General features: G+C 35.9%; 1 long non-coding RNA gene and 1 pseudogene across 2 annotated transcripts; both read left to right on the forward strand.

Annotated features, from left to right (window-relative positions):
• The first annotated feature begins 22434 nt into the window (after nt 1-22434).
• LOC143225033 (uncharacterized) lies at nt 22435-23254 on the forward strand. The gene is made up of 2 exons (XR_013013576.1): nt 22435-22588; nt 23043-23254. It is a non-coding gene; the product is annotated as an uncharacterized LOC143225033 (long non-coding RNA).
• A 43145-nt stretch (nt 23255-66399) lies between these two features.
• Nucleotides 66400-110844, forward strand: LOC143225032 (homeobox protein engrailed-like; annotated as a pseudogene). Its single transcript, XR_013013575.1, has 2 exons — nt 66400-67213; nt 110429-110844. The product of XR_013013575.1 is annotated as a homeobox protein engrailed-like (transcript).
• The last annotated feature ends 33335 nt before the right edge of the window (nt 110845-144179 follow it).

The raw sequence follows: 144179 nt of genomic DNA on the forward strand, positions 1-144179 counted from the left end.
CGTCAAGAATTTATAAATTACGTGGTATTTAATTATGTTATATACCGTATTTGCACAAATTGATGATTTGGATAAAATTTGTAAGTTGTTAGATTAGTTATTTCAGAAAGGTGTTTAAATTAAGAGTATAGTTTTGTTTGTTTTGAATTTCACGCAAAGCTACACGACGGCTATCTGCTCTAGCCGACCCTAATTTATCGCCCCCCTCCACCGCTAGTACAGCGGTATGTCTCCGGATTTACAACGCTAAAATCAGGGGTTCGATTCCCCTCGGTGGGCTGAGCAGATAGCCCTTTGTGGCTTTGCTATACGAAAAACACACACACACACACCCCTAATTTATCAGTGTAAGATTAGAGAAAAGGCAGCTAGTCATCACCAGCCACCGTCAACTCTTCAGACACTCTTTTACCAACGAACAATGGGACTGACCGTTACATAATAACGCCCACACGGCTGAAAGGGCCAACATATTTTGGTGCGACGGGGATTCGAACCCGTGACCCTCAGATTACGAGTCGAACTCCTTAACCTACCTGGCCATACCGGGCCAAATTAAGAGAAACAACTGCCAAAAACGACATTGTTTATCACAATAATAACTATAATTATTTAATATAATTTACAGACAACTAATTTTGATAAACCTTTTATCATCATTAGATAATTTTGGTGTGACATTGGTAACACGTTTACTCTTAATATGTCAGCACAATGCTCCTTATAAAGAATTATAAAGATATTTAAAACTATCAACTTGGAATTATCGGTTTGAAGTTGCTGATTGTGTATAAAATAAAATGTGACTTCATTTCTAAAACATCTAAAAACCAAACACAACATCCGTCGTCCATTTAAAATATCTGTTAGTGAGTTATATTTACTTATGTACGTAACGTATGTGTGTGTATAATGGTATCCATACTAGTTTAATGTGGAATATATGTTTTCTCTCGTTATAATAAATGTTTGTTTTTTTTGTATGTCATAGTTGTAAAAACTGATTTGGTTGTTTTTAGTAAAAACGATCTATATATTTGTTTACACGTAAAGCAGGGTTTTCCATTATTGAAACTGAATAAAACATTTGGTAATTTTTGTAAATTAAAGTATAGCACAAGTGATATTCAAATGCGATACCCATAACAGCCAGGTTGTTTAATGGATAATATGCCCTTTGTTTGTTCTTTAATCTATTTTATAAGTAAATATATTTGAAAAGTAGTGTACTGAATAATTTCCTAAATAATATTTATGCATTTAGCATTAATTAAAATCAGTTTTGGAAAAATATAAGGGGGGGAAAAAAAAAAAACATACATGGGGAAGCAGAGATCCGGGAATTAGAACCTGAGAACATTCGTATTTCAACGATGCTGAGAACATGGACTTTCACCGGATTAACCGTATTGTTCCCCGCTGGGACAATTGTAAGTCCACTCATTTACAGAGCTGAAATTAGGATGGTTCGATTTTCCTCGAAAGACAGAGCAGTTAGCCCGATGTGGTTCGTTAAAAGAAAAACACACACGTACCTGCACCTCGTTCGGTAACAACAATTCATGTTTTTGTAGCTTTCTAAACGGAGTTATTGTTAAGAAACAGTAAATAAATGCATTAAACAGGTGGGGAACTCGTGGAATTTCACTGATGTTTGTTTTGGTTCACACCTTTGAAGAAAAAATACTATTATTTTTCATTTCGATAAAATGTGAAAAGGGTTAATGTTTATCGCCCCCTAGTGGCTCAGCAGTGAGTCTAAAGATTTGTAACACTCAATAGGTTTCGAATTAAAGTTTAACTAGTGATGATTTACTGTTTTGGTGTTTTCATAAACACGCGTGAGTTAACACGTGTGTTATTTTAATTGAATACTCAACTCTTTCCCACTCTCACTGTAATATAATAACGACATAACAAACAAACAAACAAACCAAAAAAACAGCCCAAACAATCTATTCATTACCCACCGTAAGTTTGTATTTTCTCTGTCAGTTAATTTTTACGTTGGAAAATGTCTTATGAATGTTTATTCGCGTATACCAACATATCTTTTACCGTAACAAATATGTTTTAAATATAGTAATAACGTATGTCCACTAATGTCTAAAACGTTTCTTTTAAACTGTAAAATTTCCGTTAAAATCTTTGCTTAAACATGTGGTAAGAATGTACGTTTATTGATGTTAGGAACGTTTGTTTTACACCATAAAATGTCTTATATATTTATTTCAATGTGGTAAGAGTTTAGAATCATGTCTAAAATATGGTTTATGCTGTAAAAATATATGTTTAAACCTGGTAAGAATATAGCTACAATAAGAACAAATAAATACCCTGAGCAAAATGATAATCACAATGTACTAAAGAGAGAATTGTATGTATATATATATGTATATGGTGAAATGGAATCGATTTAACAAGGGTGAATGTATGAAGCGTGATGGAAAGAGAGGATCGAATATAAAACTTATTCTTCGAACATCTGTAATATTTAAGCACGTTTTCTGAATTTTTTTATTGGGTGATTTGTGAACGATACAATGAGATGCCATAAACAGATGTTTAAAACTAGCCATGCTCTTGTTGTTGTATTTTGGCCTCCAGTAACTCAGCGGTAAGTCTACAATCTTATAACTCTAAAATTCGAGTTTCTGATAACCGTAATGTAACAACTACCAAGCTATCCTTTTTATTAATGTTCTGCTATGAAAAGGACATTTTTTTAAGAGATGTGATGCAGTTGCTGAAATGTTAACATACTTATAGTATACAGTTTACCCAGTGATCGTCTATGTACACCTTTTAAAACTACATCAGACGATGACAAGTTACTGGTTTGTGATGTAATAAGCAACAAGCGATTGTCTGTGTTCTTACTGGTGTTTAAATAAGTAAAATGTTTATTAAACTAACGAACACTAAGTAAACGCTATGCGTAACGTTTATAAGATACCAAGAAACACCAAGATGATTGTTACATAATAACTTAGTATTTCACTTTGTAACTGTGATATTCGTTTTGAGCCATAAGAATAAATAAATTAATAGATTTAGAAAATAAATAATTTACGTCAAATATTAATGTTTGGTGCTAGCCAAAGCAATAAGAGCGATGATGAATAAGGAAGAAACCTTTATGATATACAGTAAAACCGTTTATAATTCTAAGCTACGATAAACGGGGAAGAAGCCCTTAATATTCAAGTAAAACCATCTTAATTCTGAAGTACAAACCAGACTGAAGACAACCAGCCAGCAACGTTCTCTGCCACAACGGCTTTGTTCGCCTATTTGATCCTAATAATGGGATTGACTGTCATTTTTATAACACTTTTACGACTGAAAGTGCAGAGCGCGTTCAGTGGCATCACGTTACGAAGCCCGAATCCTTCAGTCTGGAGTCCGGTATGTTGACCACTCGGCCAAGCCAGGGCTTTTATTTACATAATGGAAAAATACAAAAAGTACTGTGATTGTCGCATGTTTCTCGCTGATATTTTTTATCAATTTCACCTCTCTATATATATATTTCTGTTTCTACTACAGACATGCAGGTTTACAATGGAAATTTTCAACTACTGTAATATAGTGTAACTTATTTTCTTTGTAGTTCTATTAATAATGCTTCTAAGATATATAACAATTCATTGACTTATTTTCTAACACCAGATCATAAAATTTTGAACTTTGCCTTGCGTTTTTACTGCTAAAAGCAAAAGGTTGTGGAATGTTCCCACGTTATTCTTGTTGTCCGAGGCCGGTCGTGTTAGCCCTTGCCACCCACGTGCTCTGCTATAATCAGGGAGTCGTATCTTTCTTATCGACTCTATCGCCATCTGTAACTGACAGGACATTTTTTAGCGTATAACTACCACGACAAAGAAACCACACTCGCTTTTGCCACTTATCTACCTGATAACAAAATGACTTCGGTGTGGTCTTTAGGCCACACAACAGGTGGGACCGCGTACTCGTTTTCATCGGTGAATCCTTCCTTCTTGCCGTCAACACGAGGATACCCAGTGGACCGTACGTATTATGGCAAATACATGGCGCGAAAGTAGCATTTCACGAAGAGCTCTCGAGAAATATCAACTGATGTTAAAACGTGTGTGTGTCACCCCTCTACCAAATTGCATGTTTGTCATTAGTTTATACGATGTTAGATAAAAAGAAAAAAATATGACAAATAACAGTTTGCTACATTAATATATCTAACAAACAAATAATGTACACGTCAAAAATTATTTGTAAAAAATAAAATCTAAAATTTATTGGTATACCAAAAATATTTTCAATTCCAAACAAAACTCACTTTTGAACCTAATTATAGTTAATTAAAAAAAAGGTTTTAATCTAAGAAAGGTAAATCGAAACTACGTGTGTTAAGTTACTAAAGTGCTTCTTAGGTACGTGTGAGCGTGATGTCGAAACATTGGCAGCATATAATCCAACGCATGCGCATGGTAGCATTCGGTTGCAAAACTCCGTAAAACGTATGACTATTAAACAAATATATTGGCAAAACTTTTTTTTTAAGTACACTTCAATTCAACCATCAATAATTTGTGCACATTGTTAGAATCAGAACGCAATGAAGTTTAGTTAAAAACGAGGAAGAAGGAAGGTTAACAACCAGCGATAATCCTCAGTGAGGCAGAGTTTATCACTCAGTGTCTATTCCATACCGTTAACTCAATAGAGCAAAACAAGCTGGAATCAATAACGTAATTAACATACACATGTATATTGAACAAAAACATCATTACTTGTTATCGTTGTTTCTGTGGTATGTTTACATGAAACCTGTTGTTCGTAGTTTTGTTCTCATAAAACAAAATTTACAAACGAACAGGTTAAAATGAATTAACATAAAATGTTCTCAAACTGTTAACTTAGAAAACTCCAGCGTTCTCTCCTGGGTAATATTGAGCTATTAGCTTACAAACATCCTATCCTGAATAATTTTATCTTTAGCAGCCCCACTGTTAGCGTTGTAGCCAATGGATCTGGGGATTCGTGGTTCGCGCCTCATTACAGCAAAAAATAAACAAGACAAACCAAAATCGCGCTCCGCAGTTTAGAGCCGTGGTTGCGTTATAAGAGTAACAGTAAAACCTTACTATTAGATCAGTAGCTTTGCACGAAATTCAACAACTTAAATCGTGTGTAAATGCGTTGAACAAGTGGGCAACATAACATACAGCTGGACACGTTGACTAATACACAAAGCAAGAGAAAACAGTAAATACCACACACGTGGTAGTAATTATTTGTTAATCTAAGTCTAAGATATATCTCTGTGTTTTCAAAACACTTAAAAATAACGCCTGTGGAAGGACTACATTGGAAAACAAACACACATATAAATATATTATTGGAAAATGCAAGTAAAGTTAGATTGTAATATTCTTTTAATTTCAAGTCTTCTGTAGTTTTAACTTTACAATATTCAATATATGTTTTCACATTTCATTTTTGGACGCTCTAAACCACCACCTTCAGATTGGTAAGTTTTCCTGGTAACTGCCAGCTTTGTCTGTCCGTGTTTTCTCATTGGATCGTTGGGATACATTTCTACATGATAACAAAGGGTTATTGTTATGTAACTGGCTGAAACTCAGAAGGCAGTCTTTTCCTCGTATCTGTGTTAATTGAATGTCTTGGCTCTTACATCATCTCCAGTTTTGATGCACTTCAGTCTATGAGGACTTCGTCCAACCAAGTGACAAGCATAGACCTGGTAACGCATGGAATTTATTGCTTTGTAGTCTTATCGAGTGCACTGTGGATCGTTCCGACTTTGAGCCAGGCCAAACTTCTCCACAGCATTGAGGACATGCTGAGTGACTGGGATGTGATGGCTAAGGAACTGCAGTGCGCTCTTGAGCTGGTAGAGGACAAGACCCTCTACTCGGTCACATTTAAGCCCATCATAGAAAGTTAAGAAAACAAACAAACATGGCCGCCTATCTTCCTATCCAGGCAGTACTATTGGAGACTAACTGATATGTGTGCGTCATTGCATGGTCGTTAAAGATTTGACATTTCCAACAGAGACAGAATTTCAATTAAGAAATGTGACAATGAAAAATAAATCAAAACATAAGAGTACAGATGTAGACTTTACCGAAATGTATTACAACAACGACCCCCTAACTGAGCATGAGTCTGAGACTCCGGCTACTCAGGTGAATTCTGAATTGGAAAAGTCTGGGAACCCATGGACTAGCGACCCAAGGGGTAGCCGGAGATGAGACCACTACACTGACTATACCAGTTCTACTCACTTTGACTAGTGACGGGAGTGTTTTAATTGGGGTAAGTTAGGCAGGCCACAGTACATAGTGACCAGTCAATGTATACTGTTGGTGATAACGTAAGATTACTAAACTCAGGTACAAATAAGCATCGTGGTATGAAACCAAATAAAAATAACTTTTCCCGACAGAGAAGTGCGGTTATCACCGCTGACAACAACAAATATTATATTTTCTCAAACAAAAGCGTTGATTTACTAATACTGACAACAAACACGAGTTACTTTCTCCGAAACAAAAGCGTTGATTTACTAATACTGACAACAAACACGAGTTACTTTCTCCGAAACAAAAGCGTTGATTTACTAATACTGACAACAAACACGAGTTACTTTCTCCGAAACAAAAGCGTTGATTTACTAATACTGACAACAAACACGAGTTACTTTCTCCGAAACAAAAGCGTTGATTTACTAATACTGACAACAAACACGAGTTACTTTCTCCGAAACAAAAGCGTTGATTTACTAATACTGACAACAAACACGAGTTACTTTCTCCGAAACAAAAGCGTTGATTTACTAATACTGACAACAAACACGAGTTACTTTCTCCGAAACAAAAGCGTTGATTTACTAATACTGACAACAAACACGAGTTACTTTCTCCGAAACAAAAGCGTTGATTTACTAATACTGACAACAAACACGAGTTACTTTCTCCGAAACAAAAGCGTTGATTTACTAATACTGACAACAAACACGGGTTACTTTCTCCGAAACAAAAGCGTTGATTTACTAATACTGACAACAAACACGAGTTACTTTCTCCGAAACAAAAGCGTTGATTTACTAATACTGACAACAAACACGAGTTACTTTCTCCGAAACAAAAGCGTTGATTTACTAATACTGACAACAAACACGAGTTACTTTCTCCGAAACAAAAGCGTTGATTTACTAATACTGACAACAAACACGAGTTACTTTCTCCGAAACAAAAGCGTTGATTTACTAATACTGACAACAAACACGAGTTACTTTCTCCGAAACAAAAGCGTTGATTTACTAATACTGACAACAAACACGAGTTACTTTCTCCGAAACAAAAGCGTTGATTTACTAATACTGACAACAAACACGAGTTACTTTCTCCGAAACAAAAGCGTTGATTTACTAATACTGACAACAAACACGAGTTACTTTCTCCGAAACAAAAGCGTTGATTTACTAATACTGACAACAAACACGAGTTACTTTCTCCGAAACAAAAGCGTTGATTTACTAATACTGACAACAAACACGAGTTACTTTCTCCGAAACAAAAGCGTTGATTTACTAATACTGACAACAAACACGAGTTACTTTCTCCGAAACAAAAGCGTTGATTTACTAATACTGACAACAAACACGAGTTACTTTCTCCGAAATAAAAGTATTGATTTACTAATACTGACAATAAACATAAACCACTTTCTATGAAACAAAAGTGTGGATTTGACGGTAGTAAGCACCACATATCTACAGTATCCAATACTGACGAGGCCTTTCGCCGAATATCAGGGCTCATCAGGTCAGCTGTTTGTTTTTTATTTTGCGCAAAGCGAAACGAGGGTTATCTGCCAATTTAGTAGTGTAGGACTAGAGAGAAATCGGCTAGTCATCACCACCCACCGCCAACTCTTGGGCCACTCTTTTACCAACGAATAGTAGGACTGACCGTCGCATTATAACGCCCCCACGGCTGAAAGGACGAGCATGTTTGGTGTTACGGAGATTCAAACCCGCGACCCTCGGATTACGAGTCGGACGTCTTAACACCCTGGCCATGCCGGGCCTCCAGGCCAGCTCAAATAGAATAGACATAATGTTGTTCTGAGCATATGTATATAATTAGTTTCGTGGACAACAACTGTTATGGTATGAACTAGATTAAGTAAGATAATTGTAACTGTTACCAATGTTATTTTAACGTACTGAGTTCATAGAGTTAATTGTATCAAAACAAGGGATTTATCACGGTTAGCTTAAAACAAACAAAAATCATCTTAGCTCTGGAGTCTTACAGAATACCTCGGGCTGTTATAATTGTTGCATGTGCTTTGATACTGTGGTATTTCTACAAGTAGTAATAGTATCTCTTTTCATAGAGGCCTGTTAATGTTTCACGTAGTTTCCTACGCAATAACTGAAATCCGTGTCATGTGATAAAGCAAAGTTGAGAGTGTGGGTGGGTTTTCTTATACAAAAGTCACATGAGGCTATTTGCTGAGTCCATCGAGGGGAATTGAACCCCTAATTTTAGCGTTATAATTCCGTGTACTTCACCGCTGTACCAGCGGGGGGCAAGCAAAGTTGAAACTTTCACACTGGCAGCTAGGAAATCTAAATCACTTCCAAAGTTTTATTATGCAATAGAAAATCCAAAAATAAATATAAATCTCAAAGTTAACCGTCAATACTTGGACATTTATACCCAAGAAAGAAATTAACTTTTATATCGTTCATTCAGTAACACAAAAAAGCAGTTAAGTTCTGTTGTGGGTGGACTGAAAGATACGTAAAACAAACATGGAACAATATTGATTTCTTCATCCACAGTTGAACAATACGAATAAATATTTTTAACTAAATGATTGATTAATATCATTGATGGTACATTGAAAAACCTGACATCTTATTGTACTGTTATGCAAGATTTGGTATAATGCGGCATTGCCATGCAATGTCTGGCATCATGTGGCATTGTCGTACACCCTTCACACCAAACATGCTCACCTTTTGGGCTGTGGGGGTGTTACAATGTTACGACCAATTCCATATTCCTTGGTAAAAGAGTAGCCGAAGAGTTGACGGTGGGTGGTGATGATTAGATGCCTTTCCTCTGATCTTACACTTCTAACTTAGAGATGGCGCAGATAGCGCATGTAGCTTTGTGCGAAATTAAAAAACAAACAAACAAACATTATCATACAAGATATAGCATCATGCGGCATTGTCATGCAAGATCTAACATTATATGGTGCCATGATGCAGGAACCAGTTAAACCCAAACCTGTAAAAACAATCGAAGGTATTTGAAAAAAACCAAAATGAAATACATATCTATTTGTAATGTAACTTTAAAAAAGCAAGCGAACACACTAAAAGAAACCGGTTTGTTTTAACGATGTTTGAAACAACTACGTTTCACAGGCTTGTTCTCCCAAATTCCATAGGTAAGTTCAAAATGTTTGTTTTGTTTGTTTGCTTGTTTTTGAATTTTGCACAAAGCTACACGAAGGCTATCTGCGCTAGCCGACCCTAATTTAGCAAAATAAGACCAGAGGAAAAGCAACTAGTCATCACCCACCCCCAACTCTTGGGCTACTCTTTTACCAACGAAAACTGGGATAGACCGTCACGTTTTAACACACCCACGGCTGAAATGGCGAGCATGTTTGGTGGGACGGTGATTCGAACCCTGTACTCTCGGATTTCGAGTCGAGCGCCTTAACCACCTGGTTATGCCGGGGCTAATACATTTAGGAAATAGTATTAAACGCAACTTTAAGTACATTAACACTTATTAGGAAACTTATTAGAGGTAAAATATGGATGAATCATGAGGTTATATTTACCTACTGAATACAACAGTAGAAGTCTTTAAGTCGTATTATTTTAAGGATGACAATAAATGTTTTACATTTCTTTGAATTATGTTAATCCACACTATATTTTAATACATAAACTATCGTATTACAATTGAGTTTTTTCTTCTAGAACCACTCGTGTTATATTTTTACTCGTTTTTTTTAATTCCATAAAACTGTTTCTTATTATTTGTTTCAATTAAGAACGATACAGTGACGTCTCATTTCTAATCCATATTGTTATATTTATCTAAAGTTTTCTATAACTCTTGTCATATTCTTCATCTTAGTAGTTTGAATTTTCTATATGTATTGCTTTTTTTCTATTGATTCTTTATTAGGTGGTGCAGAGATAAGCTTATCCAAACCTTACTGACATATGACAAGTCGATTATTATACACTCATAACCTGGATTAGTTATTCTGTTATTAATGCATATGTGAGAACATGAATAAAACGAGATAATTCTCTTACTAGTGTGTACATGAGGACATGAATAAAACGAGATAACTCTGTTACTAGTGTGTATATGAAGACATGAATAAAACGAGATAACCCTGTTACTAGTGTGTATATGAAGACATGAATAAAACGAGATAACTCTGTTACTAGTGTGTATATGAAGACATGAATAAAACGAGATAACTCTGTTACTAGTGTGTATATGAAGACATGAATAAAACGAGATAACCCTGTTACTAGTGTGTATATGAGGACATGAATAAAACGAGATAACTCTGTTACTAGTGTGTATATGAAGACATGAATAAAACGGGATAACCCTGTTACTAGTGTGTATATGAAGACATGAATAAAACGAGACAATTCTGTTACTAGTGTGTATATGAAGACATGAATAAAACGAGATAACCCTGTTACTAGTGTGTATATGAAGACATGAATAAAACGAGATAACCCTGTTACTAGTGTGTATATGAAGACATGAATAAAACGAGATAACCCTGTTATTAGTGTGTATATGAAGACATGAATAAAACGAGATAACCCTGTTACTAGTGTGTATATGAAGACATTAATAAAACGAGATAACCCTGTTACTAGTGTGTATATGAAGACATGAATAAAACGAGATAATCATGTTACTAGTGCGCTAGAGTTTAAGTCTAGGATAATTATAGCGTATTATGTTGCAGGCTAGGTTTAAGTGTACACATATAAAGATTAACTGCAAACAAACAATCCATTTTTGCAATGTTTTACAAAACGTTTGACAAGGGAATCCTGTTGTCAATTGTCGCATGCTCACAATTTGGCAGCAATGTTTGCTTATGAAAATGACAAATTAATTCAATCTTTAAATTCAATTGCTTGAGATTGTTACTATACATTTAATTTTCGTGGGTTGCAAAACCCTAATCCCTTTCGGCCACTTTTTGTTTTATTTGTTTCGAAGATAATCCAAAGTTTGCGTTCAACTATGCAGCAAGATAACGCAACGTAAATCACAGCTTTAGAACATTTAAAGGTTTGTGTAGTGGAAAGGCGCTCTTAGATAGGAAGGCACTTACCGAGGTCGTATACCGCGAAAGAACGTCATTATAAAATACGCGAAACTACAGGGAAATCCACCCATCTCTCTGTTCAGCGATAGAAACATAATTATGATGAACTGAGTGATGAAGTTTTACGAGGTTCTGATTATTCCAAACAATTTGGTTTAAGATATTTTGTGACAAAACGGTCATTCCAGGCAATTTGACACAGGAGGTCTCATTCAATATATACGCATTCTCACTAGTCAGCGAGCAGAAACTTGATGGGTTAAAGCGAACGAAGCACGAAAAACAGATCGATCAAGACCGTTCTGTTCCGTCCCAGCTCCACACTGAGCTATACGGAAGACTTGTTATCAGGCATGAAACATTCAGTGAGGAATATTCTAGAATCACGTTACTGAAGTAACACTGAAATTGAAGAAGTGCACGATGTGATACACAAACGGTAAAACATGACAACCGACGAAGTTTTTAACTGAATATGTTATTCTGGAACCCAGTCTCTGCATACGAGTAAAACACTATAAGTTTTAAGGAAGGAACAATAATTATATCACTTCCTTTCTCCTGTGAACATAATTTATTATGTGAATTGTGTTACGGACTCAGGATCTTCGTGTGAGTTTTGTATATCCATCTACTGAACTTATGAATAAATGTACTGGATAAGAAACTCTCTTGATGAAACTTTCGGTTATCTTTGATATCTGGTATTATCTTAATTGTATTATCATAATTCTTGGTATTTTCAGTCGAAGTAAAAGTCATATAATTATATTACTGGATAACTTCATATGCAGTTTTGAATAATTGAATAAGAACTTGTATGATAAACCTTTCTGTGTCGTATTATGTGGTTTATCGAAATATTTATGTCAACGTCTTGTATGAGTAGGTAGATGAATAGGTAGGTTCTTTCCGAAAGCTATCATATATCGTCTCGAATTTCACCGTAAATGAAAATGAAACTACTTTCTCGTGACTGAACCGAATCGGACAACATTCGTCATCATCACCAGTGGACATACAACAAAATTAAGATCCATTCGAACACACATTTTATTCGTTGTATTGTAAAAATAAACCATAATTACAGATACATAAGTTCTGTCCCCCGCTGTTACAGTGGTACGTTTTCGGACTTACAACGCTAAAATCAGAGGTTTGATTCCCCTCGGTGGACCCAGCAGATAGCCTGATGTGGCTTTGCTATGAAGAACACAAACAAACAAACAATACATAAGTTCTGAACGATAAATCAGTTTCTTCAACAAAGACGTTAAACATAACATTTTCATAACAGTTTTATGACAAATGATTTAAGGGATTACGCTATCACATAAATCCCTAACCAACTATATGCCACAAAATTAAAACATCCATAAATCGCGTCTCATTATTCGTTCCAGTGAAACCTGAGAGAACAGCATCTCCGCTGTTAAACATTGTTTGTGCACATCGACTAAGAACTCACATTAATTAGCGTGAACTTGTTTCTTCTTGGTTAGCCCCCCCCCCCTCAGGTGTGACAGCGGACTTAAAACGATAAAATCCGGGGTTCAATTCATTTGAAGATATTTGCATCATCTTAAAAAAAATGTGGGATTATCTCGAACACTGTGGAAAGCTTTCGTTATCCTCATAAACCCTGATAGTTTTGAAGTTAATTATACAAAATAATATGTGGTTCTGTACGAAACACGAGAAGTTTTTACTTAGTTTGACAAATACAACAGATCACGTACTGGGTTGTGTTTAAGTATATGCTTTTGGCTGGAGTTTTTACTTCTATACCTAATACGGTCTGTTTGTCTTTTAGTATTTTCAGTTTATCAGGAATTGAAAAAAAAAAAATCGAACACCGAGATTAAGTTCGTAAAATAATAGGCCCAGCATGGCCAGGTGGGTTAAGGCATCCAACTCGTAATCTGAGGGTCGCGGGTTCGAATCTCCGTCACACCAGACATGCTTGCCCTTTCAGCTGTGGGGGCATTATAATGTTACGATTAATCCTACTATTCGTTGGTAAAAGAGTAGCCCAAGAGTTGGCGGTGGGTGGTGATGACTAGCTGCCTTTCCTCTAGTCTTACGCTGCTAAATTAGGGACGGCTAGCGCAGATAGCCCTTGAGTAGCTATGCGCGAAATTAAAAAAAAATCGTAAAATATAGGTACCAGCCAGTATAAAATTTCATCCAGTCACTGTTGTGTCTTTTTTTTTATTATCTTTAATGATATATTTACTTACACTAATTAGCTAAGCAGGTTATATAATTTTAATTCTTCTCTGGCATCCTAACTTATGTTTACGTCGACCTACGGCGGCCATGATGTTTGGGAAAGTCACACGCGAGCACCGAGGCGGAGCTTGCGCACACTCTGGTATTCCCGCCTCTTCGCCCTTCGCGCCTCGGGCTAGACCCGTGCCATTTGTCAGTGCTCAATTGCTCCAGAATACGAGCGAGCAATTCATTCGCAGCGCCTTGTTACGAGTGGCGGCAGAGCTCTCTGTGGGGCCGCCCTTCAACGTGGTGGTCCGAGTGGCAAAGTGCGAGGAGAGATCACTTAGCTGTCATGATTGTTCATAATTATAGTCATAAACCCGTTTTGGAGAAAACGCTCTATGGCATAGCCCTTAACAAGGAATGCTACTAACGACAAGTGACACTATTAATAATTATGTATGGTCGCCATGTGGAATGACTAGTGCTTGTGTGGTCTTTGTTTGCGGCTGTCTATCTCTCCGCCTCCCCCGGGTCTTTTCTTGCATGGCTGATGGAAGACTCTTTGAGCAAACGACCCGAGGGTTCGCGGGTTGATCGCTCTTTAACAGAGCAAGAAGTTCTATTTCGGCGTCCCAGTAGACAAAAATATTTTCAGAAATACATTTTTATGTAAAGTATTAAAAACAACCGTTTTTCTTTACCGTTTCTTGAAAACACAGGAACAGTAACCCTAAATATACCGAACGATAAAAGTAATATACGAAGTAATAACGTTCCAAAACAATATGCTAGGAATATCACAAAAACACTAACTAACAAACTGTAAATGTGATTATAATGAAACTTTAGAAAAAATATGATCGTGTTCACAACAATGAAACGTGACAAGAATAGTATCCCACAACGATATATTGACTATGATAAATACACAACCAACTGTTCACTGTAACTTAGCCCTGCATGGCCAGGTGGTTAAGGCACTCGACTCGTAATACGAGGGTCTTCAGACTGATTATTGATACATTGGGGGGAAAACGTTAGTCTTAACAATCATGAAGGAAGAAAGTAGTACTTTATTCTTAACAGAAAATATTTAGGAAAATTCCGAGGGTCGCGGGTTCGAATTCCTGTCACACCAAACATACTCGCCCTGTCAGCCATGGGTGTGCTATAATGTGACGGTCTATCCAACTATTCGTTGGTAAAAGAGGTAGCTTAAGAGTTAGCGGTGGGTGGTGATGACTAGATGTCTTCCCTCTAGTCTTACGCTGCTAAATTAGGGACGGCTAACGCAGATAGCCCTCGTGTAGCTTTGCGCGATATTAAAACCAGTGGAACTTTTTTTACTGAGGAGATATTTGTTATATAATCCATTCAACCGTCTCTGGCTAAACAAACAACAAACACGACACCATAAGTTTTGTTGAACCACATACCTCAGATGCCAATGAAATTATACAACTGTCTTGACAACGATTTGAACTAACGAGACACTTGTAATCAGTCTGAATACTTACAGCCAATCAGTGTGAACGCAAACTAAATTCAAAGTAAACACTCATATCTATTTAGTGTAAACGTTGATATTATTGTTTGTTTGTTTTTGAATTTTGCGCAAAGCTACATGATGGTTATCTGCGCTGGCCGTCCCTAATTTAGCAGTGTAAAAAGAGACTAGCTGCCTTCCTTCACCAACGGATAGTAGGATTGAACGTCATATTACAACGCCCCCACGGCTGAAAGGGCGAGCATGTTTGGTGTGACGGTGATTCGAACTTGCGACCCTCAGATTACGAGTTGAATGTCCCAACCACCTGGCCGTGTCGGATCTTTGATATTATTAAGTGTGAACGCTCATATCTATAAAGGTTACATTGATCCAGCGTGAACACGTATTATTTCAGTGTAAAGTTTTTAAGCATAACTTCTAACTTGATTATTTCATTATTAGCTTTTTAAAAGTGTTTAATAACATCGAACCTATATGAATGTTCTGACATTAAGACCAGAAGAAACCTACAACGATGTATCTATTTTCAGTCTCTTGCTCTGATCAACCCCTGTAAATATAAGTTAATGGAAAATAAACTGCTTCCAGCTGTACATATGTAAATACATTGTGACACATACCGACATGTAAGATTGTATTTACGTATATCTACGAATAATAAGAATCGTAACACTTTTAAATATGCCACAATTATGTCATTATCAATGTTTAGTTTTAAATGTTAAAACACAAATGGGATAACGGCTAGGGAGTTAGTATTAGCTGATAATGACGACCATGAACTTGGAGCCGACAAGTATTTCAACGTGACTGTCGAAAAAATAATTCAGTTCATTTGAAGTTCGAGTTGCATTTCGTTCGTGCATCACATGTATGTGTCACGATAATTTGTTTGGTAGTTTGTTTTGAGTTTCGCTCAAAGCTACTAGAGGGCAATATGCGATAGCCATCCCCAAGTTAGCAGTAAAAGAAGAGAAGGAAGGCAGCTAGTCACCAACACCTGCCGCCAAGTTTTGTGCTATTCCTTTACCAATCAGTAGTGGTATTGACTGTTGCATTATAACGCCTCAACGGTTGAAAGGGCGATCATTTTTTATCACGAGTCAAGCGCCCTATTCACCTGCCCACGCCAGTGAGTCGTGACAAAGTGGGAAATGATACAACCAGCTCCGAGACTCGTAGGATTCAGTGAATTTTTCCTATAGCACCCATCGCCACAAGGAACTTGTCCGTCGGGACTGGCAGTTACTCATATTACACTTCCACAGCTAAACTCGCGTTCAGCGGAATAACATCTCGAACCTCCGGCCATTCACAGTTTGACGCGCCAACTACTGAGTCGATTCCAGCGTTGCACACTTGGATAGCATATTTTAAGCACGTGTTTGTACGATTATGTACTTGCTGGAGCTAAAATACCATGTGATAGATACAGCACCTTTACGTACCTGTAGTGTCAGTTCTTCACAAGCAAGTGCATTTGCGTTTTAATCAGTGCAATGCATTAGTTATAAACATTTATATATTACAGATATTGGCTGCTATTGAAACGATTATATTTTTATGCTTCCTTTCTAGACAATGTCATAAGTGACGTGGTGGTTACACACACCTTGTCCACTGTTATTGTGGTTCTAGAGCTGTTCACAGAATCAACATATAAGTCCCTTGATAATAAATTTCCTTTTAATGATGACAAATACGAAAAACTACAAGAAATGTTTCTTTTTTTCTTTGTGCTGAAGAAATAGGAGAGACTGGCTTATAAAAATTATTTTAAAGCTCCCATAAATGGAATGGAATCTACTTATTTGAATAATAGATGGCGTTTCAGAATTTTCACAAAAAAATTGAAAAACTACTATCCAAATGAACCTAGTTGTACCTAATTTTAAACTGATTAGTTAGAGAGAAAGCAGATTGTCGTCAGCCCTCACCGCCAACTTCTGAACTATATTTGTCTGACCTAACGATGAGATTTACAGTTGTTCTTATAACTCACACACTAACTCAAAACTTTGAAGCACATTTTTCAAGGAAAGTGTGGTTAAATTAAAAACTGGCCCATGCCTTGACCTTCTTTTTAGTGTTTTACATATTATGTGGTTGGTTGTTTTAAAATTATTGAGTAATGTTTTAATAAAAAGTTTATATAGAAGTGTGTTATCGTACTAGCGCATAAAAGCAACAAATAAAAATCTATCACTATATTTTCTGCGAATATCTAACTAACATCACAGGGGATATATCGGTAGTTTTGGTATTAAGAACAGGAACACAATATTATAACGAAAAACAGAAGGAACTGTTGCGATAGAAGGTATACAAAGGTTTATTTAAGGATAGCCATTTTTAGTTTTGAAGTGATAAACTAAATGGAAGGCAGTTAACTAACACCACCCAATGACTTCTCTTATACCACAACCGTGGCGTGTATGTTTGTGTGTTTCGTTATAGCAAAGCCACATCAGGCTATCTGCTGAGCCCATCGAGGGGAATTGAACCCCTGATTTTAGCGTTGTAACTCCGTAGACTTACCGCTGTACCAGCGGGGGCGCATCCATGGCATGGGTTGGTGGTTAAGGCACTCGACTCGTTATCCGATGGTCGCGGGCTCGAATCCCCGTCACACCAAACATGCTCGCCCTTTCAGCGACGGTCAATCCATTTATTCGTTCGCAAAAAAGTAGTCCAAGAGTTGGCGGTGGGTGGTGATGACTAGCTGCCTTCCCTTTAGTCTTACACTACTAAATTAGGGACGGCTAGCACAAATAGCCCTCGAGCAATTTTTCGCGAAATTCAAAACAAAACAAACCCGAGTGAAGACGAGCCTTTTTCTGTTTTTGTTTGCTCGTTGTTAAGCGCATAGCCAGCTATACAAGGGAATATTCGTGTCTTCGTGTTGTGTCGAAATTCTGTTTTAGCGTTATAAGCCTTCACACTTACTGTTGAATCACTTGGGAGGGCGATGTAAACCTTGATTCTTCGGATTCACAATCTGAGCACGCTAAGCACTAGTCTACGCCTGGACCCATGTTAGAAATATTATCAGTTAGATGTATGTAATTCCCCCACCCACCTCCTGCATCTGTGAATTACTGTGCTGTTTACTAGTTGCAACTAACTTAGGTTAAAACACGTGCTTAAAACTTAGTTTTTGTTGTTCAGAGCTGCCTATTTCAAATTAATAAATACACCCACGTGTAAGTATTTAACCTGTGCGTTCAAGGGTGAACAGAGGTATAGTGGATTACGAAGCTTTTTGATTTTTAGTTTGTCTTCTTGTAGTTAAATAAACATTTAAATTAAATCTATTTTAATGTATCTCGATCTCCTAACTGTGAAATTAACCTATTTGAAGCGCGTTAAATGTAATTATCGGACATTATTTGGACCAAGTCATGTATCAAAATACAGGGATGAATCAAGTCATGTTGAAAAAAGTCATAGAAAACTATATACGATACCAGGTAATTAGGGTAATGGTAAGTGTATACATCTTTGCATATGTAGTATATCTGATTTTTACTTTTACACAGGCAAACAAGTGTCTTTCATTTGCTAATGTCACTCTAATCGCTCTGTAGCTACACTTTAAGCTCCGTTTATTTAATTGATATGTTTTTTTTGGTTTTTTTTTTCCAATCAGCAAGCTACATCTGTTTCTGTTTTAATTAAGTACGATTAACTTTTACTTTCACGTGTTTCACCACATTTAATAAACAAGAGACGTTCATTACTGGAGACTCGCTGGAGCGAAACGAGGCTTTGAGATTTTCTTCTATTTCCACAAATTACTTTACCCTACAGACCGTAAAGAATAACAGTGATAACGCACGTGGCTTTCCTTACATTGTTACATCTAGAATATACATAGGCCTAACAAAAACTGTTCGATATAATCGTCTGCATGCGTGATCGTAATGTAGGGTAAAGAAATGAGCTCGCTGAGGAAGAAGTAATATGAATTCTATTACGTTAAAGCAACAGAAAGGAAAATTGTGCTGTTACATGATACGTCTTTCTTTTGTGAATCAACGGTATTTTAATTAGCGAGTTTTAAAAGTATGTATTCAAACAACTATATGTATTTTCATTTCATGCAGAATAGGTTTCCTTAGTTGATTTGTTATTTCTGATATCTTGGGGTTTCACCGAAGAAGAAAACACGATAGGGTCACAATGAAATTTTTTTTTTTTTCTTTTTGTTTACTTGCGTTAGGCCTACGATGCTTTACGCTTCCGTGCCTGTTTTTACCATTACGAACCGTGAATCACGCCGACCGAGAAAGCTGGGCCGGGAAATCGGCGCAGTCGTCCGCGTGCATTCACGTTAGTCATTCAGAAAATATCTGAATATTATTCCACGCAACGAAAGTGTTGCACGCGGTACCTCGTGCCTTCTCTCTCTCACTGTCTGTTCTTCACCACGAGGAGAACTTAAAAATGGAATTTTTCTGCAACACTGAATGTTCGCCATCCGTTATCATTCAGTTGTCCTAACTCCTAAAGCATTAAAGATAAAACAACTAGTATTTTAGCTCTGGGGTGTTTCGTATACATGTTCCACTTTAAGAAACAGACATCATATAGCGACTGTCACTAGGTGCCTGTGTTGTTGCGTCTTACATGCTAATCCATTTTTAGTATTACCGATTCTAAACAAACACATTAAAACATCTCATTGCATTAATCATAATAAAAAAGTTCTAAGTATTAGTGGTGCTACCTAAGTTCGACATTCCTTTGTTTCATGTCATTTATTTCCAGAACAATATATATATATGATTTGATATGATATGATATGTAGTTAGCGCTATCTTATTGGTTAATAAATAATTGGAAAAAATTAGCTAGAGCTGATTCGTCTAAATTTTAACTTTTAAAAACCTACGACTTTTTAAGAGCCCAACTCTCCCTGCTTTTCGATAAAAAAACACACCCCACTTCCAAAATGATACTCCCGTTATGTAACTAAGAGATTCTTAGTGATTCAGGTTAATCTTGATTTCATGATAAATATATTTATTTGTACATTAGTATGCCAGCAAAAGCACACGTGGTTTCAACAACTACATCACTTAGTAACTGAAATGTATATTATACCAAACTCTTTGAGAATGCCAATATTATAGGAGTTAAGATACACAGGTTTTTAATAAACATTAGAGCCATCAACTATTTCCAGAGCAACTAATAGTTTGTTCCAAAGTAGAGCCCGCCAACATGCCTTATGACGTCACATACAGTATTTCTGTGGAGGAACACCAAAGAAAATAAAACGTTTTTCTGTTACAGTGGGAATTACTCATTTTAGAGGAAGTAATAAAAATGTAATACGCGCTTCAGTGATGTGTAAAAAAGTAAAGTTCTGATTCGAAGAACTGGGAACGAGTTTTTAAATAGAATTGCTTTAAATTTACCGTTTTTTTAGTAGTGGCTGGCCCGTCCATGATAGTACGTTCATCTTAATCACAGGCTTCATTACATAAACCCAACAAACAAGAAAAACATTTTCAACAGTCTATATCGACTAAAGCATTAAGTTTAACGTTAAGTGTGTGTTTTCTTACAGCAAAGCTACATCGGGCTATCTGATGAGTCCATTGAGAGGAATCGAACCCCCTGATTTTAGCGTTGTAAATTCGTAGATTTACCGCTGTACCAGCGAGGGACTATTACATACGCTTTTGTTTTGTAATTTTGATGTAAATTTAACTATATCAATTAAACGTTGATTCTAAAATATTCGGACCTGACATTGCTAATTTATCAGTGCAAGACAAGAGGAAAGGCAGCTACTCATCACCACCCACCGCTAACTTTTGGGCTACTCTTTCACCAACGAAGAGTGGGATTGACCGTAACATTATAACGCCCCCCACGGCTGAAAGAGCGAGCATGTTTGGTGCAACGGGGATTCGAACTCGCGACCCTCAGATTACGAGTCGAGCGCCCTAACTACCTGGCCATGCTGAGCAGAAGCTATCAGTTGGGTTTGACTTTGTTCAGTTTTGTGTTTATGTTGTGTTCCAGATTGATGTTATCAGTGTCAACTTTACGGCAAAACTGGTCACTTTATTCTGCTATGGCACCACACATCTTTAGGTAAAAACCTATGATGTAAAATTTAAACACAAAGGTTATCGCTTATATTATCTTTTCGCGTTTTGTGTCGCCACCAAGTGAACATTTTTCTTTTTCTACAACGCAAAGTTCGTTTCATTAAACACTTGATATCGAAACTCGATTACGAAGTGAAAGCCTACTTTAAATAAACAAATGAATGTAATATACAATATTATCACACAATAGTATATACCTCCGCCACGCAGCCTTGATCGTATTCGGCTATTAAAAATAAGGAAATGTGTGCGTACGTCCGTCGTTACCAAAAGACCATTTATGGCAGGACAATGAAAAAAAAATATTCTACAGATTTCCACAAACTTTCATTAAACTTAAATAATTTTTGATTTAGTTATAGAACGAAATATTGTAAAAAATCGGTTCCATGTTAACAGATATTTTTGTGACCTTACTGTGACATAGACCCTCCAAAAACTAAACTTTTAAGTTGGGTCGTATTTCAAATATATACCAACTTTCATTCAAATCCATTCAGCTGTGTTCGAGAAATCTTGCTGAAAAACAAACACAAACACAGGGGTGAGAACAACTTCCGTCCATCTTCGATGGGTATAGTAGTTTCCGAAAACAAATGCCGTAGCAATATGTATTTGAAACGGTTTACACAAATGTTGTTTTAATATGTATCTAAATATCTGGATGTGAAAGAAACGGGGATCACTTTAACACGGCGTGTGTCTCCTTTCATTTAAAGAGAACTGTATTCATTCTTTTTGTTTACACTCGTAGTCTCTTTTCGATCGAACATAAGTTGAGCTCCCAAGTTTTTGCTTTTGTTTTAAGTAGAAACCCATACAATTCGCTATACCCACCGCGGGTATCGAAAACCGATTGTTAGCATTATTAAGCCACTAGGTGGCTAGTTCCAAGCCAGGCAATATATTATTTGGATAAAAGTAATTAAATGGTAGTTTTAGTAAAACACGACACCGACAAAAATTCGGAAGATAACGAATATAGTAGAAATTGAACATTTTGTTTTGTTCATAATTTCAATGTGTTTTAGACACATACACACTCACATATACATATTATCTCAATTACATCTTTCTCGTGGCGCCATCTGTTACTAAAAGATCAAAACACGTTTAATATAATCGCTACTAAAATTATTTGTTAACCATTTGTCCACACAATACATGCTTCACGTGATGTAATTTCACTTCATCTTGTCTTAATACAAACTGTTTGATCAGTTTGGATCTGATAGTTTCGAAACAAGAGGTTTTCGATGGATGTGGGACGACCAAGTTCTTTTCACCACAGATTTGAACTCTTCACCCAGTATTTAAGGTGACTTTTATGCCGAAATACCTATTATATTGGTAATATAATTGTATATATATTGTAGCTCCTTATGCGTTTTCCAAAACATGTTACCGTGAAAACAGTGCAAAGTGTGATCACGGTAACATGTTTTGGAAAACGCATTAGGAGCTACAATATAATACCTAGAGTTTATGTAACATTAGTGTATGATATTTACAATGTTTTCATGGTTGGCTGTTTACACGTATTATGTTTTAAAATTAAATGAAATTAATAGGCTAGACTGGCGATCCGAAGACTATTTTATTTACAGAAAACGCAATAACACCAGGAACAGAAGACGCGTTTTATGGATATTCAACCGAAAATAAACAGAAAACTCAATTACACTATGGACAGTGTAACAATTTCGGTTATAAACGTAATTAAATGGACTGAAACATAGCGAGCCTCCAGTAAAAGTACTAATTTTATTTAGGTGTTTTCGAAGGACCGTCCACCCCTATATTCGAGAATGTCGAGCGAAGATGACAGAAATCCTTATTTACGTGAGGCTGTTTTATGGAGAAACAAGGGTATCACCGTAGTAGCAGGCTAACTTACTAAAAACCAAGGTTTGAAAAGAAGGCGTGAGTGTAATAAATAAATATGCACGATTCACCCATGTTGTTGAATCTTTAATATTCTAGATATATGCCTTATTTTTATATCATTAGCAACGTAATTTTTATCCCAGTGGCCATATTCCACATACTTTGCTTGGTTTACAATTTCACGCAAAACTAAAGAAGAGCTATCCACGCATACCCTTACCCTAATTCTGAACTGATATGCTGGGGGGGGGGACACAGTTAATCAATACCACCTATCGTCAACTCTTGGATTACTCGAATGAAATAGTGCACGAATTTTTGATTGTATATAAAACATTTATGTAGCAGAAGATTGCAAACCCTAACTTATCAATTTAACTTCTAGGCCACGTCAGGTTATATTTGATATATAGTAGTTTAGATATAATAATAATGAAACTAGCTTCAAAAGTGTTTAATTAAACCTAAACCAAATTCTTAGTCTTACGATGAATATTCGACATAAATAAACCGGCACATTACGTTTGTCTGTTGTCTTTTGTTTCTGTGTACCGGTATATTAAGGTACTGTGTTTTGTTTCGTTTCTTTGTACCGGCACATTACGTTTGTCTGTTGTCTTTTGTTTCTGTGTACCGGTATATTAAGCTACTGTGTTTTGTTTCGTTTCTTTGTACCGTTCATTTATGTTACTTTGTTCTGTTTGTTTCCGTGTATGGGGAGATTACGTTCTTTTGTTCTGTTTTGTGTGTATCGTACTGGCAAAGCTAAGTTACCATATCTTGTTTCGTTTCTTTGTACCATCAGATAACGTTCTTTTGTGATGTTTTGTTTCTGTGCACTGGAAGGTTAAGCTACTGTGTTCTGTTTTACTTCTTTGTACCGTTCAGTTAAGTTACTTAGCTCAGTTTGGTTTCTTTGTATTGCTAAGTTATTTTGTTCCATTTTGTACCGGCAGGTTTAAGTTACTTTATCCTTTTCTACATGTTATATGAGTGTAATTATTTCATTTTTACATACTATTTTTGAAACTCCACATTACTGTTTTTTCCTTCTGAACTAATTTTCACATAGGTAACGAAACCAAAGCGTGAATCCTTTAACCGATATAAATTAATAAATATTCTAGCAAAACAAATTAAAAACCTGGAATTAAGAAACGGTAATATAGTAACCCTAAAACTCAGTTTTCAACTGAACACTGAAAGTAATTAATTTCAGAGGTTCAACCGAATGCCTCGTTACCTCTATAATATATATTAACCAATTAGTTAGTGTCTTACTTTACAATTTGCATATTGTTCTTAAAGGTTAGATGCTTTGGATCTAATAAAAAAAAATCTGTAAGTACAAACAGTTGCTCGTGACACACAAAAATGGTCACTAACAATTTATTCTGTTTGTGACAATTGAACTTTCCTGTTTGTAATATAAATTTATATTTACAAAGACATACTCAGAGATGGGCTTCAAGACATGTATGGCTCATCTGCCTAAGTTTATAGAATTGAATATCTGTTGAATGTTCTACAAAATCTCTGTCTTGTACTACTAACCCAAGGTCTTCACTGGTTCCAAGTGAGGGGTTCCGTGAGAGGAGGAGTCAAGGTCCTTGTCCGTTTCCAGGACTAATCCTATTATTTGCTGGAGGAGCGGATAAGGAGAGACCGAGTCGTAAGTGACAGCCGTCTTTACAACTATATAAAATATAAAGATATAGTTTCCTCCTCAATGTGTGTTGTTTATTTCTGTGTATGTATTTATAGCTGCAATACTTAAAAATAAGATATGTGCTGTTTTTTTTCATTATCCTTACACCTTCTTTCACTCCAAGAGTGGGGGAACAGACCCGTATGTCTTGGTTTCTATACGCATTCTCCACCCAACCGGTGTGGTCCCTGATTTCACAATAGAGCTCGGGTGACCGTTTACTCCGTCACTAGTAAGCCCGGACACAAACGGATGGCTTTTGACTCTCTGAGAGATCGACAAAAGGAATAGCCTCTATTAGACAACTGAGCCTTAGCTATTGAAGGCCATGATAAAGACCGCACAGGAACATCTGCCTATTGAAGAACGCCATAGAAAAGGCCCCAGCACCTAGGAGGCGTCAACCCCGCGTGCTAACTGACAATAACCCATCTCGCTGGAGCTATAATGCTGTTTGTTAAGCGTCTGTCAGGGTGAAGCTTTTTCCTCGTGTTGTGTGTCCATCAGCATCGCATTCAAAGACGAAGTGTCTTTCTAAATGGTTCTATAAAGAACATCTGCGTTCAGGGCGCCTAATGAGACATAGTTTATGTACAGATTCATCCTTCTCCTGTCACCCATCAGGGGATATATGTACTCCTCTCTATACGTGAAGGGAGGGGGTTCCATACCAGCCCTGAGAATGTAGACCTTTCTAAACACAAAGTTATTTAGGGTTTATTTCTACATCTTTGTTGACGCTGTGTAGTTAAATCAATGTAAAAATGCCTTTAGATGATGTTGACGTATATCAGAATGAAACGTATTTAGATAACACATTTAACAGGTTTTTACGACCTATATGTATTAAGACTTGACTGTATGTGATAATACATTTCCCCTCAACAGCAAGAAAACCAGTGCATATATACAATTCTGTTTAAACATATATATATATGTTTATATATATATATAACAAATTAAAACCTGGCATTAAGAAGCATATAAGTTTATATGTATATCTTGACAAACAGCAACTTATTCAATCAGGCACTGACGTTCTCTAAGTCAATGTAGCAGCGCATGGAGCTCACACCATACGTAGTGCGTTTAAACAGGAATATCTCTGTCTTAACAAAAGCAACTTACTCAATCGTGCATTTAAGTTCAGCAAGTCAGTGCAGTAGTTGTATCGATCTAATACCATAAGCAGTGTCTGGACAAAATGTTACTAGAGCACATGTTCTAAGTGGCATCGTTTCTATTTCAGGTAGTGTGTAACAAATGGATGATAAATATATACTTAAACAGCATGGGAAGATTCTACGAGTGGATTATTAACATTAGGACACGTGGATTGTGTTTGATTTTGAATTTCGCGCAAAGCCACCCGAGCGCTATCAGTGCACAATTTAGCAGTGTAAGATTAGAGGGTAGACACCTAGTCATCACTACCTACCATCATCTCTTAGGCTACTCTTTTACCAACGCAGAGTGAAAGGCTGAGCATGTTTAGTTTGAGAGCGATTCGAACCCGCGACCCTCAGATTACGAGTCGAGCGCCTTAACCTATACGGATCGTGTGATAAACTTTAGAGTCATTCTGGCTACACACTGGTAATGTTATGAAGAGAAACTGTATAGGATAAAATGTAGCATAACTTACGTACATTGTGCAATCTGTTAAGGTAAACGAGTTTGATTCTTATCATGTTTCAACAATGTTTATTTTCTGTTGTAATACCTGTGAGCACCAACCACTCTATTCACTATATAGTTAAATGGTTAGGCCTAAAATTTAAGCACAGTCACACCTAAATTAAAACCGTTCTTCTATTGTAGAACAACCAATCAGTAGGAGCTGAATTAGTGAGAACGATTCTCTTCTTCATAAAGTGTAGACTCGAATCTCAGACCTTGTAATTCATGACCAAACATGCCATATCAGGTACATTGGCTACATAATAGTAATAATGTGAAATGGTTGTTCAGAAATAGAGTTGTAATTTTCTGTAGGCTGATTATATCAGGTTACAAACAATAAATCATGTTGAAGACATTGGCAAAACTTCATACCATAGTCTCCGCGAAGCTATGTAATATTTGTTTCACCGTTTCGTGGGCTTCGTCACACCATTTCGGTGAAATGGTGGCGTGACGTTTTAAATTCAACTGCGTACAGAAACAAGTACAAAAATTACACCTGAAATTTTAAATTAGAAATTAAGGTAGAAATCGTACTGATGTGGCAGAATATAAAAGGCAGACAATGAAACTATAGCACATATTATAGTATATGCCCTAACAGTATTCGATATTCTATCACATACCAAGCCCTAAGAAGTTTTATTCGTATTGTAAGGTGTAAAACCCTTGTTCCAATAATTATATACCCGCAGATCGAAAAAAAGTTCTTAAGCACGTTTTCTTTTTTGCAAAGGAAAATCTGAACGCCTGGTATGATGTTTGTTTTGAGTTATGCCTAATTATACGATATTTGTAAACATTATTCCGAGGCCTGAGGTAGACTATGATTTGCACATATATCGTTATTGTTTTCACATCCTGGCCTTCCTGCTAAAGTGTGTATATGTACGAACCCTGAAGACGTGGTAAGAACAACCTTGTTTAAAACTGATGATAATTTCTGAAGATGCAATATTAAACTATTGGTAGTGCTGCAACAGTAACATTAACAACAATTAAGTTGACAGTCAACAATTTATAAACACAATATCCCAGTCACACCATACATGATCGCCATTTCAACCCTGGAGGCGTTATAATGTGACGATCAATCCAACTATTCGTTGGTAAAAGAGTAGCCCAAGAGTTGGCGGTGGAATGTGATGACTAGCTGCCTTCTCTCTAGTCTTACTCTGCTAAATTAGGGACTGCTAGCGCAGATAGCCCTCGAGTAGCTTTGCGCGAAATTCAAAACCAAAATTATGCTCTTCAAAAATAAATCACCTTAGTATGCTTATAAATCGTTGTTTGCCAGCTTATTATTGTATTAGCATAATGTGCTTTCTTGCTCAAACATCCCAACACTTAAGCAGACAAATGGTTCATGTAATCTGAACATAACGACCGGAATACCGTAGTAATAATATATAATCCACGAGTACTGCTACCCACTACTACGTTTCCCACTATACTTCGAACCACGTAAACATTATTTCATGCTCATAGATTAAATTCGAGAAGCTAAATAATCGTATGAAACTGACGCCATCGGTGGTTTGGCAGTAAACTTGAGGACTTGACAACGAACACATTCATAATTTAATCCATGTGATGGGCACAGCCCATTGGGAAGCTTTGCGCTTAAACTAAATTCAAGATACAAAACTGAAACACCTGGTGGTAAAACCTCTAAGTTAATGATAATCTTGAATCCAAATAAGAAACAAACACATTTTTCGAGTCATGTCTAAAAATAAAAGTAAGTTTGTTTCGAATTTCGCGCAAAGCTACTCGAGGGCTATCTGCGTTAGCCGTCCCTCATTTAGCAGTGCAAGACTAAAGGGAAGGCAGCTAGTCATCACCACCCACCGCCAACTCTTGGGCTACTCTTTTACCAACGAATAGTGGGATTGATCGTCACATTATAACGCCCCAACGGCTGAAAGGGTGAGCATGTTTAGTGCGACCGGGATTCGAACCCGCAACCCTCGGATTACGAGTCGAACGCCTTAACACACTTGGCCATACCGGGTCCATAAAAGTGAGACCTCGAAAAGTTAAATAAGATTTATACATGAGAAGCTATCCGAATTTCGTGTGTAAAGTAAGTTAAACTTGAACTGGTAAGACGATGCTTTAACAATTAACAAGCACGCATGTGCACCTGAGCTCGAGTGATGTAAAGAAATTATGCTTATACAGTTATAGAGCAGCTGCTTATAGTATTCTATGTTTTTACATACTCTACATTCTTCTGATGAAGTCACATGCAATGATTTCTGTTGACACCCTTTAAATGGAAGCTCTAATTCGTATTGTTACTGTCAGATTATGTGGGCCGAATTCTTTACAGTAGGTGCCTGTGACTTGTTGGCGATAAATTTCAACGAAAAACAAGCAGCAACACAGTCTACTTGTTTTAAAATAATATATCTAAACAAGGCAAACGTAGATACAGATGCTCGTTATATTGTTCGTTATTACAGTTCTATCTAGAGCTTTAAATAACTGTTTATTTTTCAACAAAGCATTCTTCAGTGTACCACATATTCTTATGTTACTGAAACACTTTGCCTTACTTCTCTAAGTTAATGCTTATTACGATTGGATTATTACTTCTTATAACGTACAATTGAAAAATCACGTCTTATAATATATCATCGGAAAATTACTTCTTATAATATACCACCTAAAAATCACATCTTATAATACATCATCGGAAAATTACTTCTTATAACGTACAATTGAAAAATCACGTCTTATAATATATCATCGAAAAATCACGTCTTATAATATACCATTGAAAAATCACGTCTTATAATGTATCATCGGAAAGATGCTTCTTATAACATACTATCGGAAAATACACTTTATACCGTGCCTTTGGAAAAGTACTTCTTATAATGCACCTTCGGAAGGTAAATTCCTTATGTTAGATGTCCATTACCCATTTCTTTTACATATAAACAAACATGCACTAAGAAAAATAAAAAAATGTCATGAAATTTAACATCTGAAGATGTCCTGCCAATCATTACTTGTAAATATTTAGTACGTGATTTCTCTTTCTTTCCCACATACATAACGATAATTATAGGGTCTGTGTCCAAGATTATACGAATTTTCTGTTTTTCGGGAAGTTTTGAGAATGAGATGTGGTCAGTTGATAAAGGCTGAAAATGCGACGGGTTTTGTAGTAACAGTGGCTGAGGGCATTAGACCAGTTTATTTTCCCACCGAGGTGATGTGCAAATGAGCGCTAAACCTGTGATAATCCTTCCGATAAATGGGCCGCAACAACAAGGGTCTCATCCTTTTTAGGAAAGCCGGCCGGTTCACGGCTATCATTACCAGACCTTTATTAGTGCCTGGCCGTCTATGAAAACGATCCGTGGGGAAGTCATCGGATTGTTTGAACCGTAACGACAGCTTTCGACTATCTCGTGCTTGTCTCTCCAGACTGACAGTAATGCGACATTTATGATCAACAATTGAAAGTCACCAAGTCGAGACAACTCTAGTCCCATGGGCTCAAAGCTACAAACTATTCGATTATTGGACTCTGGGGGTTTCTATTGTCAGAGGTGACTTCTCCTCGGGCGTACATAAACGGAACTCTCAAAACCTACTCGCTATCTCAGGCTTCACCTTGGAGGAACGAATCAACTTTCTCGGTTGACAACACCTCTCTCTCTCTAGTCGGACCGTGGGAACGCGGTCACTGTCACCAAGACTGTCTAACTAGGTTGTTCTGATTTCAATAAAGTTTTTCTACGAAATGTGGAAAATAAGCGAAACTTTAACATGGAAAATTAAACTGGAATCTCAGCAATCCCAAACGTAAATAGCTGACTGTGTGAAACATTTTCCTGAATACTTCTATAAGTATTAACTTCTGATATGAGAGATTTACTAAGAAATTCATAATGACAAGAATTAATGTATTCTCAAGACGGCTGGTATGAGTCTTAAAACCTAAAGTGGAGAACAGGTTAACAAAGAGTTTTCAGTTAACCTGAAAATGACTCAAGAAGGTCGAAACGTTGTTCTCAACTTTATTTAAATTAAAGTTTTAATACCCATACTACCTGTCTTGAGAATACATTAATAAGAAATACTTTTCACACGTAAGTTATTCACACATTCACATAAAATACAGCATTGACGAACTAAAATTGCCACAAATTTTTCCGTACGTATCCACACCCAAACAACTGTTTATATACAAAACAGCGAAACTTATGGTAAACCTACCCCAAAGGAAACTTGGAACAATGAAGCGTTTTTACATTTATTTACAATTCATTTTTCTAATACTGATTCCTGTTCCTCAAAAAAGATGAATTTTATTGATAGCTCACAGAAAATCACGTGATGATCTAGTCCGAGTAATAATCATGACAAATTGTCTGTTTTAACACAAGGCTACACAGTGGCCTATTTGTGCTTTGGCCAACCTGGAAAGTCGAACACTGGATTTTAGCGTTGTATATCCGTAAACATACCGCTGACTGGGGGATTGGATAGTAAAAATATGAGGTCACATTTTTGGTTTTACACCAACTTATAAAGTAAGTAATAAATACAAAATTATCTTTCGAAGCTATTGGTAATTAATGAAACTTCACAATTATGGAATATTTATATGTTTGTTTTAGTTTCGCACAAAGTTACACGAGGACTATCTACGCTAGCCGACCATAATTTAGCAAAATTAAACTAAAAAAGGAAAGGCAGCTAGTAATGACCACCCACCGCCAACTCTTGGGCTTTTCTTTTATCAACGAATAGTGGGATTGAACGTCACATCATAACGCCCCAACGGCTTAAAAAGCAAGCACGTTTAGTGTGACGGGAATTCGAACTCGCGACTCTCAGATTACAAGTCAAGCGCCCTTTTTGTTTGTTTCTGAATTTCGCGCAAAGCTACACGAGGGCTATCTGCGCTATTTGTCCCTAATTTAGTAGTGTAAGACTAGAAGGAAGGCAGCTAGTCACCACCACCCACCGCCAGAACTTGGGCTACTCTGTTACCAACGGATAGTGGGATTAACCCTCACATTATAACGCCCCCACGGCTGAAAGGGCGATCATGTTTGGTGCGAGCGTCCTGGCTATGGAATAAAGAAAACCCAGACCTATTCCAGGTTTCACAAAATTTTCTTTTATTACTTATCTATTATAAATGAAATCTTTGTGAAACATAAATCTGTTAGATTGTATTGTGGTGTAATGTTCCCAAAGGTTCCTTAATAATATAACAATATTAAACTTAATAATGTAATATTAATATTAAAATGTAATGATATTTATATTTTATTGTGCTTTATGTTGTACAACGTTTAATATTTAATAGAAAAAAATCTCAATAAAATTGGGGGGCGTTATAATGTGATGGTCAATCCCACTATTCGTTGTCAAAAGAGTAGCCCAAAAATTGGTGGTGGGTGGGGTGATGACTAGTTGCTTTCCCTCTGGTCTTACACTGCTAAATGAGGGACGGCTAGCGCAGATAACCCTCGTGTAGCTTTGCGCGAAATTCAAAACAAACAAACAAAATGACACAGCATGATGAAAAATTAAGAAAAAACGGTTTAGAAATCTTCATGTTCTATGTTATTATAGGAAGTTTAAGATGATGTGATTATATATATATATAACACTAAAGTTTAAGCTTGTCTGTTTCAGATTTCTGCTCAAGACCACAAAAAAGGGTTAGTTTTCAATTGATAGACTAGAAGGAAGGCAGCTAGCTATTCAACAGCACCTACTGCCAACTCCTGGTCGACTCTTGTTTGACCTAATAGTGTTGAGCGTTACACTAATAATGCACTTACTGCTCCCAGTGCGGAGTGAGCTATTTCTTCAACGGGACGCAAACCTTTAATCTACAAGGCGATTACAGTTATAATTTGTGTACCCTTACATACTGATGTCTGTAAAACTCCAAGATACATACTTATCACTCAATATAGACACATATGTTAGTTTTGTCTTTCGTTTACATTTGTGTAATGATTTCAATTATATTATATACGCTTACTGTTTGTGTAGCTTACACAAACTAGGAGTGTAAAGTAACACACACATTGTGTAGCTTACACAAACTAGGAGTGTAAACTAACACACACATTGTGTAGCTTACACAAACTAGGAGTGTAAAGTAACACACACATTGTGTAGCTTACACAAACTAGGAGTGTAAAGTAACACACACATTGTGTAGCTTACACAAACTAGGAGTGTAAAGTAACACACACATTGTGTAGCTTACACAAACTAGGAGTGTAAAGTAACACACACATTATGTAGCTTACACAAACTAGGTGTAAAGTAACACACATTGTGTAGTGTAGCTTACACAAACTAGGGTGTAAAGTAACACACACATTGTAGCTTACACAAACTAGGAGTGTAAAGTAACACACACATTGTGTAGCTTACACAAACTAGGAGTGTAAAGTAACACACACATTGTGTAGCTTACACAAACTAGGAGTGTAAAGTAACACACACATTGTGTAGCTTACACAAACTAGGAGTGTAAAGTAACACACACATTGTGTAGCTTACACAAACTAGGAGTGTAAAGTAACACACACATTGTAGCTTACACAAACTAGGGTGTAAAGTAACACACACATTGTGTAGCTTACACAAACTAGGAGTAAAGTAAACACACATTGTGTAACACAAACTAGGGTGTAAAGTAACACACACATTGTGTAGCTTACACAAACTAGGGTGTAAAGTAACACACACATTGTGTAGCTGTGTAGCTTACACAAACTAGGTAGTGTAGTAACAAACTAGGTAACACACACATTGTGTAGCTTACACAAACTAGGAGTGTAAAGTAACACACATTGTGTAGCTTACACAAACTAGGAGTGTAAAGTAACACACACATTGTGTAGCTTACACAAACTAGGAGTGTAAAGTAACACACACATTGTGTAGCTTACAAACTAGGAAAAGTAACACACAAAGTGTAGCTTACACAAACAGGAGTGTAAAGTAACACACACATTGTGTAGCTTACACAAATTAGGGTGTAAAGTAACACACATTACACAAACTAGGAGTGTAAAGTAACACACACATTGTGTAGCTTACACAAACTAGGAGTGTAAAGTAACACACACATTGTGTAGCTTACACAAACTAGGAGTGTAAAGTAACACACACATTGTGTAGCTTACACAAACTAGGAGTGTAAAGTAACACACACATTGTGTAGCTTACACAAACTAGGAGTGTAAAGTAACACACATTGTGTAGTGTAAACTAACACACACATTGTGTAGCTTACACAAACTAGGAGTGTAAAGTAACACACAAATCATGTAGCTTACACAAACATGAAGTGTAAAGTAACAAACACTCTGTGTAACCTTATTAAAAGTATAAAGTTACACACACACACACGTTTTTGTGTGTAAAGTTACAAAGCTTTTTTTACTGTGATATATGTGTACATATATATAACACTTTAGATTAGGTTTGTCTCTTTCAAATATGTGCCCAAAGTTATAGAGAGAGGTTAACTGCGTCTAGCCGTCCCTAATTATGAAGTAATTAACTAAAAGATGCGCAGTTAGTGAATAGCGCCCACTGCCCACCTTGAGAGATTCTTACTTGGCCGAGTAGTATGACTTGTCTGTTACCACATGCGCAACCACGTTCTGAAAATGTCGGACACGAACCATTAATCTTCGAATTAACATTACACATACGTTAATTGCTTGGCTACATCCATTCGCTTTCATCTCAGGATTTTAAACATTTCTGGACATTTCGTGATCAGAATTGGTACCTCTCAAAAACAAAACAAGTGATGTTTTTTAAGGTAATTTTTGAAACCTCGGAATGTGTTATAAATATACAGACATACATGCAAATGTTGTGATGTGTTTGCATACGTATCAGTAAGCATGTATTCATCAGATTATCTTAAAAGTAATATATTAAGTACACAACTGTACTCTCGAAGAAAGTTGTATTTGAAATTTTCGTTTAAATGAATCTTATGTGTCACGTGGGCTAAACGGTTAGGTCGGAAACTTCAAGGGATCAGAGATATATAGACGTCTCTAGTTTCAAATTAAGGACCACGAGAAATACACCAACCACAACAGTTTCTTTGGTTCTTTCAATAACGAAATTAACTGTCACTCTTATAACGCTTTCCCAACTGAAATTGCAGAGCATTGTCAGCGTTAACACGTCTTGAAGCCCAGACCCTTCGGGCCTGACATGGCCTGGTAGTTAGGGCACTCGAATCCCTACCGCTCTAAACATGCTCGCTCTTTCAGCCGTGGGAACATTATAACGTGACCGTCATTCACGCTATTCGTTAGTAGAAGAATAGCCCTCAAAGTTGGCGGTGGGTGGTGATGACTAGCTGCCTTCTCTATAGCCTATCACTACTAAATTAAGGACGGCTAGAGCAGATAGTCCTCGCGTAGTTTTGTGCGAAACACAAAACAAATTAAACTTAGACCATTCGATATACAGCTCAACTACTAAGCCACGCCCGGTACCATATTGCAAGAAAAGAATATATAAATAAAACTGAAACCTATGGTAGTTACCAAACGGTATGATACTGTCCTTTCTTTCACACCACCTAGTGCACATCATCGGCACTGTTATTTTTCACGAAATTATATCATTGAACAATAAATCCCATAAACAATTCCTTCCAGAGTTTGGAAGGCAGCTAACACCTTTTTATTATATGGTTACACTACTGTTATTCATTCTCCTATTTCAAAATATTCTCACCTTTCAACACGTAACGAGCTGGTTGTTTGTTCGTTCTAGAACAAAGCCACATTGAATTACATTGTATGACCACTGCGAGAAATGGAACCTCGGACTTTAGCGTTGTAAGACCACTGATCGCTATCCCATCGGAGAACATTGCACGTGACTAGGCTCTCTTTCGTGTCTTGTTTCGTTTCATTCCCAGGAAATAGTTGACTGGCATGTAAAGTTACGGATTGATTTTTTATGTGTGAAATACACAGTCGCTTTAACTGTGTTGGTTGAACATTTTATAGAATAGATTACTCTTTTTTTAACTGTGTTGGTTGAACATTTTATAGAATAGATTCCCTTTTTTAAAACTGTGTTGGTTGAACATTTTATAGAATAGATTTCCCTTTTAAACTGTGTTGGTTGAACATTTTATAGAATAGATTTCCCTTTTTAAACTGTGTTGGTTGAACATTTTATAGAATAGATTTCCCTTTTAAACTGTGTTGGTTGAACATTTTATAGAATAGATTTCCCTTTTTAAACTGTGTTGGTTGAACATTTTATAGAATAGATTTCCCTTTTAAACTGTGTTGGTTGAACATTTTATAGAATAGATTTCCCTTTTTAAACTGTGTTGGTTGAACATTTTATAGAATAGATTTCCCCTTTTAAACTGTGTTGGTTGAACATTTTATAGAATAGATTCCCCTTTTTAAACTGTGTTGGTTGAATACTTTATAGAATAGATTTCCCCTTTTAACTGTGTTGGTTGAACATTTTATAGAATAGATTTCCCTTTTTAAACTGTGTTGGTTGAACATTTTATAGAATAGATTCCCCTTTTTTTTCGTATCTATGTGGCAGTAGACTGTTGAACTTTGACCGCTAAACTTGTATGAAAAAGAAAGTAATTAATGTAGCTAAAATATTGAATAAACTATAACAAGTAATTTAAAAAATCTTTATTTATTCTACAGTTTTCATCAGTTAGTTGTAAGCACGTTATCTGCCATGTTAAAAAATTTAATTAGAAAGAAACTCTAAAATGTCCTCGTTGAAACAACAGCAGACAACGTTATCAAGTAGAACAGATTGAGCGGTGCTAAGGTTTTGTAAACATTTATGTGTAGTTCATTGTATCTGCCTAAAGTTTTTTCTTTTGTTCATAAATAAAGCAACTTTTTTTTTTTTTTACCACGACATTAACACTATTCAGTTTCCACTGTGGACTTCACCTATAAAATATTCGGTCACATACTGACGTCATGAAAACTTAATACTCTACTGGCTCTAAGATCAAGAACCCCCCACCCATAAAAAAAATGATTGAGAAAGTAGATACAAAACTATTAAAAATAATATTAACTATTCACGATAAACATAAGGCGAACGTTTGTATAATAAGGCTCACAACGAGATATTGTAGGTTTATTAACGTAATGGTTACTTACAGTGATCTACCTATATGTCTAGTGGCTAAATGATCCTACAGTCAATTGAACAAAGAGTTGCCAGAGGTAAAGTTAATAATAACAGTAATAACTTTCGGTGACGTTTGAATGCATAATTTATCGTTACAAATGCAAAGATGTTGTAGGAAGCAAGAAGGTCGCATACAAAACACTATCACACAGTTAGACGCCTCCTGTCGGGAGAAATGTGGTGGCAAACGTAATGTTATATACTTCATTATAACCCTGAGAGGAAAATATTTAATCCAAGGTCATGACTCCCAGATAGAAGTATGTTTCAAACTGTCCACCAACCAGTTCTATAAGGTTTGAAATTGCTACTGGTAGCACCTTAATGACATTGATGTTTTGATGGAGTAAAAGGTTATGGTGTGAAATCTACGAATGTAAAAAATCTCTTGGGTTTGCACTCTCGATGACATCTCTTACCCTAATTTTTTTCTCTCGTAGTATTTATTTTAACTTGTATCAAATAAATCTGAGGTTAAAGACAATGTATGTTGCCTGGCAGTTATTGATGAGTTAAACCATTCATCGCTCTTATTGCCAAACTGACTTGAGTTTAATTACTCATTTCTGGATGAAACATAAACTTCAGAAGATACAGATGTACTGTCATCTGAAAGTACGTTTAGAACAAGTTTAACCTATTCTCTTATCTGTGATTCATCGGACTAGGACAGGAAAGTCGTAGAGTGGCAATCCCAATATTTAATTAAACTTTCAGAACCACAGGCGAGATCTATTTTTTTTAATTGAATAACTATTCAGCATTTATTGAACGTATAAAATAAAACACGTTTTTATCTCTTTCTATAGATTCAAACTGAACAAGTGTTTTTCTCTTTAACTAGGGCCTATTCAAAGTTTCGTTTTATAACCACATAAATTGAGTTGTAAGAGACACGGCGAGTATCTGATCGAACCAACCATATTCCTTAACACCTTTAACCCCGCTTTCACACTTTTATTTGATAGAGATTTCGAACAGTATCTAAATATATCTCTTTGCTTGCCTTTTGCGTGTTACCTGTCAGATTTATAAAAAAATAGACGTCTACACATCGCCAAAACTTAACGACCACGTGGGCACTGTTGACTCTACTTGACTAGAACAAGCAGTTACTGTGTTACATAGGCCTGGCATGGCCTAGCGCGTTAAGGCGTGCGCTTCGTAATCTGAAGGTCGCGGGTTCGCGCCCGAGTCGCGCCAAACATGCTCGCCCTCCCAGCCGTGGGGGCGTTATAATGTGACGGTCAATCCCACTATTCGTTGGTAAAAGAGTAGCCCAAGAGTTGGCGGTGGGTGGTGATGACTAGCTGCCTTCCCTCTAGTCTTACACTACTAAATTAGGGACGGCTAGCACAGATAGCCCTCGAGTAGCTTTGTGCGAAATTCCAAAAACAAACAAACAAACAAACTGTATTACACAGAAATGTAAAGTGAGAAACTATAAAAAGGGTAATAGTTCGACAGCTCGTCACTAGATGACAGGTACAATAAAACAACCAGCACTAAAAACAGGAACTCATTTTTTTACTACTACACATGACAGAAGTATAGATTTAATAACAGAAAAGCAAGGTTAACTTGCCTTTCGAAATTTGAAATTACAAAACGACTGACTTTCGAATTTAAGTGCTATTATTCTGTGTAGCAGTGCCGTAAAATGCACCTTGCTTTTCACCTAATATAAGTATTATAATTTTATTGTTGTCCATGCATTAATGCAATACTAAGTTTAAGATATTTGGCTGTTTTAAGGGGTTTTATTTTCTTATTACTGACGGCTTAGCAAAGATATAAACCAGCAGCGGTTTTTTCTCAACTTTCATCGATAAGTTCCTTCAGAAAACGTAATTAATTCGTACAGCTTTAGACCGGTTGAGTTTATAACATACAGGTTCTGTGTTGAAAGTTAATTAAAATTTGTATTACTTTCTATGAACGAAAAATTATAAACAGCCTCTGAATCGGTGATTATTACGATTAAAGTGCCTGCATTCAAAATGCATTTGGAGACACTTAATTGAGTTTTAGGCTTGTCAACCTACCAATCAGAACATTTTAATATTTATTATTTTTAAAGATAAAGTAGTTAACACAGAAATGTAATTAGGAAACGCTTATGTAAAAGGAAAGTAACATTTCTGAAACCTTGGATATTAACTTGTGTTAATACAGTAAAAACTGTGCATGTCTCACCAAGTTGTCATTAAACTAGTTTCGTTTGAGGAGAAATATTGCATGCTATTAACATTGTAGGCATTTCCAATACAAACCACCGCCCTGGTGGTTTAAATAATTGGAACAATTTAAACAGATATAAAAAAACAAAAACGAATTATAGTAGAATAATAGCATTTTTTTGTGTGGGATAAAACATTAGATTTTTGTTAAAGTCATCTCAGTGGAATACGATTTGATTGTTTCAGGCTTTATGTCACAAACCAAATTAGTTGTTAAAAACAGGTGACCTAAGAAGATCAATATTAACAAATAAATAGTTTACAAAAAATACGGCCCGGCATGGCCAAGTGATAAAGGCACTCGGCCCATAATCCCAGGGTCGCGGGTTCGAATCCTCGTCACCCCCCCCCCAAACATGCTTGCCCTTTCAGCTGTTGGGTGGTTATAATGTGACGGTTAATCCCACTATTCGTTGGTAAAAGAGTAACAGTTGGTGGTGATGATTAGCTACCTTTCTTCTAATATTACACCCCTAAATTAGGGACGGCTAGTGCAGATAATCCTCGTATAGCCTTGCGCGAAATTCAAAAACATACCCAATCATTTACAAAAATACAACGAGGAGAAATTTGCACCCTTGTTGTTGAAATAAACTGATTTTTTATCATGCAAAGATGGCACTCGTTTCTTAAATAAAAAATACTGAACAGAGGGCGCTATTGAAGTTACAAGGAGTTAACTTAAATCGCTTGGTAAATTGTAATTTGCCTCATAATCACTTTTGGTAATATTTTCTTCTTTACTATTCTAAGAAAGGAGCTTTACAATATTATCAATCATAAAAATAGTACTATACGACTTTTGTTTTATACAGGAAAGTTACTTGCCATCTGGTTTGGTTTGTTTGTTTTGAATTTCGCGCAAAGCTATTCGAGAGCTATCTGTGCTAGCCGTCCCTAATTTTGTAGTGTAAGACTAGAGAGAAGACAGCTAGTCATCACCACCCTCCGGCAAATCTTTGGCTACTCTTTTACTAACGAATAGTGGGATTGACCATCACATTATAAAGCCCCCACGGCTGAAAGGATAAGCATGCTTGGTGTGACGGGGATTCGAACCCGCGTCGATACTTGCTATTAGTTGATTGGAAGATTACAAAGATGGTTGTAAAGGTACAATTGTATTCCCAAATTATACCCTGGTTTCTGAGCAGTGTTTTATCATACAGTGGAACCCCTCTAATCAGGTCAGTTTGTCTCAGTCCCGAAGGTGACATATATATATTTATATGTCATATAAAAGAAATATTTACTAACTAGATCGAGTTAATTATTGTTTCGCTTATAAATAATGAACTACATAACAGCGACGTATTAATAAATTCGCATAACTTCTAATCTGCTATGAAATCAACTCTTACATGAGAAAAGTCACAAACTGAAGTTTCATTGACAGGGAGAATATTTGAAAGTTTTTTGTTTTTTTTTCTAATTGAATATTCAACTCATGTTAAATGATTTTTCTTGAGCTGTAGACTCGGGTTAGATTACCCAAGATAATAGATGCAAATATTAACTCTGTAAACTGTAGATTCATATTTAAACAGTTTTTATTGGAATTGCAAACATTTCAGAATTAATATCTTTTTTGAGGTTAATATTCACAAAGTCAACGTTTTGTTGTCCGAGTTTGTTGGGACAACGGGGAATTTAAAGACTAACAACGGTAAAATCTGAGGCTCGAGTCCCCGATCTGGCTTTGCTCTGAAATAAGTTTGTTTGTTTTGGTTTTTGAATTTCGCACAAAGCTACTCGAGGGCTATCTGTGCTAGTCGTCCCTAATTTAGCAGTGTAAGACTAGAGGGATGGCAGCTAGTCATCACTACCCACCGCCAACTCTTGGGCTAATCTTTTACCAACGAACAGTGGGATTGATCGTCACATAGTAACGCCCTCACGGCTGAAAGTGCGAGCATGTTTGGCGCGACGGGGATGCGAACCCGCGACCCTCAGATTACGAGTCGCACGCCTTAACACGCTTGGCCATGCCGGGCCGTTGCTCTGAAATAAACAAATATTTTCTTTTCTTATGATATTTAAAGGACAGCAACATACGTATTTTCTTTCTGAAAAACGTTAAAGAGTACGGTTTTATGTCCTTGTTACTGATATTTGTGTAGATGCTATCTGTTATTGCTGATGATGTTTCTCCGAATATTCTTGCTTCCTGGTGATGTTTGCTCGAAGTTTTTTACTTTCTGGTGATGTTTGTCTGAAGTTACTTATTTCCTGGCGATGTTTGTCTAGAGTTACTTATTTGCTGGCGATGTTTGTCTGGTGATGTATGCTTAAAGCTGCTTATTTCCTAGTGATATTTGTCTCAAGTTTTCTTTCTCGTGATGTTTGTCGGAAGCCGCTTACTTCCTGGTGATGTTTGTCTGAAGCTACTTATTTCTAACCAGGTGTTAATATTGTCTCGGTTTCGTTGGCGTGTTAATGCCAATTGTTAACAATTTCATTGCTTGCCACACTGGTTTAAGTGGTTACTGCACGTAAAAAAAAATGTAGTCAAAAATACACAGTTGGAACGTGTCGACATATCAGAGGCAGGGTTACGTTATAAATCGCGTTTGTGACGCTAAGAAGTGAATTATAGACTAACAGATTACGCTGTGCACCGGACCATGTGGAAGATCTGGTATATCCTGTTTCTCTCACTCCAGCGATTACGTGTAGAATATTTTATGTACCAGAAGAAAATTAGTAAGTAAAATGAACCAGATCTAAAGGTATCACAATCGGAGATGAGAAATCTTTAACAGGATCATGTGACTGATATAAATCCTGCAGTTGTTCAAATCTTTACTTAATGATTCCTCATTCACATGTTCCTTTGATGTGAATAATAGATTTGGATAAACATTCTAAATTACTCACTAAGACAGTGCGTGTTTAAATGTTCTTGCATGCTTCAAGACAACTATTTATTAAAATGTTTTTGTATTCATCAAAATGTTGTTGTGTGTTTCAAGACAACTCTTTATCAAAATGTTCGTGGGTAAATGATCGTTTAAAGGAAAATCTAGTGCGAGGATTTATATTCCTACTGATTATAGACATTATCATTTGTGTTTTTATAAGCGTAATGGCATTGTTAGCATTCCATGTTACACATGTCAAAAATAATTATAGCCAGTAAGCTGACAGTAAATCAAAAGATTAAAGTAAATTTGTATTTAAACTCATTAAGGTTTTCTGGTTTGGCATGTCGAAGTAAAATCAACGAGTTACACGCACTCTTCTCAGCGCAGGTATCGAAACTCGATTTTTAGTGTTTACAATTCTCAGACTTAATCGCTGAGCCGTCGGAAAACATGTGTTTGTGAGTTTAAAATATACAACTTTGTTTATAGTAGTGGTTCAACACTGGTGGTGAGAAATGTAAATACTTAGATCTCCAGTAGTTTAGAGATTAAGAATTTAAGTCGTGATTACTTGAATGATTCTGTGATAATTAGTACATAACGTAAAAAGGGATTAACAACACAAACTTTAAACCATTTGTCTCACGGAAATCCTTCTGTTTTTATTTCTACCAATGGTATTTCTAATCCCGTGAGACAGTGGTAACTCTAAGAATTAACGACGTTAAAATCAGTGGTTCGATTTCTCTAACTGGACACAGCAAATAGCCCGATGTGGCTTTGTTATAAAATACTTACGGTCACAAACTGGTGTATCGCGTTAATATTGACGAGAAGGCCAGAGATATTTTTAACCAAACGCCAAACACAGAGAAAAATAAAACATCTATTTATTTTTGACGTCTAGATTATTTTATTTTTGTATTTGAGTAATTAGTCTTTCATAGTTGTAAACATGTTGATAACATCTTCGTGCCAGACGAGGCTTAATATTGCTCCAACTGAAAAGCTCCCAAATAACTTCATATCAAGATAAACCGTCTCTTTTAAACCTGGTCACTGCACATCATTCAAAGAAATTCCCTTTTAATTATTTATATTCTTAAAAAACATAATAATAATCACAAACTCGTCCCGTAATCTGAGGGTCGCGGATTTGAATCACCGTCACACCAAACATGCTCGCTCTTTCAGCCGTGAGGGCGTTATAATAATACGGTCAATACGACTATTCGTTTTCAAAAAAGTAACCCAAAGAGTTGGCGGCGAGTGGTGATGTCTAGTTGCCTTCCCTCTATCTAGTCTTACACTGCTAAATTAGGGACGGCTAGCGCAGACTGCCCTCGTGTAGCTTTGCACGAAATTTAAAACAAACCCAAACCACAAACTAGTTAAATTTTTATCAGCTTTTGATCACCGTGACCTTTCATAAAAATAGTACTTAAGGTGATTTTTTTTAATGTTTTTAAAACGTAGATTTTGATTGATTGTATTAGTTATGCAGCGAGCCTGAAAACGTACGTGAAACTCGGCAAGAAGGCTCGCCTCGGCCGTTTCCTTCGTAGCATAGAGAAATTGTATAGATAATAAATGAAAAAAGAAACACAACTACTTTTTGCCTCACGCCGCTAGATGTCACCTCGATGAATGGCAAAGAGCGGGACAAGATGATTTTTTTAGCATTTTGTTATAAATTCTACACTTTTTCAAGAATTATACGCCAAAGATAAATAAAATATACGTTTTAATACAAAAAACAAGAAGTATTTGACTTGTTCAAAATATTTGAGGAGACATGGCCTTTTTTTCCTCCTCTGACAAGCCAGTTATAGTTTCTACGATTTTCTAAGTACACCGGATGTTCTGTATTTGAACCAAGCAAATTTAGCAAATTAGAACTCTAGTCCAAAAGCATTTGTTGTAATAAAAATAAACCTTTTGTCTTCATACCTTCATGAATTTTAATGCAAACATTAAGTAATATTTTCTGATTATAGGCTTTCATAATTTGACTTTTGAAGGTTCGTCGGATACTGTAGCGATTAAAATATTTTGGTCTTTTGTGCCATCTGGTAGTCACGGTAGATTTTATTTATTTTTACCTTCAATAACATTTAAAAATACCAAAACTGTTACATAGACTAAATTCATCACGGTCTAGTTTTACTAATAACTTTTGATTTGTGATGTCACTCGGTGAAGCAGAACAAATTTTATAAAGTTGTTTTTTACAACATTTTTGTTACGAACATTTAATTGTAAGAAGTAATAAATGAAACCCGCTAACTGTCAAGGTGACATTTGCAATCACTCTTTATGAACCTGGGACAACACACTTGGTGTGACTTGTACATGGGACAACATACTTGGTGTGACTTGTGTGTGTTTTTCGTATAGCAAAGCCACAAAGGGTTATCTGCTCAGCCCACCGAGAGGAATCGAACCGCTGATTTTAGCGTTGTAAATCCGGAGACATACCGCTGTACTAGCGGGGAAACTTGTGAATGGAACAACATACTTGGTGTGACTTGTTGATGGGACAATTTAATTGGTGTGACTTGTACGTGGTGCAACATATTTGGTTATGTACGTGCAGAGGTTATTGTCTCTCTGAAAGGGATATGATCTGTCAAGATGGATGTATTGCAGTATCAGATCAGACACTATACTGTCAAGGTTTTGACTGACGCCTACAAACATGTCAGAAGCTTCATCTGTGAAACAGCTATGCAATCTTAACTCACTTCTTGGCACGTGCATGTTGTGAGGATATCAATTTAATTTCAACAGCTACGTTAAAGATGAAGAATGCCACGTATAGGACAAATAAAACTAGGACATGAGCTACGAAGAAGTAATAAAATACGTTCTCGTAAGAAAAATGTTTATAGATGTAAGACTCTCGCACGCGGCTGAAATGTATCACATGTCTGATTTAACTTCTATTTGTACGTTTAACATACAGAAATGATCACAGATCAAAATTGCATAACCATATGGATGCTTCAGCAATAACAACGACCCTGTTCGTAGCTGGTGGTGAGAAGTTAAATAAGTTTGTTTGGTGTTCTTTTTTTTTTTTTAATTTCGCGCAAAGCTACACGAGGGCTATCTGCGTTAGCCGTCCTTAATTTAGCAGTGGAAGACTAATGGGAAGGCAGCTAGTCATCACCACTAACCGCCAACTCTTAGACTAATCTTTTACCAACGAATAGTGGAATTGACTGTACATTATAACGCCCCCCACGGTTGAAAGGGCGAGCATGTTTGGTGTGATGAGGATTCGAACCCGCGACCCTCGGATTACTAGCCAAGCGCCCTAACCACCTGGCCGGCAGTTAAATAAGAGAGGTACTATGAAATTCATTTTGTGAAACTAACATTCCAATCACTGAAACCTTAGTTTCTAATGTTAAAATATACAACAAGGTAAATGTAATAATTGGGAATAAACAAAGTTCGGTTTTTATTTCACAGCGTTTTACATTACCAGCTCAATGTTCTTAAAAACACTGATAAAGTTATCCTTAGAGAAGTACAGATGTTCACCCGTCTTTGCCAGGACCTCAATTCACAGTGTAATGAAGTATCAACTCTTCTATATAAGCTAACCGTACACTTTAAAACACCATTCGTATTAAGTTACCAATGAACGAAGGAAAAAGTAATAAAGTAATTTGGAATCGGTTTTAAATGAAAGCATGTTTCTTGAAATAAGAAAGAACCGATACTGATGTCTGGTGAGTATTGACAAAATATCACCTTCCTTGCAAAACGTTGTTAAAACAAGTGAAAATTATCTGGACCATGAACGATCTAATTCAATCAAAAGAAATACATGGCAAACTCGTGCGAGAGATGAAGGTGAACGTAGCACGTGTCGAATACTTTTTATAATAAATATATTGCAACGTAACGTAAAATTCATGAGGGCAATATGTTCACCAGAAAACTTTCTGACAGCTTTGAAATTAACATAAAATGTTACAGCAGTTACGTTAAGAAGATAAATGAAATTATGGTATTTAAAGGGTTAGCAATATGTGAAGAAGTTGGAATTCTTAGATTAAAAGATAAAATTTAACTAAATTATAGACTGATTAAGGACTAAGTAATTATAAAAAGCTTTATTTTTTTAAATATCGAGATAAACGTAAGTTTCTGTAGTAGATATAGGAAGTCGATGAAATGAACAGAAAACCATCGGCGTTTATCAGAAACATTAATTTTAAAAAAACATGACTTGTTTACGCCCGCATGTAAATAACGAACTAAAATATCAGATGCTATTGTATTTTTTCCAGTTCAACGGAACTGTTAGATACTACAGGTATATTTACGATACACACAAAATAAGTAAGTAGAACTTCAAATGTCGTCATTCTGTGGGTTAGCAACAAGTTCACGGACTTTCAACACTAAAATCCGAGATTCGATTCCTCACGGTTAACACAGCAAATAACAAGTTGAAGCTATGCTTTTAAAGAAACAAACAAAATACACACCATAAAATTCGATCAAACAAATACCACCGTTTGCTGTAAAAAACAGTGTGATATTCGTGTCTTAGACTACACTCGAAGGTGTAATCGTGCATAACGCTCAAACATAGGATTCCCACATTGCTAAGCCTTTTCATAAGCCGAATCATTTCAATGGATGTAAAAGATGTTGAAAGTGGATTCAACCTAAGGCACTTAGAGAAAAGAGCGAAGCTTACTGGAACATTTCTTGTATAGCACTTCTCCCTACTGAATAAACCTGTTCCATTCATTTTGTTAATACTGTTTATCCTTGTTTCATACGTTTTGATAATACTTCTTATCCCTGTTGCATTCATTTTGTTAACACTGTTTATCCCTGTTTCACACATTTTGATAATACTTGTTATCCCTGTTGTGTTCATTTTGTTAACACTGTTTATCCCTGTTTCACACATTTTGATAATACTTCTTATACCTGTTGCATTCATTTTGTTAACATTGTTTATCCCTGTTTCACACATTTTGATAATACTTGTTATCCCTGTTGCATTCATTTTGTTAATAGTTTATTCCTGTTTCACACATTTTGGTAATACTTGTTATCCCTGTTGCATTCATTTTGTTAACACTGTTTATCCCTGTTTCACACATTTTGATAATACTTGTTATCCTTGTTTCACACATTTTGATAATACTTGTTATCCCTGTTGCATTCATTTTGTTAATACTGTTTATCCCTGTTTCACACATTTTGATAATACTTCTTATCCCTGTTGCATTCATTTTGTTAACACTGTTTATTCCTGTTTCACACATTTTGGTAATACTTGTTATCCCTGTTGCATTCATTTTGTTAACAGTTTATTCCTGTTTTACACATTTTGATAATACTTGTTATCCCTGTTTCACACATTTTGATAATACTTGTTATCCCTGTTGCATTCATTTTGTTAACACTGTTTATCCTTGTTTCACACATTTTGATAATACTTGTTATCCCTGTTGCATTCATTTTGTTAATACTGTTTATCCCTGTTTCACACATTTTGATAATACTTGTTATCCCTGTTGATTCATTTTGTTAACACTGTTTATTCCTGTTTCACACATTTTGGTAATACTTGTTATCCCTGTTGCATTCATTTTGTTAACACTGTTTATCCCTGTTTCACACATTTTGATAATGCTTGTTATTCCTGTTGCATTCATTTTGTTAACACTGTTTATCCCTGTTTCACACATTTTGATAATACTTGTTATCCCTGTTTCACACATTTTGATAATACTTCTTATTCCTGTTGCATTCATTTTGTTAACAGTTTATTCCTGTTTCACACATTTTGGTAATACTTGTTATCCCTGTTGCATTCATTTTGTTAACAGTTTATTCCTGTTTCACACATTTTGGTAATACTTGTTATCCCTGTTGCATTCATTTTGTTAATACTGTTTATCCCTGTTTCACACATTTTGATAATACTTCTTATCCCTGTTGCATTCATTTTGTTAACAGTTTATTCCTGTTTCACACATTTTGGTAATACTTGTTATTTCTGTTGTGTTCATTTTGTTAACACCGTTTATCCCTGTTTCACACATTTTGATAATACTTCTTATCCCTGTTGCATTCATTTTGTTAACACTGTTTATCCCTGTTTCACACATTTTGATAATACTTCTTATCCCTGTTGCATTCATTTTGTTAACAGTTTATTCCTGTTTCACACATTTTGGTAATACTTGTTATCCCTGTTGCATTCATTTTGTTAAAACTCTTTATCCCTGTTTCACACATTTTGATAATACTTGTTATCCCTGTTTCACACATTTTGATAATACTTGTTATCCCTGTTGCATTCATTTTGTTAACACTGTTTATCCCTGTTTCACACATTTTGATAATACTTGTTATCCCTGTTGCATTCATTTTGTTAATACTGTTTATCCCTGTTTCACACATTTTGATAATACTTATTATCCCTGTTGCATTCATTTTGTTAATACTGTTTATCCCTGTTTCGTACATTTTGATAAAATTGCTTATCCCTGTGTCATTAATTTTTATGATAATACTTTTCTTCGTTGCATTCATCTTCATTGTGACACTTTTGGTGCTTCACAGTGGCACAGCAGTATGTCTGCAGACTCATCCCGCAAAAAACCGGGTTTCGATACACGTGGTAAACGAAGCACAGATAGCCCTTTGAGTAGCTTTGTGCTTAATTCCAAACACACTTTTGATACCTGATCGGAAACATTTTTACAACTGGTTATTGATTAATTTGTCTTTCACATATAGCTACCGGAAATATATATAATTATTTAATTCGAGCTATATATTTCTAAAGTTTAAATATTATTATTTGTATTTTTATTATCTTTACTTTCGTATTGTGTAGTTAGTTGTGGATATAAGGAATGTTTTTGCAATTTTGTTCTCCTAAGTCATTAGTGTTTTTCTATTTTTTATTGCTCCGCAAATTCGAGGCTCGATTCCCGTGGTGGACACAGCACATGGCTCAATGTGGCTCTGCTTAAAGAAAACAAGCAAACAAAACCCTAAACCAAACTTTTCTGCAATGTCTCTTACACCTTATGCCACCTTCCATCACGATGTAGCATGCATCAGTTTGTTTGTCTTGGATGATTCACAATAACAGGCCTTGCATGGCCAGGTGATTAAGGCATTCGACCCGTAATCCAGGGTCGCGGTTTAGAATTCCCGTCACATCAAACATTCTCGTAAGGGCGTTATAACGTGACGGTCAATCCCACTATTCGTTGGTAAAAGAGTAGCCCAAGAGTTGGCGGTGGGTGGTGATGACTAGCTGCCTTTCCACTAGTCTTACACTGCTAAATTAGGGGCGGCTAGCGCAGATAGCCCTCGTGTAGCTTTGCGCGAAATTCAAAACAAACAAACACAATAACAACATCACGACGTCACTGAAAATCTGAAGAACATATTTTTTCCTTCTGTTGTATCTTTTCCTAAACCATCAGAGGCTTATAGAAGTTTCTTTTATTACTAATATAATCAAAATGTTCTGATTATTAAAATAATTTGGGTATCAACACAGTTAAGAATCAAACAGACTTAAGTACTGCAATGTTACATCCGTTAGACGGCAGCACTGCTTCATTGTTTAAATGACTATTTCGGATATGGTACTTCATGAGACGTTTGTGAACTCGTTTCAGCATCATGATATACTTGGTTTGGTTTGTTTTGAATTTCGCGCAAAGCTACACAAGGGCTATCTGCGTTAGCCGTCCCTAATTTAGTAGTGTAAGACTAGAGGGAAGGCAGCTAGTCATCACCACCCACCGCCAACTCTTGAGCTAATATTTTACCAACGAATAGTGGGATTGACCGTCACGTTATAACGCCCCTACGAGCATGTTTGATGTGACGGGGATTCGAACCCGCGACCCTCAAATTACGAGTCGAGTGCCTTAACCACCCGGCCATGCAGGGCCCATGATATACTCGAGCTCAAGTATTATATCAGTTTATGTAGTTAAATATAATTACAGATTTTATTGAAGTAATAATAAACATTATATATTTCGTGTTCCGACGTATTGCTGGTATCAACTTAATTACCATAGAATGTAAATATTAAACCTTCTTTGACATTTGGAACAAGTAACTCTACTTACCGAACAAAAGAAGTAAACATGAGGAATTGATATATCCTTTACTGGTCCAGTTTGAGGACTTTTAAAAATATAAAGCTAAACACATGGTTTCTATAGTCACGGTGGTTACAGAAAAGACAGCCCACTTTGAAACTTTGTGTTTAACAGAAAAAGTAACGCGTGTTGTGTGATTATGGACTAAATGTCTAGGCCAGAGCCCCTAAGATTTAGGCTTAATTGTACGTAATTTTGAACCGAAATCATTCAGCAGAACTCGTCTATGTAGAAGTTTTCAGAGGCATATCGTGGGCTCGAACTTTGGACCTTCAAGTCCACAGCTCGGTACGTTAACTACTAGGCTTATACTAGTAAGCACATTTCACTCTGAGCTGATGTTTAAATGCGTGAGCGTGTTTATACATAGCGATAACTGAGTTATCTTAAATAATATAAAAATAATTAATTTACAGGATAGTGAATTATATATCATTTACAGTTGTTTATGGAATTAAATTCTACGTAATTTATTATGATTATACGTGGTGTCATAGTATATAAGCGATTAGTAACTCAGCCTGACATGGCCTAGTGGTTAGGGCTCTTTTCTTGAAAACTGTGGGCCAAGGGATTGAAATCAGCCACGAAATATTGCACCCCTTTTAGCAGTGGATGCACTATAATGTTACGTTCGTTTCCATCTTCATGGTTAGGGCGCTCGACTCGTAATCTGAGGGTCGAGAGTTCAAATCGCTGTTACACCAAACATCTTCGTTCTCTCTCGTTATAATGTAACTGTCAATCCCTATACTCGTTGGTGAAAAAGTAGCCCAAACATTGGCGGTGGGTGGTAATGATAGCTGCTTTCCCTCTAGCCTTATATCGCTAAACTATGAACGACGAGCACAAATATTCTCCGAAGCTTTGCACTAAATTTAAAACGAGCAAACAAACAAGCATTCAATTAGATATTAAATGAGATGTAATCAAAGCACATATACAGCTCAGAAGATTTAATGTGCCAGAAACGTTATTAAAGCTAAACCAGTTTATGACAAGAAGGGTAACTGTGACTGTGATAGTGTTACGTAATTACCAAACGTGTTTTTCAAACAACGCTCATGCATTAATTGTGCTTACACAAAGAGTTGTGGATCTTACTATTCCAAGCAGGAAATAATCAGTGAAGGCTTTTATATACGTAAATGTAATTGATAATTTGTGGCTTTAAATATATATATATTTTAAAGAAAACTGTAAAAGAAACAAAATGTGATGGAAAGTTTCTTGAAATATTATTTTTAATTAATTGTGTATCTGATCATCATTCAGATGAATATAAGATTTTGAAATACAGGTTTACAACCAGTACGTAAGTGTACTTACAATTGTAAGACTTTATAGATAAGTGTTTCCTGGCTATTATCCACAAGGAAGATTCGTTTGAAAAGATTAGAAGCTATAACATTTCAATTTAACCTTTCTTGTGCACAATTAACCCTTCATAGGCAGCCTCACACCTATATTATTGATATATATATCGATATTCTTACTTGCACTGGTTCGAAGTACGTTTAGAAAGAAACGTAGGGGGGATTTCTACCACACCAGTCACGTCAGATCACAACCAAAACAGTACCATATATACTGAGAAGGATATAGCCACTGAGACATCAGTTTTTAAAATGTTCATTCATCGCTCCGTCGTCTTCTTCATTCCACGTTTACGAAATGAATTACTCTAAGAACATCAGATGTTGTCCACACAGGCTGACTGTGAAGGGATTTGCTTTGACTAAAACCTGCACAATGAATCACCGTACTATGTAAAACGTGATGAACGAACGAAAATTTTAGCGTTATCAATTTAACGCAGAGCCACTGGAGTACTCTGTTGAGAGGGAGAAATATTGGAGTTGTGGTATTTCTCTGTACATTCATTTTTCATAAGTAGTCAGTTAGGCCCCAATAACTGGAGGTCCGGAGGGGATCAAGTTATGAAGTGTGTGTCTCTATATCTCTCCGAGCTCTAGGTCTGGCATGCGTGGTGGTCAAGGCATTCGATTCACATCATGGAAATTGTTGCTCTTTCATCTCCCAGTGATTCAACAGTAAATCTGTAGGGTTAAGACGCTAAAAATATGGTTTAGATACTCGTGGTGAGCAACTTTCAGATAGGCCATTGTGTAGCTTCGTGTTTAACAGCAATCAATCAACAAACCGAAAGTTCACTGAGTTCGTGATGAAGAAAGAGTTGAAACACGAAATATTCACTTTTAATAACACACAACTAAATCACCAACACAAGATACCAAAACAGAAGTGTAACTGTGTCTGTAGGGAATGTGCTGGAAGAGCGAGTGAGAGAACTGTTTTGGTTTGTTTTGTTTTTTAACTTCGCGCAAAGCTACACGAGGACTATCTGCGCTAGCCGTCCCTAATTTAGCAGTGAAGGACCAAACAAAAGGATCACATAAAGCCAAGTTGACACGCCACTCTGCAACCAATTCACTCAACAATTAGGACTTAAGTGCAAGGGTGGGGGAAACTTAAACCTTTATTTGATTCGCCGTCAGAAAAGACAGCCTTACATTTTTGAACATCACAAGCTATCTTTCCTACAATCTACAGGAAAAAGAAGTTAATTCTGAGGTAGAGCTGGATTAAGCTGGAAAAAGTTATATGTGTTTACTTGACCGATTTTGTAAAGACTGAATAACCTTGAATTTTACTCTAACATATATAATTTACATGTTGTTATTCAGAAAGACGCAGATGTTTTGCATGCAGTCATGTTACTCTCGTTAACAGATGCCAAAAGGGTCATAAAGATGTTAATTTTGCTTAGGCAAAGATTGCATGTAGGAACCGTTATAAATCGTATCATATCGCTCACGTGGTTGTGTCCACTTGCGATGAGCGGGCCAGCCCATCTCAAGGAGTGGCATAAGTATTGTACACACTGGTATGGGCTGGAGGCTTTCTTCTGTGTAAATACTGCTTGGAATAACTGATGATGCATGCACCATTGGATTCAGCTGTGTTGCACTTTATTTCTTTGTAGGAGTTGGTTGTGCAAATCATAATTCTCTTTGTTTAGTGATCCTGTGCGGAGGTGCTAAGAACCACAGCAGTTACCTGAAGTGAAAACGAGAAACGTAGATGCTGGTCAGTTTGTAAATATATACATTTCACACTGTAAATAGTGATTTTGTCTTATTTGTTCACTCGTGTTTCTTTTCTTCGCAGTCAGAGCTCAAAAATACTCTCCACGCAGTAGTCTTGGAACCTGCGTTCTTGGTGCAAAATCCAACAAGAAACTCGAGAGCAATCTTTGCTGGCTGTTTCCGATTCTAAAGTAATGGTCTATGTGGAACGTAGACAGTCACTAATCTTCACCGTTTACACTTGTCAGAATGAATAGTAGGATTTGAACGTTGCTCTTGTAACGCACGGACGGCATGGCCAGGTGGTTAGGGCGCTCGACTCGTAATCTGAGGGTCGCGGGTTCAAATCCTAGTCGCATCAAGCATGCTTACCCTTTCAACTGTGGAGGCGTTATAACGTGACGGTCAATCCTACTATTCGTTGGTAAAAGAGTAGCCCAAGAGTTGGTGGCGGGTGGTGATGACTAGCTGCCTTCCCTCTAGTCTTACACTGCAAAATTAGGGATGGCTATCGAGATAGCCCTCGTTTAGCTTTGCGCGAAATTGAAAACAAACAAACAAACAAATACTTTTGTAACGCACCGACGGCACGAAGTGCGGAATGTGATTTGTTGATGACTATATCTGGACGTGAACCCCAGAAGTGCAGCTCTGGGCTCCGGCCCCCTCAGCTCGGTCCACTTTCAAACACCTGTTGGACATCAGTGTAGCTAAATACCACAGACGTTAGATGGAGCATTACATTTTTCAGTTGCAAGAGAACACCTGCAATATTTAGAGTATTGGTTGACGGTGACACTGTTTAGTGGAGACACAATAATGTGTCGCTCCTTAGTTAAGAACTTGATTATACGACGTTGTCCAAATTCAGTGTCACTTGCTGTTGCAATTTTATAATTGTGTTGCACGCCACCTATCGGGAAAACCCACAACATGCGATGGCGGAGGAAACTGACGGATTAGTTTGAACTCCACAGATGAATATAAAGGTACTTAGAAGGAGTTAACGTGACTACAGCATATATCAAAAAGTACACCTTAGGAAAGACATGAATACATAACTCAAAAGAGTTTTAAAAAATAATAATAAAAAGATTGTTAGCTGTTGAACATAAACTGAGCTATTTTAGCTGTGCCCATCACGGGTATCGAAACCTGGTTTTTAGCGTTATGTATGTACTGACTTATCATCGAGCTACTGGGAAAAGGGGGCAAAAAACCATGCCCTACAATTTCCATAATTAGCTTAATATTTGACACCATTTTATATTTTGAAAAATAAACAGCACATATTGACAAGTAAAGACTAGCAGACACAGACACATATATATACACACCCACCCACCCACCATCCCCAAACACACGCATATATACCTCCTCCACAGACATACACACATATAGATTCACACCGATATATACATATATTCTCCCCACCATATACATATATTTTACCCCCCCTCCCCCAACATATATATATACACACACACACATTAATAACGATCGATACGACCCGTAAATTTGATCTTATGTAGGCAATTATTAAAATAAAAAGTATATTCACATTTCTGGTTGTTGATCTGCAGACAATATTACGTTATGAAAAACTGACGCTGTTCTACGACAACTTGCCATATAGAGCGTGGTTTGAACGCAGACCTGACGTTTTTTTTATGTGCCCATCACTAGAAAACTTACATCACCAATACGTAGAACCGCACGGAGCGTAAGAAAAGTGACCTACTTGAACTGACCTATTACGGGGAAGAAGTCTGAGTCACGTATTTCTGAGAGTCGCCACAGGAACTCACACAACATATATAATGAAATCAGTCAAATGATCGTCAACGCCATAAATTCTGGGTCTGTCTGTAAAATATTCGTACTTATGGCGAAGCTGATAAACCTATCTGTTGCTGACCATAACTCTAAACTACTGATCAGAGGATCATTCTACCAGCTAAGTGATTGTCTGCCACTCTTATAACGCACCCACAGCTTTAAATCCAGAAAATAATTAGCGGTATCGCATGGATTCGAAACTGGCTCATCAGCTACTAAAGAGAAAGAATTATGTGTTTCAATTTTAAAATACATATAAGGTTATACGCACTAGTTATGTTACGTAAAGACCAATGTTAACTATTCTAGAATGACGCTGCAAAAGTACTCTACTGTTTAACAATTAGAAATCTTATACAGAGGAACAAAAGTACCAGTTCCACCCGATAAAGAAGTTATAAACAGTTCAATCACGTAATATAGTTAACACATATTTATTTTCAGTGAGCAGTTTTCCACCAAAGTATCTTACTACGTTTCACATCTGTTCTTTTTACAAATATCTAGTAGTTATTTTAGCCACACTTAAACAACTTCAAATACATTTAATGCACACGGCTTATTTTTTAGGTTTTCTTTGCTTCACCGGGGAAGGGCCTACCTTCCGTCTAATGTCATTGTTTTATTTCAAATCTACTGTAAGTAGATCATTTGCTTCTAAAAACCGAAACAACGAAGCTGAGAAAAAGTTGTACATACACTAAAGTTAATGATTTGTTGGTGAGTTCAAGTGACATCTGCACAAACGTACCTGAACCGTCAGTGGCTAAGATTGTCAAATACGAGAGTTTGTTCTTCTGCTTTAAACAAAACTATTTAACACTTCTTGATCTATATACATAAACAAGTCCATAATTTAAGATCTATATACATGCACAATGCTACAATTCAAGATGTATATACATAAACAAGTCCATAATTTAAGATCTATATTCATGAGCATTGCCATAATCCAAGATAAATATACATAAACAATTCAATAATTTAAGATCTATATACATGAACAATGCTATAATTCAAGATATGTATATATACGTAATCAAAACTACAACTTAAGAGCTAAACATGTAAACAAGTTTACACTTCAAAATCTGTATAAATAAACAATGCCATACTAGAAGATCCATATACTTAAACAATTCCAAACTTCACAATCTATGTAGTTAAACATGTATATACTTCAAGATCTATATAAATAAACAACGCCATACTTCGAGACTCAAACACTAAAACAATTTAATATTTGAAGACATATACATTGGGTAACACAGTTGTAGAAGAAACTGATAGTTGTTCAATGATGATTCGAAATGTATTTTTTCTACAAGTACTGCGATATACTGAATATACAAAAATAACACATTTTATATTGAGCGTTGTTGGTCCTTAACAAATCTAAACAAAAAAAATCAAAAATTCATTGTGGGTGTGGGTTATCACGATAAACATAAATCATGCGGATATGTTTAGGCAACTAACCTATCTATTGCTTTTCACAGTCATAAATATTCAGCGTGCTGATAGCTCGGTTAAAAACTGTTTTGGCCATTTCCGCTAAGATAAATTCTGTAATACGAGGTCTGCTTATAGAATCTGAGAACCCCGTTCGTTAAAATAATTATTGTTCGGTTATAAACTTTTCAACTGACTCCCAAGTGAATTAGTGAGGCTTCAAAACACTTACAGTGTTGTCTGTATACATGAACACAGTGGCGATGAGGCTAAGAAACCTTCGCGACAGAATTTGATTATCAAAGGAAGCATTTTTTTTTTTTTGCTAAGGGGAACACTTCTGCTTCCTACAATATTTCTTACTTCAAAATTACGACGTGACACTCTTATAATTATCAAACAACGTGCTTTATTTATCCCTTTATTTACACGTGTGTCCGTTTGAATAAAGACTATCATAGAAATTAATAAAAAACCAATAATCCGAGTGCTTCCCTAAGGTGGACACTATTCCCAGTTTACACTTGAAGAAGAAAGGTCCACCTTTTAAAAGTGCTCGGGTTATAGGGTTTTTATTCATTTCTATCAAGACATCTTGAACCTACGCGTTGTTTTTTAACACAGTGAATGAATAAAACTATGTATTTGGCGAAAAACAAATTATCTGAATTCTGAGAATTATCGCGAACATTTGTACAAAAATAAACGGAATACAAATGTTCAAATACGCTTCTGAAAATATTGTGCTGAACGTAACTGTCCATCTGCAACGAATATATTGTTCTTTGTTCTCTTATAGATTGTTTATTTTCTGTTAAGCGCTGAGTTGCTTTGCTTACAGTGGTTATCGAAACCCGAATTTTAGCGTTATGAGCACACAGACTTATCGCTCAGCCACTGGAGGCACCTTATTTTGAATCCCCTGTAACTTGTTGGTGTAATATGAATTGTAACACCTCTGAACATCTTAAGATAATTTTGTTTCGTTCGTAACGAATATTCGCGGAAAGCTGGTCCGGTATGACCATGTGGTTAGATCGCTTAACTTCCAATTTGAATAAGTGTAGATTCGAATCTCTATTCCGCCATGTGACGGTAAATCCCATTATTCATTGGTCAACGAGTAGCTCAGGTGTTGGCAGTGGGTAGTGATGACTAGCTTTCTTCCACCTAGTTTTTCACTGCTAAATTAGGAATGACTAGAACCGATAACCTTCGTGTAACTTTGCGCAAAATTCAAACCAAATCAAGTTCGCGGAAAGTAACACAAGAGCTATTTACACTAGCCTTTATTAACTTTGTAGTGACAGAATACAGTTAAAGCAGCTGAGGGTATCCACCCCAAAATATCAGACTAACTAGCAAAATTTGACCGTCATTCTAGTAGTATACCTACTCACAGCCCTAAAGTCTGGAGCGCAATTTTGCGGCGACGAGACGAGAACCATGTATCATCGGATTAACGTTCGACACGCTAGTCACTAAGTCCGGTCCGGTACCATTCTAAGATAACTGAACGTAACAGACATTCACACGCTAATGTAGTTTAATTTTGTTCAAAATTAACGTTACATTAGTTCAGATATACTTGTCGGTCGTTAAGCGCACAGCTACACAACGGGCTGTTTGTGCTATACACTCCGCGAATAACGTAAACCGAGTTTAAGGGTTATATTACTTCACACGTGCCACTAAGCCACCGAGGGGCTATATTATAGTTGATCTTGAAGATTATTTACAATATGTAGTATTGCGAATACTTATTAAATAATACAGTAAAAGTTTGATAAACGTTCTTAAATTAAATTAAAGTAATGGAAGTGTAATGGGAGATTATAGTAGCAAAACGTAATTACTTAATGCATCTATAAAACTAGAGAGAAGGCAGCTAGTCATCACCACCCGCTGCCAACTCTTGGGCTACTCTTTTACCAACGAATAGTGGGATTAACTGTCACATTTTAACGCCTTCACGGCTGAAAGGGCAAGCATGTTTGGTGTGACGGGGATTCGAACCCGCAACTCTCGGATTACGAATCGAGTGCCTTAACCACCTGGCTATGCCAGGCCGTTGTTACATTTCGCACCCCAGTCCTGTACATGTCGTATATGCATCGCTAAATGCATTTAATATGTTCTCCAAGTGAAATTTATGTTCATTATCGGAGTATAGATAATACTGTATAAGGTTATATTTGATTTAGATGTTAAATTTGATATTTAGTGTTGAATTGTTTTTAAATTTATGAATATAAGATATTATCTCATTAAAGCAGATATTACATCTATTAACGTTTAAATATATCTAATATTAAATTACAGTTTATTACTTACCAGGATTCGCGATTAAGTCAAGGTTGGTTGGTTAGAAAGAAATAGTTTCTAAAAGAAAAAATAAATCTCTCACTTCAATGCAGTATTTATTTATTTATAACTCAATGCATATATACACTGGCCAAGCGTGTTAAGGCTTTCGACTCGTAATCCGAGGGTCGCCGGGTTCGAATCTCGGTCGCATCAAACATGCTCGCCCTTTCAGCCGTGGGGACGTTATAATGTGACGGTCAATCCCACTATTCGTTGGTAAAAGAGTAGCCCAAGAGTTGGCGGTGGGTGGTGATGACCAGCTGCCTTCCCTCTAGTCTTACACTGCTAAATTAGGGACGGCTAGCACAGATAGCCCTCGAGTAGCTTTGAGCGAAATTCAAAACAAACAAACATATATACATACATGCACTTTACCAGTAACTGCTAGTTTAACGAATAAATAGTTCATTGTAAATGTTGTCAGTTTATGTTATATTAAATATCATAAAAATAATTATACCTTAAAAGATTCTTCGTGGAAGTCATCTTTCCTCCCACCTTCAGAATATCGCTTTATGGTAAAAGAACCACATTTTATCTTTCAGTGTGAGAATAACACCGTCTCCAAAGAAACAATTGAAGGGGTTAATAAAACATACAGCCTGCACCTTATCGGTTGTGCTCACTTTTATTCCGATGTAACTTTAAGCTAAACCCATTCAGGAAAACTGTCTGTTACTTACACTCTCTCGTCTGCAGTATATTATGTGCATATATAAAGAGTGTTTTATTGAATTTACCAGCTTTTACTCATTTTAAGAAACATACGAGCTACTATATTGTCTCGCCATGTCCCAATCGCGGGGGTGGTCTCGTTTGCACACGGCATTGATTCCGAATCAACAAGGAGACCGAAACTAAAGATATCGGATGGTTGTAGTGCGGATCGTTCTTCGGAAGAAAGAAAACGATATCTTCGGCACAAAAGTTGTCTTAATCCACTTGCCTTATGACGTCAGTGAAGAATCGCGTGGGAGAATTTTTAAAGCGGGAACAAGCTTGAGCCACGTGAAATTCGTGAGAACATTTTTTTCCAATACTTCAAAGTAGATGTTCATTTTACAGAAAATTTTATCCAATATTATGTTACCGCTTGACTGTAATATAACCTCAAATATCAGCTTGTGTTTATGACGTAATTTTATTTTTAATTTCATTTGTGCATTATCTAACCTATAGTAAAAAACAGCGTATCTTATATGGAGCTAATTAGAACTGTTTTACATTAATTTTCAATAAAATATATCAAACAGATAAAAAAATCAGAAAAGGAATATATAATACGAACTTACATACCACAACATTTTAACATAGACAATAGACAGTGTGTGCATATATTTAGGTTTATGTCTTTTTTTATATATTTTCTTTTCTTTTTTTTTGAACTACGGGGTATGGTACGAGTTTTGATGACTTTAAGATTGTGATAAGAATTTCTGAAGAACTGGTCCTCGACCTTCATTTTATGTTAAAGTGTCTTCAGCCTGAAAGGTGGCGCTGCGTGGAGGGGGTTAGGTTTGATCGTAGAAACAATTATGGCACAGGTATGAAGTGATCAAATATGTAAGGGTACCACGCCATTCCAGATAGTTGGACGTTAAGTTGCCATCATGAGTTGAATGACATCTACTTTTCTCTGTTATTAAGTTTGGATAATATGGTTAGATAAAACTGTTATATGTATTTGCATTAAAAACTTACACATCTCTCACGAGTCATCTGTATTTTAACCTACCGATTGTTATATATGTGTGTGGTTCACGTGCATCTAACTTTGTTAAAAATGTAGGGGGAACACATGTCCCTTCCAACCCCTTGCGATTAAACGCTCATGATGAGTTTATTATCATACTCGATCAATTTTGGATCAAAATAATCTCTTTAATTAAGAAGACCTCCGATATTTTTTACGTCCATACAGTTAGGCCTAGTTATTATTTATAATCTACAAAATCTATTAATTTTTGGAGCTTTATTTCGGTGTTAAAGTTACGAAGGGTCCAAATGAAGTTGGAATGCTCATAGGTTAGAAACAATAATTTAGGTTAAACTCTACACTTGCGGTGTGTAGAGCTTTTATTAGCGTTTTGTCTTTGATTGAGAAGGCTAGGACTAACCTCGACGCATTTCTTTCAGTTAGATCTTTTCTGATAAAAAAGAACAGTAAAACATTTTGAAGCCTTGCTGTTTTAAGATAAGCTCAACATGTTTCCACAATCTGGTATTAGTAGTTTATTAATATGTACAACTAAACTCGTTTGTGTAAGAATAATGAAATGTGAGCATATATTTTTGAATAGCTTTCAGTGTACCGTTTTTCAGACACAGGTCTTACCTTTTGTAAAGTTAGGAAACTATGCCGATAAGTTTTAGTTTAAAACCTATTCAGAATCATACACACGAGATATCTTAAAACGTATACGGATAGAATAGGGGTCAGATTGTTAAGAAAAGTTTTTTAGTAAAGTGTAGTTTAAGACAATGATCATATATGAATATATACTTCAAGACCCTTGATACACATTTACAGAAGAATATTCACATAGTGCTCTTGTTACACACAAGCGACTATAGGGTGCTTTTATTACACACATAAACGACGATATGGTATTTTTGTTACACATACACACGCGCGACTATAGGGTATTCTTGTTACACACACACAAACGGCAAAAGACTGTTCTTGTTACAAACTGTAAGAGAAGAGAGACGTTAAGCTTTCTGTAAACCTAATTTAATATTCTGGTTATATTGTTGATTTTCATGTACATGTAGCATTCATTAGCACATAGAATTAAGAGTAACCTAAATCTCCTATGCGGGCTTCAGAACATTCTGTTGGAATTACGACCGAAAATACAGTATCAGCGAGAGAAAGCAAGTGAATGATTACCACATTCTAGTCATTATAAGATTTTGTACTAGGATACTGTGTACTCGAATGTGATTATACTATAAATATTAACTACATTATTTCTTAAATTATATTTTTATCAGATGTGTATAGTAGCTTGTCTTAATCAGAACTTACTAATAATTAAATGAATAACAATAGTCTTTATAATCTCTCACATATCTTAGGAACTCTAAAAGCGATCTCACATTCGAGTGTATATGTGTTAACATATATAAACCTTATATAACAGTGCAAAATTTATTATGCATACCTTACAGATTTATCATACATATGATACTGTCACGGAGAACTAGATCTGTTTGCATATGAATAAATCCAATAAACGTCCATGATTATATAACCAATGAATTACGTTCGCAAGAAACGGAACTTATCAAGTAAAATGGTATTTATAAGGTCATAAAGTTTTTACTCGTCGATATTAGGAACTGACCACTGTTCGTTCGAGTAAAATCATGTATCCGAATGAACTGACCTATATTTTGACATTTTTCATCACGTACACCAACGTCCGGACGTCTATTACTGTGATATTAAATCAGACACTGTCGAGTATACATTTCCAAGAAGGCCTAGCATTGGCTGCTAGTTGGGGGTATTGGACTCAACGTGAGAGTTGCAAGTTAGAATCCCTTTCTCGGACGTGCTCGCCATTTCAGCTGTGGAGGCTTTATAATGTAATGTTCAATCCCACTATTCGTGAGTAAAAGTAGCGCAAGAGTTGTCGACGGATGGTGTTGACTAACTGCCTACCCTCCAGTCTATATCTTCAAAATTAGGAACAACTAGCACAGATAGTCCTCAAGTACTTTTGTGCGAACTTCAAAACAAACGAAACATAACACTGTATCACACTGATCATGTGTATTTCACACCTCTAATTCCATACATAATACAACACAGTACGCAACAACACAAGTAAGAAAATAAGCTGGCGCAATATATACAACAGAAATCACATAAAATACACGAACACCGCAATGAGAGGGAGACGAATAAAAGATAAGCAAGCAACATTGACAATACAAAATACAATGAACACCTCAAATCAATAAGTTGGTTGGTTTGGTGCTTTATAGTGCAAAGCATCTAGGCTATCTGCGCCCAAATCAATAAGAAAAATGCACATTACATAGTAATAGTACAGAAGCGAAGAGGTCAATTTGAATGTGACCTTTCCAGTCCTATAAGCTATAAATCCTGATCCGTGGAACAGCAATATCAATGCTTTGTTCGTTATTCTGTGTTTATTATTATAATTTATTTTTTTTTTTTCATACGAAACTGCGGTTGTTCTTGGGCGAGATAACTTTAGGATAATAATATACTTGTTAACACACATCGTATCCAAATTACATGGAGCTGTTTATTCTAGCGGTCACATTATTCTCCAAGCAACTTATCAGTGTGGGCTCTATTTCCAGGTTTTACTCGCAAGAGAGAGCTTTTCTTCTACAGATCCAAGTAATATCATTGCTTTTCGATGTACAAGCTAGTCTTTAATAGCTAAACTAAAAACCAATAGTTCCCTATCAATAAGGAGTATGCTCTTACGAGCAGTTAGACTAGATATGACCTGCTTGCACGTGAGTTTGTTTATTCGTGACATTCTCGATAAGAAGTAGTGCCCTTAAGTCTGCTTTTAAAATAAATCGAAATATTTTCCTGGGTCTGACGCATATTCCAAGCACAATTAAATCTATAACAAACACATTTATCGACGACTAGATGTCGTCGCATGGTTCCCTTAGGGTCTATACATGTGCGTAAGGTCATTTTATTTTATTAAATAACTTTTTTAATTTTTAATAATTTCCATATATAAATGGAAGCTTTTAAATACGAGAAAATGCTGTTTAAAGACCTAATTGTTTTAAAAATAACTTTTAAATGACATAAACGAATCACAATTGTAGGAAGAGTTGTTTTTTTTAAATTTCGAGCAAAGCTAAGCGAAAGCTATCTGCGCTAGCCGTCCATAATCTAGCAGTGTAAGACTAGAGGAAAGGCAGCTGGTCATCACCACCCACCGCCAATTCTGGGCTACTCTCCTACCAACGAATAGTGAGATAAACCGTCACTATATAACGCCCCCACGGATGAAAGGGCGAGCATGTTTGATGTGACGGGGATTCGAAGCCGGGACCTTCAGATTACAAGTCGAGTGCCTTAACCACGTGGGCATGCCGGACCTGCAGGAAGAGAGAGAAGGAAGTTCTTTAACACCAGACTGTAAACGATGAGACGACCGCGTTGTGTCAACGATTAAGATCTGGCCGCTGCAGTAGGTAACGCGTCTTTACCTTTATAAATCGAAGTTTTATAAACTCCAATATACTCACAGCTCGCCTCATTTCATCTAGGAATCGCTGCAACAGTTGCGACTTGTCATTTAATAAAACTGAATAGGTATAAAATCTCAATCACTCCAACTCTACTTCGTTATATGACTCTAAATAAAAAGAGAAACTTCAAATTCAATATAATACTATATGTACTTCTGCAGGGTTCTAGAAAGTGTTCTCTTTTAATAGGAAATATAAGCAAAATTAATAGTAATAAGTATTTTTATTTCTTGCTTTTAAACTTCATATGTCATATAATGTTGTAGCTTGCAAAGTGCATAATTCTTCTCGCGATTCATGACATGCGCACGGTTTACTAATGTCAAATTACAACGTTAAATGCTATTAAGTGACGTCATTTTAGTGTCTACTGACTGACAGACAGGCAGACAGACTGACTCCCTAACAAATTACTGCATGGTGGCGCGGGTGTTTAAAACAGGCGATCACTCCAGTCGGCCTTTGGCCCCCTTTCCGGGAAATAATTTTACACTTGCTATTTTAAATATCCGTTCAGAAATTCTGTTTTTTACTTTTCATCATTAATAAATATTCTATTTTATAAGAAAAATGAAATAATTTATCCTTATTTACATATAGAATTGTAGTTCAACCATTTCACTACAATATTTTTAGCAAAGATTTTGTTTACTTCTGCACTCACTTAATCAACAAATTCGTTAATAAAGATTTGTTGACGCGCTTACTTATTTGTAGTTCAGTGGTAAACCTAATTGCTCGTAACGATAAATTTCAATGTGCCCATCAAGATTCATTCCTGATGCCGATATAGATTACACAGATATTTAATTTTGTGACTTTGCGCAAAAAACGAACACTCAAACAAATATACGTTTTGTTCATATTCAACAAAAGGCTTCAAATCAGTTATAAGATTACACCAGGAAATATACGACACAAAGGCAAAGGCCACGGATAGTGCTAGGATATGTACTACTTAGGTTTGTTTGTTTGTTTTGGAATTTCGCACAAAGCAACTCGAGGGCTATCTGTGCTAGCCGTCCCTAATTTAGCAGTGTAAGACTAGAGGGAAGGCAGCTAGTCATCACCACCCACCGCCAACTTTTGGGCTACTCTTTTACCAACGAATAGTGGGATTGACCGTCACATTATAACGTCCCCACGGCTGAAAGGGTGAGCATGTTTGGCGCAACTTAGGCGCGAACCCGCGACCCTCATATTACGAAGCGCACGCCTTAACGCGCTAGGCCATGCCAGGCCCTACTACTTAGGACTTAGGTGTAGTTAAATTAAACAACTGAACCCAAATAAGAACATCAAACGCGAAGCAAATCATAAACATTCCAGTACTTACAGTAAGGTTGTGGTGATTGGATATCATTATAGAAAATGATCGAAAGAGACCGTACCAAAACATAAGATTAAAATAAGATATGAACCACAAATGAGGAAAGGAATTCTTCTTACATTCTCAGTCAATCTAGCATAGAAGTCAGTGACATCTGGAAATCCATTTTGATACCATCTGAATTTTTAGTTGATTTTCAAATTCCAATGGAGAAGACAGTCGAGTGGATAGCTCACCAAACTTCTAACAAGAAGACCCAGATGCAATATTTCTCACGTGCTTCCTAAAGATAGCAGCAGATTAGCAGACGAAACGTAGGATAAAACTACTCAGTGATTAGAATCTGATTGTTGAAATAAAGTCAATGCTTAAACTTAGTTGATCGCATATACTACTTACTAGCCATGGCAACAGTCTGAAACTTTCCCGTTCGTACATATCGTACATATATATATATAAATACACACGTACTGATGTTGTAAGTGATTATTGTGACACTGAGAAACACCGACACCGAAATGAAGAATCACGAAAACATTGAAATATTTTTAATACTACAGAAAATTAGATTTTGTTGTGTGTAATTTATCATTCTTAAGTTCAGATCGTCTTCTGCTTATCATATACAAATTGCAATAAAACAAAAGAAATCTTTTATATCTCGTAACCTGATCGACCGAAACCGTAACCATCAAGCTGATTTTGTTGATGTTACAATGATCGAGTTTTGCAGCAATTTGTCAGTAATGTTTAAACGCAGTGACGATGAAACAGTAGCTTTTTTTTTCATTTATTTTCTTCTCTTTTCAACTACTGATGGCTATAAGCATTTTCTCATCAACGGCAAGATTAATATATCGCACTTGAAAGCCCTTTACCTGGAACATGATAACGCCCACAAACTGATATTTTAATAACGACAGCCAACACCAAACGCCGTGACGCGTTAAGCTGTAAACTAGTTTCGTTTTGATTGGTCAACGTCACGTGGCCTTCGAAACCAGAGGCGGTCTCTACATTGTGGTTGAAGCGGCCCACTACGAGTTGCATCGTTAGTTAACTATGGTTCATAGATTTGGTGCGGATGTATATAAAAAGCAGTATCCATGCCCGTGCATTCCTTGTAAACACACTGATCGACAACTCTGACCTCGAGGTCATATGTGACACTTACGCAGCTGTCGAACGTTTGCTAAACGGTTCCGTCGCTTGTATTCCTTCGGCATTCGAATCGTTCCTCCGGCTCTTGGCGGGTTTCGGGCCGGTGAAGCCGCCCGGGACTACTATGTTTTCACCGCTACCAATTAAGCGTGCAGAGAACTAACTCGGTATCAGAGTTTGGTAATCCTGTGAAAGATATGGCTCTGGACACCGATCATCCCCATTCTACGGCCTGCAGTCCTTCGCCACGAGAGTTGAGGAAGAATGGTGATGAGAACGGTCGGCGAAACGAATCTTCCGACCGGCTAAACCGGTTTTCACTACCGGAAAACAACCGTCTCTCGATGCCGTCTGCTGGGACTGCGAGGTCGTTGAAATTTTCTATTGAAAATATATTATCCCCAGATTTTGGAAAAGCAGCTAAGGAACAGCGTTACAGTTCCACTGGCACCTCTCAAACAGACAAACAGAAGATTTCCTTCGGAAACGCTCAGGTCAAGTCTATCGGGACGCCTCTTCCCACCTCTCCTGCCGCCGAAACCAGATCCGGTAACGCCAGTACGTCGCCTTCGCCTCAGCCAGCGATCTGGCCAGCGTGGGTCTTCTGTACTCGTTATTCTGACAGACCCTCCTCAGGTCAGTTGAAACAATAATTTGTCTGTGGTGTTTGTGTTTACGTACATGCGGTTAGTCTAAAAGGCATTAAACGTTACTATAAAACTCATAGTTATGCACTGTAAACACCGTACATTCACTCTCTAACGAATTACACATACCTAGAATAAATATAAAACTGTATCACTTAACTTGCAATAATAGAAAACGTGTTACAGCATATTAAACCCGAGTGACAGTCTTCAATATTTGTATGTATTTACAATTATTACAGTTTAATTTTTTGTGCCCTTTGGTGATTAAATCTTTGGTTTCGATATTCGCGGTAGGCACATCACAGATATCCCATCGTGCACCTTTGTGTCTATTATCCACTTGCTATTGTTTCTAATGTATGTGGCTTTCCATGCATGTAAAAGATGTAACGGCATACGCATAATAATAAAGAAACAGCACTATCTCGTGTGCACATGTGTGCCTACTAATAAGACACTGTGTCCATTGTCCTGTGAATGTATACAGTTTCATTATTTGTTTGAAAGATTATTCTGTCGACTCGCTCATGACACGGCATGAGTCATTCAATACAAATAGGACTCATGGTAGTGCGTCACTTTAAAAATACGCTTGAGTTGATTCAGAATAATATTTTGTTGCGAATGTTGGAAAACTGATGTACAAGATCAGCGTCGGTTTGATGCAGGACTACAGTGATTTCATACAGTGTTACAATACAATGCACGATAGCAGTTTAAAATGCTTTATTTCCCACTATTACGTATCCACGACGAGGCGAATTTAATTAGCACAAGCTTTCTTATATATATATATATACATTGTTGTGCAATGTAATTTAATTGATTTATTAAATTATTATAAATCTTCAAAAATAGTCGAGAGAGTCGTATAATTATTTCACATGGTTTAAACACTGAATCTATTTTTGTTGTTCGCGAAACGACACAAACAACTTGAAATATTGATTAAAAGTTTTTCAATTTTTCTAAAGTTGTACCATATTCGTCATCGTATGTGTGGTTAATAAAAGTTTATCGGTTCAAATTAAGTTAGTCGTTTGGAATTTTTATACAGCCTGGTTTATTAACTGTACACAGAATATCGTGTACAAAGATACATGTAAGCAACTTCCCTACTTGTCCTTACTTCGTTACAAATGTAACTTGACCATTATAAATAGCAAGTTACTTAGTGTTATTAGGTTACTAGTGTATGGTGGAAATCGTTTCTAATTTGTTTAATCAAATGTTGATTTGTGTACCACTCTAAAATGACTTCATATATTCATACTATGTAACTCGTTGGTTTTCTTTGTTTTCACAGTTTTAGTGTCTCTCTTTACAGCTACAAAACTGTCATGTAAATAACTAGTTCTTTATTATTTTTATAATGCGTCGGTGTCTACGTATACCATTTAAACCATCAACTGTCATGGTTTTCACAGACTTTTAAAGTCTGTGTATATGACAAGCAAATAATCAGTTTCTTATTTTCACAGACTTTAAGTTGAAATCTTTACGGTTTCAGAATGTATTCTACTTTTTAATTTTATTTAGCGATTGTCGAAACATGTTGATTTGTTGCATATCTACGTGTAGTTCATGACAATGCAAATATATAATGATTTTATTTCTCGCACAGAACGTTTAAATCATGCGCGAGTTTTAGTTACACTTTTATACCACACACAAAACTGACAAAAATGAAATTTACATTTCTGTAAGATGGATTATTCTGAGATCCTGTGCGTATTGTCACTTCCAAGACACAACACAAATACAATAGTAAAACTCTGTGTATTTTACATAAACTTGTATATCACAGCTTGTTAAGACAAATGTGCCCCGTTTTTAGCAAATTCAGTATATTGCTCCCTTTAAAGTGTGTGAAAACTCTAGTAAGACCTTCCACTTTGGGTTACATTAATCTAAAAAGGACAAAAGATATAGCTGTGGTATATCCTAAGAAAGATAATGGGTAGCTGTGTTACGCTAATTTATTTAGAAAATTAAAGGGTAGCTGAGTTATACTGATTTATTAAGGAAGATAAAGAGTAGCTAAATTATACTGATCTATTGAGGAATATAAAGACTATTTGAGTTATACTGATCTGTTAAGGAAGATAAAGAGTAGCTAAATTATACTGATCTATTGAGGAATATAAAGAGTAATTGAGTTATACTGATCTGTTAAGGAAGATAAAGAGTAGCTGAGTTATACTGATCTATTGAGGAATATAAAGAGTAATTGAGTTATACTGACATGTTAAGGAAGATAAAGAGTAGCTAAATTATACTGATCTATTGAGGAATATAAAGAGTAATTGAGTTATACTGATCTGTTAAGGAAGATAAAGAGTAGCTAAATTATACTGATCTATTGAGGAATATAAAGAGTAATTGAGTTATACTGATCTGTTAAGGAAGATAAAGAGTAATTGAGTTATACTGATCTGTTAAGGAAGATAAAGAGTAGCTGAGTTATACTGATCTATTGAGTAATATAAAGAGTAGCTGAGTTATTGTGATCTATAAGGGAAGATAAAGAGTAATAGAGTTATACTAATCTGTGATCTGTTAAAGAAAATAAAGAGTAGTTGAGTTACGTTATTCTAAAGAAGATAAAGGATAAAACTTTCTCCAGTATGAAGCAATCCATGCAAGACTGATGATCATTATAAACTATATTTTATGGGTTTTTTTTAAGTTTATTTCTCTCTGTATATATGTATGTGTGTGTGTGTATGTGTCAAGTACTTATATCAATATTTGTAGTTTGTTCATTAATAATAGGTGATTGTTTTAGTTCACAGCTACAGAATGACCTAACTATGTCTTATCCACTACGGAGAATCGAATATTCTAGACTATAGTGTTGTAAGTCCTTATACATTTACCCATCGATAGATAACAATTAGCATAAACATATATGGTATAGAGTACTATAAAAAGTGCTTAAAATGGAGATTTTCTATTTTTTATTAGTAATTTAAAGCTTTTGTTCAATTCCTAGCTTTATTTCATTGGTCTTAAACCAGTGACATTAGCTATGTTTTCAGTGTACATGTTACAAAGTACAGGAAAAAAAACATTCGTTTGAGATGGATTATTTACTTCCGTATGAAATAAAACCAACATAGTTCGTATTAATGACTTATATATATTTATTTATTTTTGTTTAACAGAGACTATAAACCATCACAGCCTCGGTGTCTTCTTACACGTTTGTATAATTGTGTCTTCCACAACGTTTACGTTCTGTAATGGTAGAACATTTTACTTTAATGGCACATTAAGCCCTTAGAAGTTACCTTGATAAAGAAGAAAACACGAATCGGGTGAGAAAGTAAATGTGTGTGTGAAATCATGTACAAACCTTAAGTGTTGCATGAAGTTAGGTAAGCATGTGACATGTGCAACTGAAAAACACACAGAGACTGCTTTATAGCTATATAGGTATAAAATAAAAAAATTAACGTATTCACTAATGAATTTGAAACTTGATACTTACTGTTAGATAGTATATATTTTCTGAGAACGAACAATATCGACTTTGATTGCTTGGGGCGTGTGAAGTGTGAACAATAGCATAGCTGTTGGTGTTAAGTTTTATATTGAATGAGAAGGTTGTTACAGGAAACAGAACTGAAGGAACTCCATAAAAAATGATAAAATCAATTGAAGGCTTAAATCACGCTTTCATGACAGACGTTATAGAATTTTATAACACTGCTACATAAAATATGTACTAAATCCCTGAGACTTGTACATAGTTTGTTCATCAGACATTTAATCTTTGTTTTATTTTGTGAGCTTCAGTTGGAAAGTCTTGATGAATACATTTTGGAATTTCTTTCCGGCTGTTGCATTGTTCATAACCTAGTTCAAATAACTCTAGACAGAGTTGTAAGATGTATGTACTGTTACGTTGTGTTCACTCAATCACAAAGTTTGATGATGGCAACTTAACTCTACTGTAGAATCTGATAATGCTAAGTTAACTCTACTGTAGAATCTGATAACGCTAAGTTAATTCTACTGTAGAATCTGATAATGTTGAATTAACTTTATTGTAGAATCTGATAACGCTAAGTTAATTCTACTTTAGAATCTGATAATGTTGAATTAACTCTATTGTAGAATCTGATAATGCTAATTTAACTCTTCTGTAGAATCTGATAATGCTAATTTAACTCTACTGTAGAATCCGATAATGCTAAGTTAACTTTACTGTAGAATCCGATAATACTGAAATAACTCTGTTGCAAAATCTTATGATGACTTAAATCCTCTACAAAATATAGTAAGGCTTAGCTCATCCAGTGATAAGATACAACGTATATATTTTTTAAAACTTACTTCTAGCTGTTTTTAAGTCTTTTGATGCATTATCCACTATCCACTGTCCTATTGTTCTTTGTTACATTTTTAAAGAACCATCGGACGCCCAATCCCACATTGTTTCACTCAAAGGGACACCAGTGCGAACTTACTATTGGCAGGCCTGTTGATTTCTTACAGGTTACAGCAAAACACCCGTTTCCATTCAAGTAACAGAGCATATGCTTCTTACCATTTGGTCTATTTCTCGAGCGTTGTAACAAGGCCTTACTAATACGATCCAGTTTATATATAAATCATATTGTTCCTTTCTCCATAACGTAAAGATTTATATTAAATAACAGGCAAAAGGTAGAAGAAGTGGAGAACTGAAGTCTCAATATTGTAGGATAAGGTATGCCAAGTCTTGACCATTTACAACCTTACACGTATTTCTGTGTAGATATTGGGTTGAGGAATAATTCGTGAGCGTTTTTTCAAGTTAAACAAATATATTCATAAATGAAACGCTTTCGCAAAATATTTCATGTCATTTGGTAGATAATTTTTTGCTCTAATAGATGGTGTGTTTGATTTTCATATGTCTTTACTTTTTGCTTTCATTTTCAGCTCATTAAATGGACTGTCAAGTGGACAAAATCGAGCATTTTCGACACCATCTGCTTTTCGCATTTAATTTCTTGCAATTTCGTTTCAAACAATGCATACTAAATATCTAGGTATTACATGAAATAAAGTATCATAATAAATGTTTTGGGTGTAATGTGTTCATGCATTGAAGTATTGTATAGTCTTGCATGTAATGCTTGAATGAAAGTATTTAAAAACGCTCACGAATTATTTCTCAACCTAATACATAAACAACGAAACGAAAATTTTTGATTGGCAGTGATGAACGATAGTGGTATCTACATCGTGCATGGTTGATGGCATAATTTCATGGTTATATCCTATAACCTGTTGAATGCATCAGAATGCTGAAAACTGGCGATGAGTGTGACCTAAAACAGAGCATCACAGACCAAAAGGTTAATCAACAATAACCCCGTGTTTAACTTACATGAATATGATGAGCCGTGGTGATAATGCTGAGAAGTTACGAAGTACCCCCTAAGATTAATGATCTCACAGATGTTCACGTGCAACGCATCAGTAATAGGAAACATGAGCTCAAATTATTCGTTAACTGCCCTTGCGCTCATAATATCCCAAGTGCTAAAACAATTTACATTACAATACAAGTGAAGTAACAGTGTTTATGATTCCTTCATGTCCATAAGTGGCTCAGCGGTAAGTCCACAGGTTTACGACGCTATAAATCGGATTTTGATACCCGTGGTGGGCAGAGCACAAATAGCCCATGGTGAAACTTTGTCGCTCAACAACAATCTTTTCATACTTTATTTTTGTGGGTTTTATACACGTTATATTAACTAATGTACCAATTATCAGATCGGTGTTATTCTTGTCTATCATTTGTTATCTTGTGTTATTTCAATTAAAAGTTCTATTCGATCTATATATGTATTAGTTACATACGCAGTATTTCATATCTTCATCAAACCAAAAACGGGAACTCAACAAGTTGTTAAGCTTATATTTCTTAGAATAAATTAAATAACACGCTAGTTTAGTACAATTCCCGATATCTTGTGTCCTCTGGTTGGACAGCAAAGTCTACGGACTTACAACGCTAAAGCCCGGGTTTCTATTCCTCGCGGTGGACAAAGCAGATAGACCAATGTAGCACTGCTCTAAAACAAACCTAAGAAATATTTTTTCACGTTTACTGCAGATTAAACAATTCTGAACATTCTAAATTGTTTTTAAATAACACATTTCTTTCATGCGGTGTTAATGTTGTTGATTCGTAACATTTTAAATCAGAGGCCAAAACACACAAAAAACGTGTGTTCAAAGGAAGTATTTTAACACGTGTCTTGAAGTGATGTTGTTTCCAAGTTCAGGATCAGATTACACACACGAAAAGCTTGAAATTCTAAAGAACACTTTGTATCTACAATACATGTAATTACTTGTATTCCTCAATAGATAATGAATTATAATTAATTATTTTTACATGAAATAAAATATCTAGTTTGGTTTATTGAGTAAAATAATATTTTACTGTGTAATCAATTTCACTCAATTCAGGTCTTGACTACATTTTGAGATATTTATTAGAGGATTCCATTCTTTATCTCATACGTTTATTTGGCACAAAGAATAGGGTAAAATTATACATCGCTAAAACGTTTCTTTTACCAACATCCCCAGTGGCAAAGCGATATGTCTGCGGACTCGCACCGCTAAAAGCCGTGTTTCGATACCTTTGGTGGACAGAGCGCAAATAGCCCATTGTGTAGCTTTGTGCTTAATTCTAAAGAAACAAACAAACAATCCTTTACCAACCTACAGAGGATTAATGATCAGGTTTTAGTACAAAGTTGATTCAAGATGAGTTCGACTCCGGCTAGTACAGCGGTATGTCTACGGATTTACAACGCTAAAATCAGGGGTGCGATTCCCCTCGGTAGGCTCAGCAGAGAGCCCGACGTGGCTTTGTTATAAGAAAAACACACAAAATCATCCAACATGAGTTCACAAACGGATAAGATGTTAAAGCGTAACATCACCATAACTACTGCTATTCAGCGAATGATAATAACACTTGCTGATTAGGTTTATTGGTGGTTTTAAGTGAGTTTGTGTTTCTATCTCAGAATGACTGGTATAGGTATTAACACTTTTACTGATAAGGAGAGAACAACGTTTCGACCTTCCTCATCAATAAAAGTGTTAATTCCCCTACTAGCCGTTCTGAAATACATTTTTATTTCAAGTGAGTTTCTCGTCATCAAGAATTAGTTTGTGTATGTTTTTACTCAAAGGATTTCCGTTTCAAGGGAAAATAAAACTGACGAATAAGAACCAGAATACTGCATTTGGCTTCGTGTTTCTTTTTGTTAGGAGTGGATACAGTTAACGATAACATCAAATATACGATTTGTAAACATTCGTTTATTGACAAGTTATTCAACAAAAACGTGTCTGATGATATCTGGTCTACACTTAACGACTTAATATGTAACACGTGGTCGTTTCCTGTACACTGTAAACTGTGGCTTGTCTGTAATGTTGTCGTTTTGTTTCCGTGGCATGAAATAATATATTACTTATATATATGAACTAAAACGATAAACATTTTGAAACACGAAGAGTAGATAATAAAACCAAAAAACAAACAGGAAATGGGAATTTGTTTTTACTTCGTGTACGAAAATAAAGTTTGAAAATCAAGAGATCACATCTAGATGAGTGTGGGATAAATTGTCTATCCCAGGGTTTAAGTGTAGTAGACCTGAATATCTTCTTGAGACAAAATGTATTTAGTTACGTTTCATTCAATGAACAGTATCTCTGAGATAAATAAAGTACGAACATCAAAACGGTACTTGTGCATGAAGAAGGATTTGAGATAAATCGCTTATCACAGGGTTTAAGTGTAGTAGACCTGAATATCTTCTTGAGACAAAATGTATTTAGTTACGTTTCATTCAATGAACAGTATCTCTGAGATAAATAAAGTACGAACATCAAAACGGTACTTGCGCATGAAGAAGGATTTGAGATAAATCGCTTATCACAGGGTTTGAGAGTACTAGACAGGCGATAAAACGTATTTATTCACATATTTTATACAACGATCAGTTACTTGCAGTACCCTCGATCCCAGTTATGAGGCTAGCGAGATATAAACAAATGCAAAAAAAAAGAAGAAAAAACCCACAGTGACAAAGTCATAACACGCACGAGAAGTATGTGTTATTTCATGTAAATTAATTCGCAATGCATAATCTGGGCTAATGTTTTCTTATCAGTAGTTTTAATGTCACAAAATAATAAAATGTTTGTTTTGAACTGTTTAATCGTGAATGCAATCATTTTTATCTGTTAAGATACTAGCCATCATTGTCAGACGAGGAATATACTAATAAAAATAAATAAACAGGATACCAAATACGACATGCAGATACGTTTGTACTTCTATCTTTACCAGGGACACACACGTGTGCGAGCGCATATTTAGATATTAGCGACGTAAAACCATTACTTGTAAATACATGGGCGACAAGCCTAGGACGATATTCTAGTAATAACGTCGTATATAGAAGCTGGTCGAACGACCGATAGGAGAAAAGTAGCCATCACCAATATAAATATAGCCTGTCTTGAATCAGCTCCTACTCTCCTGTAGGAGTTGTAAATGAAACATTTTAGGTTACCCGCAGAAATATGCTAAGAAAGTTTAAACTTTGTAATCAAAATCAAAATGTTCGAAAATAAGATGTTCTTTAAGGAAGACATTCTGTGTAACTAATCAAGAAATTAATTAAATATTGAGAAAAAATAGTTATTAATAAAAGTTAAGTGTTATAATGTTACCTAGAGCATAAACTAGTTAGAGAATTCTAAACCTGCTACAGTTAAATTCCACTAGTTTATTACTAATTGGATATACTAATTAATAGTAGTATTTTCGGCCTAAATCACTATTTGTAGTGTATTCTGCAGACATGAGAATATTTTATTATATCTATATATATACATATAAGAAGTAGTCACAAACATATGTCTTATTTAGGCAAGCACCTGGAACACATAATTTATCAGAATTACATAGAACATTAAACATGTAGAATTTAATTTTAACTGAAATGATTTATATCACACGTATTAGGCCTAATAGATGCTCTTTAATTCTACCATTCTGAATGTTGTTTGATTCAATTGGTTCGAAAATAAAAATTTATATATCATAGTAGGACAATTAATATTACTACTCAGCCTACTTTTCCGTGAGCAACTGCTTTGGTTGCCCATATGTAGTACACTACACTCTGCGTATAAGACACTCTCCAACGATATAAAGGAAGGCTACTTACGCGTGTATTTGTGTTACAACAATCGCATAAACACTATGTTTCTTTCTTATGCTTTAATAATTCATTAAAAACTGACAAAACTACCTACATTGTAAAGTCAGAATACTGACTTACTTCGTGTTACACAACATGTACTCCAAGCCAGACAGAAACTAAACTGAGCTATTCTACTTTTGTTTAGAATTTTCGTTCAAAGCTACACAAGGCTATCTGAGCATAGCAATTCCTCTTAGTTTGAACTGATAGATTAGATGGAAGGCAACTAATTAACAGCACCCGCCGCCAACTATTTTGCTACTCTCATTTGACAGAATAGTGGAACATACCCATTATTTGAGAAGCGTATCCATCGTCCTAAGGTACGGAGCGTGTTTTTGCGGTGAAGCGCAACGTGAATCCTGGGATTCACAGTCAGAGCACGCTAGCTACTAGATCACGCCAGTCCAAGTTGATTGCAACTAATAAGTTTATTTCAAGTTAAAAGTTGACGGGTACTATTCACGGGTTCTGCCATGCCGTCATTTCTCGTTGTGTTTTATATTTGTATTTTTTAATAGGCAGCACATGTCTGCTTCGACATCTATGAAACACTGTTTGTATTTGTGGCGTTCATTTTCGTTTCATTTTTCTTCTTGACATGTTTTGAATATCACGTACGTCAAACCGAACAGCTCGTAAGATCAAATTAATTTTTGATTTTTTCAGTTTAAGCAAGTTTTAATGTTTTTCTTTTCAAAGAATGTTGTGAGTTGTTTACGGGTTTTTTTTATCAAGTGTGATGAGATGGGTGGGGACGTTTCTTGTAATGAGTGTAGATGTATTTTATTCAATCAAAAATGAAAAGGGTTGAACTTAAGTGTATTTTTCAGAGCGATAATGTAAGAAATTGCTACACGTAATTTTCATTTGTCAAATACTCAGACTTCGAAAGTTCCATTTACATATATGTCTCATATGTGGAAAATGAAAAGGAAGTTAAAAAAACAATAACATGGATTACAAAAGCAAAAGGTTTTGTGTTTGTTTGTTTTTGAATTTCGCGCAAAACTACACGAGTGCTATCTGCGCTAACCGTCCCTAATTTGGCACTGTAAGACTAGAGGGAAGGCAGCTAGTCATCACCACCCACCGTTAACTCTTGGGCTACTCTTTTAACAACGAACAGTGGGATTGGCCTTCACATAATAACGCTCCCACGGCTGAAAGGATGGGCATGTTTGGTGTGACGGGGATTCGAACCCGTGACCCTCAGGTTACAAGTCGAGCGTCCTCACTACTTGGCCATGTCGGGCCCTAAAGCAAAAAGTACCTGGACGTAAATTATTATTTTCCGCAACTCTGTTCTCAGAAGGTGTGTGACCACTGTCTAACACCGTTAATTTAAATGAGACTTCTTGGCTAACAGGTAGATTTGGGTCAGGGTAAGGTTTTGTTTTTTTGACGTATATATGTAGCAAAACTGTACGTAAAATATAGATTCCATCTATTGAAGTAAGTACACACAGGAACTTCTTAAAGAATATGATGTGTTATTGTGTTTAAGAAAATAACAGTGAAAAACAATATTCATGTGCACAGGTAACACCAGATATTAATTAAATTCGCACATGTTGATTAGAGCAACAATGGTGAAAAGCTGACTGATTTTAAAACATAGAGTCAGTTTAACGGATAGGAAGATCGGATTCATCTTCTCTGACATTTCAAAGACTTTTTTTCATCGTAACGAGATAGACTTCAACGTATATGACATGTTCATAGTTATATTCGCGCTCTGATATCTTATACAATACGCGAAGACTCGATTGTCAAGTTTTGTGTTTCCATATTTTATTCGCGCTCTGATATTTTATACAATACGTGAAGACTTAATGCAGAAGTTTTATGTTTCCCCACCTGTAATTGCATTCTGATATTTTATACAATACGTGAAGACTTAATGCAGAAGTTTTATGTTTCCCCACCTGTAATTGCATTCTGATATTTTATACAATACGTGAAGACTTAATGCAGAAGTTTTATGTTTCCCCACCTGTAATTGCATTCTGATATTTTATACAATACGTGAAGACTTAATGCAGAAGTTTTATGTTTCCCCACCTGTAATTGCATTCTGATATTTTATACCACGCAAGTAGACCCATTCTTTGTTTGCCTTTCAACAAACAGGATGTTTTAATGACCTAGGGCCGAGATCCTTTCCAAATACGTAAAGAAATTACTAGAGAACCATAAAATTCCTTGCGTTCTTCGCTGAAATCGGCCATTCTGAACGTCAACGACGTAGACAATTTATATTATTAATCTGTAATTTTGTCATTGGTTTCTAAACCGGTTAAGACGTAATATTGATGTGTACAGACACGTATAGCCGCCAGTGGTGGGTGCTATATTTTATGGTGCCGGAGCTATGCCAAAATTTCTGTAACACGTGTGACGTTAACATTAGATCAAAGAACTCATAACCGAAATCTAATTTCCATTTCTGGATTTTAGATGCTAGAGTACTCCTGTAGTATGAACTAAACTCCTGGGTGTTGCTTTTTCGTATCCAGTTTTTGTTTAAAATTAGTTTTTTGTGTTCTTTTTGGCTATTAAAATGGAGTTTCTCTCTGAAATATGGAAGTTTTTACACACACGCAAACAGATAACTATCTATATGTGAACAACTTTTAATTTTTGGGAAATCATGAAGCAAACATAACGAATTTGCGTGAAGTTTATTTTAAATTACAACTTTCAGTAAAATGAAGAAAATAGATTTAGTCTAGATATAATAAAACTTAATTTAACTTCAACATGTTCTACTTGCTTCTCTTAAGATGTGAAGACTGAAGGCAGATGGTTTATCTGATAGCAAATGTTAGGCCCGGCATGGCCAGGTGGTAAGGGAACTCGAGTCTCAATATGAGGGTCATGGGTTCGAATCCCCATCATACTAAACATGCCTTCTCTTTCAACCGTTTGGATGTTGTACTGTCACGGTTAACCCCACTATTTGTTGGTAAAAGAGTTGCCGACGATTTGGAAATGGGTGGTGACTGTTAGCTGCCTTCCCTGTGGTCTTACACTGCTAAGTTAGAGACGGCTAGCGTAGGTATCCCGCGTGTATCTTAGCGCAAAAATTCAAAACTCAAATGTTATTTCTCCCTTCATTAGTAATTGAAATACAGCAAATAAACACCGCGGGTGTGAAGCTTATGTACATGAAGATAATAAACGTAATTTCTCCTTTGATTTTGATGTTTTAGTTTCTTTAGGCAAGAGGTTTTTGTTAATTAAAGATTCTTTTTTTTTTCTCTTGGAGGTAAGAAGTTATTGAGAATGTAAAGAAAATAATACATTTTAAAAGAAATTTTCTTTCATCTCGGAAAACTCGTTATTGTCATTCTAAAAACACCGCGTTAGATTCCATGCTTGTGAAAATATTTTCTTTGGGCTGGTGGAGTGGGGCTATATATATATATATTATCAACCACGAAATTTAATGTTGTTATTTTAACCAGTAGCCTGTGTAATTACAATTCATATATTCATACTGTGGGAACAGAGTTATTATTATCTTATTTTACAAGAGGTAAGTCTGCAGGCTTACAACACTAAAAGTCGAGTTTCGATACCTATGGTGGGCACAGCACAGGTAGCCCATTCTGTGGTTTTGTGCTTAACAAGTGAGAGACAGTGAAAAGTATACGGAGATTGGGAGAATAAAGAATATGAAAAATTGAAATATATATAGTTAGTGCCATAAGATTAATGAACAGATACAGTTAGTACCATGATATAATATTAAATAAATCATATAGTTAGTACCATGATATAATATTCAATAAATTATATAGTTAGTACCATGATATAATATTAAATAAATTATATAGTTAGTACCATGATATAATATTAATTAAATTGTATAGTTAGTACCATGATATAATTTTAAATAAATTATATAGTTAGTACCATGATATAATATTAAATAAATCATATAGTTAGTACCATGATACAATATTAAATGAATTGTATAGTTAGTACCATGATATAACAATAATTAAAACATTCAGCTAGTACCATGATACATCATTATTTTAAAAACAACATATGATAATTCGTAAAAAGTATCAATTATTATTTTATCAAGATCACGGTAATCAAGTGAACACAAAAAAATACACGCAAAGAAAACAGTCAACATAATTATTTTGCAACATACCTTATACAAACATATAACAGCTACACTGATGTAATGCTATTTCACAAATAAATTGCTTATATTATAAACATTAAATATAGCTCAAAATTGTAAGTGTTTTTAACTTAATGATAAATTATTAATTAAGCGGATTGTTTGTTTTTGTAATTTCTCAAATAACACATTGTTTACGTTTCTCACAAAACAATTTAAGCACTTGCATGTTCGAATGAGAGGTTGTCTTATTAACCTCACGAAAGAAACATACCGTGCTTATAAAGAGTTAATGGGTTAACCTCGTATGTCTTGTTCAATTTCTGCCTTTTTTTTTTTCGGAAATGTTTTGAGGTTGCGTCAGATGATATTATCTTTTTTATTTAATGTATTTGTATCTCCAGTAACAATAAAAAACTTCCGTACTGTGAATGCGCGGATCATGCTCGTATCTAGTTTATAGCTAGTGGTTAATAATGTGGTTAAGTTAGAAAAAACATCATCACATAAACTTCCAAGCTTTGCTTCACTGAGGAAGATAGCATCATTAACTCATGAGATATCGAGTTTGGTTTTCTCTACCAACAACATCATCGGGAAATAACGTTTAGGTACCGGTCGTGGGAACTTTGCCTATTTCACTGTAGTTGGGTTATTAATTTACACAGTCTCGTTTGGCCCTCGGGAAATTCACTTATCTCGGCGACTCGTCAAGTCGGGCAGCCGAAAAGTCCTACGGCATACGGTTACCAAAGATTCTCTGCTAAACGAATCTGTGAGTAGGGGGAAAAAAAATCTATCTTCAGCGATAAGTCGAGCAACGCACTGGCTCCGAAGAGCGTTTGTAGCAGGTAAAGTTTACCATTTTGTAACATATCGTGTGACTTAACTACAACACTGTGTGCTATCCTGGTCGATGTGAGGTTCATAACGCGTCACAACACGACAGTGTCTCAAATACTAAGTTAACTTTCCCTTTTTGTAGCCTATAATGTGAATAAACTACAATACTGTACACCTGTTCAGGGTGAGGTTCATAACACATCATGATACGACAGCTCCTCTAATTGTACGTAAAACACAATTATATGTTTTTTACGCTATAATTCCACGCTATATGTTCTGATTTCTTAATCACCCCATCCGTCTCTAAAACTTTAAGAGAAGTATGAGTCCCAGAGCTCAGAACTTCACCGTGTGGAATCTTTAACCTATCTTGTCCGAGATCAATACTGAGTTTAATCCACATTGCAGCTCACAACAGAAAAGATAGATTTTACCACGGTTGGTTTTGACTGCGTCTGATGGGTAACATCCTCCAATAAAATGATGGGTTACATCCTCCAGTAAAAAGAACAACAACAAAAAAGGTAATCTAAGCTTGATCGCTAAACACTTAAACCACAAGCACATTTATTTTTTCGGAAATTTTTATCCGGAGAAAGACACTTTAATTATTAAAATAGAATATTTTCCCTTTCCATTTCATCTTGTAATACACATCTATTTTATTTATTTATTTTCGAATTGGTGATCTGTTTAATGAAACAAACTCATAATTTCCTAGGACTAATAGGCGAATGGTTCTTTTAGGTTAATAAACTCTCCTTTATACAGTAGTAGTTAATTTAGAAAGCAAACAAATGTAATCTTCTTCCGTTATTTTATTACCTGAGTTCTATTTTATTTTATTACTTCTAGACATTTACGCTACAATTGCCACGTGGTACGTTTTTCGATATTTTTACCATTCATAACAATAATAGGACAGGAACACGAGCCACATGAATAATGAAGACTTACTCTGAAATTGGCGTTTTTACAATGAATTGCAGTTTTCCCGTAAACACGCAAGAGCTGTCCGATTTTGCGTATCATAGCAGAAGAGTGACGCCATTGCTTTTGGCACGAGCCTCAGACCACCATCACAGCGAATGCGTGCGGTATTTTGGCCTCTGCAGGGTCGGTCCGCCTTGAGACGGCCCAGTTTACCTGAAGTGAGGTTGTCTCACGTGCGTGGATCCGACTTCTGTGTTGTCTACATTCTGGTAGCATCACTTTGAAGTGACCCTTCTGTCACATGAGAAATACTTCATACTTCCGTCGTGAATTTAAAGCAATATTTCATCAGATTTATCACTAGATAATGAGTTACAATTTATAGTTAAATTAAGCAAATGGAATCCATGATAAATGTGTTAATATTAAGTGTAAAATAAGAGAAAGCTTCATGTCAGTTCACGTTGTGCAAGTGACTTTGTTTCTCCGCAAACTCCTCATACAGTTTTGTAGCTAGCAGGACCAAACTTGGCAAGATAATTCGAAGTGGGCCGGAGATAATATCTTTATTCACATAACTTAGCCTTCATAACAAAGGGGATACTCTGGGGGACTAAACCCCCAGGTGGGTCTAGAAATACTTTTTCAGGGTCACCGAGTCCGAATCTGAGATCAAGTTCTATGTTTGGCTTCCTCAGGCGCCATGTTTGAATCTGTGTTCACACTCCGCCCTACATGGCACACACATAGTCAAGTGCGACGGTCAGATGTCCTAACGGGGTTTGATTTCCAGTACGAACCCTCGTGGGGTAGCTACAGAAGTAACTGGGGATAATGGAGGAGCTTGATTCCTACATTGGGAATTTGACCTCCGCACTAAAGTTCAAGATTTGTGGTGATATGTTTATATTTTGTTAATTACATTTATCTCTAGTGGTATATACCTTGAAGACAAGCATTTATCATGCTTAATTATAAATAAACTATTATAGATATAATAATAGCGTTGATATATTATTGGAAATTGATTACTAAAATTGACAAGTTTTACTTTATGGGTAGTCCTTTTTCATATTTCTAAATCGAAAACTGGGAGACGAGCATATAGAAATTATTGGATGTTTTGGTCATCACCATATCAGGCAAACGATAAAAAAGCACTAAACTGCCTTTCCATATGAGAGCTTTTGAACAATATAACTTTTAAAAATGTGTTCTTCTCCACGTTTGTGTCAAACCTTTGGTAAAAGTCCTTTGCTTTTTGCAAAGTAATTTACCTATAACAGACCTATTTTCAGTGCTAATCTAGTCAGTATACTATAGTGGGAGCCATATGTGTAGAGTTGGATGGTGTGACGTTTACATCGAATTCCAACGTATCGGATACAGCCCCAATTGAGTTGCTGGTGAAGCGAAAGTGAGCAGAAAAACAGGTCGTCCAAAAATGTTATAATTCAATCAAAAGAGGAGAGAATAAAAGAACTGAAAGGCAGAAGGGATTGCTTTAGATCACCCATTGGTTGACAGGTTTAGATATGAATGATCAGACTTCAACCAACGAAGATCATAATAAATAGTTCAAAAACGTTAATTGTTGTCTCTACTAAGTGCATAGTGTCCTAGGCGTGAATTGTTTGTTAGTTTTTTTGAATTTCGCACAAAGCTACTCGAGAGCTATCTGTGCTAGCCGTCCCTAATTTAGCAGTGTAAGACTAGAGGGAAGGAAGCTAGTCATCACCATCCACCGCCAAATCTTGGGCTACTCTTTTATCAACGAATAGTAGGATTGACCGTCACATTTTAACGCCCCCACGACTGAAAGGGCGAGCATGTTTGGCGCGAACGGGATGCGAACCCGCGACCCTCAGATTACGAGTCGCACGCTTTAATACGCTTGGCCATGCCGGGCCTTCCCAGGTGTGAAGATTATGGTGAAAATCATCTGTACAGTGCAAAACAAGGCCAAAATGGAATGGCCGTGAGCACGAGCTGTCGTGCTTTGGGAATAATGTTCAGGAACACTAAACTAACAAAGAAAGAGATAAAACCCTGAATTTTGCTAAGTTTTATTTAAGATTTTTATCTTGAGAACTTTTTCTTACCTTAAAGTTTCCCAAACTATAGTAATTTCTATACAATTGATTCATGACTTTAGGGTTAGCAATAGCCTAACTCAACCTGAAAAATAACGCCCAGACAGGTGTCCATATTTTCGCAAGTAAAAGGTTTACATGCATACTTGTTATACATATTTAGATTTAGCTACATTACTATCGACATTTCGGTACTAAATCTGCTGCTCCAATATTCTGACGTAATCTTGATCAGGTTTATTCGCGTTTGTTTATGGGGTTCTAAGATTAGTCTTATATATCATTTACTACCAATTTCGGAAGCAGCATTTACGTTCTTATTACTAGTAACAAGGTATGTGAAAACTTATATTCTAATTTTTTAAAAGAGAATTTATCTAGGTGGTAGTTGAACGTCTAAAATCTCAATTAATTGTCTTTCTCGGGTGGCCCGGCACGACAAAGTGTGTTAAGGCGTTCGACTCCTAATCCGAGGGTCGCGGGTTCGAATCCCGGCCACACCAAACATGCTCGCACTTTCAGCCGTGGGGGCGTTATAATGTGACGGTCAATCCCACTATTCGTTGGTAAAAGAGTAGCCCAAGAGTTGGCGGTGGGTGGTGATGACTAGCTGCCTTCCTTCTAGACTTACACTGCTAAATTAGGGACGGCTAACGCAGATAGCCCTCGAGTAGCTTTGTACAAAATTCAAAACAGACAAACTTTTTCGGGTTTAATTTGCTGCAGGTATCGCACTTCGTTCACCGTTCTTCTTGTTTTGTTCTGTGTCACGTAATCAACCGCAAGTTTAACTAATTTTAGAACTTGGATAGCGTTAATACCATTATGTCTTCAAAAGAAATAGTTGCTTCGTGTCTGAATGATCGATACGTTCTGATCAAATTAGCTAAACAAATCTTAACCAAATATTAATCTGACTACTAGACATATGGATTCAATCTCATTAAACAAAGGTCATAATTGTTACAGTGTATTGATTTATTGCTTCGATATACTCGATGTTATCGAAAATAAAAGCGCATTTTTCGGACCTTCATAAATCTTGATCGCGTGGGGTGGGGGTTATTTTGGTCGCTGTTGACGATGGACTACGTCAAATAATTGAGGGTATAAAGGTATGCGTTCTCTAGGACAACACTGTTGTGTTATTTCCATTTTGAACGTACGTAACAGTGTATCTTACCTGAAGGTTTTCCAAATGTACCATAAAGTAGAATGGAGAAGACGACCTGACGAGTGCAGATTTGTTTCTTTCTTCTGAAAATTATATCTAAAGGAAACTGATGGCGAATTATTATTATTGTTTTCCTCAGCGTGAACTGAATAACGTGGTGTTAATTATTAAGTTAGGATGTCGTCATCTGCGTGCGAGGCAGTCTCGTGGAGGTAAATTTAACCTGTACATTTTTTTTGTAAATGGGGCTGTGAGGACATCTCATGAAAACTGTCTTATTAACAGAAACGAAAGAAATGACCCTAATATCCAATAATCGACTTACGAAGAGAAAGTAACACAAATAATTTGAATTTTGCTTATACCGACTTATGAAGAGATGGTTATACAAGTGTTGTGAATGTTGCTGTAATCGACTTACGAATGAAGAGATGGTTACACAAGTGTTGTGAATGTTGCTATAATCGACTTACGAATGAAGAGATGGTTACACAAGTGTTGTGAATGCTGCTATAATAGACTTACGAAAAGAAGATAACATAGCATGCGACTAGAACAAGATTTGCGACTGACTAATCTACTGTAAATTCTATAAATAAAATATTCAGTATAATTATACATATATTTTTGTTATATGATAGGTTAATAAAGGCAAATATTTTCTGCTTAAGTGACATAACCAATTTGATGTTTATTATGTTTATTTGCTTTTCTGCTTGTTTTAATATTTACTTTAAGCCTAACTTTAGCTTATTTCTACAGCGTATTGTAATCTTTTTCGCTGCTAAATATGTGATTTTACTCTACATTTGGGGTTCACATACAGCGCGAATGCGTTTAACCTGCCGGTATTTATTTACCTGATGGTATTAAAAAGCTGTTATTTTCAACGCCACGTTTTAAAAAAAGTCAACGAGTGTGTAACATCAACACGCGTTACACAAGAAGTTTGCATTTATTTATTTTTGAAATCTATGAGCATCGATGAATTTGCAACAAGAGAAACTCAGAAACGAGTTACAAAAAACGTCTTTGTGTCAGCTAACTGAACGTGCTATTTAGTACTGGTGTCATGTCATTACATCTACGAGTACAATTTAAGCGTGGAACTTGTAAACATCATAAAAAGAAAGCGACAGTGAACATAATAAGATGGTAGATTTATGTATAAAACATAAGCAACGGACATCTCATTACGTGTGTAACTAACTTTATAATTTCGCTCCAAGACGAATGACAAATAATAAAATGTAAAACTATAATATCTTTCTTGAACTGTAACCGGTTTCAGCGTCCACTTACACTTCAGTAAGTTCATTGCTCTTGAATGGTAAAATTTAAACACACGAGTGTTATTAGAATAGACGTAATCGAAGCTACGACAAAGGTCACAGTTTGAATATATATATATTGTATGTAAAAATGTATGTGTGCATACGTATATACTCTCTCTCTCACACACATACACACAACATTATTTTTGAGCTTAGATGTAAATTTATATAGCCTGTATCAAAATATATATAATCGTGTTGCCGTTTTTTTGTTTTCTTTAGTTTTTACAGTAGCACAGCATTATACTTAACTGTTTAAGTTTGTTTATTATTACAAGTTTTATGTTAGTTTTTGGAAAGTTTCATACAAAGCACTGATATCACAAAACAAAGTAATTTCTAATAAGAGAATATAAGCAAAACATATGGCATTTTTTATATGTGAAAAATAAATATTATATAGTCTTGCTTCGTCTCCATAGAAACATAAATCTGTAGGCACGAGCTATGTACGTCAGTGAACGTGTTAAATTATACACTTTCTCTAAAACGCAAACTGACTGTGAAAACAGTTTTTGTTGTCGAATTTATTTTTTGTAGATGCAGCATATTAGAAGTAAAAAAATTAAAACCATAAAAGTCAAAATATTTGAGCTATTTTCTCTTTGTAGTTTATAACTTGAACTAAACACCTTTAACAAACAGACGTCTCTAGGCTTAGGGTGTTTTACGGTTTTCGTTTTCTTTACTTTATAGTTCCCAGGTGAGTATTTGTGAAGCTTTATATGAATAACTGCAGAACGTTTAGAATCCACAAGTTTACTCGTTGTTTTGTGAAAAGGACCTTTATTTCTGGCTGACATGAATAGAATTTTGGTCGGAATGCAGATGCACAACTGCACACAGGAGCACGTTCATTCGGATTCTACACGAGTTTATGTGTGCTCGTGCTCTTTCCACGTGCACCGCGACTCAAAGCACGATTTCGTAAATTCAGTGGTTTATGGCGAGCCTCGTACTGATCCTTAATTTGAAGGAGCCAATTAAGTTCAGGAAATGGTTCCCTGCAGAGTGCATGCGGATCCCAGCTATTTTCTCAAGAAAAAAAAAATGAATCGTAAAGTTAGCATTTGTATGAAGACGCTGTGTTATTTAACCTAACACATATCTCCACTTGTTAGGTACGTAACTGGATAACTTGCCAGTATATATATACCACTAGCCTAATAGCCACCTAGCGATTCATTATTTTAAATATGCAAATTGAGTTTGTACTCCCTGGGGTACGCATAAGTGGCCCTACATACCATTCAGGTAATTGTTTTAACAACGTCTTTTTATGTGTATACAGATAACAGCTTTCTTTCTTCATGGTGCTTAATTGTTAGCTCAATAGACAATTAACCAAGCTTATAAACATGGAACGATGTGATTATTAATAGAAAACTAGCTTTCAGGCGTTTTGTATAAAACGGTTTACCATAAACAGTGAATTCAAATTATGATATAGCGTACGTGAAGTTCTGATTTAATGAAAAATTTGATATTTTCAGTGATGACGAGAAAACCCACTTGTAACCCAAAATAAACCATTAGAAAGGAACATCTTTACACCTATATGGCCAGGTGGGTTAAGGCGTGCGACTCGTAATCGGAGGGTCGCGGGTTCGCATCCCCGTCGCGCCAAACATGCTCGCCCTTTCAGCCGTGGGGGCGTTATAATTTGACGCTATTCGTTGGTAAAAAAGTAGTCTAAGAGTTGGCGGTGGGTAGTGATGACTAGTCGCTTTCCCTCTCGTCTTACACTGCTAAATTAGGGACGGCTATCGAATATAGCCCTCGAGTAGCTTTGCGCGGAACTCAAAAACAAATATACCTATATTAGAAAATATATTTAAACATCTAAGCACGCCCCTCTACATTCATACATTCGGTTACACAACCCCCTTCAAACATGTGGTCAGCTACTGGTCAGTTACCTCTTTCTTTCTTTGTGAACCTGACGATGACCGAAGAAGATCGAAATGTTGGTCGCTCCTCTACATAAAAATTTTTCTCAACCTAAACTAGCTGTTTTTACATATATAATTTGATATTTTGTTACTGCTTGAAGAATGCATATTAACTTTGGACAGTATTTTACCAAAACACGGGTTATGTTATACGAAGTTCATTAAATCCACTTGTTCTACGGATTGATGCACTGGAGGTATTTTATTCAAATGCTTAGCACTCAGCTGTATACGACACAGTTTCATATCCAATTTTTAACTAGCTTTAGGTCTTCTGCGTAACCACGACGATTCTTAGTTTTCGCTAATTAATTAGCCTTTTCTGATTCGGCACGGCATGGCCAAGTGGCTTGGACACTCGACTTGTAATCTGAAGTTCTCGTGTTCGAATCTCTGTCACCCCAAACATGCTTAGCTTTCAGCCGTGGGTGTGTTATAATGTGACGGTCAATCCCACTATTCGTCAGTAAAAGAGTAACCCAACAGTTGGCGGTGGGTGGTGATGACTAGTCGCCTTCTCTCTAGTGTTACACTGCTAAATTAGGGACGGCTAGCGCAGATAGCCCTCGAATAGTTTTGCGCGAAATTAAAAAAAAACAAACTAAATCAAGAAAGTGATATGCAAAAAAAGCTTTAAAAAAGAAGTCTGATTCATTCAATTCCGTTTTTCTTTCGGCTAGACCATTGATTTCTATAATGTGAACTTTTCACTTCATACAATTAAGAGAAAGGTACATATAATCTCTCTCAAACATAGGAGAAAGGTACCGATCATAATACAGGACCAACGTATTGATTACAATCTTTAAGGAGAAGAGTGTCAACCATAACCCTAAGGTTTGAGATATTATCGCAATCAGGAAGAGGGCACCAACCATAGGTTTGAGATATTATCGCAATCAGGAAGAGGGCACCAACCATAGGTTTGAGATATTATCACAATCAGGAAGAGGGCACCAACCATAGGTTTGAGATATTATCACAATCAGGAAGAGGGCACCAACCATAGGTTTGAGATATTATCACAATCAGGAAGAGGGCACCAACCATAGGTTTGAGATATTATCGCAATCAGGAAGAGGGCACCAACCATAGGTTTGAGATATTATCGCAATCAGGAAGAGGGCACCAACCATAGGTTTGAGATATTATCGCAATCAGGAAGAGGGCACCAATCATAGGTTTGAGATATTATCGCAATCAGGAAGAGGGCACCAACCATAATTTTTTATTCTAATAAACTACAAAGATTTGTACTTAAGCATTAAGACGGTTAATTTCAATTAAGGTCAAAGGGACTTCAACTACACCCATTATTAATCAAAAGCCATTACATTCAATAACTATTATAATGTTTTTAATTGACAGAAAAAGTTTCAATTTTTTAAGACATTCACTTCCTATATAATACGACCTCTGAATAGCGTTTTAAAAATGTTTGAGGGCTCTCTGCATGATGAGATAAAAACAAAGAGACAATTTCTGATAAAGGAAAAGCGAGGTCTGAAGTGGGTAATTTCCTTAATATTGTATTTTTACCTTTTAAAGGTTTATTATTTCAAGCTGGCTTTGAAATCAAAGTTTATCGCCAGAATATCGTTAAAACTAGTAAATTTTGTGGCACATCTGTTGTTTAATTTCAAATCCTGCAGCTTTGTGTGTATAAGATTAGCTCTCGAAAGCTCAGCCAGTCTTTATTTGTTGACAAGTAATTTAAAATTAGCTTCCCAATTTTTCACTTATAAGCAAAAAAAATGCAGTTAATTCTCCAGAAACAGGTTATTAAAATGAAAAAAAAACATTAATGGCCAATAATGATACCTATGACACCTGTACTTACAGCAAAGCTACATGAGGCTATCTGCTGAGTCCACCGAGAGGAATCGAACCCCTGGCTGGAGTGTTGTAAATCCGTAGACTTACCTCTGTATTAGCGGGGGACAATATATATTATACTGTGTGAAAGTATTTCTTTTGTTCTCGTGTTACCTTTTATCTAATATGAGTTGAACTGTGTGAAAGTATTTCTTTTGTTCTCGTGTTACCTTTTTATCTAATATAAATTGAACTGTGTGAAAATATTTTTTGTTCTTGTGTTACCTTTTTATCTCCCCTTCATAAAAAAAAAGGGGAGGGAGAGAGTTAAAGAATGTAAGCATGTAAGATTTGTTGTACACTTAAGAAATTTGTGAATGAATGTGTCTCGTTGAACTCCTGACCCTGAAAACACCGTATAAATCGAAGCAGAAGTGGTGAGAAGCGTCAGATGAACATGGCTTTGACGACCAAGTTTACAGAAAAATAAAATGTAAAAATAAGCTAATTATGGTTGAGTGTGCTCATCTATCCCACACCACACTCACTTTACACTGGTGCTAGGGGGTAGTGAGAGCACTGGGATTTAATGTTAAGCTCCAATAACAGAAATCGTTGCATAAGAGTGAGTATGATGATGACCACCGTCGATCGCTGAACGGTTATTTAAATCTCTCGGGAATTTATAGAGACAACGGCAGAATAAATGTGTCGTATGTAAGGTTAGTGTTAATAACAACCTAGCACATTGGTTTTATACTGTGATATCACCGTAAGGGAATCACGGTATTCACTTGTGACACAACTGTAATTTAATGTGTTATGCGATACAGCCAACACATAACAGATAAAAAATGTTTGACTGATGTAATTACGATTGTTATTGACACGATGAACCATAGATGGCGCTCTGAAGAGGTCTGCCATTTGTTGCCCAGATTGAATAAATCAGTTATTATTCCATCCTGAAGGTATTTATAGCTCGCTTACAGATACATTCGTTTGCATCGATATTTATAAATACCTCAGTTTGCTTCATGAGACCTATTTTCAACTGAAATAATAAAATATGTTGTTTTTCCGCACATATTAATCCCGCCAATTTCGCAAGACAATCTGTAATGGTGTGACCAGTATAGGTTATTTATTTCTATTGTATATTATTCTTTATTAATGTGTAAGTCTCTATAGAATTACAGCAATTGAAAATAAAGAAAGCTTCCAACACCATTAATATTTAGAATCGAAGGAATTTATTTATTCTAGGTTACGAAGTTATTACTGACCGTTTTGTTAACGTTCATGGAAATTTCAGTTTGACCATTTTGCTAATAAATAATAATATCATTTGGAACAGATAATTGAAGCTGGAAACTGAATTAAACAACAACAACAACAACAAAAAGACAACAAGGGAAGACCTCTTCTAACATGGTTGGTTATACTTTGCGCCCAATGTCAGTATATACATATGTTAGTAAATAGTTATAATAATGTACTATAACTTACATCAGTCGTATACAATACGGCCAACCCGTAATCTGAGGGTCGCGGGTTTGAATCCCTATCACATTAAACATGCTCGCCCTTTCAGCCATGGGAGCGTTATAATATTTCAATCAATCCCACTATTTGTTAGTAAAAAGAGTTGTCCAGGAGTTGGCGATTGGTGGTAATGACTAGCTGCTTTCACTCTAGTCTTACACTGCAAAATTAGGAATGACTAGTGCAGACAGACCTTGTGTAGCTTTGCGCGAAACTCAAAAACAAACAAATTAATCAATACTATAAAACAATGATGGAAGTTTGTATAAAAACCGAGATATTTATTATTAGGTTTTAAGTAAAAAAAAAAAAAAAAAAGACCATTGCCAGTATTTTTCATTGTTTATTAGCTCATACGGAAAATTTCTGTGCTCATAACAATCGAAATCGTTGGGGATATTACATCTGTAAAACATGTTCGAAACGCTCACGTCAAACCAGGAAGCAGCCAAGGAAAGAAACGTATATTATTACTTTTTAGCTATTAATGCTTGTGTTGTACGAAGGACCTCAAACAAACCCTGTTCGTACAAATATCATTTGGTTTCTCTCTAAATTTTTTTCCATAACTTGAAAGTAATTAAAAAATTATTTTTCATGTTTCGAATTTTTTTAATATTCTCACTTTAATAATTTTATTATTATTGTTTTAATTTAGCGCAAAACTACACAAGGGTTACATGCGCTATCAGTCCCTAATTTAGCAGTGTAAGACTAGAGAGAAGGCAGCTAGTCATCACCACCCACCGCCCACTCTTGGGCTATTCTTTTACCAACGAATAGTGGGATTGATTATCACATAATAACTCCTCCACGGCTTAAAGGGAGGGCATGTTTGGTGCGACGGGGATTCGAACTACGACCCTCAGATTACGACTCGAACACCATAACCCACCTGACCATGCCGGGCCTAATAAATTTTAACCCTCAGCGTTTTACACTATAGAGTAGTAACTATTTCAGAATTAATTTTAGTGAATATTAACAACTATTGTGTTGTGTTCACAAGTTATACGTTTTTCTCTCATGCATTCGTAAGTTCTTGAGAATCATATGTAATTTAGTGTTTATTACTGATTATCTGTACAAAAATCATGTTCATAGAGCCACAAATTACCATCTACTCGCATGGAATCTAAACATATGCATTTAGCTGTCATTGCTTCTGTCCGACATTGTGTTGTCGAATGTTTCCAAGAGCTTTCCCTTTCCACGGTTACTCTGGGAGAGTTCTACGGTCACTTAAGCATTTCAAAAGAGGCACCTGTATTACCTTTAGAAACGCCCTTTTTGGCTGCACCAAGTTATGAACCTTAATAGCGTGATGAAGCAAACACGATATGTTGTCGGAGGTGGTTTAATTATACTGTGACTACCAATCCATCGTTACCATGGTAACAAAGACGGGCGTGGCAAGATGTCCAATATCAGATTATTCATACCTTTAGATGTACGTGATAAACATTATTCGTACATAAAGAAGTGTATGCTTGTGTTGTAGACTGAATAAATGTGATAGATGCTAACAACAACTTACAGCCACAGGGTTTAGTATGGATATAGAAAATATAACCCACAGTTTGGTTATGAATGTAAAACTTATATTTATTAAATTTATAGTACTTTATAACAAACACTTAACTGGTTTTATGCAAACAGTTTATTTACTAAGGGTCTAAATCTTTTTTTACGGTGGTTTATAAAGCTCAGGTGCTAATGATTTATTTTCCAGTTACGTATATAACCGATAATATTGATAAAAGCGAAACTGATTTAGTGGCTTGTAATCGTTACATGTTTTTATTTTATGACAGCGCATGTTCCTTGTTAGATCAGTATATTAAATAAACCACATTAAATACTGGTTTAATTATTAGTTCTAATCTATAGATGTTGCTTTACTGGATCAGGAATTATTGATAACTATAGGAATATGTTCTTCGTTTCTTCTAAACCTCATTTAGTGTGTTCCATAAAAAAAGGTGGATAAGCCGTCAGGCGCGCACAACACGCCTTGGTATCCTAAACGCTTTGATATTCTAAATGAATTTGCTTCTTCTTTGTTTTAGAACATCTTCTATGCCAACTATATAAATCAATATTCCCAATTATCAGAGTCACCCCGGTCTGACAGCGGGAAGTCTACGGACTTAGAACCCTACAATTCGGTGTTCGATTCTTCACGGTCGACACAGGAGATGACCCAATGAGGTTTTGTTTTAAAACAAACGTTTATCCTTATAGTTTTACCTAATTTTGTATCATATTCTAGATCACTCCCAACATAACTATTTTAAACAATATTCTCACGTATTATTTCGGCGATAAAAGATTTTCTAATTTTCATTGAGTTTATTTTTTTTAAGTTACGATATTTTAAAATATAATTTTTTCTATTTTTTTTTCTTTGAGAATTGTGTTTTCAGTATTTGTAGATTCAGTCTTTGTGTAACATGGTTTTGCCACTTCCAATTCACTTTTTGTCCCTTATTCACCGGCCTGGCATGGCCAGGTGGATTAAAGAATTCGACTCGTAATCTGAGGGTTGTGGTTTCGAATCCCCGTCACACCAAACATGATCGACCTTACAGCCGTGGAGGAGTTATAATGTGACAGTCAATCCCACTATGCGTTGGTAAAAGCCATGCGCTGGCGGTAGGTGATGATGACTAGCTACCTTCCTTCTAGTCTTCCACTGCTAAATTAGGGACGGCTAGCGCAAATAGTCCTCGTGCAGCTTTACGTGAAATCGAAAAACAAATAAACCCTCATCCACCTTCATTTTCGGAATTCCTAATAAAACACCTAAATTATTTTATTGCGTAGTGAAAACTATCTCGTAGATGGTTGTTATTGGCTAACATAGATTTCATCTTTATTACAATACTTAGGTCTTGAACCTCAGATGCTATACTGAATTTTTATATGTTTAACTTTTCAACTGAAATTTTTGTTTAAATATCTCATCCTTTCAGAAGAAATAACTAACTATACATTGTTTTCAAGACCTTAAAGAGATGGATTTGATGAATACTAGAAAGCTTACAGATTACTCCCTGAAAAATAGAAATAAAATATAGCTAAAACAGATTATGATAATGAAAAGAAATATAGCTAAAATACATCACACCATAATAATAAAAAAGGAATATAGCTGAAACAGATTACACCATATAGTAGAAAATAAATATAACTAAAATACATTACACCTTGAGAATAAAAAATGAGCATTTAGCTTAGCTAAAACAGATTACACCATATAGTAGAAAATAAATATAACTAAAATACATTACACCATGATAATAAACAATGAATCTAGCTGAAACAGTTTACACCATATAGCAGAAAATAAGTATAACTAAAATACATTACACCATGATAATAAACAATGAATCTAGCTAAAACACATTACACCATATAGTAGAAAATAAATATAGCAAAAATACATTACACCATGATAATAAACAATGAATCTAGCTGAAACAGTTTACACCATATAGCAGAAAATAAGTATAACTAAAATACATTACACCTTGATAATAAAAAATGAATATAGCTGAAACAGATTACACCATATAGTAGAAAATAAATATAACTAAAATACATTACACCTTGATAATAAAAAATGAATATTGCTGAAACAGATTACACCATGGTAGTAGAAAATAAATATAATTAAAATACATTACACCTTGATAATAAAAAATGAATATTGCTGAAACAGTTTACACCATGATAGTAGAAAATAAATATAATTAAAATACATTACACCTTGATAATAAACAATGAATCTAGCTGAAACAGATTACACCATGATAGTAGAAAATAAATATAACTAAAATACATTACACCTTGATAATAAAAAATGAATATTGCTGAAACAGATTACACCATGATAGTAGAAAATAAATATAATTAAAATACATTACACCTTGATAATAAACAATGAATCTAGCTGAAACAGATTACACCATGATAGTAGAAAATAAATATAACTAAAATACATTACACCTTGATAATAAACAATGAATATAGTTGAAACAGATTACACCATGATAGTAGAAAATAAATATAGCAAAAATACATTACACCATGATAATAAAAAAATGAATATAGTTGAAACAGATTACACCATGATAGTAGAAAATAAATATAACTAAAATACATTACACCTTGATAATAAACAATGAATATAGTTGAAACAGATTACACCATGATAGTAGAAAATAAATATAGCAAAAATACATTACACCATGATAATAAAAAAATGAATATAGTTGAAACAGATTACACCATGATAGTAGAAAATAAATATAACTAAATACATTACACCTTGATAATAAAAAATGAATATAGTTGAAACAGATTACACCATGATAGTAGAAAATAAATATAGCAAAATACATTACACCATGATAATAAAAAAATGAATATAGTTGAAACAGATTACACCATATAGTAGAAAATAAATATAACTAAATACATTACACCTTGATAATAAAAAAATGAATATAGTTGAAACAGATTACACCATATAGTAGAAAATAAATATAACTAAATACATTACACCTTGATAATAAAAAAATGAATATAGTTGAAACAGATTACACCATGATAGTAGAAAATAAATATAACTAAATACATTATACCAACGTAATGAAAAGCTTGGGTGGTATTATTTTCTTCGTATTGAAGGTAATTAAACTGTAATATTTCAGATTTTTCTAACGTTCACTTGTATCACTTTAACCAAGTATACTGACCAGCAAAAAATGATTGGGAAGGAAATACGATAATTCTAGATACTTGAAAGGGTAGTCAATTATTAGGTGTGTACTGATAGCTTTTACCCTTGGGTGACATGACAGCAATCACCTTTTCTTCATATCTTATTTGATTTTCGACCAACAATGTAACTTCCTCAGACTCATACTTAGGTAACTTGTAGATACTGCACACTGTTTTCAGATGTAGGATGTTGTTACGGAGGGTGAGATTAAGAAAAATCTGTAAAGGTAAAATAGTGGCAAGTGTCTTAATGTTATACTGTTTAATACACCCGAAGCAGAAGTGTTTAACTTATGGTCATGCCAGTTGATCACAGTTTAATATTTTGCCTCTCTCTGTCTTTAACTAATACATATCTATTTATGTTTTTATTTACATTATTATTTATTTATGTACCAAGCACTTTTTGCTACTGTGTTCAATGGTTCCCCAGTAGTTCAATGGCAAGTTTACGGACTTCCAACGCTAAACTCTGGGATTAGATTCCCTGAAATAGAGAAAGCAGATAGTCTACTTTGGAATTTCTCTAAAACAAGCAAACAAAAATATATAGCATTTAGTTTGTGATATTATCAATTTCGAAATAAATTGCATTATCTATCTTCAATATGTAATATAAGTAGCTTTAACTTATGTTAAAGTAATGCCTGTTTTTAGAAATATGTAGGGGCACTAACTGTACTGAGTGATTTGCTATTTAATAACACATTCGTTAGATACAAATTTTGTTTATCATGGTTTAGTTTCGCATTTGTTGTATATTTAAAAAACAACAACTGCTTTTTAAACTCTGTTTGTAGCAAAAAATTGTCAGTTGTTTCATATGTGCAGGAAGTTAGTTGCATTCTTTAAATGCAGGCCCGGCATGGCCAAACGGTTTAGGCACTCGACTCGTAATCAGAGGGTTATGGGTTCGAATCCCTATCACACCAAACATGTTCGCTCTTTCAGCCGTGGGGGTGTTATAATGTGAGGGTCAATCCCATTATTCGTTGGTGAAAGAGTACCCCAAGAGTTGACGGTGGGTGGTGATGACTAGCTGCCTTCCCTCTCGTCTTACACTGCTAAATTAGGGACAACTAGCGCATATATCCCTCGAATAGCTTTGCGCGAAATTCAAAACAAACCATTCTTTAAAAAAGTACTTATGTATGCTAATACAGTGGCAAAGTTACACTAGGGCTATCTGCATTAGCCGCCACTAATTTAGCAGCGTAAGACTAGAGGAAAGACAGCCGACTCTTGGGATGCATTTTTTTTTTTACCAAAGAATAGTAGAAATGACTGTAACATTATAACGTCCTCACGGCTGAGAGGGAGAGCATGTTTGGTGTGACGGGGAATCGAGCCCGGGACCTTCAGATTACGAGTCGAGCGTCATAACCACCTGGTCATACTGGGCTCATTTATTTAGAATGCACTGAATATCGTGAGCGAACTAGCATTGAACTTTATTGTTTATAGGTAATAAGGATTGTCTTTGTTAATTGGTAATCGGAACGGTTAAATTAGATGACGTATAAGACATTATATATTTTTCTTACAGTGTATTGAATCGGGTAAATGAGTTGTATAGCGAAAGTCGAACATCATATTTAGATCTAAAACTAAGTTTTTCTTTGTTATTTGTTTACCTATTGGTGTAACTTAACATTTTATGTATCTTATATAGAAATGATGATCGTTTTATTGTAACCCATTCATTCAGTAACGGATGTAAGTAATAGGCTACGTATTCTTACCCTCAGTGTTATTACTGCACGAGGAATCTAATATACACTCGACAAAAGCAAACAAACAGACAAAAAATAATCGCACGAGAAAGTTTTGGTAACATTAAAACTATTGATTTATAAAATCAGTTCATTTGGCCTTTATTACGTGACCTGACATGGCCTGATGATTACGTTGCTCGATTTGTAACCGGCTCCGAACGAGCTCGCTCTTTCATCCATAAAGTGTTTATATAAGTGACGATCAGTTCCAGTATTTGGTTGTTGTTGATTTGAATTAAACACAAACATACACAATGGGCTATCTGTGATTTCTCCATCACGGGTACCGAAACCCGGATTTTAGCGTTGAAAGTCCGCAAACATACCGCTGTGCATTATTCGTTGGAAAACCAGTCAAATAAATGCGGTGGGTGATGTTGGTCGGCTAGCTTACTTCTTTCTTCTCTATGTTATCACTTGACAATTAGAGACAATAAACACAGACACCTCTCGAGCTGCTTTGCGTGAAAGTTCAACAGACAAACAAAACAAACTTCTAGCTGTATTGAAGATGTTGAGGTACTAAATAATGACTGTTAATAAAAACATTTCGCTTTTCTTCGTCCAATCATATTACAGTTCAATCAACCTATTTTTGAACAAACATATCGATGTGATGTGCTTAACTAATCTTTTCTTCGGCAATTTATCACACCCTTTTGGAAAAATCTAAGAACACCAAGTTCACACCCCCTTGTCCGTGCCCACATAACAGGAAAAAAGGTAATTACTTAGTAAGACGCGATTTTAATTACGTGAATTCACGATGGCCTTGAGTTAATATTATTACATTTCCTTAACTGATTTTGTAAAGTTTATTTTATCAGATTCTTTATTTTGTTTTTTCCACTAACTAATTTCCAGAGCAACTCTTGTCACCCAATTTAAACAAAAGTAAAGTCAACAACTTTACCATCTTAAGGCACCAGCCCCATTGTCTATTGGCTTACCTAAAATAAAAGTGAGAATGGCTCACTATATCCCTTTTTGACCCTCTTTAAGATCTTATCTGGCGCTTACGCTTTATATATTTTTAATCTTGTCACGTTTTTGTTTATTACATAGAGATTTATATATGCATGGTTCAAGTGAACTATAATATTTCAGGGTCAGAAATATGGCTAACATTTTATTTTGTAGAAACTGAAGAGAAGCCATATCATCTCATAGCCTTCAACAAAAACCTTGCCAGCCCCATATTTGGACATTTTGCTTATGTGTATAATTAAAATATCAGTCAACTGCTTTTAATAAACCATTTTTGGATTTATTAAGAACGTTTTTAACGAAATCCCTACCTTTCTGATCGATTTAACAAATATTTCAACCAATCTGACAGTCTAAACTTCCTAAACGCATCCTTATGCCTTTAGTAAGTCAATTTGGTTTGATGTTCCATAAGATTCTTGTCTACGAACTCATCTATTATGAATTTAAATCAGTTTAGTAGAGAAAAGTAGTCAAAATCTGTCCGAAGACATATTTTAACTCGCTGTCCCAATTCATTAACAACATAGCGATAAAATTTGTTTCCTAAAAGTTAACAACTAAAACACAACTTATTTTAATATCAACCTGTATCAAAGCATCAGATTTAATTAATGATCCCTCTTCTACAAATGTTTCACACTTGTTTCAATACTTGCTATCACATCTTCATTAGTGGTTAGCAATACATACAACAAATAATTCATTTCAGTTTGTTTTTTTACCGTTTGCTACAGAAAAACCAACCTGAATCACTTCAGGAAAGCTCTTTCCGTCACAAAGTCTTAATTAATGTATCTAAAACCTGAATTCATTGCATCAGTATTTTACTGATGCCAACCCTGATTTTGTTATACAGTTTCTCGTTGACATCATTTTTATGACCGGGTGTCTTTCAGAAGCTGCAGATTAAAACCATTTTACCCTTGTAACCATCGATCGTAACCCATATTAGAAGAACCTCTTGACCACCGTTCAATCTTAACAGCTTCCAGTTCATCCTTTTTATAAAGAACTAACCCAATCAGGAGATCTTTTAAAAGCATTAAATAACTCACACCTTGAAAGTTCCAAATGATTCCTCTCCTACCATAGAATACCTCTTTTAAAAATCTATCTCTATTGAATAACTTATAACTTTGAAGCTACAAATCAATCCTGTTATCACTGTTGACAGCTAACCAAGTTTCAGAAATTTCCTCGAATCGTATTCTTTCTTTTCAACTGCAACTTCAACCCAGTTGTTTTGTTTCTAACATTACTAAAATAGCACTAAGTTCATTGTCGAACTCTTTGTTTAAGTCCTTCAGATCTGTCCGATGAACCGGCTTTGTCTGAGCACACGGGGAGCATCGGTTGTTCTGTCAATGGATTTAATGTTGAATTGATTTTAACAACCAATTAAACAGAGAAAATATTTGTTTATTTACTTATTTTTTTTTGCTTTTCTTTGGAGAGCAATCACCTTCCCACAACTTATTTCAAGTAGTGAAAGGTGATATAGATTTGAGATCCACGGTACGTTTTATATTTTATAAGCTATACCCAAGGGATCCTTTTAATCTATTCAGCATCTTTAATTTAATTATGTTTTTGGGGGGTTTGTTTTTGTTTATTTAAGTATCAATTATCACAGGTTTGATTTGCTTTTTTAACGCAGTCGTTCATTTTGAATTTATTTTGCCCTCTCTCTATATATATACACTGCTGGCCAAAATCTTATGGCCAATGAGCATAAAGAAAAAAATATGCATTTTGCGTTGTTAGACTCAACCACTTATTTGAGTAGAGCTTCGAAAGATGAAAATAAAAAAAAGGAAAAAAAAATTCAGCATTTAATAGGAAAAATGTGAACACTATGAATTTAGCCTAAAAACTAGTTGATCAAAGTTTAAGACCATACCAGAAGGAAGTCCTAAACAGGTTAGGTAATGCTCAAGAAGAGGTCTCAGTAGAGAGTTGCACGGCCATCATTGCGAATAACTTCAAACATTCGCATTGGCATGGTCGATATAAGCGTTTGCAGAAGGCTGACTGGGATGTTACTCCAAGTGGTGAAGATGGCCATTTCTATAGATTTCCCTTGCCACCCACCCCGACATTTTCAATAGAGTTAAGTTCGGGCGAACATGCTGGATGGTCCAAAAGAATCACGTTATTCGCCATGAAAAAGTCCTTTGTCCTGCGGGCATTGTGGATTGCAGCGTTGTCCTGCTGAATGATCCAGTCATTTCCATACAAGTGAGGGCTCTCAGTCAATAAGGATGCTCTCTCCAACATGCCAATGCAGCCAGCTGCTGCTTGACGCCCCTGTATAACCTGAAGCTCCATCGTTCCATGGAAGGAGAAAGCACCCCATATCATGATGGAACCTTCTTCACTGTGTCGTATAGAAAATGTCTCCGGTGGGATATCCTTATCGTGCCAGTAACGTTGGAAGGCAGCTGGACCATCCAGGTTACATTTTTTCTCATCAGAGAACAAAACCTTCGTCCACTTTCCTACGTCCCATGTTTGGTGTTTCTGAGAAAAGTTTAACCAAGTTGTTTTGTGGTGTGGAAGGAGGCGTGGCCTTTGAAGACGTTTACGGTTTTTAAAGCCTTTCTTTCGAAGATGCCGTATTATTGTTCTTGAGCTGCTTTCTGCGTCCGGAAGGGCCTTAATCTGGTTCGACGATCGGCTGGTGTCTTGCCGGACAAACCGTCGACATTTTCTTGGGCCGATCACTTGAAATTCTCGTTCCGTATCCATCAGGAAATTTCCAACAGCAGTTTAATACGCCCAATCTCACCAGCGATGGCACGTTGAGAGAGACCTTGCTTTTGTAGCTCAACAGTTCTGCCACGTTCAAACTCTGTCAACGTTTTAGTCTTTGCCATGTTTTTACCCAATGTAACACAGGAGATGTCAGTGGGAAATGTTGACAACGCTAATGCTTAAACACAAATGAATAAATTTCTTTACGTGTTTACCGATTAACATTTCGTTTCAGTGTGGTCTCAAATTTTTGACCAGCTATTATTTAGGCTAATTTCATAGTGTTCAGATTTTCCTTATTAAATGCTGAATTTTTTTTATTTTATTTTCCCTTTTCTTATTTTCATCTTTCAAAGCTCTAATCAAATAGGTGGTTGAGTCTAACAACGCAAAATGCATATTTTTTCTTTGACCAGCAGTGTATCTATACACATATGTATATACATTTGCTTGCACATATCCACCTATGTTTACTTAATATTTAAACATATCCCACAGCTTTTGACAAAACTATTTGAAATTTGGCATGAAGAAAGTTTCTAAACAGGGACGAAAGTGTCCCAGAAATAACGGTCATAGTGTTTGGAACTTTCAGGTGTGATTGTACTGATTTATTTGATTGGAATGTACGGAGCTCTTCAAAGAATAATTTAAATTCAGATCATGGAAAATTTTAAAACGTTAGGCCGCTATACGTAAGCTAAAGAGGCTCGGAAAGGTCTCTAGGGTTATGAACAATAACATGGGCATGAAAGAAATCGTTGAAAGTAAGTGAATGCATTTAGCTTCTTAAAATTATCTCGCTAGGACCACCAAATGGGGAATAAAGGGGGTTCTGGGGAACTCGTGCTTGACTGAAAGAATTTACTTGAAATTTGGAGCATGGCCAGGTAGTTAGGGCGCTCTACTCGCAACCTGAGGGTCGCGGGTTCGATCCCTGTCACACCAATATTCTCGCCCTTTCAGCCATGGGGGCGTTATTATATGATGGTCAATCCCGCTAATCGTTGGATAAAAGAGTAGCCCAAGAGTTGGTGGTAGGAGGAGATGACTAACTGCCTTCCTTCTAGTATTCACTACCTACCACCTTCGTCTAGCTTTGCGCGAAATATATATACAAAAAACACACACTTGTAAACTGAGAATGTTTTGCGCAGTTGTCGTTTCCTGTGATTTTTCACGAGTTATTAATTTCATGTAGAGATTAGGTGTAATGACCAGACCTGTTTATCTCTTGTCTAGACCCGGATATGATTAGACTAATCAATGAAATGTTTTAATGCTAACGATACTTCCATCCACCGCAGAGAATATATGAACCCACATATACTGATGGAGAATTATTTTGACCTGTTTTCTATACTCCAATGCTCTCTGTCTCTTCACGGTAGTACAAGATCTTAACGACACTGTGACTGTATACGATCGTGTATATTGTATTGAAAACTACGTGAACATTTTCATCGAATATGTATTGTTACCAATCGATGAGGAATGATACATTTTTCAGGAAAGGTTCTAACTGAATAGGAATGTGCGTTTAATATTGTCACTTATACGAGACATAAACAGTTATGTGTATGTATGGTGGAGCTAAAAATACAGAGAAAAGGAGAACGGAGAAAAATTGAAATTAATGTTATACATACACGCCACACATGTACACACATAGATTTTATGTAATAGGGATCGTTTGAGATACAAGTTTAATTTTATTAGTACGTATCAACTACTTTTATTGTGCAACATAGTGGAAGTATTTTGAGTTTTGCGAATTGCATATGGTAATTTTACAAATTAAAAGTAGAAGTTTTGTTTTTCTTTAGAATTAAGCCCAAAGCTACACAATGGGCTATCTGTACTCTGCCCACCACGGGTATCGAAACCCGGATTTTAGCGTTGTAAGTCCGCAGACATACTGCTGAGCAACTGGAGGGCTTTTCTTGATGACTTTAGTGCTGGTGGTGTTAAGAAATTTCTAGGAATATCTGTGACTTGGTGACGTCGTGGTCTGGTAAGACCTCTTGTTAGGACACTCGTTAAGTACCTGAGGGTAGCGCATCCGAATTTCCGTTGCCACACATGCTCGCTCTTTCAAAAGTGGGGCGTTATAATGTATCAGTCCAAGAGCTGGTGGTGAGTGGTGTTCACTAACCGCCTTTCCTATAGTCTATCACTTGAAAGTTCGGGACAACTACCGCAGATAGTCCTCGAATATCTTTGTGCAAAATTTAGCAAAGAAATAAACAATTTGTGACGTCATGGAATTGTAACATTCATTTGGTGTGATGTACAACAATACCTCCACTTTTCTTCTCAAATCGTTTGTTTACTGACCTATCCAAGTTTGTCTTGAGAAATGCAATGAACGAAAGATTAATGGAAGAGAAATTATTGTTTTAATACATTGTGAAAACTGTAAAAAGGCTACGTAGACTAGCTGACCCTAATTTCGAATTGATAGACTGAAGGAAAGGCAACTAGTAAACAGCACTTATCACTACATTTTGAGCTATGCCTTTTCGAAAGAGTAGTGATAATTCGCCGTCACATTAATGCAGCATTTCCATAGCCCCAAAGTGCAGAGGGCGTTTTAGTAAAACCGATGTATTATAGTACGAATATGCTAACCACTCGCCCACACCCAGCCTGTTAATGTAAATAGATTGTTTATTGTGATTCGTGATATTACTAACTGTATTATTTTTATCTACCGTTTTTAAAAGAATCTTTTGGCACCGAGTTCTTTGAATTTCAGGTCAAGTACCGGATATCCTTCCCAGTTAGTGTCTGTAAAATCAAAATAAGTGCTCGAAGAAATGTTAAAAAAATAACGTTTTTTTTTATTACTTCCATTTCTGTGAATTCACCATTTGTTCACAACGTTAGGCATAGGAAATGTTCACAAGCGTTATTATTTCTTTTGCAAAATGTTTGAAGAACCATTTTTCTCTTCTCGTAACATTAGACACGTAAATACGCACGCGCATACACGTGCAAAAACTTACACATTTATATTTGTAAATATACATACATACTTATTTATACATATATAATTTCCAAATGTATTTAAAAGGGGAAAATTGTACTTCGATGACAAACTTTCATGTCAGGTAGAAACTTCGATCTCAAGGCAATAGTATTTACTTTGAGAGCAACCTGCAAAGATTAGGATGAAATTGATTACTTCTTGACGGGGATGAAACCGTGCCATCATTCAGATCTGCATGTTAATCGGACCAATTAACAGTGTACACTGAAGAACAAACATGCATGCAAATACCAACTAAACCGAACATAACTTCTTTAAAAAAAACCAAAAAACCCAAGAACACTATACGAAGAAAGTGCTAGCGTACTTTGTATAGTGTTCACATTTCAAAGTTGTTCTTTGAAGATGATTGAAAGGCAGTTCGATTTTCAATACAGTGGTCTAGGGTTTCCTAGAAAAGACGCATGTAAAGTTAATAAGAATAGGCCATAAATCTTTTGTCAAAGAGTACTGTCCCATCCTTTTGAGAAGAAAATCTGAGTGGTCAGCACGTTCTTTGAGGATATCTTCTTGTGTGGCCTACCACGTGGTGGTGTCCACTAGATACATGATGGACCTTTGGTGTATTACGCTAAGATTTTCAAGACTGCAAAATTATATTTTGAACGTTATACTTTTTGGCCTTTGTTTTTTAATTTCGCGCAATTTCTACTCAAGGGCTATATCCGCGAGCCGTCTCTAGTTTAGCAGTGTAAGACTAGAGGGAAGGCAGCTAGTCATCACCACCCATGGTCAATTCTTGGGCTAGTCTTTTACCAACGAATAGTGAGATTGACCGTCACATTATAACGCTCTCACGGCTGAAAATGCGAGCATGTTTGGTTTGGTGGGGATTCGAATCCGCGACCCTCATATTGCGAGTCGAGCGCCCTAACCACCTACGTTATAGTATAACTGCACTATGAACGAATGATTTTCTTCCCGGTTCTAATACTTCAAGATAGAAGGCTGAAAACTGTGTTATTACTGTGTTTATTTGTTGTTAAGCACAAAGCTATACTATGACCTATCTGTGCTTGCCCACCATGGGCATCAGAAGCCGATTTCTAGCGTTGTTAAGTCCGCAGACATATCGATGTACCACCGGGAATGGGGCATGTGTTACATTAAATTTAGTACATTCTAAATAGTTTAAATAGATTCTACTTTTACCATACAATTGTGTTACCATATGATTATTCAATTTTTATAGATTTTTACTGTAAACTATTTTTGTATTTTAAATGCTTAGGCTTTTGCATTAATTTTGTCTTCTCGTTACTAGCTCAGCATTATTTGATTCTTTCTAACGAATTTAGCGTACGGTTAATATAAACGAGGTATAAGTAATTTGAAAATATCTTGAATGAATTGGTGTAATAATAATAAACAAATAAAGTATACGTTTTATATCCAAACAGGTAAAAAAATAACATTAGATGACAAAGACGTAAAGAAAGCACTGTTTAATGCTTAAAAAAATATAACCAGCGGGAATGGTCTAGTCTAGCTGTTAGTACGTGGAAGAAGAGATTAAAAGGTGTGAAGGTTCGAGTTGTGATGTGTCACCGAGCACGCTATGCACTTTCAGTTATGACAGCTTTGCAATCGTGATAATTAATTCTGCTATTCGGTTAAGTATAGTCTTATAAACAGGGAATACCAATGACTGATTAGCTACCCTTTAGTCAATAGTTCCAAAACTGCTATGGTTGAAACTTGGAGTGCTAGATGACATTGAAAATACTAACTATTAAAGAAATGTACAAGCTATAAAGTGTTATACTGAGAAAAAAAAATTGGGAAAATGACGTTCTGGAGGAGTGAAATTAAAAACAAAACATAACTTTGTACTATATATAAATTTCTTTCTTATTAGCATTTTTTTAAGAAACAGTGTAGAAATGTTTAGTTTCTCAATACTGATTTTTTTTTTTCCATATCACAGTCTTCAGAAATGTTATGGCAATTTTTTTTTCGTCTCTACGAATTGGTCTTAACGAAAATCAAGAAAAAAACTATTTTGATCTGTTTGTTTGTGATTAAGCAGTAAGTACACAATTGGCTATCTGTGATCTTCCCACCACGGGTATCGAAACTCAATTTCTAGCGTTGTAAGTCCGCAGACGTACCGCAGTACCACAGGGGAAGGGGCAAAAATTTTGAATATGTGTACACGGTATGTTGGATTAGGGTTAAAACAAAAACAACAAACATTAAATAATGTCTGTTTTCGTTCAAACGCAAAGATGCGCAGTGAGCTAGTTTCACTGTAGTCGCCAGAGAGATCGAAGCCAGAAATGTAGTGTTATGCATATAGTTTAGGTAATGGGAAAATAAACGCTTTAGAAAATCTTAAGGATTAAGGAAACTCTTTGTACAAATTTCACCAGTGAATAATAAAGAAAAAGAAGGTAACTTAGAACAAAACAATTCTGTATACTTATTTAATAAATTTTTGTTTGTTTGTTTGTTTGGAAATTTCGCACAAAGCTACTCGAGGGCTATCTGTGCTAGCCGTCCCTAATTTAGCAGTGTAAGACTAGAGGGAAGGCAGCTAGTCATCACCACCCACCGCCAACTCTTGGGCTACTCTTTACCAACGAATAGTGGGATTGACCGTCACATTATACACCCCCACGGCTGGGAGGGCGAGCATGTTTAGCGCGACGCGGGCGCGAACCCGCGACCCTCAGATTACGAGTCGCACGCCTTACGCGCTAGGCCATGCCGGGCCATTTAGTAAATTAATATTCAGCTTTTCGGATGTTTGTTTTGTTTGTTTTGTAATTTCGCACAAAGCTACTCGAGGGCTATCTGTGCTAGCCGTCCCTAATTCAGCAGTGTAAAACTAGAGGGAAGGCAGCTAGTCATCACCATCCACCGCCAACTCTTGGGCTACTCTTTTACCAACGAATAGTGGGATTGATCGTCACATTATAACGTCCCCACGGCTGAAAAGACGAGCATGTTTGGTGTGACCGGGATGCGAACCCGCGACCCTCAGATTACGAGTCGCACGCCTTAACACGCTTGGCCATGCCGGGCCCTTTTCGATGAAAGTGTAGACTACGATGTTCCATTTTAAGTACGAAATAATATTCTGTAAGTTTAACGCAACGCAGGTTCTTGTCAATTTGTGAGGAGAACCATCATTTCTGCTCCGATGTAATCTCAGACTGAGTTTCTTTATATATCACAAGTTGTAGAAGTAAACAACTCGCTAAGTTTCAGTAAAAAAAAAATCGAATCAAGTGGACTTACCATTTCATTCGTTGAGCACTATCAGTGGGGAAATAAAAAACGTTAGTTTGTACTTGAAAACACTCCTGACACACATGGGCTGGGCGTGACCCATTGGTTAGCGTGCTTGGACTGTGATCTGAGTAACTTTCTTGGGCCTAACAACGCGCTACAGACACACTTGGGAGCTGCGGATTGATTATTAGAGTGAAAATGAAACCCCACTATTTGTTAAGATAGAAGAGCATCGCAAGAGGGGTGGCTATGCGCAGATAGCCCTTTCTGTAGCTTTGCGCAAAAAAATTCTCAAAACAAACAACGATGGTGAGACACACGCTAACGATTATAGAACCAAACCAATGTGATTTTTTTTTTTTTTTTACATAACAGAGGAAGTAAAATACTATTTGTTTTGATATTAAAGCTTGGAACAGGATACCTATTCTCATGTGTTTGTTTAAAAATAAGCACAAAATACACAATAGGCTATCTCTGCTCTGGCCACTACGGGTATTGAAACCCGATTTTTAGCAGTGTGAGTTCGCAGACATACTGCTGCGCCACTAGGTGGCGATTAATAAGAATACACATCTGTTTGAAAATAAACCAAGATGGTTTCAATATCTTTCTGGAACTGTGCTTGAATGTTAACATAGCGCATATGGGCATACTAACTTCATACTTGTGTGTTGTTTAACATGATTTGTATGTAATTAACTCTGATATGTATATATATATATATATCATATAGATATGTGTATGTGTTTGTACACGTCACTACTTCCTGCCCAAAGCTAAATACACGTGGACAACGTTAATTGGTTAATTGAGTCAGTGTTAAAATGACAGGATTGAGAGATTTTAAGACGCACTAAAAAAATCCCCTCGTTAAGGGATAGTGTAGGGTAGGGTTGATCGTTGTCGCGTGACGCTGTGAGACATGCCACCCACAGTGGTATGTAGGCTGCAGGATGACAAGAGACGAATGTACTTTCAAGGAGAGTCTCCGTGGACCCATTTTAAGCTGGTTGGGTCCGCGAATTTGTACGTTACGTCTCTCACTGCGATGGGCATCACAGCGTCGAACTACTGTGCTCCTTGTTCGTCGAGCGATGTTTTATTGACATTGTCATTTTAGTTTAAATGCCAAAGCCTGAGGCGCCCATGAATAATTTTGGAAGTTGAACCAGAGGAATCCGAAAAAATAAATAATCAACAACAACTTTTGGACAGCTTGTTAGTCTTAATATAAACGTAGTATTTACCAGCTATGAATAACGCAGTCGTTGAATCTAAGTATTCTATGCCAGACTATCATCTGTTTTCCAGCAGAGTTAACACAGAGGAGTGACTTGAAAATAAAAAAAAACAAACCTCTCCTCTACCGAGAGTTTTGTTTATTTTGTTGACAATTGATGGGTTAATAAACTCTGAGTTAAAAAGTTTTAAATTTAGTTTTTATTTTTCTATGTGTTGCAGGACCCCGGATGCGAAAGCTGAAAACTAAAAAGAAATCTCCGGACGAGAAGCGGCCGAGAACCGCTTTCACCGCAGACCAGTTGGCCCGTTTAAAGCAGGAGTTTCAGGAGAATCGATATCTGACGGAGAAACGGCGTCAAGATTTAGCGCAAAGCTTCAACTGAAAGAATCCCAGATTAAGATCTGGTTTCAAAACAAGCGCGCTAAAATTAAAAGGCCAACTGTGAAAAAAATCCACTAGCTCTACAACTAATGGCGCAAGGCCTGTATGACCACAGTACCGTTCCCGTCCGTAACGAGGGCGACGAAGACGGAGATTCGAGCAATTCCACGTGAATATATCGCCCAAACAACGAAGTCAAAAAATGATTTTTGTTTGTTTGTAAAGAACGACTTATTAAACCGTTTATTCTTTATACAGTTTCGTATTTTACGTAGCAAGCAAGTTCTTTTTGGGATGTTTGACCTTGGTCATGTAAAATGTTTCCAGTCTAGCCTAACATTAATTTACAGGAAACAGTGATTATGTTCGTGTTGGAAAGACTAGTTGCGTACCATGATTTGTGTTGAGCTAAGTTTAATATGTATATAAACCGTGAAGGAACTATTTAGATATTATAAGGAAAACAATAGTTTTGCTATTATAAAATTGTACAAGTTTGTTCTTCACCAAAAGTCTTGTAGTTTTATTCACACACACGCTAAATGAATTAAATCGTCTAAGTCATTTATTGGTAGACTAGAATTTACCTGTAAACGTACATAATAAACCGCAAGAGATTTCTCGATATATGTATTCTATGGTGATGTAAGTGATAACAAAAAGCATTGTCTCGAGGGATATGCACTTTTGAAATATTAATACGTATTTATTGTGCAATAGGCTGTGCCATACACCAGGTTTAGCCTTTACGGTAAACTGATCAGTGAAAAATGTTTTGTAAATAATTGTTTTTTTTTGCTGAAGTAAACAAACAGAGATTTAATTTACTTTGATTATGAGTAATAAATAGAGCTTGGAACAAAGTAATTAAATGTTCATTCTCAGATTTACTGAGGTTTTTCGTGCAAGACAAGGAAACGATTATATATTTATGGAATCTTCATTTCGATCTTTTTACAAACTCCCGATAACACTGGAGTCAATTAAATGTAATTCATACAGTTGTTTCCTCAAAAACTCAACGTCTTCTACTGGTTTCAAAAACGTGTTAATATGAAAAATATTATTCGAATAAGCAGGGTCAGGATAGCGCAATTTTGGGCCTTTTTTAAATATCGGAACTTTTTAATTTTAGTAATATTAACACAATAATGCAAAAAAGAAAATAATCGGTGGATCAAAGAAAATTCGAATTTTTACCCTCCGGGAAATCAAGATGTATTTCATTCCAATGAAGAATGATAGTCTTAAGTACTAGTTTTGCAACACAACATACAACATTTCTAAATGTTGACAAAAAGTAAAGTTTTAATTTTAAAGAGGCACAAAATTTATTATAAGTGGTCTAGCCTCTCGTATAAATACCCTAATATAGACGGCAGGGGGCGCTGATATGCACTCGTGTTTTGACTCTTCACAATCAATGAGTTTTGGATAACAGTTCGTTGGGAATCACGTGGTGCATCTTAAACTGGTTCCCCCAAACAAATCTTTATACAAAACTCACTGGGGCCGTGATTGAGCACGTGTCAGATTGACTTTAAAAATGAAAAGTGTTACCAATCCTTCATTTGTCACAGGATAACTGTATAATTTCCATCCCAGAAGACTTCTTTTTTGACTAACAAGCGTGTGGTATATCATATAAAAGCTGAAAAGGGACATTTAATAGCGATTGAGGCTATTAATGTGTTTTGTATACTTGAATGAGTGGTCCATAATTTTTTATGCTATAAAATGTGTTTCGTTAGTTTCTTAAACCTACAGTTTAAACACCTAACTTCTTCACGTAAAGGTCAAAATCGGATTAATTAGCACATATAAGATATAAAGCTTATAATAATGAATCAGTACATCAACTATTTACGTAATTGAGCTTTATGTTTTAGTGATATTACGAAAAAAAAAACACTTCTTCTCTTATAAAACCCATTCATACAAAGAAAGGCGTGCACAATACAGATCACAATTTATTGTATATTGTATATGCCTTGAACACTACAATCTTCACTTAAATACGATATTAATTGTCTTTCTGGTATACAGGTATAACACAGAATATAGCCTTAAACTAACAGTGCACGTGATGTCTGTGTATTCACGTATCTGTAGCATAAAACATGACTTAAGAATTTATTAAAAGCTTCATGTTGCACGTGCTATTTGCTAAGTTCAAGATTCAGTATTTTAGATAACCGAAAGCTCGTTTCTATGGTAACTGATTATCTGACAAAAAGTTCTGTAAAATGGAGCAAAGCTTGATTAAGTTTCGCTTGAAAGACGAAACGATTTTGAAGCCCTATTAGTTTCCATCTTTGATGAAATTATCTACTTCGTAGGCTAGAAATAGCATATTTACTGTATATAAACACTCAAGAGAGAGTGCCTCCAAGGTGTAAATAATATTATGTCGAAAATGATTTTGTTAATTTGTATGTATATAACCAAATCACTCATTTTGGTAAGCATAATAAAAAAAATTAATCACATCAAATGTTGTTTCATTTCTTTTTAACTAATAAACTGACAACTCAGTTTACTGATAGATATTGCTCTTTCTACTTCTACTGTTTTTATTCAGTTATTCTTCAAGTCAAAATCTTACCAAAGATGAGAAAAATAAATGTCTATTTCTAGCATTCTACTCTTACCAATAATTCAAACTGTCCAATGATTGATCGTTCAGAAAAGACAATCCTTGAAACACATTGAGCGGGTAAATATTCAAACGAGTAACAGGTACTAATGACTAAAACATAGTTTTGTAAATTTTCAACCTGTGGATTTTTTTGCTTTATTAAAAATATCTTTAAACACCCGAATGAAGTTTTTTTTTTTAATTTCATATAGGCAAGCACAAACGTTATAAGCACATTTGAAAATAGCTTTATTAACTATAAAGTACATTGAAAATGTTTTGTTTTTGTTGTTTTTTGAATTTCGCGCAAAGTTACACGAGGGCTATCTGCGCTAGCCGTCCCTAATTTAGCAGTGTAAGACTAGAGGGAAGGCAGCTAGTCATCACCACTCACCGTCAACTCTTGGGCTACTCTTTTACTAACGAATAGTGAGATTGACCATCACATTATAACACCCCCACGGCTAAAAGGGCGAGCATGTTTAGTGCGACGGGGATTCAAACCCGCGACCCTCAGATTACGAGTCGCACGCCTTAACACGCTTGGCCATGCCGGGCCCCGTGTCATGTGATAAAGCAAAGTTCTCTTTCTATTTTACCATTTCACAATTAGAACATGAAATTCAACATGTAAACTTTTTCACTTTTTTTTTTTTTAAATTCATGTTTCACTTACGCAAACAGATCATGTTGAAATAATAATTAAATAGCTATTGTTGTTGAACTGGTAGTCCATTTGAGTTACACTGTGGATTTTAGCAGCCACAACTACTCTTAATTTTCAATTAATGTCACAGGTTTGACATACAAGTACAGGTTTAATCTGATAGACGTTCATTGATGGGAATACCTCTCTTACTAAGATATACATGCTCACACAACATGTGAGTTGGCTTCATCTGGTTGTCTTTTGATTACAACGTTTTTTGTTTTCATTTTGAGTTCGTTAATTTAAACAGCTACGTCACTCAAATGTAGCTATATCACAATGACATCCAGTTATTAGGATTGTGTGACTTCATTCATTGATGCAAAATATTCTAACGATATTTTATTTTTATATACATTTCAAATTGCCAATTAACTCTTCCCCGTTCACGATCAATGAGGCGATAGCATTATCCATAAATAATTTGCAACATGTCTGATACTATTTGTTTGTTATTAAGCACAATGCTGCACAATGGGTAACCAGTGGTCTGCTCACAGCGGGTATGAAAACCGGATTGCTGAGCCACCGAGAAAGAAAAATCACACAGTGAGAAAGAAGTACGAATTACTGATTTGTAAAATAAAGATAAATCTCCACGATGTATCATTCAAAACGTGTTTCGAAGATCGCAGTTCAAACAGCAAAAGAACATGTTGTTAAAACTGGAGTTTAAATGCCGAGAAGATGAAAAACAAAATCCAGACCTAGAGTTAGCACTACTCGAAGAATTCAAAATTGAAATTGTTTTGAACATCGCCTTAGAAATAAACGTGAAGATACGGAATACGCACAGTTTTAGAGTTTGCAAATAAACTCTTCAAAAAACAATAACAACAACAAAAAACACAACTGTCTTCACAAAAATTGTGTAACCGAAACTTTTCTTTTATTTACGTGTAATCAGAGTCATGTGTTCAAACTTTGCAAAATACATAAAACCTAGGAAGCCAAACAAAGCTCCTGGAAGCAGTGTTGGAGGTTATGCTGGAGACGTAACTATGAGTTTGATGTGCAATCAACAATGATGTGAGGACATTTTTTCGTGACTTGGATATATTTTCCAAACTGGGGGTATTAGGAGGAAGGAACAGTATTCCAACATTTTGGATCCTCATGCAATGAGCTTTGAGTTTCAGCTCACTAATGAACCAAACTATAGATTTTCAGTGCTGAAAAAGGTTATATGGAGATGGTAACCTAAAGGTTATGAATTTAGAAGTCCTAATGATAATTCAATTGAAAGGTAGCAATAATAATCAAAAGCAATGCTTGAAGAAAAAGGTCAGAAGTCTTCAAACATATTCATATCTAATAAATGTCGTTATAATATTAGGGGTAAGAAAATGCCTCCAGAATATGACATGTTCCAAAACGAACGATGTATCCTTGATATTACAACTGTTATTATGGTTTACCATGATAACTAATATAACACATGAATACAAAACATGTTTTTCAACCTTTAATGAAAATGTTAGTATCAATAGTTTGGACCATCACTATCAATCAACGTGATAAATCAATAATAAGCATTTTTTTAATCGTTTGAATCACATAAACTACGTTTCAAACAAGAGACTGAGTAAGAGGTAATAATTAATCATTTTCTTATTAATATATAATTATTTACAATAAATTATATAGTTTAGCTAAACTTTGTGGTCATTTCAGATAAGGTTTTATTCAATTAAAAGAAGCGCTATGGGGAGTTTCCTAATTTATTTGACAGTTCTTTAAAAGTTATGAGACATTTTAGTTTATTAATAACTTTGTGGGAAGTTGGTCTTTAAGAAGTTTTTATACATACCGAATAATAGCTGTGACCTGCGTTTATTACTGGGCTCATTTATTTCATAATAGATGAATCTGTGGTTAAGATGGTATCAGTCAATAAGAGAGAGGAACAGGGGATACCACCCCCCCTACAATACGAATATATCTAATTAGTTTGGAGACGAGGTTGACACCCCGTCGAACAGGAAGCCAGCCACTCTTTTACTGGCGCTAGTTTCTATTAACGATTCATCAAGAAGAACAAAGTTTGTTTAAGATTGTCAGTTAAATGTCGTTAGCAGTCCCGCCACGACAGACCCCACAGAATGAGTTGACCTTTAGGGTCAACTGGGAAGTGGTACCACTCGTGATCTCGGGTGGTCGGAACTCCCAGATCCACTTTTTTTTATTATTATTGAAACGCAAAAGTAAGAGTAAAAAAGAGAAAATATGACGTAGGCGCAGCCTGTGTTTTTTGCACATTGGTGCCTTTTGAGAGAGCCTGCGAACGGAGGGGTTAGGTGGGTGAAAGGGATTATAACAACATCTTACACTTACCAAAACTTAAGAATTAAGTCTTTGTTTATTGGCGAATTACACATTTAGTGGTATTAACAGCGACTGACAACACAGAGAAAAAAGGATTGTTTTATTAATTATGTAGAATTTGATTTTTGTGTATTTGACAGAGTAACGTGACCTAAGATTTCTGTGTGAATATAAAACCAACCAAAATACAATATTATCATTTCAAACAAGTACAGTAATTTCTGTTTTATGTCTTTTCTGGAAGATAAATATCTATTTAATGATTTATGTGTAATCCATAATCTATTCACAGATCGTGCACTTACCATTATGCCGCATGTACAACGTGCATTATGTCAACATGCTGAACTTTATATGCTTTATATTTTGCTCATGAAATGCTAATTAACTGTCAATAGCGTAAACTAACTTTTGACATTCATAGAAATAATACATCCCTTTAACAATGATAAAGTAGGCTTAATTTGTGTGAAAAGAACTGTTATTCATTGTCATAATTCTTTAATATTTTAAATTGATAGAGGTGACAGAGCTATTTTTTGTCATTTCCATGTTAATATTAGTTGATTTTGTTGAAAATCATAGCAACTAATATCTTACGACTTTGAGAGTTACAAAGACAGTTGTAGCAAGTTAACGATTAAAGAAACCGGTTCGATAAGTATCTTACGACTTTTATGATTGCAAAGGCAGTTGTAGCAACTTTGTTTCTTTATTTTAGTTTGTTTTTTGTTTTTGGAATTTCGCACAAAGCAACTCGAGGGCTATCTGTGCTAGCCGTCCCTAATTTAGCAGTGTAAGACTAGAGGGAAGGCAGCTAGTCATCACCACCTACCGCCACCTCTTGGGCTACTCTTTTACCAACGAATAGTGGGATTGACCGTCACATTATAACGCCCCCACGGCTGGGAGGGCAAGCATGTTTTGGCGCGACTCGGGCGCGAACCCGCGACCTTCAGATTACGAAGCGCACGCCTTAACGCGCTAGGCCATGCCAGGCCCCTCTTTATTTTAGAATTTCGCGCAAAGCTACAGAAAGGTTAATCTGCGCTAGGCGTCCCTAATTTAGCAGTGTAAAACTAGAGAGAAGGCCGCTAGTCATCACCGCCCACCGCTAACTCTTGGGCTACTCTTTTACCAAATAATAGTGGGATTGATCGTACATTATAACGCCCTCAAAGTTGAAAAAGCACGTTTGGTGTGACGGGGATTCGAAGTCGCAACCCTAGATTACGATTCAAGTGTCTTAACCACTTGGCCATGCGGGGTCGTGTAATAAGTCAACAATTAAAGAATTCAGTTTGGTTTCGTATGACTTTTATGGTTACGAATGCAGTTCTAGTAAGTCAATGTTTAGAGAATCCGGTTTGGTAAGTAAGTTGATAAGATAACAAAATAAGAAAATAATTCACATCGATTAATATACAGTTTGAAACACTATATATGAAATAAAGTGTGTAAAATAAAACTGTTTATATGTTGTTAATAAACATATAAAAGCTACGCTCACTGCTGGAATTTAGTGCTTTAAGCTTTTAGGCTTAGCGTTACGCCATTGAAGGCAAAATAAAGCTGAATATAAAACTAAGTGGAGCCACGGAAAGACGGATCTGTTTGTTGTTGTTGTTTTTAATTACCGGATCTGTATGTTGTTGTTGTTTTTAATTACTCGCAAAGTTACTCGAAGATTATCTGCGTTAGCCGTCCTAAGTTTAAAGTGACAAGTTAGAGAGAGAAATTAACTAGTCAACATCACTCACTGCCAACTGTTGGGCTGCTCTTTTACCAAAGAATAGTGGGATTGACCGTCACATTATAACGCCCTTACGGCTGAAAGGGCGAGCATGTTTCGTGTGACAGGAGTTCGAACCCGCGACCCTCAGATTACGAGTCGAGTGCCTTAACCACCTGGCCATGCCGGGCCTAAAAATAATTTATGTAGATGTTTAGCTCATCCAAGTCAATAGCGTTCATAATTCAGTAGTTTGTTTATTCACATTTGAATTAAAATTAACAATAATTGGGTTTATTAACTTGAATAAATCATCCGTATTTTTATAGTTAAGCAAAAATTATATCACTCGTACCTTTAGTTATTTCATATTTCATACTTAAAGAAAAAACGTTAAAATACTTCAGTATCAAATAACAAAAAATACGCACAGTCACCTTTTAAACTATTGGAATAATATTTATTAATTCTTCTTTCTATTAAGATAAATGTTATTTTTTTATTTCCAAGTGATAACTTTTTATTTCTTATAGATAACAATATTTTAAATAATAATATGTATCTGAGACAAAGTAGCTTTAGTAAATTATATCTTTTTCATCACTATGTGTCATTTTCCTGATTTTATCCTGTCATGAAACAACCGATCACTGATTATATGATTGTACGAAAGAGAAATAAATAATTCTTAAGGTCAAAGTAAATTTATGACACTAAAAGTTTCACGTGCACAATAAATGTGCTTGTATAAGAACTTCATTGTCATTTCGTCTGCAACAATCTGCACAATCAGGTAAATATTAAATCTTTATTATTTCTATCAGTTAGTCTTTTACATTTCTTTTACATTAAAAAGAAACAAGAGTTTTCCACATTCTTGGTTACTCATTAATTCTGTTCGTATACTCTTTAAAACTAATGCCGTAACATTTATTGTTTTTGGTTTGTTTGTTTGTTTTTGGAATTTCGCACAAAGCTACTCGAGAGCTATCTGTGCTAGCCGTACCTAATTTAGCAGTGTAAGACTAGAGGGAAGGCAGTTAGTCATCACCACCCACCGCCAACTCTTGGGCTACTCTTTTACCAACGAATAGTGGGATTAACCGTCACATTATACGCCCCCACGGCTGGGAGGGCGAGCATGTTTAGCGCAACACGGGCGCGAACCCGCGACCCTCAGATTACGAGTCGCACGCCTTACGCGCTTGGCCATGCCAGGCCTTTCGTAACATTTATTAAGAACATTTTACAAATACTTTACATACATTATACCTCACTTTTACCACTCTTGTTATTTCATTAGTAATCTATGGTTTCCTAAATATGTTTTTTGTAACTCTTTTATGTATTGACTTTGCGTTTATAATTAATATTTCTATAAATATATTACCAGCATCAATAATTATTGTGTAAGTATACATTTTCCCCCAATTTATTTTACTTACATTTTGTTTCAAAATTTGAAAAACAGTTTCTTCAAGAAAATATTTATTTCTTTATCTATATCAATATGCAGTTTTCCTTCAATATTTACTATTATTGCTGCAGGGTAATAACTTGCTATTGGTACTTCTATAAATGTTACATTCACATTGGCCCCCTAGCGGCAAATCAGCATGTCTGCGGACTTGCAACACCAGAAACCTGGGCAGAACACAGATAACCCACTGTGTAGCTTTGTGCTTAACTACAAACAAAAAATTACATTTAATTCAAATTCTGTAACTCATATTACTTAAACATTATACAGAGTGGTTTGTTTCTTTGATCGCTTCATTCAAAGTCAAACACCATGATTAAATCCATATACTCATTAGCACAATATTTTTCATCTAATTCATCAGTTATTACATCAACAACATACATGGCACTTAATTTTGCTACCCGTTAATATAATGTCTTACTCGTTTAAGAACTATTAATTGTAAGGCTTTGCGATCTATAAATAGCAATTGTATCACTTGCTTATATATATAAAAACTCAAAATTCCTTCTGTTAACACTTCATTATTTTTAGTTTGTTTGACTTTTATGTTAGACTTAACATATGCCATCACTCCCCCCAGCCTGCTACACACTTATTACCTCTTGCAGCACAGGTGTCTCTTCATGCTGCCATCTAGGCTAGCAGTAGGTCCGGTAGAGGGTGCTCTTGCAAATTTCTTTATTCAATGTGCTCAAATTTATCCTTCACATCTATATAATAATATTAAGTGTGCGTGTCACGTAGCTTCTCCTAAGCCTCTGGTCACACCGACCTTTAAATGGTGCCAACGAATCGTATCGGCCCCGAGATTTGCACAAAGGAAAAACTTTTCACCAAACTCCTTACGGAATCCGGGTATTTTACGAAACAGATGTGGCACTGAATTACACCAGAACTCGTTAATAAGTAGACCTACTAGTTCTTAACGTTTACAACTCAGATAAATAAATTAAATCTGTGTTATAGCAACCCTGTAAGTGTGGGCCACAAGCCCACAGGTTTGCTAGCTTTTTTATATTTATGTGTAATCATTTTATACGATTATTTTCACTACAAATGAAAATATTACTATTTCTGTTACATTTTAAAAAATTGAAACTATTATTTTATTTCTGTTGGACAACTTTTTTAAAACTATACTTTATTACACTTACTATTCTAATGCCTCAGAAGCGCCACAGCGGGGATTATTTGCGACATTCTATAAACTAGGGGGAAACTAGCTACGGTAATTGTTGTTAGTTTAGCTAGTAGTTTGTAACTGTATTTCTAAGTTTTTCATGAATTCTAACAACGTTTCAAACACTTAATTTGAAAACAGAGAAGGCACTAAGCAACTTACCTCTAGAGAAATGTTGTTTCTTGGCATTGTGCGAAGAAGAGAAATATTATGTTTCAAAATCAAGTGTGTTGGACTTTTAAAACTAATATGTTATGATTTTGTCGCTGAAAATATTAAATTGATAAAAATGGGTTTGATATTCTTGTGTATACAGAGCATCAAAGGTAAATCAACTATGTGTGTAACAGGAGATTCGAGAAATTAACTAGCAGCAGAGGATCGCGGGTTCGAATCCCTGTTCCACCAAACATGCTCGCCCTTTCAGTCGTGGGGGCATTACAACGTAACAGTCAATCCCACAGTTCGTTGATAAAAGAGTAGTTCAAAGGTTGGTTGTGTTAACTATATGTCTCTCCTCTAGTTTTACATTGCTAAATTAGGACTGTGTATACCTTAAAGTGGATGGGAAGTAAAAATGTTGGTGCCACGACAACATGACATCTTTTTGTGGAGTCTGCTGTTTTTGCTGGCGTGTGTCTTGCCTTTTATTTCCGTTCTTTTACGATGAAAGCTTAAAGAAGCTTCATAGTTAAGGAAATGTCACCGTGTACATTTAGGACTTAAAAGCAGAAACAGTGCAATGGTTAGACTCGGGGTTGTTCTTCAAATCCCTTACTACAATTACTCTTCGTGAAGAATTCAAAGTGGCACAGGGAGTAATCTCAACAGGTTTATCTCCCAACATCTGAATTCAGGAGAAGTTCGCTGTGTTTTGGTGCTATTTTTGCCATATGATGACAAGCCATATATAGTAGCTATTTTTGGGTAGATACCATGATTAATGAGGTGACAGGAGAAGTTCGCTGTGTTTTGGTGCTTATATAAGTTTAGTATTTTTGGATATTTAACTAGTGGGTGGGTAGATACCATGATTAATACTCCCAGAACCTTAACAAGAATAAAGGATCCATACATAGAGTGGCCACCTCTTGCTTTGTACTAAGATAAAGTGCAAATAGCTCATATTAAGAAACATAGATTATGTGATGCACTACTGTTACTAATCGCCATGTGTTAATTTCCACCTTGTCTTATAGTTAGTAGACTTTAAAGCTTTAAAGATTACCCAGATTTTGCATAACACAAAAGACTGATCATGTTACATGTGCTTGTTCTCATTCTAAGTGGTGATTTCCTGGCTGCATTAAAGCCAAATTTTCAGTTTTAGTGTGAACACTGTTGATGTGTATCACGCAGGAAAAAGGGCCACCTTAAATGAGTAAAGTTTAGAAAAGAATTGTTGGTTCTCCTCTATAGTGGATAGCCTTTGGTTACTTCCACAGACATAATGAGGCTATCTGTTTATACTTATGGCCACCAATTTCTTCACGAAGTGGACAAAGGATTATCTATTGGTCCACATACCTGTACAGTTCATGGCTTATGTACAAGTATAGTATTGGGTAACTGGGTAACCTATTTCAGAACAACTAAAGAGATCCTTGTGGATAATAGAGCTGGACTTAAAAGCAAACTTTTCTCCAAGTTTGAGAAAACATTGGGTATGGTTACGATGCTCTCTTCACCTTACCACTTTCAGTCTGATAGTGTAATGGATCGTTTAGTATAGACTGTCAAGCCAAACTTGTTATTTCCTGCCAAATCTACTCCACGATGGTTTATTTTGCAACTGAACATAGACTAACAAGTGGGTTATCAAATATATCCATGTTAACCAAGACGTTTCGCTCCCAGTATACGTCGTATATGATTCTACACCTAAAGCTTGGTTGTGTATTGGGGTTTACTGACGCAAAGCAACGTGGCTATCTGCTCCAAACCACCACCAAAAGCAAAAGGTAAAACTATTGGGAAAGTAAAATGAAGCAAAGTTAAAAGCTAAACAATGTCAAAAACTACGAAAAACTCAAGTGGACTTAAAAAGGTCAAGGTCTGTAAACAGCTAAAAACACAATTAAGTTGGAGAATGTTGCCATCGTCAATCACACAATCAAACATCAGCGGTTAGTCCATTAAAGCAGATGTTTAAAATGGTGCTGTCGCTCACGGTTGTAACGACGGTACGTCAGTAAAACTTAGGATATTGTGGTTTGAGTGTCACAAAGACTATCCATTGGCGGATGAGCCACAGATAAAAGAAAATGATAAAAATTAAAAACTGTGACCAATGTGTAGTCGAGCCTAACAACTTCTTCCTTCTGACCCTTTCAGAATCCAAACAGCCGAACAAAAACAGTAGATTTAATTTGAAAAAAAAAAATTGTTGTGAAGCTACTTACTCCAAGCTGACTGTCAACTGACCTAAAACCATGACTTGATCACAGGACCATAGTTCATAAATGTATCAGGCAAGGCTGTAGCCGCACTAGGGGAGATGGACTTAGCTGCTGTACCAGTAAGCTCTTTCCCACAAATACCGACATGGCCAGATATCTAGAAATACTGGATTGAAAAAAAAATACAGTGAAAAGTGGGCACATTGTTGTTGAATATAGATGAAAACAAATTAAAACTAATTTTAAGTGATTCTAGGACCTGTGAAAAGCTAAAAAAGCCAGTGTAAATGTACAATCAATGTACTAGACAGCTTTTATGCGACCCAGGGCAAGAAAAGTAGCACATATATCATCAGTAAACAGAAACTGTAAAGGGGATCATACAAGCAATCACTGAGTCAACAAACCACGAAAGAGACCACAGGGTTACCTGATTTGAACCACCTATAAAAATGGGAACAGAAGAATGGTTTCAAAGATATTTGCCAAAAAGTAGATGGTAGTACGAATCGGGAATATCCACCTTGTTCAAATGACTCAAAGAAAGGTCACAGGTGGGAATGGTAATAATTCATAGTGGAACGAGCTGATCACTGGAGACAACAATGTCATCCAATGATAGACCCAATTCAGCCTATTGTGCTTGGAGTAGAAGACCAAAAGAAAGAATTGCAGACCATCTATTACAAAAGGGTACAGCCCACTGAGGAATGGATGGTGATGTAAACACCGTTTATGGCAAAAAGTACATGCAAACAGCTTTGGAGAAAGAAAAATGTAAGAACGTTTACTATGGTACACCTTAATAAGAGATTGAGGACAGTATGAAGCTGCTGTTCAATAAACCTCATGCTTGACAGCTGACATGAGATGTGGAAGTCATTGACATAGAGCCCATTTGCAACACCAGGTGGAAGTAGTGTATCGATAGCATTAATCTTGATACTGAAAAGGGTGGCACTCAAGACATAGCCCTGAGGGACAACAAGATTGTGTGTGTGAATGAATGGGAAAGGGTAAAACCTACGCGAACTAGAAACTGCTTGTCAATTAAAAAGTTACTAATAAGAATAGGTAAATGGCTATGTAATCCATATGAATGGAGGGCCTGCAATATGTTTTACCTCCAGGAAGTATCATAAACCTTCTCAAAATCAGAGAAAATAATAACAAGATGTACTCTCTTAAATAAGACTTCCATGATCAAGGTTTCAAGTCAAATCAAGTCTCAAAGTGTCAAGAGAATTCACAGGTTACAGAGACAACTAGCTAGAGCAATTGGTTGATAATTAGACGGAATCTTGAGATCATTCCCAGGCTTAGAAAAAGGTGTGACAATAGCATTGAGCCAAGCGTCAGGTAAAACCTTCTCCTTTTATATCTGGTCAAAAACAACCAGAATATGAGCCAAAGAGGCAGGAGAGAGATGGCGCAGTATATCATAGTGAACATCATAAAGTCCAAACAATGTACTGTCAAAATGATGAAGACAAAGCTTGAGTTCTGCCAATATAAGGGGTTGATTATTGTCATAGAGATGATCAACCCAAAAGGAAAGAGGCAATGACTCTGCACCTTCTTGATGACCAATAAAATGGGAGAAGGAAGAGGAACACTGGAGTGATACGTAAAGCACTCCCTGAGAGCAATGACAATATTCTGTAAATAAGCAACTTCCTGTCCACTCGAGAGGAAGATGGAAAGAGTACGGGAGTCATACCTTCCATTGACCTTTCGAATCTTGTCCCATATGACTTTGAAACTGGAGATAGAAGAGATACTAGTTGCAAACTTAATCCACGATTCCATTTGGCTTTGATATCCGACTTGTTGAGCATGTGCACGAGCCCATTGAAAAGAAATGTTGTTTAAAAGAGTGGAATGCCTGCAAAACGTATCCAAGGTCTAATCAGTGATGACCCTGGGGACCACCCCACGACCGCCAATATACAGGAATACAGGGCCACAATGGTGTGGTTCAGTGCCCCAGACACCAATCAACCACCAGGATTCTTTTCCCCTTCACAGGTTGCCACACACGGCAAACACGTGGGTGGATGTTCAGATCCCCAGAACAGGTGACTGAAAGTACAGAACATTCCATAAGAAGTCCCCATACCACATTCAGGAATTGACTTCGACAAGTCAGTAAATGACTGATGAAGCTTTGATGACTCGACCAAGAATGAGAAGAAGAGTTTGTCACATTATATATCTGACCATTTACGAAAAGTCAGATGAGGAAGCAAAAGTGAGCTCTTATTATTCACCAAGTCACTACAGCCAACCTGGTAATTGATATGTCTAAGAGTAGCCTCAGTCAGCTGCTAGGATGGATAAGAGTTATGGAGAGACTCACACTTCAAGTGAAAACACAGTTTTATATTCTATTTTGTAGCAAGAGTAGTGCAAAATATTTTGATGGGATAGAATAAAAATTTTTATGAGTGGCAGAAAGTATTATTAGTATGTGAAATTAACAATAAGCAGATTAGATACTATAAGAAAAATATAAGCTACATATGCCCAGTTTTTTTAAGATGTAAGTATACAAGAAATGGGCGGAAGGAGCTTCAATATAGTGAAAAACCACATTTAACTAGCAGTAAACGTATATCTGGGAGAAAGTCTCAAAGGTAAATGAGGGAAGCATTAGTGTATTTTAATGCTAAGAAGTATAGGTTGACATCTGCTAACTCAGGTAAGTTCATGTTGGTAAGATCTATTTTTGTTCTGTTTAAGCAACAACCAGATAGAATTGTTGGAAATGGATCTAGGTCAAGGAGTAAGTGCTTATTGTTTCTATATGAATGGAAACATGGAGCAGCATGGTTACAAATGTACTGATCGAGCAAAAATCAAATGAAGTTCTATAGACAGTTAATGAAAGAGCACAAGTAACTCTTGTAAAAAGCTTCCCTTACCAAGGTATTCCGTATATTGCTTTCTATAAGAACATTTTTTTACAGAAAAGGAAATAGTTGACACTGATAAATTATGATACTTTATCAACCTACATAAATGAGTGAATAATCAACAAATTGGAATTACTTTGACTTTGTAATCTCAATCCAGACTTTTACTATTCAAGAATGACCATTCTAGATATCTTGTCATCAAGCCGACAATGGTGATTTTCATTGTTCTTTGTATATGTGTGCGTGCTGGAGTTTCACTTACTTTAACCTGTCATGACTCTTTCATTATTTTTTGTTCAGTGAGGATCTAGACTTTACTGATGATCGGAAGATGTCTGATCTTGGCGTAACCTTTCGCACGGTGGACCTCATGGATAAAAGTGCTTTGTTGGCTGACACATTGAATTTTCAGGATTTACATATCTAAAGCTTCAACTATTATTAGACAGATAATGAGAACTCACTTTAGGATGGCTAAGTGCTGCCTCAGTGGTTGAGCCAAGCCTATCAATGACTTAGTCTCACCTGGCAAATTTTGAAACACCACTAGCGAAGAATGAGAAACTGTGGTCATTTTGGCCTCAGCAACTTTTCCTGAGGTGTCCGCTAAGGAGTGTTTTAACACCATGAAGGGAAGGTAATAAATGTGTTTTACCTATGGTGGAACCACTACTTTCTAAAGAAGACCTTCAAAGAGTTAAGAACACTTCTAGTAGCAATTGATATTGAAAAGAGAAGGCAAATGCAAGATGTTTGTCAAAGCTTGACCAGCACAATCATCAACTATGGCAGTAATTCCAGCAGCCAACACCAAAACCATAATAATCAGCAAAAAAACATTTAAAGTGAATAAGGGAGCAAACACCTGAACAGCCATCTTGACTATGGCCAAAATCAAGTAACGAATCTCTGCCTTTGGCTAAGTCAGACCACCACCACATAAGAAACTACCCAGACGTAGCCAATGGTACCATTCTTAACATCTCTGCTACCAGCTGCCAAATATTTCCCCCCAGAAAATTTCTCTATTCAAAAAGTAAGAGATGATTGCTTGGGGGATAAGACATGTCCCCATTACAAGAAGAAGGAAGTGTGCTTGCCTCTGTCCCAACTTGAAGAGAAAGTACAAGTTAAGCTGGCAGACATGTGCAGATCCCTGCTGAAAGCCAGAGACATCAAACAGGAAACAAGAGTAAGCAGTGATGAGCTGACTGCCATGATGGAAGATTTGCTGAAAGACTGAAAAAAAGATAAGGGACCAACACATTGGACTTGACATCGAGTGAATATTGTACGTTATTTTATTTTGTTAATATATGTGTTTTCATAAATTTATTCATTGTAATTTGTACAAATGTTTGTACCTTTAAATTTTATTGGTTTTAAAATTAATTGTCGGTTTGAAGAGAAACCTGAAATAAGAGAGAGTGAGAGGAAGTGTCTAAAGTTACCACGCATTTCTACTTTTCTATTATTATAATTGATGTCGTAATCCCAAAATGTCAGTGCTGTTGAGATTTTTGCGCAATTCAAAACATTACGTCAATATTTCCATGAGCAGAAGAGGCATAATTAAGGTTGAATGATAATATCACAGTAGAAGCAACTCCTGAATATTTACTAACAACATGTACACACGCTTTATTTACGATTTGAATAAGGATTATACATTTTGTGCATTGCATAAGTGTTAGAATTGTATAAAGGCCACCGTAAGTTTAACTTTTGGTAACTAACATACATGCATAACAGTACAACTTTGTGTAAATGAGAACAAAAATTACATTTCAAATTATAAAAAAAATATCGTTTCTATTGGAAGGCTTTCCTGTTGGAGCAATACAGTTTGAAACTATAAACTGATAGAATATTTGTATATTGTTTAGTATTGCTTTACTGGTGAAATGTGTTGGATGAATCTCATATTTTAGTTGGTAATAAATATATTCCACATCAGTTATGAACTGCTTTCAGGTAAATAATCATGCTATATAATGTTTTATGAATAACTAGTGGTGGTAATTAGCATTTCACGTAAATGATTAATGTTGCTTTTACTAGTCACAAGTAACTGAATTTGTTTATGACAAAGAATGTCATGGTACAGATGTGACTTTGGTCTTAGCAACCACATACTTCCTTATGCAGTGGTTAAGTACGTAATATTAAAATAATTTTGAAAAATCACCAGGCTATTACAGTCCATGTTGTCACATCTGATTATGCTTTACCTTGTGACATACATTTTGGTAATAGCACTACAGTGAAGTTTACATTGCAAAAGGTTTACCCTCAAAATACTTAGAGTACTGTATAGAAATTCATAGGCACTAAGCATGGTGACTTGACAATTCATGTTCATATGAAATAGCTCAAATATCCATTTCATTCTTCAGCGGCTTGAGGTATGTGACAATTAAACAGGTACATTATGGACACAATCTTTATTGCTTTTCAAGATGGAGATCCTTTTTGATTATGTTGTATACTGTTGTCTGAGGCAAGTGAATGGTTTTGTTACTGACCTTTGTCTTTTATCTGTTACAAGATGCTATATTTTTTTTACCATGGTTGACGCACTAGTTGTTGCAGGTATCTTTTTAAATGTCCCTGGTATCTGAAGTTGATTGATATTTCTTTGTTTTCTAGTGCCATTAAATACAAGGGAAATCCCTATTTCAAAATTCTAAATTTCTTATACAAACACATGTGATCTAAGTTTATTAATATTTTGTGTCAAAAATGATCAATTTTCGGTGGCATGACATTATTTATGAAAGTTAAAAAATGCCAAAATACTGTTCCATTGTGACTTTATACCAGATGTGGCTTTCATGTGACTTGTTGATTTGCATATATAAGATCGTTTTCACACATCGTACTCAAGCTTCTACAACCATGCCAAATTGCAGAGCACGTATGAAGTAGTTTACACGAAGATTTAATTAGAAAAGGCATGTAGATATGAACCAGAAACTGAAGAAATATCCATAAGAAATACATTCAAAATAGAAAGATATACTTGGTACGGTTGATGTTTCTAGTGAAAACGAATCCCAAAAGAGATTCTGTTGAGATAAGAAATTGTTCTGAGTGACAATATCTCCAATTAAAGCAATAGGACTGTTCGAGATAATGGTTGAAAATAGGAAATATAGTGAGAAATAGCTAAAGGAGACAAAGAACGTCTGACAAAAGATGGCCCCTGGTTGGACACTGGACGTATGTTTAGAAGGTCCTAGCTGATGGTATAGGAGTAGAAGCAAAAAGAGAAAGATAATCTGGTATTTAAGGGAAATATAATGTTTGTACCTTTGAATGTAAATAATTTTTGCCAAGTATCAAAAAGTTAAAGAACAGTATATAAAAAAAATCAACATTATATTAATATTTCAAAACATCTCTCCACCTGCAAATTGGTTGTACAAACCGATTAAATATTAATGGATAAAACTGATTAGATGGATCCTACTTTAAACAATTGATAAAAATTGAAAACATTTTCTAAATAATCTGTAAAAATTAATTAATAGTGATGAATTTATTTACCATTAAATAAAATAACAATACAAACACCTTTGATTGGTTCTTTAAAATACTATATTAAGTGTGTGCCTCCAATAAGTCTACGAACTTACAATGCCAAAATCCGCGGTTCATATACAAGCAATGGATACAGAAGATAGCTCAATGTTGCTTTGCTCTAAAACAAACAGAGCAAGCAAACAAATATTAAGTGTGTATCTGTAAATCAATAGTTATAAAATACAATAATTTTAAATAAACGATATTTTAATTTGCACTATAAAGTAATAATGATGAAATTAATATAAATCAGAAACGTTACAAAGAGACTCAAAATCAAATTAATTTTGTCCATTACCAGTTTCTTTTGTTATCATCAAATCTCACGAAATAATACTTGCTGTCATAGCACCCAAACGTGTTGGGATTATTCAATCTATGAGACCGGATCAAGATGTCGGCGACAAACTAGCCAGCAACTACGAAAATCAGTTAAAAGAGTTATAATATGACTGTTAATCTCTCTTTCGTTTTCGAAGTCAATTTACTAATTTGAGGCCCAACAAAATCCTTTTCTTAATTTTCGCTTTTCTGAAAGAGCTGGGAATTGTCCACATAGATACTTGAAACAATCACCAGTGCTGATTTCCTGCTCTGCTGTCTCAATAACACAAACAACATAAAAACTTTGTCTAACCGGAATGTTAACCCACCAACACACAAAGGACTTTTAAGTCTTCACAAAGCAGACAAATATATTCTTTGTATATTACCTTATTAAGAAGTTTGAGATGAGCAATGAGAACAGATACATATATGTTACCACTGTGAAGAAGAATACATTTTAGACTTCTTGTGAAGGAATCACTTGGTTTATAGACTGTAGCTCCCAGCATTGATATTAATCCAGAAATATTGCTGCATAAGCCAGTGGACTTTTTGGGAAAAGTATGATATGAAGTTTTTCTCTCGATTTTATACCAGTAAAGTGTGTTTCCTGGAGAAAGTAATTCTTTCCAAAGTCTAGACCCTAAATCTCTGAAGAATCATTTAGAAAGTACAAATCTCTCATCAAATATTTAAGTTCACACTGTAAACAATCTGTACGTGATAGAAAAAAAATGGATATCATTTGTAGATTCAGCGTACAGGAATCACTCTAAATAAAATCATCGCAGGCCTCTGTTATTGTAACTTTGGAATTAAAGAAGTGAACATGTGGAAAAGGACTGGATAAATAAATATATAGTGAGAAAAGCTGCTGATAGTGTTGGTATGTAGTTAAGCGTCTTTCGAATAGCATGAACAAACGAGATAACTGTCCTGTTACTAAGTTCACCGAGCCTAACAACAACAACAAATAACTCGTATAAAGATATCGCAATGATTATTTAACAACTGTTTATATTATGATCTAAATCTACATATAAGCGTGGACGAATGTAAAGCATTCTATAGTAAGAGAGAAAGGGTCACATGTACGTGCCTCATGACTTGGCGTCATTTGTGTAGCGTCGTTACACTTTACAAGTTATTAGTAGATTTTATGTTTTCTATAAAAAAAACATAAAGGTTTTTGTCTGATAAAAAACTTGTTTTTAATCTGTTTTGATGTTTAGGATGAACGAAACTTTGTTTTTAAAACCTTTCATAAGCTATGTAGCAGATATTGTATCTGAAACCGTAATACGTGTACGCGCGTGTGAAAGCATTTACTACAACTATATAGTTGTAAATGTGTGTATGTATAAATAAATGTATGTATATAATGTCTTGAATAGCCATACAAGCAATATTATACGCACATAGACAAATACAACTCAACCAACATCCGTAAAAATATAATGTAATTAAAAACAAGTTAACAAAAAAGGCACCTGAACGCACGTAGTTAAAAAGAAAGGAATTTTTATAGGTTGTGTGCGTGCACAGCTTTTCAAACAAAGTGTGAGGAGCGATCGCCGTAAACACGAGACAGACGAACGCTCGCAGAGACCTCACGGCTGTCAATATATGCGATATAATATGAAAAATTACTAAAAACAATATTCGATATAAAAATGTTATAAGAATAATCAACCAAAAACTACAACGTGATAGAATAAAACGATTCAATAAAGGGAAAAGTATAAATTATCATGCATACGTACACTTACTCGGAGTTATGTATGTGACAGTAAGTTTACCCTGGTGGCATGGACTGACGACAGGCGGAAATAGGATTGCCAGTATTTCCAGGCAAACGTAGTGACGTTGTCATTAGTGACATTAGAGGACATTCAGATACCGGTGTTTGGGTTCACAGTCGTGAGATAATTATTTACTCTTTATTAGTTTGCTGTTATTTAAATTTCATGGAAATGATCTCCATGAAGCTTTAGATTTTAATGAAGATTCCTACATGACTCTCTAACGGGTACTTAGTTTAGACTCATATTTCTATGCGAAGGGCATTTTCCTTGATACGATCTTCTGGTTCAGTTTTGTTTTGTTTAATGTCATTTAAAAAAAAAAGCATAATTATTTTGTGTAGACAGTTAACTTCAAAGTATAAATAAATAATAAACTGATTATATGGTAAGGTTTTCAAGGCCTTAGCCCTTGTCTTGAACACTTAGACCCAAACAAAAACCATTACAAAGAGACTCAAAAATCAAAATTAATTTTTCCAATACCAGTTCATATTGTCATTATTAAATCTCAAAAGATAATGTCTGTAAGTCATAGCTAAAGGAGCAAGCATGCGCAACGAGAAAAAACTGAACCCGACCCACAGATTGCAAGTCGAAAGCCCTAACCGCCAGACCATCCACAAAGAGGTTGTTAAGCAAGGAATCACGATATGCTAATATAATAATGGGTAGGCAAAGAAAGATTTTTTAAGAAGAAAAGTTTTATTGATTGTGTAAAGAACACTAGTCTGTCTTCTTCACGTATGACCTATACCAAGCAATACGTGGCTTATACATGTAAATATATGTATATATATAGTTACAAAAGACACTAGGATTGGAGTATAGTGACAGCAATATAGTCAGACATTAAATCATCTTGTTCCTATTTCTTTCAAATCTCTCCAGATTTCGTAAATAAAATGAAAAACTTCAAACTAAACCATCAGGATTTGCTCGTATCTTTAGATAATAATTCTATATTTACCTCAATATCTGTAGATCAACCCTTACGCACTCTAAGAGAAGACTAGAAGACGGTTTGTTTGTTTGTTTTTTGAATTTCGCGCAAAGCTACTCGAGGGCTATCTGCGCTAGCCGTCCCTAATTTAGCAGTGTAAGACTAGAGGGAAGGCAGCTAGTCATCACCAACCGCCGCCCACTCTTGGGCTACTCTTTTACCAACGAATAGTGGGATGGACCGTACCATTATAATGCCCCTACGGCTGAAAGGGCGAGCATGTTTGGTGCAACCGGAATTCAAACCCGCGACCCTCGGATTACGAGTCGAACGCCTTAACACACTTGGCCATGCCGGGCCCTAGAAGACGGTCCTGTAACGGAACACCTTGTGAATCCCACAAGATAATTCTTATAGAAATCACTTATTTTAATACGAAAATTAGTTTTACCAACTGATTAGTGATGGTATCCCCCCATTCTCCTACACTCAGTGAGCTATACATGTCTGCTCTAGAAGATAAACTCTTTTGAAACAAATTCACTCATATTAAGAAAGCTGAAGTCTGATTAAGATACGTCGACGATATTTTTAGCATTTGGTAACGTTCAAAGGGTATTCTACTTAATTTCACTGAATTTTTAAATACCATAAGACCCAATGTCATAATGTTCACTCGTGGAATAGATTCCAATAGTTGTCTCCCCTTTTTAGATGTTAATGTAAAAAGATAAGATAATAATGTTACCATCAGTGTTTATACATAGGAAACCCGATTCTGTAACCGTGTTACCACACATAATACCTAATCATCACCTATCACAGAAAATATCTCTCTACTTCACCTACGTAAATCGTGCTGTACAATTTTGTACCCACAAATAAGATTTACTAATTCAATTTAACTACCTAGGTAACACAACACTACTTAGGAATTTCAAGTCCAACATCAAAACCGTAAGTTACATTATGTTAAAACTAACCTTTCACCTACCAACAACTACCAACAACATAAAACACGGAATATATTTGCTTCATTCCTTTAGTGTCAGAAATTGCGAATGAAATTATTAGACTTTGAAATGATTTGAACACTAATGTTAAAGTTCTATTGAAAAACTACAAGCAAAATTAAAAACGTACTACCTAACCCTAAATAATTCCCGCTAAGGGAACAAAATCAAAGCGTATATAGTATCCTATGTGACTTTGAAAATAAAGACTCAAAAAACACCAAGATCACGTGAGTAAAGAATACAGTCATCTGCTTTAACGTATCATCAGTATGAGGCAGGTCACAAAATACTTTAACGTGTCATCAGTATGAGGCAGGTCACAAAGTACTTTAACGTATATCTTCAGTATGAGGCAGGTCACAAAATACTTTAACGTATCATCAGTATGAGGCAGGTCACAAAGTACTTTAACGTATATCTTCAGTATGAGGCAGGTCACAAAATACTTTAACGTATCATCAGTATGAGGCAGGTCACAAAATACTTTAACGTATCATCAGTATGAGGCAGGTCACAAAGTACTTTAACGTATATCTTCAGTATGAGGCAGGTCACAAAATACTTTAACGTATCATCAGTATGAGGCAGGTCACAAAATTCTTTGGCTGAAACTCTTCTAATGCTTGTTTTTGTTTGTTTTTTGAATTTCGCACAAAGCTACTCGAGAGCTATCTGTGCTAGCCGTACCTAATTTAGCAGTGTAAGACTAGAGGGAAGGCAGTTAGTCATCACCACCCACCGCCAACTCTTGGGCTACTCTTTTACCAACGAATAGTGGAATTGACCGTCACATTATAACGCCCCCCAAACGGCGAGCATGTTTGGCGCGACCGGGATGCGAACCCGCGACCCTCAGATTACGAGTGGTACGCCTTAACACGCTTGGCCATGCCGGGCCTCTTCTCATGCATCAAACAAACACTAAAAACAAAGAAAGATTTTTCATGATTGTAAATCGCTGTTTGGCTAAGTATTGTCATAAAAGGGTCCCCCGCTGATACAGCGGTAAGTCTACGGACTTACAACGCTAAAATCAGGGATTAGATTCCCCTCGGAGGACTCTGCAGATAACCCAATGTGGGTTTGCTATAAGAAAACACACTCTTATAAGAGGTAGTGCTGGAAGATTGAATCAGATACTCTTGGTAATAAATAATCTCTCATACATTACGTCACCGAACGACACTCATGATAAACGTGAGCTAGGCCTGACCTAAAGATTAGAATACTCGGGCTGTGAATCTATTAACGATACGCTATCCGTTGCCCAAAAAACGTGCTTGGTATTTGAAGGCTATAAATGTGACAGAAGAGTGACAGTTCAATCCTACTATTTTGTTATACTTGTACTTAGGACTTAGAGATTTCATATATCGTCCTTGTGTAGCTTGCATAAAAATTCTAAACAAATCACAATAATGGTATTTGAACGAAAAATTCATGCAGAAATCTTGAGTGTGCCATGTGACGAATCTGATGAATCAAGTGTTACTACATCCTTTGTCAGTATGTAATGTCTTTTGAGCTAAAGCCCCCCTCTTAAATGGCATGCCGATAAGTCTCAAGACTTATAATGCTAAAAAGCAGGTTTCGATACCCACGGTGGGCACAGCACAGATAGCCCATTGTATAGCCTTGCGCTTAACAACAAAGAAATAACTGGAAAAATGGAAAGAAAAAAGCAATATCCATACGTCATTTATTTATCTTACCATTCACTCATCAATTAGATGAACGACTGTTGATAGTGCTATCAAATCCATTATCATTTGCCTTTAAGAAAATGCTGAACGTCTAACCCTAATGGAAGAATATAGCTAACACCTTATTACAGCACTATAAGAAATCTTTTTGTGACGTATATTTCGTCCAATAGTGACTTGTTACAGATATTCAAATCCTGTCTTGACTAACCCTGATTCAATATCTGAATGCCCTTCAACTTCTTTTGAAACATCGACAAAAGGGCAGAAAGAATATATCGCGAATGCTTACTCCACTTGGAGCTAACCTGAAAGAGGAGTAGCGTTATATTCCAATATTGTATACCAATGGTTGATCGCAAATGTTAATAAGAAACTGTAGGTTTTGCTCATTGCGGTAGACCCCGCCCCATTTATCACAATGTATTGTTCTGGTGCGTTTGGTAAAAATAATCAATTGGCTATAAATAAATTTTTCATGACGTCTCAAAAGACGAGTTCATATCCATTAGTTTAAGGAGGGAATATGGATACACATTCATCGTTTGAGTTAATTAACTAATGATGATTTTCAGCTTCTTTCTCTCTTTGTTTCTCCCTCATCAACACAATTGTGTTGTTCTCAGTTTGAGATTTTAATTTTTCTGTTTCGTATTTTAAATCCGAAGAGCTTTTTATGCGACATGCGAGTTACCTCTTAAGGCGATTGTAATGCAAGAGATAAAAGTTGTTGGTCCACAAATTTATTCTGTGACATAGGCGGCCCGCTATTATCTTCTGTCTTTTCTTCATCTTCGAATGTTTTGGTAAGCAGATGAAATCAAGTAAATATAACCAAAAACTATACAGCTAAGCACTACACTGATCAGAGGAAAGCAGCTAGTTATCAGTACCCGCCGCCATAAGAGCTTTGCCTGGTTTGAACCGATTTATGGGACTGGACGTCACCGTTATAACGCACTCACCGCTCAGTGTGCAAAGCACGTTCGGTGTTATTGCGGTGCAAACCTTGAATTTCTGCTACATAGCCCGACGTACCAGCCCATAAACCAGACCCGACCTTGAGATTTTAATGTTTCGAGACTTGACGTTGTGGTTAAATCTGCTTAATGTTTAAAAAAATATGAATTTACAGTTCTACTTGTTTTTTTCACACAGTCTGAGTGACAGTTAATAATTCTATACATTTACCTTATTGAGTCTAACTGCCAGTTAACTATTTTACCCGTTTCTCCTACACGATCTGACTGATAGCTCACAGTTATCGTAAGAAAATGGGCACAAACTTTTTAATATAGACTGGATTTACTTCCTCATAGAACAGTTGTAACCAGCATGTAACATACTTCATTTTTGCGATTAATTTTAATAAGTGATGACTGGAGAATATTCAGGTGTGAATGAAGAATTTTTAGGTAATATTGGGTAATAAACAAGAAAGACAGAAGCAGAGACACATAGAAAAATGTGTTTGATAAATAGAATGACACACAATTATCTTTCCTATTTTAAAATGTATTAATTTATCGACTTAAGAAATACAACCACACAGTCTTCAACATCTTGTAGCCACTAACACAGTTTTTATTGAGCTGTCAGTCGAGTTATACACGTGCACCATTAATGGCTATAAGCAAGTCTAATCGATAATCAATTTCAGTCCACTTTTGCTGAAACATGTCCACAGATAGAGCGTTGAAGGCATCCGTTATCCTGGTTTGTTATGTTTGTTATAAGTGTGAGATACACGATATCCTTAACATACCCCCATTCTACTGATTTAACAGTTGATGTTACAAACTGCTGCAATTAGCATAATCATACGTAAGTTGTCATCTACTTTTAAATATTTTTCTATTAATAGAATATGTGTAAAGTTAAATTATACAGGTAAGTATATTCACATGTAAGGCACAGTTTATGTTACTCATAAGCAATGAGTGGCTAAAAACTTAACTATTCCACTGTCATTGGCACATGTATTGGTACATCTACGTATACATTGGATACATATACTAGTTTGTTTGCTATTCTCGAGCAAAGCTACTTGAGGGTTATTTGCGTTAGTCGTTCTTCATTTAGGAGTCATAAACTAATGCAAGAACCACCCACCGCTCACTCTTGAGCTATTCTTTATCAATGAATACTGGAACTGCACGTCACATATAACTACCCGACGACTGAAAGGACAAGTGTGTTCGGTAATAGGTTTCGACCTTACGATCTACAGGTTGATAGAGAGAGAGAAGAAGAGAAATATATACAGAGAGAAATATCAGACATTACAATTTATTATGAAGAGCTACTGGTTTAAGTAATAATTTCGATAAAATTTAATAGATCAGTAGAGATATTTTAGTGTTTGTGTGAGACGGTCATTTTGATTTTTCCGCTTGCTACGGCCTTAAGTGCTTAACTTCCTGAACTTCACTTTGGTGTTTCAACGGTAGGACTCGAGACTTATAACGCTAAAAATCAGATATAGATACCCGTGAAGGCCAGAACATAAACAACCCATTATATATACAGCTTTGCGCTTAACAAGAAATCAACAAAATCGTCCAGACCGTTAATCGTCCGTATTTAGTAAACCTCCATCAACAACGACGCACTGGCACGAGGGTTATCTCGGCTAGCTGTCCCTATTTAGGAGTGAAAGACTAGTGGGAAGGTAACTAGTCATCACCATCCATCGCCTACTCCTGCGTTATTCTTTGTTAACGAATACTGGCATCGAGTGTAATATTTTAACACCTCCACGGCTGAAAGGGGGAACGTGTTTGGTGTGATGGGGATTCGAACCCACGACCCTCATATTACGAGTCAAGCATCCTAACTACCTAGCCTGGCACGACATTTAGGCCTGGCATGGCCAGATGGGTTAAAGCGTTCGACTCGTAATCTGAGGGTCGCGGGTTCGAATTCCCGTCGCGCCAAACATGCTCGCCCTTTCAGCCGTGGGGGGGGGGGCGTTATAATGTTACGGTCAATCCCACTGTTCGTTGGTAAGAAAGTAGCCCAATAGTTGGTGGTTGGTGGTGATGACTAGCTGCTTTCCCTCTAGTCTCACATCGCTAAATTAGAGACGGCTAGCGCAGATAGCTCTTGTGTAGCTTTGCACGAAAATTCAAAACAAACAAATAAACAAGACAAGACATTCTACCCCATAAATTCAAAGAAGTAAATGCTGTGCGTTCCTTTGTTAACACATGTATAAACCTAAAGATTACTAATTCATGTGAAATTTAAAGTTATCAAATTAAGTAAATGCTGTCGTGTCGTTATGCACTTTTATTACTGAACGTTAACCCTAACGGGTCTAGTTTATTACATACACAGCACAAAGCATTTAAAAGATAATTGAATTGTACTATTTCGGCAAAGCAAAATCGTTCTTATAAAATAGCATTAATAATTTCATCAGTTCTTTATGCAAATAAGGAATTAGATAATCTGCCATTTAATTAGAAATGCAAATTAATGGTATTAATTATTCACTTTACCCTAGTGTATGAACACTTGGTGGCATGGGGATCGACTGATAAAGATGGCTTTACATCTTTAGAGCCCAAGATATTTGTTATCACTGTGTGCAAAAAATATGAAATACTATAAACCGAGCGCTTTCTAAAGATGGGTCTTCTTTCTTCATCAAGGGCAAACTTGGAACCTCTGCAGTACGGAGTGTGGCCACCAATAACAACAGGTGTAGTCAGTCATCGATGTTGCTTAAAATCAGGGATGTTCACAAGGTGTTGAGGTATTTCCGACAGATTTTGGAAAAAAAAAAAAAAACGTTTCTAGAGTATTTTTGACATCCGGAGTCACTTGGTGGAATGTGACGCGTCTCCATAGAGCATTCTTTATATGCTCGATGAGACTAACATCCGGTGAGAGTGTACTTAAACCCATCTTCTTCAAAGAATGTGTGAACCTTTAACACAGTGGGGGTGCGCGTTATCATCCTTAAAGCCGGATTCATGGGCAATTGCAAAAGCATACGGTAACACAAAATGATAATTTATAGGCTACGTCCAGGTATCATTAGTTGTACCATTTCGCAGAATGTGAAGGCCAGTATGTGTACCATTGCTAGTGACTGCATGCACTGTAATTCTACCAAAGCCACAAGCGTCAAGTTGCTGTCTTAGAGGAAGATGGGTTAAGATAGTTCAAGATTCTCTCTCAGATGAGGATACGTAACATTTAGCTGTAGGGTGAAGTGCAGTTTGTCTTCGAAGTAATGTTACCTCAAATGCTATTGGTCCATAATCTGGGCGTTATTGCAAGAAAGAGCTTTTGCGAATCGCTGCAAGCCCGACGCACGTGACTGGAAGTCAACCTTGTGGATCTTCTTCCTAACAACCCCACCTATAACCCGCAATGGAACAGTGGTATATCTACGGACTTACAACGCTAGAAACCGTGCTTCAATACTCAGGGTGGGGAGAGCACTGATAACTCGTTATGTAGCTTTGTTCTTAATTATAACAAATCTTTGAAGTTGTGACTATGAACATCTGGCTCAGTCTCTGGCAAAGTGTCCTACCACTGTTACGAGAAGGAAGAAATCGAGGTCGTCTTTCGTGTTCTGGACAATAATCAGTTTTATTCAGATGTCTGAAAAACAAAACTTTTTAGCCAATTGCAGAAGAAACTATTACGTTTCAGATGTCATAAATGGCTATCACATGCTTAATTTGCATTCCGCTCAATTAGCTAAGTTAAAGCTACATTAATACCCAACATTAGGCGGATAGTTTATCATCATGCATGGTGAAAATTCATTATAATATGTACATAACTACCAAAAGTGCTATAAATCTTCATTTCTTATTTTAGGGAAAGAAAATCTTTAAAGTATTAAAATGGTATCAATAGTTAGGCATGTATGGTTGAAATGAGAAATTTATAAAACAAATTAACAGTTAATTTTAATTACTTTTCATGTTGTTTTACAGGTGGGGAGTTAAAAAGGAAATCTAACATCTGTCAGCATGCTGTAAAGCGACTGTTTGGTCAGGTCTTTTTATTTGAATGATTTTCTTTGGTAATAAATTATCGTCATTGAAATCGACCGTAAAAGCTGAGCTAACAGGAAGAATAGAAAATCTGATACTGCTAAAAAAGGCTGAGCATTTACAATACAAAAATAGTTTACAATAAAAACCATAAAAGTTACATAATCATACGGTAACACATTTGTGTGATGAACGTATTTAAATAATACAGAATGTGTTAGATATAATGTCACATGTTACAGAGCACAGATAGCCATTTGTATAGCTTTGTGCTTAACTATAACATAAATCTTTGAAATCGAAAAATACATATTTTGTAGCGCCATCTCTCGAGCTTTAGAGCAATTAGGGCACTTTTCTACTTCCGTTATCAGAGTAAAACAAGAGGAAAAGATAGAAGAATTTCGCTATAAACATTTATTTACACGTGAGTGCTTTATAAACCACAAACATTAACTTTTAGAAGACCACGTAAGTTACTGAAAATATACTTTCTATCAAATTACCAAGGGGTTTTGTTTGTCTGTTTATTTTAGAGCACAACCACATTGGGCTGTGTCCGCAACGGGGTATCGAGTTCAGGGATTTATTGTGATGAGTTTTAAGGATTACTGCTGTCCCACTAGGAGTCTCTTCTTTAAGAAATGTATATAGTCAAAGAAATTTTGAGTAAAGCCTGGCATGGCCAGGTGGTTAGAGTGCACGACTCGTAATCTGAGGATCGTTATAATGTGATGGTTAATCCCACTATTTGTTGGTAAAAGAGTACCCCAAGAGTTGGCGGCGGGTGGTGATGAGTAGCTACCTTCCGGCTAAATTTGGGACGGCTAGTGCAGGTATCCCTCGTGTAGCTTTGCAAACAAACAAATATTTTGAGTGGTAGTCTACACTGACGAGGAACAGTTTAAAATTGAAAAACAATCTTAAAACTATATTTCATGTTATCAGACGATTGTTCATAGGGCAACTCTGACCAGGAAGAACAGAAGTCTGTAAAAGAACAACACAGAAGTGGGGGCGTAAGTTTCTGCACCCTAGTCGACGACTCTCGTGCAAGCACTTCACCTTGATCAGCCGTAATTGCAGGGTTTACCCTTGGTGCCCCTGAACGCAAGTCTTAACAACCAGTCAGGTGTGGCTGAGCCCATGAGGCACGCGAGAATCCAAGCACCCCTGCCGTTGTCAGCGGCACCGCCTACAGGGAAAACAAGCAGGTAAATAGCCGCAGAGCCCTGTAGGGAACGAAGTCAGGGTATTTTCGCCAATAAGGAGTAAGCTGAAAGATTTTTGTTGCATATGTAATGGTTATTTCGTGTTTTTCTAAGCCTAACTAGGAATTCATCTACAAGTGTTCAGCAATGAAGAGACCGCCTTATCATGTGTGTGATTAATTCTTCGCTAGGTGGGTGGTCTGCCCTTAAATGAGACTCGATCTACGAGTTTATAATTGGAATTTTAGAGCCGAAAGTTAGCGTACTGTACGTCATGGTATAACCAGTAGTGACCTCTAGCTTACATCTGAAGGATTTCGAGTGCAATGTTTGGTAAGACGCTGGGTTTGATAGTTCTTCCCACATATAAATTGTATGTTTTGAAATATTCCATTTTGTTTGTTTATCAAACTTAACAACCAATTCTGGTTTGCTAAAGGTGTAGGTAACTAAATTTTACATTTTACAATTTAAAAGATTACAAAAAAATATCAAAATCATGGTTACGAAGCGTCGATTTTTTTTTCCCAGTAAGAAGTTTCAGTAGTATTTGAATGTTTATGTACGAATTAGAAGTTTACTGACACAAGAACTTACAAATAAACAAAAAGGCATTGAACCGAGTCTTAAATCAACGAACTGGTTTAAGCTTCAAATACACGAACAGAGAGGTAGTATTTGCTCTGGTTTTGTATTTAGGTTTGATTTAGTTGTTGTTAAGCGCAAAGCAACAGAATGGGCTGTCAATACTCTGCCCACCAAGAGTATCGAAACACAATTTTTATCGTCGTAAACCTGCAGGTTTATAACTCAACCACTGGGGCTGGAGCTGTATTTAGGTGTGCGAATGAATAGTGAATGTCGGTGTATGTAATTCCATTTTCGTACTTGAACATTTTTACGTCAATACCAGCTCTCTCTTTCATACTCCAGAGGAATATTTTATTGTAGGCCTGCTTTCCATCACAGCACTCGTGAAAAATGTAATTACTGTGATTTTATCTTCATTTCATTCCGTGCATGCACTGTAGGTCTACAGGTCAAGAGCATTTAACACTATTCTATCAGTCTTACGATTAAATGCACTGACTAACCAAATATATGGTTACTCAACATAGTGATTACTATCAGCTTCATAAAGAGTGTTTTATTACAAGGCCCATTTTCTATTTTAGTGCGCTCTAAGTTACTTTGTTCTATTCACCAGTTAAGCCTAATTACATCTCAGCGGTGATTATACGGATAATTTAAACTTTAACAAAACTGTCTTAAATACTGTTACCATCATTTGCTTCGAGTTCTCTGTTCAATATATTACTACATTTCTTAGGCAACAATAAATGCGATTACTAAATATCTCTGACATTTTATGAGAAGGATATGGTTAAATATATCATATATCATGGGTGTTATTTAAATAAATTCACGTTTGGCTTGAATTTATGCGTTTGCTGTTTGCGAAGGTGTAACACATCGTTTACAGTTCGAGTAGTCACGCAGAGAACTAGCTGAGATAGACATGCCAATGATAGAAAATAGACAGGTACTACCGACAGAAAGAAAAGGTAGTGGACAAGTAATGTTTATTAGTATAAATACACGACTGAAATGTACAGGAAACACATTGCATGCATATAGTATATCTTATACAACACAATGAATCTGACCGTTACAATATTGCTTACCGATTCTACATTTTCGTATACACAATTTCATTCATAATGACGCAACTATTTATACATTATGACGTAACTGTTACCATTAGCAACTGTTTTTTGTTTTACGACAGTGTTCAGAGTGTTACCAAATTTAGCACTTAACGACGCTTAGTAACAGTTTTAAGTTAATTGGTTTTGGTTTTGTCTACTCTTAATAATTTAATTGTAACTTTTACAGATTTTATTTATCGATATTTGAAGCCGGAACAAAAATAATTTCGCACATTTCATATGTTTGGTATTACGTAGAAAAATATTTATAGATTACTAAAAATTTAAATTAAAGTACATATTGGAAATTATACAGATTAATACGGATATACATTTATAAAATAACAGAAACAAAATAAATACCAGTCACGAATAGAAAAAAACACAATTCCTTAAGTAGAAAATAAAAACAATAAAGGTTTTCGCATACGATTCCTTCAACTTTAATCAAAATCCATAATTAATATGAGAAATAAACAATATTATGAAACCAGCTTGTTGTATTTATATAATAATCCACCTAGTGTATTCTTTTACAAGTTCTTCCAGGAACATTCTCTAAAACACAAACCGAAACTGACAGTTCAAATCTTTTATCCAAATTTTATTTAAATGAAAACAACTGTTTGGTGTTATAAGGTCGTTTATTTTTAATGTTAGTATGTCTCCTATACACCAATGTGCACTTCAGAAATTCAATAGTCAAAATCCATCATTGTCGGTGTTCGCACACGATTCTGTCAAGTTAGAACAAAATCCATCATTATTAATGAAGCAATCAGTTGATTATTTGAAATCAAAAGCAGTTATTAATGGAGGGAGAAGCTAATCATTGAACCAAATCAGACAAGGTAAAGTTGATATTACACAACTAAATTCTCCAT

Source organism: Tachypleus tridentatus, chromosome 9 (assembly GCF_004210375.1).
Source record: "Tachypleus tridentatus isolate NWPU-2018 chromosome 9, ASM421037v1, whole genome shotgun sequence".
NCBI classification, from domain to species: domain Eukaryota; kingdom Metazoa; phylum Arthropoda; class Merostomata; order Xiphosura; family Limulidae; genus Tachypleus; species Tachypleus tridentatus.